General features: G+C 34.5%; 12 protein-coding genes, 1 long non-coding RNA gene, 2 other non-coding genes and 6 pseudogenes across 15 annotated transcripts; 8 read left to right on the forward strand and 13 right to left on the reverse strand.

The window, feature by feature from the left end:
* Positions 1 to 2109: 2109 nt before the first annotated feature.
* Positions 2110 to 4123, reverse strand: LOC120142248 (ABC transporter G family member 23-like). The gene has a single exon (XM_039156999.1). It carries the CDS (start codon positions 4057 to 4059, stop codon positions 2110 to 2112), a length of 1950 nt encoding a protein of 649 aa, XP_039012930.1. The 5' UTR covers positions 4060 to 4123.
* A 1592-nt stretch (positions 4124 to 5715) lies between these two features.
* Positions 5716 to 9330, reverse strand: LOC120142251. Its single transcript, XM_039157001.1, has 4 exons — positions 9096 to 9330; positions 8708 to 8835; positions 6422 to 6526; positions 5716 to 6226 (listed from the first exon to the last, which is right to left on the reverse strand). The coding sequence occupies exons 1-4, from the start codon at positions 9171 to 9173 to the stop codon at positions 5800 to 5802; spliced, it is 738 nt and encodes a 245-aa protein (XP_039012932.1). The 5' UTR covers positions 9174 to 9330; the 3' UTR covers positions 5716 to 5799.
* On the forward strand, positions 5995 to 31129 carry LOC120142252. The gene is made up of 4 exons (XR_005517828.1): positions 5995 to 6067; positions 15641 to 15652; positions 16387 to 16390; positions 31119 to 31129. It is a non-coding gene; the product is annotated as an uncharacterized LOC120142252 (long non-coding RNA).
* LOC120142250 lies at positions 10595 to 13112 on the reverse strand (annotated as a pseudogene).
* A 2844-nt stretch (positions 31130 to 33973) lies between the features above and the next one.
* On the reverse strand, positions 33974 to 34330 carry LOC120142090 (probable E3 ubiquitin-protein ligase ATL44). The gene has a single exon (XM_039156853.1). It carries the CDS (start codon positions 34328 to 34330, stop codon positions 33974 to 33976), a length of 357 nt encoding a protein of 118 aa, XP_039012784.1.
* A 1166-nt stretch (positions 34331 to 35496) lies between these two features.
* Positions 35497 to 37578, reverse strand: LOC120142186 (annotated as a pseudogene).
* A 3872-nt stretch (positions 37579 to 41450) lies between these two features.
* On the reverse strand, positions 41451 to 43342 carry LOC120142070 (cysteine proteinase inhibitor-like). Its single transcript, XM_039156827.1, has 3 exons — positions 43183 to 43342; positions 42879 to 43077; positions 41451 to 41709 (listed from the first exon to the last, which is right to left on the reverse strand). The coding sequence occupies exons 1-2, from the start codon at positions 43282 to 43284 to the stop codon at positions 42880 to 42882; spliced, it is 300 nt and encodes a 99-aa protein (XP_039012758.1). The 5' UTR covers positions 43285 to 43342; the 3' UTR covers positions 41451 to 41709; position 42879.
* A 3650-nt stretch (positions 43343 to 46992) lies between these two features.
* LOC120142046 (feruloyl CoA ortho-hydroxylase F6H1-3-like) lies at positions 46993 to 48592 on the forward strand. The gene is made up of 2 exons (XM_039156803.1): positions 46993 to 47534; positions 47769 to 48592. Exons 1-2 carry the CDS (start codon positions 47038 to 47040, stop codon positions 48340 to 48342), a joined length of 1071 nt encoding a protein of 356 aa, XP_039012734.1. The 5' UTR covers positions 46993 to 47037; the 3' UTR covers positions 48343 to 48592.
* A 567-nt stretch (positions 48593 to 49159) lies between these two features.
* LOC120142215 (translation initiation factor eIF-2B subunit gamma-like) lies at positions 49160 to 83474 on the reverse strand. The gene is made up of 15 exons (XM_039156964.1): positions 83441 to 83474; positions 54035 to 54128; positions 53838 to 53933; positions 53627 to 53704; positions 51815 to 51895; positions 51511 to 51733; positions 51376 to 51431; positions 50838 to 50887; positions 50659 to 50746; positions 50311 to 50571; positions 50121 to 50212; positions 50061 to 50070; positions 49863 to 49967; positions 49577 to 49693; positions 49160 to 49500 (listed from the first exon to the last, which is right to left on the reverse strand). The coding sequence occupies exons 2-15, from the start codon at positions 54098 to 54100 to the stop codon at positions 49429 to 49431; spliced, it is 1395 nt and encodes a 464-aa protein (XP_039012895.1). The 5' UTR covers positions 54101 to 54128; positions 83441 to 83474; the 3' UTR covers positions 49160 to 49428.
* LOC120142222 lies at positions 55755 to 58476 on the forward strand (annotated as a pseudogene).
* On the forward strand, positions 59201 to 60460 carry LOC120142216 (annotated as a pseudogene).
* Positions 64046 to 65750, forward strand: LOC120142091 (annotated as a pseudogene).
* LOC120142217 lies at positions 66766 to 68774 on the reverse strand (annotated as a pseudogene).
* Positions 68941 to 69012, reverse strand: TRNAW-CCA. The gene has a single exon. It is a non-coding gene; the product is annotated as a tRNA-Trp (tRNA).
* Positions 70053 to 70124, reverse strand: TRNAW-CCA. Its single transcript has one exon. It is a non-coding gene; the product is annotated as a tRNA-Trp (tRNA).
* LOC120142219 lies at positions 71749 to 73827 on the forward strand. The gene is made up of 4 exons (XM_039156966.1): positions 71749 to 72001; positions 72853 to 72923; positions 73024 to 73110; positions 73341 to 73827. Exons 1-4 carry the CDS (start codon positions 71908 to 71910, stop codon positions 73614 to 73616), a joined length of 528 nt encoding a protein of 175 aa, XP_039012897.1. The 5' UTR covers positions 71749 to 71907; the 3' UTR covers positions 73617 to 73827.
* On the forward strand, positions 74578 to 78163 carry LOC120142220. The gene is made up of 6 exons (XM_039156968.1): positions 74578 to 74691; positions 75464 to 75514; positions 75631 to 75703; positions 75888 to 75928; positions 77681 to 77740; positions 77848 to 78163. The coding sequence occupies exons 1-6, from the start codon at positions 74626 to 74628 to the stop codon at positions 77896 to 77898; spliced, it is 342 nt and encodes a 113-aa protein (XP_039012899.1). The 5' UTR covers positions 74578 to 74625; the 3' UTR covers positions 77899 to 78163.
* Positions 78758 to 80097, reverse strand: LOC120142221 (10 kDa chaperonin, mitochondrial-like). The gene is made up of 3 exons (XM_039156969.1): positions 79902 to 80097; positions 79685 to 79824; positions 78758 to 78844 (listed from the first exon to the last, which is right to left on the reverse strand). The coding sequence occupies exons 1-3, from the start codon at positions 80004 to 80006 to the stop codon at positions 78796 to 78798; spliced, it is 294 nt and encodes a 97-aa protein (XP_039012900.1). The 5' UTR covers positions 80007 to 80097; the 3' UTR covers positions 78758 to 78795.
* A 7660-nt stretch (positions 83475 to 91134) lies between the features above and the next one.
* On the forward strand, positions 91135 to 93970 carry LOC120142218 (proteasome subunit alpha type-3-like). The gene is made up of 9 exons (XM_039156965.1): positions 91135 to 91281; positions 91367 to 91406; positions 91510 to 91593; positions 91718 to 91791; positions 91889 to 92062; positions 92200 to 92246; positions 92799 to 92864; positions 93227 to 93317; positions 93852 to 93970. The coding sequence occupies exons 1-7, from the start codon at positions 91178 to 91180 to the stop codon at positions 92813 to 92815; spliced, it is 540 nt and encodes a 179-aa protein (XP_039012896.1). The 5' UTR covers positions 91135 to 91177; the 3' UTR covers positions 92816 to 92864; positions 93227 to 93317; positions 93852 to 93970.
* A 696-nt stretch (positions 93971 to 94666) lies between these two features.
* Positions 94667 to 97310, reverse strand: LOC120142214 (transcription factor GAMYB-like). Its single transcript, XM_039156963.1, has 3 exons — positions 97158 to 97310; positions 96126 to 96465; positions 94667 to 95590 (listed from the first exon to the last, which is right to left on the reverse strand). The coding sequence occupies exons 2-3, from the start codon at positions 96450 to 96452 to the stop codon at positions 94673 to 94675; spliced, it is 1245 nt and encodes a 414-aa protein (XP_039012894.1). The 5' UTR covers positions 96453 to 96465; positions 97158 to 97310; the 3' UTR covers positions 94667 to 94672.
* Positions 97311 to 110595: 13285 nt separating this feature from the next.
* Positions 110596 to 111900, reverse strand: LOC120142092 (protein NRT1/ PTR FAMILY 5.7-like). The gene is made up of 2 exons (XM_039156854.1): positions 110698 to 111900; positions 110596 to 110601 (listed from the first exon to the last, which is right to left on the reverse strand). Exons 1-2 carry the CDS (start codon positions 111898 to 111900, stop codon positions 110596 to 110598), a joined length of 1209 nt encoding a protein of 402 aa, XP_039012785.1.
* Between the last annotated feature and the right edge of the window lie 32279 nt (positions 111901 to 144179).

A 144179-nucleotide genomic window follows, 5' to 3' on the forward strand; every position in this document is an offset into this window, starting at 1 on the left:
ATAAGGAATAGACTATGATGAAGTATTTGCTCCAGTGACAAGGATCGAGACCATCAAACTTCTCATGGTAGTTGCAGCACAAAATGAATGGAAGATTTATCAAATGGATGTGAAGTCAATATTTCTTAATGGCTACCTATAAGAAGAAGTTTATATTGAGCAACCACCTGGATGCATTAAAAAAGGACATGAAGACATTTCACCAATTGAAGAAAGCTCTATATGGGTCGAAGCAAGCTCCGAGAGCATGGAACATGAGAAGTGTAAAATACTTCTAAAGAAATGGGTTCATGAAGAATCCATACGAACATGCCTTATACACGAAGAAAAATGAAGATGGTGATATCATGATCGTGTGCTTATATGTGGATGACATGATTTTCACAGGAAATAATCCAGGTATTTTTAATGATTTCAAAAAAGCTATGACTAAAGAAATTGAAATGAAAGATATTAGTGAAATGTCATACTTTCTTGGAGTTGAGGTGAAGCAAATGCAAGATAGAATATTTATATCACAAAAGAAGTATGCAGAGAAAATTTTAAGAAAATTTAGTACGAAAAATTGCAAATCGGTAGCCACTCCAGCAAAGCCAATCATGAAATTAAGTGTGAATTCAACAAGAGAGCCAATGAATCCGACGTTGTTTAACAGCATCGTTGGAAGTTTAAGGTATATGACTATCACACGTCCAAATATAACATACGTTGTGGGATTGGTAAGCAAATTCATGAAGGACCCGAAACAAGATCATTGGATTGCATCAAACATAATTTTGAGATATGTCAAAGGTACAACAGGTCATGGTTTATTCTACAGGTATTCAGAAAGCTCAAGGTTAGTTGGCTATTATGATAATGATTACGAGGGAGACTTAGATGATCGAAAAAGCACTTCAAGAAATTTATTTCATATCGACTCTGCAATATTTTCATGATCTTCAAGGAAACAACAAACGATAGCTCTTTCAACACGTGAAGCGGAATATATAGCCGCAGCAGCGTGCATTTGCCAAGTAATATGGTTAAAGAATATTTTGAACGAGCTAAACTTGATACAAGAAGAACCAACTACAATTTATGTCGACAACAAGTCTACAATTTCTCTTGCAAAGAATCCAGTTTCCAATAGCCGAAGCAAACATATCGATACAAAGTATCATTTTATACGAGAGTAGATAAAGACAAAAATGTTGAGCTAATCTATTGTAGAACTAAAGATCAATTAACATACATTTTCATGAAACCATTAAGAGCAGATATCGACTCAAAGAAAAGCTTGGAATGAACAATAGGTTTGCAGGAGTGTTAGAATTCATACCAGATTTAGAATTTGATGTCGGCATACCTAGAAGTACTTGGTAATTAAGCAATTTGAAATCGTGGAAACAATTTGATGATTTTGCAAGGCACAAGGTAGCAGTTTAAACGTGGCATATGAAAGATTAAGATTAAGGCGGCAAAGCTTAACGTGGCAAATGGAAAATGAATTAAAGAGTCGGCAGCGACAAAACTTGGCAGCAGCACATGCAAAGCTTATCAACTAAATTGTAAAATTGAAGTAATCTTATCAACTAAATTGCAAAATTGAAGTAAAGCACGGCATTGGAAATGCATCATACTTAGGCGGTTAAATTGCCTATAAAAAGGCCTTGATAGTTTTAGTTTATATAATTGAATGTGAGTGAAAGTGAGAAGAAAAAATACAAGGGATAGTTTAGCAAAGTCTGTGATAACGGGTTGTGTTTGTAAATTAGCCTCAATTAGTTTTTGTATCATATTTATATTTAGTTCCTATTAATAATAGTGTGAATTATAAATTATTGAGTGTCTATTTGCGCTTCCAAAAAATTCTAATTCAATCATTAAAATTTTAACTAATTATTAACAACATAATGTTTTTAAAATTTCTCAAAAAAAAAAAAGTTGAAAATCATTCATCAATGTATAAACGTAAATATGAACCTAGAAATAATGAAGACACAATAATTGTGGAAAATCATTGATGACAAAAATAACTAGAATAATAAATAAATAAAAACATAATAATCTTATTCTACTAAATTAATGGTTCACAATACATTTATGTGGGAAATTGTACATATCATTTTATATGGTTGTGGTTGAAGCCTTTCGAGCAAGAATGATCCAACAAAACACACGATACAAGATAAAGAAACCACACATGATACCAACATTCATCCACCTTGAATCCTCATCAAGCCCCCTGCTCTTAAGAACGTCGTTCCCCGTCATCAAACATCCCGAAACTCCCCTCGAAAAGCACTCATTTCTCATCCCCCAATACTCATTCGTCAGCAACGCATCCAATGGATACCTGTACAGCGACACATAGTACATGAAAAGCCAGTACTTTGGGATGTTATCTTTGGGGATGAAATAGCCCGAGAAGAGGAAAAACGATCCCAGAACCGTGCAAATGAGTGAGTTCCCGGATATGAAATCCGGAGAGATCGCGCTGAGGAAGAGTACGAGAGAGCTGGCCATCAGGATTATGAGCCAGACAATGAATGTGAAGAACGCGAAAGCTGAAACTGAAGGGTTGAGGCCTACGATCCAATACACCGGGATCGAGAAAAGGATCGAGACGACGAACAAGAATGGCATGAAGACGATGGTGTTGGCGATCATGTAGGAGGAGATTTTGTAGGCTCCCCTTGAGGCTTCTTTCATTAGTACTCGACGTTCTTGGAGGTATATTGGGAGTGCTTCGACTGTGGACGAAAGGAGGAAGCTTAGACTAAATGCGAATAAGCCTAATCTTTCGGTGATCCCTTCTTCGTCTAGCTGTACTTTTATGTAGACGCTTCCTAATCCGAATCCACCCACGATTGCTTGCATTGTTCTTGCTAAGAACAGCTGCTTTGTTCTGTATATGATCTTCCAGAATCTGGAGCAAAGAAACATGATTTCGAGCATGTTTGATGAGAAGCAAAAGCTTGTCATTCGTTTGTCATCGTTGTCTCCGTCGTGTTGTCGGATTCTGTTGCATTCTTCGTCGGACCATACGTAGGATTCCTTGTCTTGTACAACAGAGAATTTGGAGCTCGATGCTTCGAGTGCAGGCATGATTTCCATTGCAAACTCTAGAGCATTCAATTGAATCGGGATTTGAAATCCTATTCTCTGTATGTTTTCCTCTAGCAACTCGAGACTACCGTTATGAACAAGGGATCCACGAGAAAGAACCAAGAACTTGGAAATGAATCCGAGGATTCTATAGCTCGGTTGATGGATCGAAAGTAGAACCGTTCTTCCCCTAGTTCTGGCCATGGAAGCAAGAAGTTCGATCACCTGCAGAGCCGAAGAACTATCGAGGCCAGAAGTTGGTTCATCGAGGAGTAAAATCGGAGGATCGTGGATCATATCGACACCGATCGAAACCCTTTTTCGTTCTCCGCCCGAAATCCCTCTATGTTCATGATCTCCAACAAAACTATCCCCAACATGTAAAAGGCCAAGCTCTTGCATCAAGCTCTCAACCCTTTCTTCCTTCTCTTTCGAGCTCATCTCTTTGAGCCTGAACTTGGCACTGAATGTCAACGTTTCTCTTACAGTGAGTACAGGAAGCAAATCATCCTCTTGTGCCACAAATCCACATATCTTCCTCAGCTGAGCCGGACTGGTCATCAAATGATCATCAATGGAGATGCTACACGGATCAAAATCCCTGTCATTTACCCTCCCTGATATTATTCTAAGAAGACTCGATTTCCCGGTGCCACTCGGACCGACGATGCCGACAATCTCGGAGCTTCTCGCGACGAATCCGACCGATTTAAGTACCTCGACAGGCTTAGGCCTCTTTCGCACCAAGTGAAAGAACGAAAAAGGGATCGATCCTTTGAAGTGAATTGTATAGGAAAGGTTTCTCACTGTTAGTTTGTGTGAAGCTTTTGAATGTGATGGTGGTGGTGGTGAGTGGTAAGAAGAAGAGGAAGGGCTGGTGGATCCTTCAGGAGAATTGGAAGTTGAGAAGAGAACAACGGAGTCGTGCTCGCCATTGATGCTGCGTTTGGAGTGGAAGCAAGTCGCCATTGTTGGAGCTAGAGCTTGAGCATTGGCTGCATTTTGTTGAAGGAGAATTAGTAGAATTGGAGGTTGGAACAACCAAGTTTAATTGTAGGACAAGTTTTTATCTAATGCTGGTGAATTGACGCTGAAATATCTATCTGCCTGTGTTGGGTGAACCGATAAGCTGACTTTCAACATTTATCTGGTCAAATTTTATAAAAAGGTCATGTAGTATACATTTTCTTTGAATTTAGTCCCTGTATTAAAAATTGATTTTTTCATTAACTCTATCAAATAATTTGACGTGACTTGTTATTTTTAAAACATCCGAATATATATTTCAGAAAATTTGAAAATATATTTGGAATAGTCCTTTAAGTTGGATAAATAGTAGTATAAAATTTTCTTTTCTAGTTTTTTTAATTAGTAAATATTCTCTAGATCATATAAAAATGTTAGTGTGTATATATCATGTCATCATATGTTTTAGAAAAAGTCACGTCAAATTAATTTATAGGATTAGCATGAAAGAAAAATCAAATTATAATAGAAAAATTAAACCCATAAAAGAGAAACATAGTATAGAGACCTAAAATGTGTAATTTGGCCCGTAGTATAGGGACTTCTAGATAATTTGACCATATTTATACAAAAATTGATTAATATGGTTCCTTGAGGATATTTAACATTCCATTCCAGTCCATAAGTGTCGTTTTAGTGAAGGTGTTCCATTCCACATATGGATTGCCAAACTTAATCTAAGTTTTACCTAAACGATGCTTGCAACAGTCTCAAAAGCAGGTTTGAAAAATTGTGCACATGTATTAACAAAACTAACACATTTTTAAACTATTATGAAAATAATTATTTATCCGTAATTATGATGGTCTAATGTGATATTCTAGTTTCGTTAAATTTTATAGACCGAGTTTAAATGTTATAAAAGGTCATATAACAAAAGTTTAAGAGTTAAAATAATTGATTACTCTCCGTCTCATTCATTTTTATTGTCCATTGTTGACTTTTCACGTAGTTTTAAGAAAAAAAATATTTATGTAAGATGTGTTATAAAAAAATAAAATGACAATTTTATTCTTGAAAAGTTAAAAGAAATGTATTTAGTAAAAGTTGTTATTCTTTCAAAAAGACAATTTAGTGGAACAATTTTAAAATACAAAAGGGACATTTTTATAGGATAAAAGGAATAATAAAGTTAGAATGAAAAATATTATTTTATTTTTAAATATGTTTTAAAATCATTTAAATTCCTAAAGATCTAGTAATATGATTAACATTTTCAAATGATTTATGTCCAGAATCTTATTTAATTATTGACAACGCACATACTCTATAAATACAGCCGTTGCTTGAATCTAAGACATCCAAAAATAACATCGCCTTCGTTCACCACTAAAATCACTTTATAAATTCATGCATTTGATGTGTTTTATTACATTCTATCATTATTTTTCCCATATTGTATGTTATACACTAATTTATGTTTTATATTATGTTCAATGCATATAATTGTAGTTTAATATCTGGAAGATTACATAAAAAAGTGTGCTCTAAAAACCCCAGTAGTTTTCCATATTACCTAGTCAAAGGCCATTTAGGGGCAGTCCGCATTATTTTGTTCCGGAGAAGGGGAAAAGAAAAGAAAATACTGTACAAAGCGGGGATAGAATACAGGAATTCTTTTTTATCGAATCACCCAAATTACTTTGGTACAATGTTCTCTAAAAAGACATTGCATCAAAGAAATCACTTCCGCCCCAACCTCATCAAATGCTCTTGATGTTTTGCTGCCGCTGCCTTATCCTCTGCTTCCCGCTTCAGTGCCCTCTTTGCCCTTCGTCCCATCGTATTTTTCAAAACCTCTTTCTTCTTTGGCTCACTTGAAGTTGAAGATGATGCAGCAGCATTCTGGAAAATGGATGACTGTTGTAAAGGCCTGGCTTCTCGGCGCCCTGATCTTACATATCCATTATCACCCCATCTCCGATTCCCGATGCGGAGACTAGGTGAACTGGTGTAATATACTTCTTCGTCCTCATCTTCGTAAGGATAATAGGAATAATAATCTTGCACATCATCATATACTTCTTCATGTTCCTCCACATTCAAAGGTTCAAACCATGTGGCTCTAAGAAGCAGGCACACGCTTTCCTCAAACATGTAGTCATTGATCCTGATAAAGCAAAAGGCGACATCCAAAAATGAATCTGACTTAGTCGACAGTCAGAAGAAACAAATAAATAGCTTCCGTCGAGAAATAATAACTCCCTAGTAGGACTCATTCATGCTGACACAAGCATTCCCTCCCTTGGAAATGCCAACATGACAAGGACAATTAAAAAATCAAGAATGGAGGATTTAATATTACCTTCCATCAAGTGAGCGATGAACATTGAGGGACTTGAATGGATGTTTACACTGAGGGCATGTAGGCATTTTACTGTATGATGCCCATCGAAGGATGCATGTTACACTGCAAGAACAAAGTGCAAATTACCCATAAAACCTGAAATCCCATTCCAATCCACTGAAAATATAAAACGTGTAGAAAATGACAAATGTAATCACACTGCAATACAGAAACAGTTAAAACAATAAATTCCCAACTAGATACTGCATTGACAAAGTAAAATAAGTCAACCAGTGAGTGCCTGAGTGGTAATTCTAAAAAAACAATACATATAACCCAATTTGAGAAGTAGCACTCCACAAATGGAAGTAGATAGCAAATCCTAACAAGTATAACTTATTTTGATAACTCTCAACAGAAGTTGATCTGAATATATGAAGAAAAGGAAAACTGTTTTCTACTTCTTTCCTAAATACACAAAAAGAGAAAGAAGCCCTGACCTCATCTACTTCTTTCCTAAATACTCTAGATTTTGCAACTCATATGCTAAATTTTAATGTAGTAGTTGAACACATTGCTCAGACAAAAAACTACTACCCGCAGACTCAGAATAACTGAATAGTAATTAAACAGAGGTTAGACAATTTTAGTGCTTGAAGTCTTTAAATCGAACTTTGATAATCTCCAAAAAGTTATAAAATGTTTAATAATTCATTAAAACTAAATAACCATCCAAACTAGAATCAACACACTGTACAAATTGTTTTACCCCCAAAGGACATGTTCCTACACCATAATGTCGGATAAATTGGAACCCATCTATAGCCAACACCAAGGCAGGCAACTACTAATCAACTACATATTCCATGAGCCCAGTATCATATTTTACATTTTTCTTAAATACTAGAACTTTCTTTTTCCTCTAGTTTTTCCTCTAGGGTTGTCTGGTTTTACAGATTGTTATGTCATCGGAATCCATGGCAGGACATTTAGATTAAGCTAACGGAACTAACTGTTCATCACGTGTTTCTCAAAATATGATAAATTTCCCAATAACTTATTTCTCGAGTCTTATTCAAAATATACTACTAGTTCAACAAAAACCAACTTTTGGCAGTTCATAGGAACCAGACAGCAAAGCACACATTTAGAGATATAAATCAGTGGAACCCCAAAACATACAATGGCGTACCTATTGATATAGCAGAAACATGCAAATGATGATAGATTATGAATCTCATACCTTTTCTATTAAATTTTGGCAATTTATACCAAGACTTCAAAAGGCAGTATGACAGCAATGAAATTTCCAATGAACTCACGCTTTGAGGCAAAGGGTAAGGCCTCATAGTCATAGCTAGCATGCAAGGCATCATAAAATTTCGAAACAAAATAAACAATTAAAAAATAAAAAATGAGGAAGAAAGGATTAGAACAAAACATTTATTAAAAAAACATGTCTCAGACATGCACCCTTGACATCTCTTCTTCAGATCTCACTCGAAAGTCCAAACCTTTAATAGGGCAATAATATTTCTTGACAAGCAATGTAAATAGAACAATAGAAAACAGAATTTAAATCACCAAAGATAGTGCCATGTGTCTCAGGGGAAAGAATAAAACTGTGATAAACATATTCAAGCATTCAATGTCTTGAATGCTAACTTACATCAAACAACTAGTTTTATTGTTAGAAGGGTGTTGTTAAGGGCACAAATATTGAAATCAACATTATATCTCTACTCCAAAACTTTTGTTATATTTGCCGCACATCATATACACAAATGTCTCACAAAAGAGGAGACGTATTCGCCCCTAGAACCATATGCCAACAAATTAACATGACAGTCTCCAGAAGCACATAACAAGAGAACCACACCCTTCCCCAATTGGTGAGATCAGCATGAGCATTACAGACCATGCCACCACTAAATCTTCATTTTTCTCTCTCTCACAAAATAACAACACCGTAGACCTCAACTATTTCTGTGACACTAACCCCCTTGAGTTGGTGCCAAACAGTCACCAAAATTATAGGGGGAGTGAATTACAATAAATAAGATTCAAGACTAGTATATAATTGAACTGATGTCCAAAAAAATTGTATTAAAAAAACTTGGGTAAATCAGCAACCTTAAAGCCAGACAGACAGCTAGAATGAGAATAACGAAATAAATCATTGAAATTTCCAGCAAAAGCAAGAAGGATTTAAATTTTGAAGATAAGTAGCGAAAGAGGAAACAGAACAGAACACATAACCAAAAGCAATAATTATAAATATCGGTTAAGAGAGATTAGACAAACCAGTAAGCATGCTCGCAATCTTTTATGAGTGCAGTTTCCTGTAGAACTATCTTATCTAAACATATCGCACATATTCCACCATGACTTTGGCACCTCTCCTCCCTAACAGCCCCTTTATTGTTCATCTCCTAAACAAAAAACCAAAGAAACCAAACAAAAATATTTAATAAAAATTGACCAAAACAACTTATTAAAACAATACTGTTACATAATCAAGACCATTGAACAAATTCACAGAAAATAAACTTCAAAATTACTACACAGTGCATAACTATTAATCAAAGAAATGTCCATTCTTTTAGTCTGGTTTCATTTCAGCTGAAAAATCAAGCAGATCTAGCTCGACAGGCTAAGCAAAAATACAAAATTAGGAATAAGAAATGAGCACCTGATCCTGATCTTGAAGGGAGAGATCGGAGAAAGCGATGGCGAGTTGTTCGCCGACGATCTCGGTTGTTGAAGACATGGTTTTGACTGTCTAGATTTTTTGTTTCTGATTTACAGCCCTTACTGACCTAAAGAACAATGTCTTCTAGTTCTATAAAGGAAATAAGGGTCGGAGATGCCAAAGAATTATTCTTCTAATCCCATAGAACGAGGGAGAAGTTTAATACCCTAACAAAACAAAGGGGTAGCTATGAAAACGAAGATACAAAAATATGTGGTATTTATAAATGGTTAAACTACATGAAGAGTGAGTAACTTTTTTGTGTAAAGCACACAAGGTCCCTGAACTATGTAAAAATATTCTTTTTAGTCAACAACCTTTTAGATACTATACAATGCTTATTAAAAATATATACGTATCTTTTATTAATATAAAAAGAAAAAATTAATTGTTTTATGAATTTAATTAAAGGAGTATCCTCACAAAAGTTGAGGAATCAAACATAATTTTATTAATCGAATCATTACATATAATAATTATTAAAGTATATATTATCTTATTCTATTTTCGTCTCACATATTGTGATTTCACCTTCTAATCACATAAAGAATTCAGGAACATTCTCTAATATAACATTTAGTAAATAAATATGACAAATAATTTAACTTAAAATGCAGATTAGGCCATGATCTAATATGTGAACCAGTCTGCTAAGATAGGTCGAGCAATGGGTTTAGAATTGGGCACCAGTCTGCTACCATGAAGAAAAATAAAATACAATATTAAAATTAACCTCCAATGTTTATTAAAATATTTATTTGGGTTTTTCATTTTAAAAGTATTTTGGTTATAAGTGTTTTATTTTAAGATAAAAATATTTCTAATATTTGATCATTGGCCCTTAATATTTTATCTTAGGATAAAAATATATACTCTTATTTTATAACATTAAAATGTATTTTTCTCAAAAGTTAGATGGTGTAACAATTAAAGTATTTCTATGAATTTCTATTCAAATATTCATAATTTAATATTAAAACTTAACTTATTCAAAAAAACATATATCACATAGATAATTTAATAAAAATATATATTAAATTAATTTTATATTCTTCTTATCAAAATTTTAGTCTTATATTCCTACTAAAAATATTAAATAAGATAATACTATATTCTCAAAATAATATTGATCTAATTTACAAACACAATGTTACATTCTATAAACCAAACCTCCCCTTACTCTATGGATTTCAGTTTTGCAAATAACAAAAAGAAAAGAAAACAAAAGCAACAGCTTCAAGAATCCAAATTTCAAGAACAAATACGGTGATCCTCTTGGTGCAATTTCAAAGGCAAATAGACATGGAAAATGAGAAAAATCAAAGCCAAAAATCAGATGAAATTCATGAAAAAATGAAGAAAAAAACATATGTTAATAAGGATGTAAGTCTACAAAAGAAGAATTAGGGTACAATGCGATCATATTTAGACCAATACACTACTTGGGAAGATGATCTTACTTTATTGGATTACCATAACTTGAACCACTAAGCAAGCAACCTCCGGTGGCTGCATAAACATCAGAAGGATTGAGATCCAGAGATGATGGCGACCCACCATTTCTTTCATTCCCTCCACAACCACCACCCAATTACAAATCAGATATATTAGGGAACCCATCTCTTCCTTCAACTCCATGGTCATAAAGAAACCCTTTGAACACACGTCCACCAATCTTAACAAATGCCTGATATGCAAACTCATAGTCACCGTCCTCCATCGCCGTCACTCTTACACAGGCCCGACCTTGAGCGTAAGCGAGGAGGGCGACCGCCTAGGGCCCAGGTTTGGAGGGGGGCCATTCTTGAAAATAGTTTTAAGTTTAATAATTAAAAAATATTTTTACATAATTTAACTATAAACACCATTTTTCTATTTCAAACTCCACCCCATGCTTCTTACACATCATTTTTTTATTCAAAACCCATCTTTTGCCATGCATTTTCCCCACGTGAAGCACCATAATTGAACAGATCAAGACCTCACCCATGCTCCACTATACACTAGTGTCCATACTCCCACCCACTCACGCATATCCGGGAGCACGCCAAGCAAGGGATATTAGTTTAGTTTTTCTCTACCAATAATGGGGAGTAGCATATTATGAGGATATATAAAAATATTAACGGGCTCCAACACATCCTACTCACCTGCAAAAAAAAACAGAACATAAGGAAGTGGAATAGTTTTTTATTCGATTGTAACTGGGTATTTAAAGGCCCAAGCAAACATAATGTAAAGGGGATTCGAAAAAAATCCTTACAAAGACACTGTAAACTCATCTTCAAGGAATAATAGATTTCAAAGGTTACTTATTACTCAGTGTTTTTTTATTGTTTGAATGTATGCTTTTTTTATTGGTTCATTTCTTATCTAACAAACCATTATATTTACTTTTAGTTCGTATAAACCCTAATATTTATCGCGTATTTTGTATTTAGTCATTAGCCTATTTATTTATATTTTATTTGTGTATGTTGTTTCGTAGGTGAGAGATGTCAATTTTCGATTGAGAGAAACGATTCTAAGAGATGATTGAAGACATAATAAGAGTAAATTGTGTGAAAAATTGTGATGTCTCTTTATATATTTGGTAAAATAATGTTGGTTAATGTAATAGAATCTACTCATGTAATTTTTAATAAAAATATTGTTTGACATTTACCGAAATTTATTCTTAATTTATTTTTTTATGGTCCTTATCTCTTATTTTACGGCCCTTAAAATGTCAGGACCGGCCATGCTCTTACACACTTGAATACCGCCGGCGCACGTACTTTCCCCGGCAGTGACTCTTTAAAACCAGTATCTGCAAACAGTAACTTCAGCAAAAAAAACTACCAAAATAAAACAAAAGCAATATGATAAGAAACTAACCTTGGTTACTTGAGCTAGTGTCAAAGCTTCTAGTAGTGTTTGACGTTGATGTATGGGAAGTTGTGTTTTGCGAAGTTAAAAGTTTCGGTTTCTTGACTTCGGAAGTAGACCCCGATGAGTCAGCACCGACTATGGTGGCGACAGCCGCCATGAGCTGACGTTCTCTTCTCCTATCAGCAGGTACCCACTACCCAGTGCTGTGGCTGGGGCGGTGCGAATGGCGCGACAGTGCAGGCCCCCAAAAGATTGGCCCCAAAAAAATATATCTATAGTGGTGTTTTTCAATAAACGCCACTATATATATATATATATGGACCTATTATGACATTTTTCAAAAATAAAACGTCACTATTGTTGCGGTTTTATTGAAAAAATGTCATAGATCTATTGCGACGTTTGTCAAAAAACGTCACTATTATTACCCAAAATAAAATATATCTAAAAAATAAAGATCTCTTTATAAGAATTTATACATAACTAACTCTCGAAAATTTAACCACCTAACCACCGCCTGCCACTACCCACGTGCTCTTCACGTGAGTATGACAACCAAAGCAACATCTCCTATGGAAACAGTCCTTCTTAGCTTGGTTCCCGCAATCTTGACACGTGGTCGTCGAGCTTGAACCCGAACCACCACTCCCATCACCTCCCACTCCACCGCCGTCGCTACTTTGGATCAAATTATTCTTGTCAGGGAACGAAGAAGATGTTTTTTTAAGATAATATTGAGGGGAAGAATTTTGCCATAGCTGCATTCCACTGAGCTTGTTACGATCATTGTTATTGAACAAATCAGGGTCTTCCACATTTAGTGAAGCTAAACATGGAGCTGGTGTAAGAAGTGGGAAAACGCCCACACCAAGCGCCGTCGAAGCATTTGGACCGCTGATTTGATCGTTTGACATGATGGGGTCTTGAGTATGATGGTGATGATGATGGTGGTTAAAGGAAGCCGGAGCAACGACGACGAAATCCCGGAGACCTACCATCCCCGTTTCAGGGGGAATCCCATAGTTGACTGAACGAGCCGAGGGTGGCCACTGAGTGTTGGTGGATCCAGGGGGAACAGCAACTGCGGAGGCGTTAGCATTAAAGCCGAGGGAAAGGTCATCGGGGCCATCTCGGATTACTGTGGACGATGAAGTCGCCCAATCTGCAAAGGCTCTTCCAGAGTCCGACGGTAGTTGCCTTCTTGTGGTAGCCAAAATGACGATGAAAATAACAAAACTATTACATATATAAACTTATAAAGATACCTCCTTTGGTCGTTAAAAACTCAATCTTCACAAACATATTGAAACACACACACATATATATGGATGCTATATGTATGTATATATTTATATATATATGAGTTGGAGAGAAAGGTGTGGTCCGTGGAAATCTCTGAAACTATAGCAGGAGAAGATAGAAGAAAAGAGATGGGTTTTAGAAAGAGAGATGTGCAGCTCTAGATCTGCTCTTTTTTCCTTTGCCTTTCTGGAATCTACTGCGAGAGAGAGTTGATTTGGGTTTTATTAGGGGGAAAGGGTCTGGGGTTTTGAGATTCTATGGGGAGGTAAAAAAGAAGGAAATTTAGCCAGCCGATTCATTGCTTACCTTTTGCTGCTACTGTTGCAGTGCTGTAAATAAGAAGAAAAAAAACTGAAGCTATTTATTGAGTGCAAAATCCACGAGATAATGCTTTGAACATATTATTTGTTGAGATAAGGTGAATTTTATAGTGACCAAGGAGGTCGACATGCACTCCGGGCGACTAAGGAGTGGATGTGGGAGCTGTGCATGCCAAGCTATGCATGCATATGGGAGCTGTGCATGGGCCATGCACGTCGAATTGGTGTAGGTTGCCATGGAGTCCCGACGACATGGTAGGTCGCCATGGAGTCTCGGCGACCAAGCTCCTGGGAGATTCTGCACCGCGACCAAGCTTTAACCCTCTGCTCCCTCAAGCATGCGTTGCATCCATAGCTGGGAGATTCTTGCATCCGTAGCTGCATGCGTTGCATCCGTAGCTGCATTATTGCAGCGTTAATTTAACTGCTAAATGCAACAAATATTGATGTTCAATTGCAGCCTTTCAATGCTCAATAGTTACACGATTCAATGCTAATATTATTTGCTTCAACAGTCAAATTTAATGACTCTGTCCAACGCTCATTTACTTTATATAAAGGATATGGGGTTTAGGATAGAAGCAGAAGCAGAACCAGAAGCATAAGCATAAGCACATATAAATTTTACCGAGAGGAAGAAGAAAATAAGATAAAGGCTCAAACATAGTTCGTGAGGTAATTTTTTATTGTTTAATTTAGTTATTATATGAAATTATTAGTTTGTTAGTTTAGGGTAAAACTAAAATTTAGTTAATTAGTTTGTTAGTATAAATTATTAGCTTGTTAGTTTAAGTTATATATTATATTATATAAAAAATTAGTTAATTAGTTTCTTAGTTTAAGTTATTAAATATAAAAAAAATATTTAATTAATTTGTTAGTGTCTTTAAATGTATATTAGGTTGTTCGTTGAAGTTGAAGTTATATTATAAAAAAAATTAATTAGTGCTTAATTAGTTTGTTATTTTAATTAAGTTATATTATAATAAAGAAATAGTTTATTAGTTTAAGTTATATTATAATATATTAGATTATATAAAATTAATTTGTTTAATTTATTGTTGTTTAAATAAATATTTTGTTTACACATACAGGGTATTATTTCACAACATTTGCCCACGTACAGATTGATTCGAAGAAAGAAACAAGGAAGGAAAAGAAAGGAAAGGAATAAGACATAAATACGCGAATAATTTATTATTTTTTGTTGTCCATTTTTTGTTGTAGTGTATGTGTAAATCAGTTAGTTAGTAACTTTATATTAGATTATATAAACTAATTTGTGCGAGATAATTTCCGTTTAAAAAAATATTGTGTTTAAAAATATTTAGTGTTGTTTTAAAAAAATATTTTGTTTAATTTATATTGTATGTGTAAATTAGTAAGGAATAAAAATTAATTGAATGAAATAATCCGACCAACATATTATCTCGCGAAATAATTCTTTCGAGAACATTATCTCGACAGTTTTGCCTAATAAATTTGTTTGATATTTTTAAAAAATAAAAAATATTATCAAACTAATCATTATTTTTAGTAATCATTACTAAATGATTAATATCAAATCTAAATCATTAAATATTTATAATAAATAATTATTAGTAAACATGACTAAATCATATTATTATTAAATCATTAAATATCAAATCATTAGATTAATAATAATTATTAAATCATTATTAGTAATATTAGTAATCAATCAAGTTAAATAACAAATTTTATTTGATCATTAATATAATAGTATATTATATTATATTTAATGATTTAATTATTTATGAAATTATCTTATCTAATTTTTTAATCTAAATTAATTTATTTTTTTATTTGTAGAGAAAATGAGCAACAACTTTTTTACGATTATCCATTATAATGGACAGATTATGAAAAATGAGGTCGGAGTAGTTTTTCAGCCTGAAAAACCAATAAATATGATGTTCAAAAAAGACATCACATTTATAAAAATGAAGCATAAGATAGAAAGAAAAATTCGAGTTGCAGTTGATGGTTTGAGGTATAGGTTTATGATATGCCTCAACCCAGTCAGATATGCTGCAATTCCACTTGAAGAAGATGATGATATTGGAACCATGGTTGGATTACATGAGTCAACCAATATAGCAATTATTGAGTTATTTGTTGATGTGCGTAACATATGTGATGTTCCTGGGTCATCAAGAGGTGTGGCTCAAAATCTATTTGAAATAGCTTTATATAATCAGTTTGAGGAGCCGACATACAGGTTCCCGAACAGTTTTATGGCACTATTGGAAAGTGTAAATGAAGTCGGGGGGACATCTGCAGCAACAGAGTATGAGACGAGAAACATACCAGAATTGGTTGTTGATATTGATGCTGAAAATCGATTGGGAGAAATTCATGATGATTCAAGCGAAGATGAAGAAACCGAAGAAACCGAAGAACCCGTTTTGGGAGACGATGAAAATATTTTTGGTGGAGGTGCAATTGATGAAGTTCCGACACCGTATGAAGCTACTCCTCACATGTATGAGATAGACTATGATACGATGAGGGCACCTGAATTCCCAGACATGCCACATTTACCTCCGTACCAAATGACTGAATCATTCGATAATTCTGGTGAATTTTCAGTTGGGGTGCAATTCAGAGGAAAAAATGAATTACGCTGCCGATTAAAGAGTATTGCATCAAATGTCATATTAATGTCCATGTTGTAAAGTTTAGGGTACGGGTGCTTTCCCAAGAAACAAGCTGCAAAGTTGTGTCACATTATTAAACTCATGTGACATTACCACCAGCATCCCATTAGTTTGGACCCCGAGTTGCATTGCCACATCCTCCAGAGTTATCGTACATTGAAACGTGTGCGTTTCTGGTCTCCAACATTCAATCAACGCACTGATCAAACCTGGGACCAACTTGTAATCTCGCACAAATATTACATACCAAAATATAGCCTCTTGCAAGTTTTCTTCAATCAATGGGTGTGGCTTGGGCACTTTATGTAGCCGAAGACGAATGACTCGCTGCTCGTCCTCCTGCAATTAGATAATGCAAAATATTTATCACAATCATCATAAAATAATATTCAAATATTTATTAATTATAATTTATTAAACAAATATTTTTATTCACCATTATTCCCAAGTGACTTAAAATATGTTCATTGTCAAGTCTCAGCAGTGGAATTTGGTCAGCCATTGGAATAAATTTGTAAAAAAAATTAAATAACAATATTTAAAAAATCATTTAATATAATCTAATATAAACTAACTAATTAACTTACTAATTTACAACACAACAAAAAAATTTAATATAATAACTTATAATATAATAAACTTATAAAGTAAACTTTTTTAAAATATAAGTTAAACGTAAACGCTAAACCTTTAAACAAATAATAAAATATTCTTTTATATAACTAAAACTATTAAATTATTTTTTCATTGTAATATACTACTAATATTACTAACTAATTTTTTATATAATATAAATTCAACAAACAAATATAACTTAACTATTTAACTAACACAAACTAATTAAATAATTTTTTTATATAACTAACGAATAACAAAACAAACTAATTAATTATTTTTAACTATATAACTATCAAACATACTAATTAAATAATTTTTTATTTATGTATAATATATTTAACTTAAACTAACAATCATATAACCCTAAACTAACAAACTAATTAATTGATTTTTGTTTTACCCTAAACCTTAAACTAACAAACTAAAAATTTATAATAATAAACTAATTTAAATAATAAAAGTTTACCTCACAAGAGTTTTATCTCCCTTTCTTCTTCTTCCTTTCCTTTCTCCCTTTCTTTCTTTCTTTCTCGGGTGCACTATATTCTCCCTTTCTTCGGCTGCAATCTATTCTCCCTTTCTTTCTTTTATGTTCTCACGTTAACCACCTCCCATATATAACACAAGTTGCCTCAATTATTTTACCAATAATTATACAATTCACGGGCTGAAATGGTTCACATGCATGCATCAATAATTGCTGCATGAAGCAGCTGATTTCACGCTGCAATTGCAGCCCATATAGTTGCAGCGACATACAGCGAGGAGCAGGAGGGGACGACATGCAACGGGGAGCAAGAGGGGACGTGCAAAAATATGCCATGCAAAAAGACAAGGTCGCTGGGAGTGCATGGCGACCTATAAATAAGGTCGCCCGGAGTGCATGGCGACCTCTTAGGTCGCCCGGAAAGCATGTCGACCTATGGGTTGGCTTCTGCATGTGCCATGCAACGTTCAATCAACGTTTATTCTCTCTGTGAGTTCGTCGGAAGCTGCCACGTCGTAGGTCGCCCGGAAGGCATGGCGACCTACGACCAATTGTGCATTTCGCCCTACTTCAGCAATTAATCTTGAGAGTACATTATCACGTGAAATAAAAAGTTCGAGAACATTATCTCGTGGAATCAACCATTTATGGAGTCTATTTTAATAATATTGACGAGAATAGCTTTGGCGAAAAAAGCTCATATTAATCTATAAAATATAATCAAAATTATAATATGATATAATTTTTATATGAGTGAAGGAAAATGTCATCGTTGGAACGTTAACTCTAGATTTAAGGTGTTAATAGGGAAATCTTAAACACCATTTCAAGTGGTGTTGACATGTTTCTTTTATACATAAGAAATAATTATAAGTTTTAGCCTGGGTAATAATTACAAGTTAAACATTAATATTTAAAGAAATCCTAATATATTATCTTTAATAATTTTAAAAATAAATGAACTATCTTTTCTAAAAGAAAATATCATTTTATTTAACATTTTCCGTCTATTGTTTCTTTTAAATTTGTAAAAACAATTTATTAATTATGCTTAACAAGATAAGACATCACAAACGAATATTCTACCCGTATCTCTTAATTTATAAGGTTAAAACTAATTAAATAGTTTAATAAAAAATTTATCTACTAAAATTAGACGTACAACACGAATCAATTTAAATTAATTGTATAAAATTATAAGAACCAATAAAATAAAAAAATGATAAATTAAACATAGAAACAAATATTATTATGATTGATAAAAAAATAAGTATTATTCATATTAACAAAAAAAAATATATAATAATACATTGACTATTTACTTTATTATAACTTGAATATAATATATGTAACTAATCACATGCATTTATCAATATAAAAGGACTTATTTAAAAGTTCAAAATAAAGATATCACAAAAATAATGAAATAACCGCTAATCGAAGAATCAAGGATAATAACAATAAATAAATAAACATAAAAGTATGTATATTTATTAGAATTGTTGAAATTAATTCGTTATCGTTAATCGTAATCATTAATCGATGTGATTGTTTTATTTTATAAGTTAATTAATTGAACCTATAAGGTTTAACGGTTTCGGTTAATTGAACCGTTAAAAATATTAGTTAACGGTTACAATTACGGTTAATAAATTTTGATAAATGGTTAATTATCGGTTAACCGTTAATAAACTATAAATTAATTAATTATATTTTTTAGAGAATAGAATTAGAAATAAAATCAAAATAATTCCTCCTATTTTTTAGTTATCATGTTTATCTTATAGAGGATCACGTTAAATCAAACATATATGGAATAAATACATTATCTTAAATTATAAAATATAAATATACACGTAAGATTTTAAACTGTAAAAAAATGAATATACATTGTAATATATATATATATATATATATAATCAATAAAATAGATTTACAAATAAATAAGATTTTTACAAATATATATGTTTTTATCATCTTAAAATTTAAGAAAGTTTGAAAAATAAAACCGTTAATAATTGTTAAACGTTAGCAGTTAACAAACGGTTAAATGACCGTTTAGATTTAATGGTACGGTTAACTGACCATGAACACCCTAATCTTTATAAAATATATAAAATAAAATAAATATTTTAAATAGAAATTAGAGAAATACTATTTATAAAAATGAAAGAGAAATGTTAAAAAAAATATATGAAGAAATGAAATAAACCAATAACACGACTATCAAAATATCATCTTTCGTGCCAATGAGTATTGATATAAGTGATTGAGATTTAGGAATTTGAGCTTATAAGGTTAAGTTCGAATCCTACCACTGTCACTCTTAGTGAGTAATCTATAAATTCTTACGTAAATCACAATTAGATCTTATGTATGCTCTGACCTTGAATGGAGAGCCACCAATTACCTAAATTTTTTAGGGTAAAGTATACAAATGTTCACTGAATTTTTCAGATGCTTGCATTTAGGTCCCAAACTTTTAAAACTTGCAATACAGTTACTGAACATTTAGTTCGTTTGTAATATGGTCCCCGACGTAACGGTCGTTTCACTATCGTTAGGGTAATTTATATAAATGGTCATTGAACTTTTTAGTCGCTTGCATTTAGGTCCCTCAACTTGTAAAACTTGCAACACAATAATCAATTACATTCTAAACCCCAAATTCTAAAATGCTTCAATTACATTCTAAACCTCAAATTCAAAATACTTCAATTACATGCCCAACCCCAAATTCATAATCCATTCTCAAACTCTACCATAACAAACTAACTTGATATAGTAACCCTAAACCCTCAAAACATAACCCTAAATGTTAAATTTCCCCACCAATTAACCCAACATAATCAACAACATTTAGTTCATTTTGGGTCCATAACAATAAGTGATTATGTTGGGTTTAGGATTTAAAAGTTAGATTTAACCAACTATAAGTGAACAATACTCAATTAGATTCGAAAAAATTATTTTTCGACTTGAATTGATTAAACAAATTTGATACAAGACTTTGAGTTGTAATTTCATAAACTCAACTTAAAAAAATTCAAGTTAAAATCGAGTTGTAAAATACAACTCGAATATCTCAAAACTTTTAGTAATTAGTGGATTAAGTTTTAAGTTTGAGTCAAGTCTCTAACTCTGTATGATATATGTATATCGCATATGGAAAAAATATGAAAAAAATATATGTATTGTATATGGTTAAAAACTATTTAAATTAGAATCAAATATTATTATAGTATTATAAATATTTATAATTAAATTTAAATAGAAACTTGAAAATTCAATTCAATTTGACTTGATTTAAATTTTATAAACTCAAATCGAAAAAAAATTTAGTCAACTATTTTATAAATTGAACTGAATTAGAATCAAATAATATTATAATATGATAAATATTTATAATTAAATTTAAACAGAAACTTGAAAATTCAATTCAATTCGACTTCATTTAAATTTTATAAACTCAAATCGAAAAAAATCCGAGTCAACTATTTTATAAACTAAATTGAGTATTTAGGTTCAACATAACCCTAAACCCAACATAATCACTTACTATTCACTTATAGTTGGTTAATTTTTTTTGAAACAATTATGTTTTAAGGGTTTAGGGTTACTGCTTCAAGTTTAATTTGTTCTGATAGATTTTGAGAATGGACTATGAATTTGTGGTTGAGCATGTAATTGAAGTATTTTAGAATTTGAGGTTTAGAATGTAATTGAAATATTTTGGATTTTGGGGTTTAAAATGTAATTGATGACTGTGTTGCAAGTTTTAAAAGTTAGGGAACCTTAATGCAAGCACCTAAAAAGTTTAGTGACCATTTATATAATTTACTCTAACGGCAGTAAAACGGCCGTTACTTCGGGGACTATATTGCAAATGAACTAAATGTTTGATGACTATATTGTAATTTTTAAAAGTTGGGATACCTAAATATAAGCATCTAAAAAGTTAAGTGACCATTTATATACTTTACCCTTTTATAAAAAAAATGGGTCTAGGAAACTCTCTGCCATGTATTATTACCTTGTATTGTCCTTTTGGGTGAAATTGGAAGACGCGCGTTGAATTATAGGATGGGGGAGTGGCACATATTGTATTTCAGCGCACATAAAAAAACTGGAAACCATAAGTGGGCGGCAAGCAGAGAGAGGACAGGTATAGGCCATAGGAAAAGGAATAGGGATAGGGTTCACATGCCTAACAAAATCCCATTCCCATGTGTAGACACTAATTTTCTGTTAAAATCTCATCCGACCTCCCCAATAAATCTGGCCATACCACTCGCATCCTGAATCGTCCGGAGCAAGCAAAACAAACAACTAACAAACATGCATTTGAGTAGGAATTAAACTCTCTAAAAATAGTTTTTCCTAAAGCTATAAATACATATGTAAACGAACGAAAATGGGGGGCGGTTAGCTTGCGGTGGACCAAAGTGATATAACCAGGAGCCTAGAACCACCATGGCCACCACTCCTTTGGAGCTCCGATGAAAAACCTACACTTGATTTCCCTTTTCTGAAATATAATGAGTCATCCAATTATATACCAGCAGCTACTATTCTTCTACCCGATGGAGTATGGAAGCAGATTCCTGGAGGAATTACGGCTGCCAAGGGATTTAAAGCTGCGGGCTTATATGGCGGACTACGCGCCAAAGGAGAAAAGCCTGTTCTTGCGCTTGTCACTTACGACGTTGATACCAATGTTGCTGGAGTATTTACTACAAACGTGGAGGCAGCAGATCGGGGGGGAGCACAAAAGGAAAAAGAGAAAAATGAGGGGAGGATGGCCTCTCGACCATAGCTCCACGCCATTACCGAGTGACTCAAGAGCTCACCCACACCACCAACCTCAGTCCACAAACACTAAAACAGCAAGCGAAACAGGTAAATTGGCGTCATCAACGTCAGCCGAAGTATCACCACTAGATGCATTTCATCGTTCTCGACTCTGCAATCGGAAATGGTGGTTGAATGGAACGACACGGTTTCTTGCTCGGAAGTCGGCGATGATGGAGCAGTGGACGAAGGCGCTAAACGTTCTATTCCAGTTCGAGCTTATTTCTTCTACCAGTGTGGATTTTAGAGGATTGATGAAGCTGACCAAGCTTCGTGTAGAGTGGGTGTTAACTTACCTAGTGTTAATGGTGCACAAAGAATTTGCATGCAATTACATACATTGCACAGAGACCAAGAAGAGTCTAGCTTTTACCCACGTGATTCTGGCCCTAGCCTTATAACTCCACAAGGTGATGTAATGAGTTTGTCTATTATCCCATGCACTAATAATGGGGTGCAGCATAGACATATGGTAAATGCTAATACATCTATAGCTGGATCAAGTGATGCTCGACACGTGATATATTCTGCCATTAACCCTTATATATATATATATTTAATTAAATTTTTATAAATTTTCAATAATTTTCTAATTTCTTTGTTTTATTTATTTTCATTTTTCTTCATCTAACATGCTTTTTGGCTTCTTAAGGGTACACTTTTAAATCTATCGGAGGTAAGTAATTTGAATCGGGTCTTTTAAATTTTAATTTAAGTTTCCAATTTTCGCAATTAAAGACAACCGACAAACTAATTGGTACCGAAAGGGCGGTTCAAGGGTGCTAATCCTTCCTTGACCGTAACCGACTCCCGAACCCGACACGTTTCTTGTACGTCGCAGATCAGGTAAGATGGTGTCCGGCCCACCTAAATTCGTTTTAAAGTGGTCGGTGGCGACTCTAACCCAACTCATTTCAAGTCGAAGCCCAATTCCGGGGCACAACCGAAAGACGGTTCCGACAGCTTGGCGACTCTGCTGGGGACAGGTAAGTGAGTCAGGCCAGAATTAACTTTCGGTTGTCTTTTTAGGCGAAAATGGTAAATTTAAATTTTAATTTATTTATTCGATTCCAATTATTTACCTTTGATTATTTTTTTCAAATAAATAGTTGTACTGACATTTTTTTCAATGGTTTCAGATTTTTGAAAAGTTTCTATCGTTGGCTCTATACCCGAGCTCCAAACCCTTTTAAGTGGGGGCGAAAGCGACGCCTTCGTGTGAATTTATTCACCGTATGGGCCTAGCAAGTAACCTTCGGGATTCATATACCTTATGTCTTCGTGTGAATTTATTCTCCGTATGGGCATAAGGGAATGTTTTCCTCTCGAGTTTAACTTAGTCTACATAAGCGTGTAATGGGCTTAAGACTAAGGGTCTGGCAAGCCCAAGGGGGCACCGACAAGGAGAACTCGAGTACCATTTTTTAGAACCTAAACCGGGAGAGTGCAGGGAATTAGAGCCCACCCCAAAACCTCATTCCAAACCTTAGGCTATTTTATTTCCTACTTTATTTTCTGTTCAAAAGCATGCGAACTAGACAAATATGCGGTTAGGATTTGTTTGAAATTAGCATGCGGGATAGAGATCATGTCCGGGTAAGAATTAAAGCATGTGGGGTAGATATCATGTGGGGTAGGATTTTTTTCATTTTTATTATTGTTTTGATTTACCTCACTAACTCTTTTATTTTTTGTTTTCTTTTATTCTGTTTTCATCATTCGCATCATTTAAAACGGGGTGTTGATCCACCAAAAATGTGTTTGTTAAACATGAATAATCAACATTAATGGACAAAAGGGTTGTAATACAAGAGATGAAAATGCAGAAGACAGTCTACAAGGCGACTATGTGTCACCTTCAATCCAGAGGATGTGGTGCCCGCAATTGAAGGGTATATCATCATACTGCATTATAAAGGACTCAATGAACCGGGTCTACATCAATCACAATGAAAGTCCATCTTTGAAGAATTGACTGCCAAAGGTTGCAGAGCAAAACGAGGAAAAGGTTACAGACCCAGACGCTCCTTTCAAGAACTACGAGAACAAGACGGCGAAACCCTAGCTGAGCTGAATGTCATTGCTGACGAATTCAAGAAGAAAACTTTGATAGAGGGCTCCAATGGTGTTGCCTGCTAAGGAAAAGACTCGGCAGAGAGTGAAAGTCGGAGATGCAGTCCTTCGAGACCTTTTTTGGGGCAAGCAGCTCGCTATTTGCACATTTTAGCCAAAGTAGCTGGAACGGTTTGACAAGGTATTCAACCGGTGACAGAAGAAGGCAGAAGACTAGTCAACCTATCAGAAGCTGTTCGGGGTCTATGCCTTCAAGATATTTTTGTCTCTTAAGACGTAACACTTTTGTCCCAATAAGGATTATTTATAATAACAGATACATTTTTTTGGATCAATGCCTCGAACATTTCATGCATCATGCATTCCGACATATTGTGCATTTTGTTATTTTTCTTTACATTCGCATTATTTTTTCCCTTTTTTTATTACATTCACATGTCTCATAAAAAATGAGAACATTTCGATCCTATGACATATAAGGAGTTTTACCAACAGTTGTTTGATGCACACGTGGTGTCCATGAAGCCCCGTACCCTAGGTAGTATGATGAGAACGCTCATTGCGAAAATCATAGCGGAGTCCCATGGTGCACTATCGAGAATTTCTCCACCATCAAGAGAATCATACAGAAAATACGTAACAAGAATCGGATCGACTTCAACAACTTGGGGGCATCCAAGTGAGGCATATCATTTCGTCATTTGAGCCATTCTGTTTGGATTTGTTTTTTCATTCTTTTCTCAAGTTTTTGCAAGGACTTTTAAATAAATTTATGTTGCTTTAATGATGGCGAGCAATAAATCACATTTGCAAACTTGCAATTCTTTGAATATCATTTGAATTAAGAAACTCTGTTAATGGTTCAAAGTTACGGATCTTTGACAAAGTAACATGATTTAAAAAAAAGGACTTTGACCTTATCCAGAATATACCCTCAAACACCATACCCTGCTCTTGTAATTAACCAATATACCCTTTTCCTTTCATAAGGTGCGGACAACATGGGGCATCATTTGCATATGACAATTACTATGTTTTTTATTTAAGACGTTCAATGACGATGATGATCTTTACAAATGAAAGAGTCGAGTATGTGAATCTAGTTTAGGTCAGTTGCTTGAAAATTGAACTCTAAAGATGAAATTTTTGACTTTCAACAAACACCTAAGCTATAACAGGTTCTTCTTGACAATCTTAAGAAATTAAATCCGTAAAGCTGAGCTATTCCACTAAGGCAATTGGTTATAGAGGAAACTTGAAAGCCCTGGTCTTATGAGTAGATTAAGTTCAAACCATGACATTGCTCGGACACTTGGCAATTCGGTGTTTGCTCCACTGCTCTTGTCAGGCTGAAGACTCTGTGATGAGATGAACCCTTCAGTGAACTTGATAAAAGTGATTATAATGTTAAGCTGTCCCTCTAAAGTAATTGGTTAAACGCCCCGACTTTATGGATTCAGCTAGCCAAACTATGAAAAATTAAATCAAATTTATCTGAGCAAGAATTTTTTGGTAATGTTGGACTAAGGGAGTTAAGGAACACCTGTTATAGTCGACTACACACGAGTACTCAAGAATTTCATTTTTAGACCGATATTTTTTGCACTATATTTGTTGGAGGAGCCTACAAAGCTTGAACAAATGGAAGATTTCAGAGGACCGAAATAAAATGTCTAATAATTGGTCATTCTAGTTGCGTCATTATGTCCGCACCCAAATGAAATGCCAAAGCATATTTCGATATTTAAAAAAAATGACAGTTTGGGTTACCAAAACCTTAGAAAGGAGGCCAAGCTAAAGCCAACCCATCCATTTGACACTGGTCAAAGAGCTGTAACTCTGAAAACGTTAAAAGAGCTATTGATTCCTTTGATATTCTTTGAACTCACGTTTATAATTTGATTCAATTGTGAATAATATTTTACAGCATTTTTATCGTTTTCTCTCCTGAAACAAGAAAAATGAGAAAAACATTTTCAAACAGAACAACCTCAGATATGAAATGTCTGTAAAGCCCAAGCTCGAGAAGCAAATGGGGCACGATCGATTCCATGGACCAAATTGGCAGACAAAGCACGAAGAGATAACACATAATTCATTCATGTTGCATGCATCTTAGACATAATTAGGTGCATCACATTCCTCATTTTAGCATACATGATTTTTGCAGCTTTTAGAGTCAAGGATACTTGATTCGTAAGCGCCTTTAAAGAACGATGGTGGTTGCTTAGATCGGCAGCAAGAAGCTACACTTCGACCAACTCGACAGATTGAAAATTTTCTCTCGAACTCACAATTTGCTCGAGAGTAAATTTCAACTTCTCAACGAAGGATCTTGAATCCAAGACAACACAAGTTCAACTTCACGACGAAGGGACCGCTGGTTGTCAATAAACAATTTCTCGATTTCAGAGTCAATTTCAACTTCACAACGAAGGATATTGGACTCCAGACAACACAAGTTCAACTTCACGACGAAGGGACCGCTGGTTGTCAACAAACATTTCTCGATTTCAGAGTCAATTTCAACTTCACAACGAAGGATATTGGACTCTAGACAACGCAAGTTCAACTTCACGACGAAGGGACCGCTGGTTGTCAACAAACATTTCTCGATTTCAGAGTCAATTTCAACTTCACAACGAAGGATATTGGACTCCAGACAACACAAGTTCAACTTCACGACGAAGGGACCGCTGGTTGTCAACAAACATTTCCCAATTCAGAGCCAATTTCAACTTCACACGAAGGATATTGGACTCCAGACAACGCAAGTTCAACTTCACGACGAAGGGACCGCTGGTTGTCAACAAACAACTTCCCAATTTCAGAGCCAATTTCAACTTCACAACGAAGGATATTGGACTCCAGACAACACAAGTTCAACTTCACGACGAAGGGACCGCTGGTTGTCAACAAACATTTCCCAATTTCAGAGCCAATTTCAACTTCACAACGAAGGATATTGGACTCCAGACAACGCAAGTTCAACTTCACGACGAAGGGACCGCTGGTTGTCAACAAACATTTCCCAATTTCAGAGCCAATTTCAACTTCACAACGAAGGATATTGGACTCCAGACAACACAAGTTCAACTTCACGACGAAGGGACCGCTGGTTGTCAATAAACAATTTCTCGATTTCAGAGTCAATTTTAACTTCACAACGAAGGATATTGGACTCCAGACAACGCAAGTTCAACTTCACGACGAAGGGACCGCTGGTTGTCAACAAACATTTCTCGATTTCAGAGTCAATTTCAACTTCACAACGAAGGATATTGGACTCTAGACAACGCAAGTTCAACTTCACGACAAAGGGACCGCTGGTTGTCAACAAACATTTCTCGATTTCAGAGTCAATTTCAACTTCACAACGAAGGATATTGGACTCCAGAAAACGCAAGTTCAACTTCACGACGAAGGGACCGCTGGTTGTCAACAAACAACTTCCCAATTTCAGAGCCAATTTCAACTTCACAATGAAGGATATTGGACTCCAGACAACGCAAGTTCAACTTCACGACGAAGGGATCGCTGGTTGTCAACAAACAATTTTCCAGTTCCATAGCCAATTTCAACTTCACGGCGGAGGATATTGGACTTGGAACAATACAACTTACTTGGATTTCAACTTCACGACGAAGGATATCCAATTCCAGGCTCAGCTTAACGACGAAGGGGCCACCCACGGTTTCAACTTCGTGATGAAGGGAATCGTGCACACAAGCAGTATCAATCTCTAGATTGGATTTCAACTTCACGTCGAGGGATATCCAACTCAAAGAAGGAGTGTCTGCCAACAAAAGACCTTTGAATTCGACTACGCTCAGCTCAATGGCACATCATTTGCAGCATAACTCAAGTCGAGAAGGGTTATCTGCCAACAAAGACCTTCGAGTTCGACTACGCTTAGCTCTTAAGCACATCATTTACAGCATAGCCCAAGGCAAGAAGGGCTATCTATCAATAAAATTGTCGAGTTCGATTCCATTCAGCTTGATGACACCACAATCACACTATTGTCCGGCTGCAACCGATGTTTTTAAGTCAAAAAGAAGACTTGTGTTAACTGTGCCATAGTGGCAAAAAAACTGGTTTTCCGATAGCATAGCTTAAGTCGAGAAAAGCTATCTGTCAAGAAGGACCTTTCGAGTTCGATTTCATTCAGCTCGAGGGCTTGTCAACTAGATGGTGGAGTCAAAGAAATATTTTCCAGTTGAATTTTCAAACCAAGGTCTTCAAATCGAGAAAAGATTGAGGCGAGAAGCCACATTCCGATTCAATTCCTTCTCATTTCAAGGTGGACTCGACTTCGCGACGGAGGAGTCATCCACAACCCAATTTGACAGGGAGTTATTTTTCAACTCCACTGAACGAAAATTCGTGTCCTTTTATCTTTCTCTTATTTTTTATTCCACGAAAAAAGACAAAGAGGGGCAGCTGTAGACACTAATTTTCTGTTAAAATCTCAACCGACCTCCCCAATAAATCTGGCCATACCACTCGCATCCTGAATCGTCCGGAGCAAGCAAAACAAACAACTAACAAACATGCATTTGAGTAGGAATTAAACTCTCTAAAAATAGTTTTTCCTAAAGCTATAAATACATATGTAAACGAACGAAAATGGGGGGCGGTTAGCTTGCGGTGGACCAAAGTGATATAACCAGGAGCCTAGAACCACCATGGCCACCACTCCTTTGGAGCTCCGATGAAAAACCTACACTTGATTTCCCTTTTCTGAAATATAATGAGTCATCCAATTATATACCAGCAGCTACTATTCTTCTACCCGATGGAGTATGGAAGCAGATTCCTGGAGGAATTACGGCTGCCAAGGGATTTAAAGCTGCGGGCTTATATGGCGGACTACGCGCCAAAGGAGAAAAGCCTGTTCTTGCGCTTGTCACTTATGACGTTGATACCAATGTTGCTGGAGTATTTACTACAAACGTGGGGCAGCAGATCGGGGGGGAGCACAAAAGGAAAAAAAGAGAAAATGAGGGGAGGATGGCCTCTCGACCATAGCTCCACGCCATTACCGAGTGACTCAAGAGCTCACCCACACCACCAACCTCAGTCCACAAACACTAAAACAGCAAGCGAAACAGGTAAATTGGCGTCATCAACGTCAGCCGAAGTATCACCACTAGATGCATTTCATCGTTCTCGACTCTGCAATCGGAAATGGTGGTTGAATGGAACGACACGGTTTCTTGCTCGGAAGTCGGCGATGATGGAGCGGTGGACGAAGGCGCTAAACGTTCTATTCCAGTTCGAGTTTATCTTCTACAGTGTGGATTTTAGAGGATTGATGAAGCTGACCAAGCTTCGTGTAGAGTGGGTGTTAACTTACCTAGTGTTAATGGTGCACAAAGAATTTGCATGCAATTACATACATTGCACAGAGACCAAGAAGAGTCTAGCTTTTACCCACGTGATTCTGGCCCTAGCCTTATAACTCCACAAGGTGATGTAATGAGTTTGGCTATTATCCCATGCACTAATAATGGGGTGCAGCATAGACATATGGTAAATGCTAATACATCTATAGCTGGATCAAGTGATGCTCGACACGTGATATATTCTGCCATTAACCCTTATATATATATATTTAATTAAATTTTTATAAATTTCAATAATTTTCTAATTCTTTCTTTATTTATTTTCATTTTTTTCATCTAACATGCTTTTGGCTTCTTAAGGGTACACTTTAAATCTATCGGAGGTAAGTAATTGAATCGGGTCTTTTAAATTTTAATTTAAGTTTCCAATTTTCGCAATTAAAGACAACCGACAAACTAATTGGTACCGAAAGGGCGGTTCAAGGGTGCTAATCCTTCCTTGACCGTAACAGACTCCCGAACCCGACACGTTTCTTGTACGTCGCAGATCAGGTAAGATGGTGTCCGGCCCACCTAAATTCGTTTTAAAGTGGTCGGTGGCGACTCTAACCCAACTCATTTCAAGTCGAAGCCCAATTCCGGGACACAACCGAAAGACGGTTCCGACACCATGTATGTACGCATCACTATCGGTTTCTTTCACTTTCCATTACATTTGTTTATGTTTATGAAAACGAAATGTAAAAAGGTCGAAGGAAATGAATGCCTCGAGCCCTGCGCCACATTCTTCACCTATTCAATCATAATACTTACATCATCATCACTGTATATATGTATTATATTATATTATAACAAAATTTAAATATAAATAAAAAGTTAAAAATTTAAATCCAAATAATAAAAATTAATTAAACTGATTAAATGATTCTATTTAAATTAATATTAGTTCATTTAACATTTGTTGGGCTTCTTTGTATAATAGAATGGTCCCCTCCTCTTCTAGTCCTAGTAAACGAGGTGCCCCTAAACCCTATGAAAAGGATTTGGTTTTAAACTTCAATGATTCAAAATGGTTTTTAGGGAAATAGTATTGTAGAGCCATGTAAAGGATTTGGTTATTCAACCCTTGAGTGAATTTGTTTTCTATTAGTTGTTTGAAGGGGTTCAGAACAATGGCCATGGAAGCTTGGGTTTAATGATGGTTGAGCGGCGGAGACGGTGACCGATTCTTATTTGGCTTCAACAAGGTCGAAGAGCGAAAAATATTAAAAAATAATATTAAATTTTTTTTTATTAATACTTACATGACAATTTAAAAATTAATAAAAATATCATATCATCACAGTGTTATCAAAAAATTCAATGTATAAAGTTTTATAATTAAATTAAAAATATAATGAATAAATAAAAAAGAGAATAAAATTCAATTATTAAATTTACAATTTACCTATAAGTATGTACAAGTAATGTTGAAAAGAAAGCATATATAATCTGCTCTGCTCAGGCTTTTGCAGGTAATGATATTGGCGAAGGAGAAGCGATAGCCCCTTTCACTAAGGTAAAATAACTCAGGCTTTTGCAGGTAATGGTGATTGGTAAAGGAGAAAGCGATGATCCCTTTCACTCAGGTAAAATAGAGCACTTTTGGGTTAGTTATGGCCCCTTCCCCCGATTATAAGGGATGGATACCCTACTTCTTAGCCCTCTCTCTCTCTCTCCCTCTCCCTCTCCCCCTCTCCCTCTCCTCCCTCCCTCTCTCACACTCTCTCTCCCTATCCCCTCTCTCTCTCCCCCTCTCTCCCTCCCTCTCTCTCTCTCTCTCCCTCTCTCTCCCTCCCTCTCCCTCTCTCTCTCTCTCTCCTTCTCTCCTCTCTCCCTCTTCCTCTCTCTATCTCCATCTCTCTCTCTCTTCCTCTCTCCTTCTCTCCCTCTCCCTCCCTCTCTCCCTCTCTCTCTTCTCCTCTCTCCCTCCCCCTCTCTTTCTCCCTCTCCCTCTCCCTCCTTCTCTCCCTCTCTCTCTCTCCTCTTCTCCCTCTCCTCCCTCTCCCTCTCCCTCTCCATCTCCATCTCTCTCACTTTCTCTCCCTCCCCCCTCTCTATCTATCTATGAACCATTTTAAAAAATATCAGCTTATTTTAGGGTAAATTCATAAGATATCACTTAATTTTATTTAATGACTAACTTTAAATTTTACAAATTATAATATTGAATTTTAATTTTACATTCAATTATGTCATTAAGTCACTAACGGGACAATGGCATGAATGATAGTTGTTGATGTGGTCTGCCACAAAAAAATAACATTATTTTGGTACGGTTGTTTTAATGCTTAAAACGACGTCGTTTTAGACACTTTATACTTTATATGTGTATTGATTTTGCTTCTAAACTTTTAAATAGTTTACTGTTTTGACACTATACTTTTCAACTGTCAATAACAACAGGGGCAAAGTTAGAAAAAATATTTTTGGGGTGTCAAATTATGTCTAATTTTTTCGGGTGTCAAATTTAGAAATTATATGAATAATTTTTTTAAGTGGGTGAAAATGAATAATGAGTGCCAATTTATGTTTTAAGGAAGTCAATATTCTTTTAAAAAATATATTAATTTTATTTTAAAAAAATCACTTTATATTAAATTTATAATAAAAAAAATCTAAAATTTTTGTGTTGTCATTACAAGTTGGCTCCGCCAGTGAGTGTCAGTCAATCGTTGTTAGTCACCAATTATCATTCGCGACAAAATTAATATCAAACTTTCACATTTTTCTCTTTATTCTTCTTATAAAATTAATCTTTTACGAAACTCACTTAAATCACCGTCTAAATAATCGTAAACTATCTCTCCACCTATTGTACATCAATAAACCAACAAACATTCTGCGATTTGACTACAGCTTCTCGAGAGAGAAATAAAATGATCTTTTTTTTTTTGCAATATTCCACAAGGAAAAAGGTTGTTGTTAGACGCCTTGCATATATTCAACGAGAAAGGGGGACTTGGTTTACGGAAGTTATGAACAAAATGCCTCATTTCTCATGAAGCTATGTTTCTAATAAATACAATGAGACATTAACGCCAAGAATACAAAATACGTAAACAAAGATGGCGACAAGTGGTTCACAATAAATACAAGGCGAGACATTTTATATTATTTTTTGTCTCATTCTTAAATTTATATAGATAAGTTTATTTAAAGTTTATATATTAATAATTTATTTTATTTATATATTCATGTCATGTTCATATTATTTTTGTATTATGTCATATATAAATTCAAATTATTATTATTATTATTATTATCATGTATGATTTTTTATTATATATACTGTTATCATATGCGAGTTCATGATCTATACAAACCTTTAACTCACAAATTTAACATGTTTCGTGCGAACCTTTAAGTATGCGAACATAAGATTCGAACCCCCAGACTTGCGAACTACCAGCAACGACTACGTGTTAATCACCTACTACCCTGCGAGCATCTCCCACGTACGATCACGAGTAACCATTTGTTGATATATGTGATCTATTTTGATGACAAACTAATCTAAATCATCACTTCCTTGGAGGTCAATCAACATCAATGTCACGACAACTACCAAACAACACATGTCTAGAGCATTATAAATAGTCATGCAACAGAGAATAATGATACTAACACACTTCTTCTCCAGAAGACAGACCCACACTAGACGAACCCTCTGATCATCCTCTACTATTATTGTATACGTTATCAATCAATATATATATATATATATATAAAGTTTTATTAATATATTGATTCTTAAAAGTATACTTTGATTCCTAAATTATTTCTTTTAAATGTTTAATAATCAGTATAGAATGATTAATTAGTCAGTTTACTGATATATAAAACCATCAATAGCATTAGTATGAGTTATGGAAAGAGACATTAGCATGTTTTTATAGCAATCCTAACCTCGTACCTGACGTGGATTTATTTATTTCAAATTATCGATGGCTCTATCAATTTATTTTTAAATGCCATAATTAATGAAAATTGTAAATGAAATTCTAGCAGATGGGTGGTAAAAACTGCCGTGGTTGTGGCCATGTAAGTGTTAACACTTTGAAAAATAAGTTTATATATACAGTACGATAAGCTAAATATATAAAATTCCATGAAAACATACAAAACATAAAGGGCAAGACAAAACCCTAATTTCCAAAGGAACATGAGATGAAATGTTTGGTGTAAACATGAAAAACTAAAGGTAAAACTCAAAAGAATTTATCAGTTTTCATGGAGATCTACACAAAGGGCAATCCTGTTTCCTCTTAACCCACATGGAAATGCAACAATAACGGAACTTATGGCCGCACGCTGCTAGAGCTCTGACTTCCTCTCCTTTCTCCATATCTTCAAGACAAATCCCACAAGCTCCGCCATCTTCCTCTACTATTTTCACACCTTCACTACCGGCAAACGCAGGGTCGATACTTTTCGACAAGATTTTAGCCAGTTCAGTCGCCACCTCGTACTTGACTTCCATTAACGTAGTTTCCAAGTCTCGGTTGGCCTCACAAGCCCTCGACTTGACCAGCCTCGTTTTCATGCCGTCGCACCATATGAACCCCGTTCGTCCAGCGTCCAACATCCCTGAAAAATTGTCAACCTTCTTGGATCGTCAGAATCATCATCGGAAGTTGATAATTGTTCAGAGTTGCTTAACCTGTTCAGGGTTTCGGGTTCCATGGTCGCTATTTGTTTAACGATACTCATGGCGGCGACGGTGAATTAAAAACCATACGTAAATCCGAAAGTTATCGAAGAAGAAATAGAGATAAACAGGACAAACAAGTAGTATTTTATAGGGGTTGGCATGTGTGCTTAGCAAGAATTACAAACCGACATTGCCAAGTATATTTTTTTTATTAGTGTATTTGGTGTTATTACCTTATTTTGATTAGAATTTTTGATACATGGATATGATATTTTTTGTATTTTTAGATGAATATAAGAGTTATTGCGTTAAATATTCTTAAAATATGACTTATTTTAAATTAATTTTATTTTTGAAACATTCTAATTTTATCCCTAAACTATGACTATCAATCTAAATTAGTCCTTAAACTTTTAAATATTTCATTTTCATCCTTAAAATATGACCTTCATTCTAAATTGATTCCCAAACTTTTGTACATTTCTATTTTCATCCTAAACTATACATATATACTAATCACATCCTTTGTTAAAAATCGTTAGGCCAAGTTATATTGTTATATGTTTGAGAGAAAAATTTAAGTTAAACTATGCTTGAAACTAATTACATATTTGTATGACTTTAGGGATGAAATTGAAAGATTCAAAAGTTTTGGGACCAATTTAAAGGGGTCAAAGTTTGGGGGATGAAATTGGAATATTCAAAATTTTAAAGGCTAATTTAAAATAAATTCATAATTTAAGGATAAAATTGGAATATTCAAAAGAAAAAGGACCAATTTAAAATGATGATCATTGTTGGAGAACGTATGATGTAAACTCTAAATATATTCATGCAAAGTTTTAATGTTATATAGATAATCATACAGCTTTTAAAGTTTTAATGTCAATGACATTGAATATTTAGATTGCATATTTAGGTCGCTAGAATGTAAATAATGATTGTGTTTCGTTCAAGTGACATCATTCCTATTCCATTCAACCAATCAAACTATATAATACTAATAGTTTTAATGTGTATATACTTGAGAACGCTTTCATTTTTGAAACCTGTATGTCTATTTCAGCTATATGAAATAATTTTTTAATATATTATAGGATTTTTTTCTCACTCGAAAGATATTCACCAGCAATCAATCAAATCAACACATTAGCATCACAAGAACCAACATTAACCATCAAATCCAAGCACATTTTGTCTTTTTTTTTATTTCATAAAATCTTTTCCCTAACCTAGAGTGAGGGAGAAGAAACAAACTGTCTGGGTAAGCTAAAGAGATCTTTCCCTTCAAATGGTGAAGTCCACTCATGCGAGCCAACTGTTGAACTTTCTGTAGGAACCACTCCACCATCCAGGAAACCCGCAATGGATACACCATTCCCATTAGAAGGCATCAATCTCATTGCTGGTTTAGCATTTAATCCATTTGTATTAGGGTGATAAATGTTTGAGCTATTCGAAGATGTCGGTCCAGGCCAAATTCCAGCAAGACTTGGAGAAGACAACCCCCTATCCAAGCTCCAATCAATATTGGTATAGTCCAACTGTTCCATTGAGCTACCACTGGTCCAGTCAACCCGAGAAGAGGCTCCTGATGTAATAGTAGAATTCAAACCGGTGAAAAGTCCAAGTGAGGATGCAGGCGCAAGCATTGATGATGCACCTGTTCTACTCCACAAACCATTTCCTCGACTAGTTCGTGGAGATTCTCCAGGACCACTGCCAAATGTGAACTGTCGCTGTTGGGGATAATAAGCTGGTGATGCATCTGATTTGAACTTAATCCACTGGAACTGAGGCTTCTAGCACTCGGAATATGGGCATAGAGCAATTAGATTTTGGTATTTCAACACTACTGGTAGGATACATAAAGGAGGTTGTTCCAGGAGGAGACGAGCTTATACTTGTAGCTGGAACCTGCTTTGGATTTAAAGATTGAGGTCGCTGCATCATTATAACCGGTTCCCTAATTGAAGGCTGAAAGTTCTTATAATCATTTCCCACAGCCACATAACGGCTTTCTGTTTTTGCTGGTGGAGGTGAGGCCTGCAAATGTGAAGCCAAGGAATAAGAAACAGAGGGATTTGATCCAGAACTTGGCCACCTTTTGTCATCTGGAACAGCACTTTGTTGGGGTTTTGCCCATTCTATTTTTGGTAGTATTCTCTTCAAAGGCTGGAAACTTCTATTCGTAGATTCTGAAGAACCTCCCCCTGTAACTGCTGCTTTTGTATAGTTAAAATCCTTCTCATCTCTTTGTTGTGTTGCAGTTGGGTTTGGCTTTGGTTGTGGCCTTACAAATAGGTTTTGACTAGCTGCTATCGATACTTTATTGGTACTCAGGGGATCACCACTTTCTTCTGTCTTTGGTGTAGGCGGATCTAGCTTCAGAGTACTTAAGGCTTCCGCTGCACTGTCTAGATCACCTTCAGCAGCAACAATTGCTCTTTCAACCTCCTGCTTTGAACACTTGTATCTGATTTCCATATCAGCAATCCGTGCAAGCTCGTCCGATATGTCAATTTTCAAGTTCCCATCACTGATAGTTGATTCTTTATGCTTAACTGCTTCTTCCCCTCCTTCAAAAAGCCATGCCACAGATTCCTCCACTTTGCCTTCATTCAATATAAGAGCCATTATTGACCGTTCATGTGGAAATCCCATAGCTACAAGCTGCTGAGCAAGAGCTTCAAGCTTTCTTGACATGAGATAGCCACTGCACCGCTCATGCAACTCCTGAACTCGCTTCTCCTTCTGACGCTGATGTTTCCTCTCATTCTTTTGACGAATTTTCTCCCGTTTATCATTGTCAGCTCCTGGTATGACTTCTTGCTTGACGGGAGGATTAGATGATTTCTCTTTGTGATCTTCTGATTCACCAGACAAGCTATCATTATTGGAAACAGAATCATACTCGACCCCAGCTCCAAGTGAGCCTCTCAAATGCTCATCTGTCTCTATGTTTTTGAAACGACCATTGTTTTGAAGAGGTGAAGCAGAGGACGGCAGTGCTGTTTCAATGGTATGGAATGTTCCTAAAAGAGGATTATATGCACTAGCTGGAACACCACTACCTGCATTAGCAGGTCCTGAAGGTTTTGAAGGAGTCTTCTGAGATTCATTGCCAACCTTTTATCCTTAGATTTGGACTTGGATGCAGGAGACATTGTTGTGGCCAATTATGGTTCTGAAATGTTTAGACAACAATTTACTAAAAATCAATCAGGTTTTAAGCAGCAAAAACCGATGAAAGGAAGAAACGAAAAAGTCACTTCTTGCGAAAAGCTCATCAAACACAAACACTGATGGTTTTAAAATAAATATAAAATGTCATGGAATCAAAAAGCTTCAAACCAAACACTAGACAAAAACATACAATGTTGTTCCTGGACCTAATTGAAAAAGCATATCAAAGTTAAACCTAAAAATTATACCCCAAGTAAAAATGTTCCCAAAATGATATATACCAGCAACAAAGCAATGAAATTTAGGCTCTATTTTGGATGGTAATTTTGCTTATTGTCTTCCACTTTTCACTATTGCTCACTAGTTTTCAGTAATAATGCTTGGTTGGTCCAGCAAATTTAATCTTAAAATATCAAATAATTTATTTTAATATTAAATAATAATATAGTAAATCATTAATATAAATGTGTCTGACTTATTGGTATAGTTTTTAATATAAAATAAAGTAGTTCAAATCTCAACACTTACAAAAAAAGGAAAAAGAAAATAACCTAAAGCAGGTTGAACTTTTTTACCAGTTCAGTAAATCTCTGGTTCAATGTACTATACCAGTCCTCCGATTCTAAGTTGAACCCAGTCGACAGGCCGGTACGGTCAGATTTTTCAACAATGAAGCACACCAGATTAACATACATCAAACTCCCAAAACAATCTTTTGAAGAAGGATTTCCCCCACAGGACACGAAAAATAATTATATCTTAATAATCCAACAAAGAAAGACAATGGAATAAAAATTGCAAATATCTTTCAGAAGCCCTTCCAAACATTGTTTTTTCTTACAGATATTTTTTCATGATAGCTCCAGCTCTCTAACCTATTCAAAGATCTTATTCCTCTCATCATACACCAAAGTTTCAACTACAGACCAGGAACTTACAACTCAAACATATATATGCTTACAAGAAAGTTCTTTATCCTCGGACTTGAATTAGGAATTTTGAAATTCGTTGGTTTGGCATGATACAAGAGATAACTTATTCTCATGCTCCTTCCTCTACACTTAAGGATACAGTTGGTTCCTAACTCTATCACCTCAGATAAATACAATTATCCAAAAATATAAAATAAATGAAACCATTTATTGATCTGATCTAAGAAATTCTTGGCTTCATCTTTTAACCATGATGCATTTACCCTAACACAATGTATTCTTATTATAATGCTTCAATACCACGGTTGAAAATTACAGATCTTGCTCACTGCTCACCAAATTCAATATTACTTTGTTGGGCGTGTAATAGAATGTAGAGTACTTGCAATTAATATACTAGAGACATGAAAACAAAACTGTGGCTGGGATCCTGCTTCTTTGGAGGCACTTTTTCTACCTCTCCCTTATATTATATTTTACCAATGCAAACAAATTATCACCAATCATATTCAAAATAATCCTGACTTTTTTAGAATGCTAAATAAATCCTAACACGTAAAAGACTGCTTCTTCTCTTGGTTTTCAAAACACAGTTTCCCGAGTTTCTCACTTTTGCAATTCCTTAAAGCAGATAATAGAACTGCTTCTCTATGAATCAATTAGTATAGTGAAGTCTTCCTACACCTGCCTCTCTAATCTAGAAAAAGAGAGACAAGATATTACTTTGCCAAGAAGTCAAAATTCATGCAATCAAGAAGGAATTGAAACATAAGATAAGCTGCAGACTAACACCACACGTTTTCTGAGTTCGGATCACAATAGAACCTATTTCCCCAAAACCAAATCCAATAGCAAAGAGACTAAAACAGACGAATCTTGTTTATATAAATAATCCAACAATTGGATCACAAAACTATAAAATTTAGGTTTTCATTTTCCTAAATCGATAATGCATGCATTCAGATATCATATTCCAACTAGGTATTCCATTTCCCCTATTTCTAAGAAGAAGATTCCAACAAGACGATTCGATCGGAAATTACCCAAACAAGCACGATTCTTCCGGTAAAACGACTGCAGATTCAATAGATATTTCTAAAAGAGAGAAGGGTTCACCCACATGATCTATCAAACAAGCTTTCCTATATAATAAAACAATGAATTCCAAAAATAAATAAATAAATCAAAGAGGGGATGACAATAATCGGAATACCTGGATTGAATGGAAGGGTTGGGGATGGATCGAACGATAGAGATTGATGGACTTATGGTTGAGACTTTGAGAGAGCTGGATGCGACGAGACAAACGAAGAAGAGAGAGAAAGATAGGTTTTTCGAGGCTGAAACTAAACCGACGGGATTAGGGTTTTGTTCTTATTTTTTTTCTTTTTTCTTTGGGTAAACTATTGTTAGCCGCTCAATTATTATTGATTTTTTATTTTGTTCATTAAACTATTTTTTACACAAATTCAGTCACTAAGTTTATTTCTTTTCTGTTTTTATAATTAACTGTTAAGTTTTAAAAGAAATAATGATGTTGTCCAGTACAATATAATTTTAGTTTTTAAAAATTATATACTCTATTAATTTGATTCATATATTATAAAATTTAATTTATTTTTTAATTTATTTATAATTTGATCCTCTTAATTTCCCCTTTTTTAAACAATCATCTTCTGGTAAAACTTAACAATCGGTAATTTAAATAGAAAAAATAAAATCAGTGATTAAATTTCTAGAAAAATAGTTTGATGACGAAAATAAAAAGATGTGATAATTGGCGACCAATGATGTAGTTTACCCATTTTCTATTTGCAATAGAAAATCAAAATAAATTACTCAGCAAATAGGAGAATATTCAATTGTCTATATTACACCCTTCTTCCCATCTTTTACGTTCCTTTTATTTATTAAGAATAATTTTTATTATCACTGTCAATTTTATTATTACATTATTTTCTTTTCGTTTCATTACCATAATATCTATAAGACTATATCTATATCTATATCTATATCTACATTAACTATCTCATTAAGTCTAGTAGAAATTGATTAAGTTAATTTAATAGGTCTAATTTATTTTTTTCGATTTAAATTATTTTTATATTTAAATTCAATTATAAAAATTGATTAAATCATTTTATCAATTTAGCTTCGATTTTTGAAATTTAAATGTTTTAATTGATTAAATTGACTTTGATTTATTTATTTTGATTACAAATAAAAATAATTAAATCACGTGACAGTGATAGTAGAATCCAGTGACAGATGTAACTTATTCCCAAGGGAGGTAAATGACTAAATAAATGTCCATAGTAAAACCTGAATTTCTTTATATCAGTTTTCTATTTTCCTGTTTTGTACCCACTTAAAACTTTATTTATGTTCACCTGTTTTATGTTAATAACTTTTATGCCAATTCTATCCAATCATCAGGAAAACAGCCTTATAATCTCATCCGGAGGTCCTGAAAACACATGCAGTCTGTCCAGTAGACACACTCCACGCCATTCTAGCCAAAACATGCGCAACTTTATTCCCAGCACCAAGAACATGCACAGCTGTAATAGATCAGTCCAAATCACATGCAAAATTGAGAAAAGCGACCAGATGAACAACCTCAAGGCTAAAACCGACTTCGACTTGTTAAATAAATATTTAAACTAATATGAAAGAGCGTGGACATTGGAAGTCGAATGCCGGTACGGGAGCCAACAGCATTAGCCACGGTGGTGTCCGAGCACCAGCTGGGACTCCATGCGTGGAACAGCCTAGGCAGATGCCACACGAATGGAGAAGATGACATGGTAAACCCAACACACCATGGAAACGCAACACACATGATATCATCACATGAAAATGTCAAATTTTTTATATAAAAATATATATATAGTAGATTGGAAGTCATGGAGATGGAAGGATGTGTGAAGATTAACTTCAGACAATGGAATCATACTAATTTTAATTCATCTTTAGAAACAACTACATAAGAAAATAGGGTAAAAGGGAGACAGGTAATTTTGAACTTTGCTGCATCAATTTACATTATTCATTATTCTAGGTAAGCTTAAGTTTAGTACCACTGAATTTAGTACACTTTAAATCCAAATGAATTTTAAAGCATTGTTACATTTATTTAAAGGCAAGGCCCGCCGTCGGTATCCTGATATCCTCCCCCTTACAATCTCCGGTCACCTGAATAAGAAAAACAAAGACAATAGTGTTACTAATAAAACTAACCCACAACTAGGTCTATTCAATAGGATGACTTGAAAATAGCATACAGGATTTCCGAAGCATGGAATGGAAACAGAGACGAAAATATAAAACAGAAAAAGCAACATAATTATCGATAGTGAAACCTAATACAAATTTCCCCAATGTTTCAAATCTTGTGGTGATGGGGTTTTGGGGATTCAGATGAAGACCTACTCTTTCATCCAGAGACTGTCTATCAGTCCCTAAGGTTACACATTAAATTGACAACCATTATCGAATAGCACCAGATTGTAGAACAATTTGTTTCCTTCCCGAATAGTAACACTAGCAAAAGCATGTATAAGACAGGACTACGGAAGGAATATTCAATTTTTCATATTCCAAACCTACAAAACAAAGCAAGCCAGATAACTAATTGCACATGTCACTACTATGTTTCTATTTCACTAACTTCTTTTCCTTACCAAACACCCCCTCAAAATTTATTTTCTTTCCACTTTTTCATTCATACCGTCCATCCTTCCACTTTTCCAATCAACTAAGCAAAACCTTCAGGTTTTAGTTAATACAGTTTATAACCAAACAAAGGTTGCTCACTGAACACTACTTATCCTATTCCTCTTGGTGCTATAAGTTCATTCTTTTGCTCCTTGCATACTTCTTGCACTATCCCAACTCCCTAAGCCTCGAATGGATGTTGTGTTAACGAGACCAAACATAGAAAAAATTATCCTAAAAGTTCAATCTCCTCTCCTTAGTTTATACTCCGAGAAATTTAATTGGCGTATAACCAAACATATCAATGAAGCAACAACATGCACATGCAACCACACATTGAAAGGAAAAAAAAATAACTGTTGTTAAATCAACTGAATCCCAACAAAAACTTGGCAAAGTAAGCCTCGATGGCTCAATCAACAGTTCAAAATTCAATTCTGATGAACCAAAGATAACCCAAATAATCAATTTGTTTTCCAACTCTCTATAATTTGTGGGTGTGGGTTGAGTTAATATTCAGACTTGGTTGTATTAATGAATTCAAATAAAAAAATCTTACAACTACCCAATCTAATGAAAACCCATATTTTCATTTAATCGTTTAGAGTAAGAAAAGGGACAAAATTAAGAATGGGATTGAGCTTAACCTCAAGCGGAGGCTGTGGCATCGCCAATAAGCTTGAAATCCTGCAACTCCTTGAAATTCATCCATGGCTTCTCCCACACCTTGGATTCATAAACTTTCAACTTGTCACCATCCATCACCTCCAATGTTATGTAATACATAGTACCGGAAACCACCTGTTGCTTCACGTTCGTCACTTTCTTAAACTGCAGCATCGCATTCTATAATTCCAAACCCCCAAAAATAAAATAAAGTAAACCCATTAACTGACAATAATTTATATACAATTCACACGTAGATTGAGATTATAAAGAAAACAAACATACCCCCTTCTTGTTGTGTTCATCTACAGCAAAACGAGCCAGGTTTTCAATCTCAAGGCTATTGGCGCTTCCTTCAACCTGGCTAATTCCACCCAGAGTAGCCATTTCTCTCTTTTTTTCTTGTGATGAGACGATAATTTGATGTGTACTGCTGAAGCTCGGATACCCAAGCATTTGTTCTTTTATACAACAAGAGTCGGAGAAATGACAAAAAGAGATATTTTTAGGATTGAGAAATATAAGTTATTTTGTTTTTATTTATTTTTTAGTTAAGTTTTATAAAATTTTAATTGAGTCTAGCTTTTCAGGTTTATATTTAAATTTAATAATAATTATTATTATTGAAATAATCATCGATATCTGATATATTAATTGAGTAATTTAGATTAGATATTGCACAGGTGAGAAGACTATCTTAATCTAGGTTGTTATATTCACAAACGTCAAAATTTGAATATCTGATCTTACTTAAGAGATTTAGTACCTATTATTTATGATATTATGGTACACATGGTTCTAAATTAAATGATTTTCTTCAACCGTATGAGATATACAACTTTTATAAACATTTTAATATCAATTCTTAAAATACTGGATGATGATGTAAAAAATTATGAAAATTAGCATTGGACCGAAAATACATATATTGAAGAGTCGATGATTATAATTGATCAAAGTATAGTAAAGAGATTAAATCTACTAAAAACGAATTGTAAGAGGACTTTGTACAAAATTTAACCTTTCTTTTTAAATTTTCCTTTGGGAAAATATTTTTGGAATTCAAGGACCTTTCTTAACGCGTAAGCTTTATAAAAGTCAAAAATCTAGAATAAAAGGAGTTATTCAGTGCATGGTGGCCCATGGTATTTCCCAATAGTCTACTTAGCTTCAGGCTTAAGCGTCGTGAGTCGTGATGGAATGTATCCTTTAAGAAAATGAGCTGTCTTAAATTTATAATATAATTTCCTAAAAGTTTTAATTCTAATATAAAATTATAAGTTCGTATCTATCGTTAATATTATTATTATTATCATTTTCATAAATTTAGGATAAATACAAGATATTATTTGTTTAAAAATAATTATAAACCTCTCATCCCTGATGTTTATGGTGTTCAAATACGAGTCTTCAAGAAATTACAACAATTCTTTTACCACATAGACTACTTGATTCGTACATCACTAACATTATTATTTATTATTCAATAGATGACAAAATTTCATATAATATACTATTATTTCACATTTATTTTTATTTCATTCAAATTTTCTTTTTTTTAATTTATAAAAGTTTCTCTTTATTTTTTATGATTTAATTTAAAAGTGTTATTTGTTTTCATTTATTAAAAGCATTAGTTTCCACCATTTTTTTATAGTAATTCTGCGTTAAGTTTCTCGATTGGAGGATTTATTTTCGACTTGATTTTATATTTGAGAGAAAATGGGAAATCAAAACGTATAAAATAGTAGAGATAAAATATTTAGAGTATTTTGATTTTTAAATTAATCTATTTTATTATCTTAGTTTCCATAATTTCTCATTCTATTAATATTTTTTTAATTTAACAGTTATACAAATTAAATATTAATATTAATGGAATATGAATACATTTATAAACTAGTCCAATAACTAAATATTTTGAGATTTGTAAGGAAAGTATGAGGTTCAAGTCCTAAATTCACCAAAAATCATTTATTTTTTGGTACTCATAATCTGTTTACTAAACAACCGTTGAGGTTCAAGCCCCATGTACTTTTACAAAAATAAATTTGTTAAAAATTTCATACGAGCATGTCTCGTATAGAAAAAAATTGAAAGTGACAATACTATGATGAAATGCTTATATGTGGACAACATGATATTCACTTAAAATAATCTAAAAATATTCAATGACTTCGAGAAAGTTATGATTATAAAATTTAAATAAAAAAAAATTAATACTCACACTTTTTGACGAGATAAAACAAATATAAGATAAAATATTTATATCTTAAAAGAAATATAGATTAAATAAAAGAAAATTTAGGATGAAATATTACAAATGGATAATCGATCCGACAAAACTAAACATGAAATTAAGTTTATTATTTTGATATTAATTATGAGAAAAACTTGGATGATCGAAATAACAATTTTAAATATATATTTCATATCAGTTCAACAACATTTTTATTGTCATAAAAATAAATAAATAGTAAACCGACATGTGAAACAGAATACATAAACATTATAGTGCGCGCTTATAAAATAATTTAGTTGAAGAATATTTTGGACAAACTAATTTTGCCCAATAAAGTCCAACTAGGCTAGGTTAACTAGTTGCATCTCTTATAGAGAATTCAATGTCCCATAATCGAAATAAACATATCGATATAAAATACTAATTGATTAAATTTGATGGCAGGAGAATTTAGTTTTAATATAAAATAATGTTTAAATTATACTCTTTTTTCCTATTTAAGTGTATAAATTATTTGTTGGTCAATTTAAGTGTATAATGTTACAAACGTTACCATTTTAAGCGTCTTACTATAACCATATTAAATTTCGTTAAGCGATAAGTATCTTGTTGGTAATTTAGAAAAGTTTTATTTAAAATAAAAAAACCTTAAAAATATAATTTCTTTTTTGAAAAGAATCTAAAGTTTTTGAAAATCTTTAAAAAAATTCATAACTTTAAAATTCTTTATTCCAATCCCTATACTCATATCGGCCATCGTCATTTGTCGTCTTTTCGTCGACTCAAACCTCCATCAGCAACATAGTCACCTGACGACACAATACCATCATTAACCTTTGAAATCATTCTGACCACCGTCACCAAATACTAATATTGGATAAAGGGTTGTTAAAAAATATTGGGTAAAGGGGACGGGGGACAGTGGGTGAGAGGGGACTGGGGAGGGAGGGGGAGCGGGGACGAGAGGGAGAGGGAGGGGAAGCTGTGTGGGGGTGATTTTTTTAAATTATTTTTAATATAATAATTTATTTTTAAGGTTTTTTAAATAAACTCTCTAAAATTATCTGACACATGTCACTTAATGAAATTTTTAACTGTTGTTACGATCGGGACACTTAAAATAGTAACATTTGTAACATTAGACTCTTAGATTTTTTTAAAAATAATTTAGACACTTAAATAGGAAAAACAATATAATTTGAACACTTATTTTCATATTAAGCCTAGAATTAAATCTAAATGAAATTCTTTTTTTTAAAATGTACGATTTTATTATGAACACATACAAAATAAGACATAGACATGAACCTCATTTAAAAAACCCCATAAACCTAATAAGACATAGACATGAACCTCATTTAAAAAACCCCATAAACCTAATGGAAGAAAAAGAGGGTGCCATGTCTATGGAATACCATAACAGGACAATATACCCTCCATGAAAACGAACAACAACACAGCCAGCATGTACATGCAACACATTTAACTGAAATTCTTAATTAGAATTCAAACCATATTTAAACTTTTTTTTATTAAACTAAATTTAAACTTTAAATCGGAAAGACAAGCGTAAGATGATTTTGGTGAGCGTAGAAATTCCATGATAATGTGATATAAAAATCACATGAAAAATGTATTTATAACATTCCATAAAAGCTATAGTAGAAACTAAAAAAACTTATCATGTTTGAACAGAATAAAAGAAAACTCATCATATGGGTTATATATTTTAATTGTATCTTAGTGTTAAAAAATATATACTTATAAATTTTTATAATAATATTTATGAATTACAAATTTATATAGTATATATGCACCTTATGTTTCTACCATACAAAAAGCACCATATAGTCTTTGTCTATTCTTATCCAAACTAGGAAAATCTTACATCTCCAACAATGCCCCCAAGAGAACCCAACTCGGAAAAAATAATCGATTTCGTCGTAAACAAAAGAAATGGAATTAAGGGTTTAGTCGATACAGGTATTGAAACCGTTCCCGAGCTTTATATTCTACCACTAGAGGAAAGATTGGAACCAAACAACATCTCGAATCACCACTCCATTCCGGTAATTGATGTTTCCAATTGGGACGACCCAAAGGTAACCGAATCGATCTGCAAAGCTGCCGAAGAGTGGGGTTTCTTTCAGATAATTAACCATGGAGTTCCCTTGGAAGTTCTCGACGCCGTCAAAGAAGCCTCTCATAGGTTCTTTGGGTTACCAAATGAAGAGAGAAAGAAGTACTGGGTTGGGAATTCGCCGACTGAAACAGTGGCTTTGAAAACAAGTTTTGCTCCGCTAGCAGAGACTGTTTTTGAGTGGAAAGATTTCCTCAGCTTTCGTTGTAGTCCTCGGGATCTGGAATCATTTCCCTTATGGCCCCCTGTTTGCAGGTAATTTGTGTTCGACCCTTTTGCTTTAATTATGCATTAAGCGTCTACAAATGTTCAATTCAAGCTTTTTGTAATGGTTATAAATATGTTCTTTGCTTCCCCTTTGGGGGTGTAATCATCTTCATCTAGAGTTAGGGTTCTTAGATGTTAATTTTCAGCTGCTTCTTAAGACATTTGCGCCATTAAAAAAACGGGGTACTTGAGAGGATCGGATGGATCTATGCTTGTTTACAGGGATGAAGTGGTGAAATATTTGGAGAGTGCAAAGCCTGTGATAAGGAAGCTGCTGGAGGTCCTATTGAAGGGACTTAAGGTGAAAGAGAGAGACAAAACTAGAGAATATCCGTTAATAGTTTCACCGGTGGTTAACCTAAATTACTATCCACACTGCCTGAAGCCAGACCTCACAGGAGGAGTATTCCCTCACTCTGATATATCGACAATCACTACTCTCCTACAAGATGAAAATGGCGGCCTTTATGTTCGAGCAACCGATGACAATAGCTGGATTCATGTTCCACCAGTCAATGGGGCTCTTGTAATCAACGTGGGAGACATTCTACAGATAATGAGCAACGACAGGTACAAGAGCATTGAACATCGGGTGGTTGCCAATGGAAGCAAGGATAGAGTTTCAGTGCCCATTTTTTTGGATCTAGGAGCGGATGTCGTTTTTGGTCCTTTGCCAGAAGTGCTAGAAAGCGGGGAGCAACCATTGTATAAGGAAGTTGTCTTCTCCGATTATTCCAAGTACTTTTTCAGCAAGAAACATGAAGGAAAGAAAACAATAGACTTTGCCCGGATATGATCAATCCCTCTATGGCAGTATCTTTGCTGATATTACAGTGATTATGGAAACATAAACATGAAATAAGCTTAGTGTGAAGTAACGTGCAATATAGTATGGAGTCGATCTACAAAACATGTAACGTGAAATAAGCTCAAATATTGAGAAACACAGTTGGATATAATCTTTTTCTTACTAGTGAAGAGAGAGATTTAATCATGTGGTTTGTTTTGTGAACATGATCAAGTGAGCCTCGCCTAAACGAAATGTTTTTGTTGTATGACAAGAGCATCAATTTGATCACTATTTGTCTCCCATCTTATATACTGAAATTGACTTTATTGTTTATCAACTTATTGAAAATAGGTGATATTGGTAAAAATCCCAAATTGAACTCGAGCTTGAATGTAAATAATAAAGTTCGGAGAAGTATAAAAGTTGAGTTCGTTTTTGGCTATTAAATAAGCTTAATTGAGCACACCTTATCTATTCAATTTCTATCTCAAACCAAGCTGCAACTTTAAAAGTGAAGCCTGATTAATTAAGTTCAGGCTTCATATAACTTTGCTTGACTGAACCCCTACTATCATCCAAGGACGGACATGCAAAACAGTTGCTCAAATTTATTGCTTATTTGAGTTTGGAGTCCAGAGCTGCTATCTTTTGCAAGTAAATCCTTGAAAAATCTTGGAATAAATTGGATACATACTCCTGTCTAATACTCTTACCTTTTTCATTTTTAGTCTTGGTTAACACAGATGATATTATCCGACTAAATTCTTGGTTAACAGGAAAACTATGCACCAGAAACTAGTAAAATAAGAACATCCAAAACATAAGCCAAAACAGGGATTAGTCTATATATCATTTTTAGTCTTGTGAAAAATAAACAGCGGGATGACCCCATCAAGTTCAAGCAACATTCAAAGAGAATAAAATGGAGAGCAGAAAAATATAGTCATTAACATTGCCTTACCTTCACTTGTCAAAGATCGCATTTTGCTAGCATCAGTGGTTTCAGCAAAGCATGTCCGAAATAGCACCATGAAAATGAAATGAGTAGAGACTGGCCTTTTTCTTGCATTTCTGGGATACAACAGCCTTCAATCATTTCCCTTTCCTAGCCAAAGATTCTCCTTTATACTCGTTTCCCATGGTAACTACAAAACCTGCCCCAACCTAAAAGAATGACAAAATTAGTAAAACTAGTTTACTCTTCATATGTATGTAAAGTTTACTTGAGAGGGAGCATTACTAGGCAATCCTTCAATACAACACGCTCTTGAAGCTGTACATTGTTGCAAATCACGGAACCTTGAATTATGCAGCCATCGCCTATTGTGACATGATTCATTACAACTGAATTGACAATCTGCATATGCATGGAAAGATATTTTGAGCTACTGAACAAAAAAACTAAGCTTCATACTTTTATTTTTAAATTAGGGAATGAAAAGATCATTTGGGACAAGCTTTACTGAAAGCGTCAAAATTACCTTTTGCTATTCACTTGCCTATCATGATTAGAGAAATCACCGTACCTTAACATGGGAACCTATCCGACAGTGACGGCCAATCACAGATCTTTTTACTTGGCATTTGTCACTCATTTCTGAACCGTCCCCCAGCATACAGTGTGGTCCCACCTAAAATCATAGAAAGATAAGGCCTAGTTTGCAGGTATATAGCATGTAAGTCAAAACCTGCATTTTCATTACATTATTCATCATAACACCAACAGTTGTTATCCTAATTGATTCAAAATAATTCTGAAAGTTTTGCTGGTGATTTAGGCTTACAGTAGTTTGGTTCCAAGCTTCGGTGAAGGACTTATAATATTATCATGATCTGAGGATGTATCAATTAACAGATGATATGCTTCACCAGTGACCTGAAATGTTTGAGATAGAATAAGTTATTTACGAAATACAAAGTGGATTAGAAAAAGCAGAGTGCAAATAAGAAAACAAAACGAAAAATAGCTCTCACATCTCGATTGATGTCCATGAATGCTTGAATGGAATTTAAGCGAACACAATAACTGCTGTTGCTTGCAATATAAGCACAACATTTATGGGTTTTCCGAGTCCGGGAAGAACCATCAGGCTCCATAGAATAGCGTTCATGAAAGCTCTGGGTAGATGCATTAGCAAGGATTTGGGAGACCAAAACTTGATTGTTCAGGGAACTAAGCTTCTCATTATCATTTTCCTCTACTTGTGGAATTCCATTTAACAAGGCCTCTGATTTCTGATAGTTATAAAAGAATCCGGAACAAAAATTAGATACCCAGTTATAAATGTGGCCTGTGAACATCTAAAATGTAATGATACCAACCAGCTGGCTCCGGACTAGGTAAGGAACTATGTCCTGTTTCAAGCTTTGAAAAGTATCCTTTTGGTCTAAAACTTCTTGCAGAACAGATCTGAGCGGAAATATAACAAGGAATTATTCGAAAACGGAGCCCATATCTAAAAGCTGATTTCAAAGCAACCAGGGCGAGATGAGGAACCAACCTCTTGAACGCATACATGTGTGCATCCATCAGATCAGATCGAATTTCCATCTATATAAAATATAAAAGGTAAATGAGAATAATCAATAGAATGTCAAACAAATATAAGCCATTTGCAAAAGGAAAATTTTTCTTTTACTTTTCTCTTTGGCAAAGGAAAATAAATGCATGTGCAAACATGTATATATAGATAGAGGGAGGATGCAAGCACAGGGATATGGCAAAGAATAATATGACTAGACAATGGTGGATAAAAATGACAAGCCATGTTACCAAACAGACATTTTATTGTAATAATATGAACGCTTCTCAGAAGCATTGTAGCATATAAATTATTGGCCATAAAGAATATCATAAGCCTTTAAATGGGCAGATGGGCCAATCGGCAAAATATGTTTTGCTTTAAATAAAAAATTGAGCCTCTAAACTCGTATGCAGTAGCACACAATTGTATTATCACTGTACTCCACCAAAGAGGGCATTAGTAGTCATTGGCTGAAGTGTGTAAGAAAAGTAAATGGACTGATTGCAAGCAATACCTGGCCTACTGCATGGAGTATGTGCTTCTGAAGTCGAGAATCTTTCTCAATTTCAGCGCCTACATTGTAGTAAAAGATTCTTAGTAAGAATCCAGCCCAATTAAAGCACCAAATAGAACAGAATGTTAGAAGTCTAACCTGTTGCTATGTGTAATAAAAACTGTTTGCAAGGGTCCAGTCCAATGACGTTGTATCGTCCTGGTTTTTTGGTTTTGTCTTTTCCACCAGAAGATCCCGACTCCGAAGATCCACTAACAGGAACAGAGCAAAGCATTGCAGTCACTGCAGCATCATGTCGCCTATGGGTGGCAGCAACTGCAACAGGAGGAACATCAGAAACAAGATCACCACTCACAACCTACGGGAAAATGAAGAAGGCTGTAAAGAAAGAAACTAGTTCGTTTGGAAAATCAAACACAAGTAATTAAAAAACTCTAACCAAAATGTCTTTTGCAGTGAGGCGGTGTGAGATTGCCCTAAGTGCCCCAGCTGTTCCAATATCCTCTGGGACTGCAGCAATCTGCAACATCAGATAAGAAGGAACCAATTAGTCATTATACTAGGAAATGAGAGTATCTCACTAAAAATACAAATTGATAGTCACAAGAATGAAATGCAACTTTACAACCTTAAAAGACATTCATGAAAAAAGAAGTGAAGTGATAAAGGGATTTTGCATGTGAAAACAAGTAGAATATTGCAAAGTAAATCTATTCTTTTTAACATCAGCTATGTTCTCGGATAGAAATCCAGGACACAGTGTCAACAGATTCTACAAAATAGAACATAATTAGGAGGCTTGAAATTAACGATAATAACAAATTCTGATATTGAGCAGTACTGGTTGCAAAAATTGAGATTTGAGAACAGATATAGGACTTTAACAGCATTGAAAAAGAGAAAGTGATGAGACACAGATTCTACAAAATCAAACATGTAAAACCACGATTAGGAGGCTTGAGATAAATGACAGTAACAAAATTCTAACAATGAGAAGTACTGATTGCAAAAATTAAGAACAGAAATAGGACTTTAACAGCATTGAGAAAGTGATGAGAATTACAATAAAAACATTTGTTCAGAAACCATCCTTAGAAATATTAAAGCATTTGAAAGCCTACTTATTAATCAAAGATATATCTTTTGGGAAGACAAATCAGAACAAGACATTACACTTCATGGAGCTATGCAGTGTGGTCCTCAAGATACCAAAATAATTAACTTTACCAGGTTTTTCAAGAACTAGATAACATAAGACTAAATATACGGATGAAAGACGTGAAACCCATAAGAATGGGTCAAAATGAGCAAAACCATAATGGATAAAATCCCTATTTGCTCCTATATATAAGCAATCTAAACTGTTCAAACTAAAATACCATAACAGGAAAACGTCTGCTTCCATTCCTGCATCATTTAGTTCAATATTCTAAAAATTAAACCATTACAATAATTGTAAACACTAATGCTATATTTGGTGACATAAGTAAGAAGACAATGAAAAGCTTAACTATTTCACGAGTTGTTAAAATAGTTTGTCATAACATGAAGAAGAATTAGTACAAATCTAAACTCGAAATTGGAAAGATGAGTAAAAACTCAAGTAACAAATAATACCTATTCAAAAAAAGCAATATTTGTTCCTTCTCTTTGTTCAAATTTAGTCATGTGAGTGGCTACAAATTACCAAGTGAAGTTAGTTTATTGCTAACTCATGTACTAGCACTCCTACCAAACGTAGCATAAAAGTAATGGATGATGTATTGACAAATCCTGATTTTTTTCCTTTATCATAACAGATTTACAGCCTTGCAAAGCCCTCAACCATATAAGGCAATATTCAGCCAAACTAAGGCAGAATTCAAATTTCAGGTCCAATCAAGCAACACAGAAAGAACACTATTATAGAGTCCATTGCAAGCAAAAATAATGAGCTTAATTAAGTTTCCCATTGTAGAATGCACCCAACCACACCCCATACAAAAGGGGAAATTATCTTGTTGTTATCAAACTCATTATTGGCAATGTTTCAAAGATCATAACAAGTCAATGCACAAGATCTGCTACAAGAGATATATCTCAGACTATTCCACCGCATTTGATATTTCTGTCATCTAAAGTTACAAATCTTGCTTTGTTGCTCCATGTAACTTCCTAAAGCTTGATCTAATTATACATGAAACTACAAAAAGGTGCAAAACTAACTCCCTTTATACCATAAAAATATTAAAGCTAAAAAAAGTTTAAGTACCTCGACATGTAGTCCATCTTCGAAAGTCTTAGAAATCCATTCCCCAACAAGAAGCGCTGCATCTTCCCCTTCAACCACCTATGTGCCACCCCCAAAGGCCCAAACATTCACAACAAAATCAAAAACCCTAAAACTATAAATAATGTTAATGTCCATTTAAAACATCACAACCCTTACAAGACAGAGAAAAGAAGACATTTTCTTTTCTTACAACAATGAGATCTTTGAGGTTGCTTTGTCTCAATTGGTGTAGAACATAATAAAGAACAGGGCGGTTGGCTACCAGAAGAAGCGGTTTAGGCACGTCCTGCAAGCAAGCATTTCAAGGAACACAAATAATAAAAAAGATTAATGAAATTAATAAATTTTCTTCTTATTTTTGAAATCCAAACAAGTGGGATGGAAGACCTTGGAAACAAGGGGAGTCAGATTCTTCGAATTGCCACCGGCTAAAACAACCACTTGAAAATCCATTTCCGAAGGGATAAAGCTTAAGAAATGAAGAATAAAAAAACGGAATTATAGGAAGAGTTTTGGTGAATCTAGGAATGAACAAAGATTCAACTAAATATAATAGTTATATATTTTGGGTTTTGATTCTTCAGCAGTAAAAGGGAGCTTAAGGAATTTCATGCTCTTGGGAGTTGGGGCCCTTTTGTATGCATTTTGCTTAAAGCTATGAGCGCTGTAGGCAACGTTAGGGAAATTGGATCTTTTAAGGAAACGTAAATTACTAAATTCTATGTAGGTAGGGCTTCAACGAGATGAGCGAACAGTACTCCGTATTCTTGAGTTTGCCTCCATTAAAAAGTTTTAAATTAAATTTAACTTAATTTTACGAGTTTAAAATTATCTAGTTCCACTCGAAATTAAAAATTGAAATTCTATTTGAATTCAAAGAAATTTGAAGTTGATTTTTTTTAGATTTATCTCAATTAAAGCTCAAACATGAATCTTAATTACATAAAATTCTTATATTGTATTTTTTATAAAAGTAATATATATTTGTTAATATTATTAATAATTTAATGGAAAATTTCAATATATTTTTTGAGTTATTCGTGAGCTTTTCGAGTTGGGTATCAAGTAGTTTAATTCAGCTCGTTAAGAATTTGAATCGAGTTCATTCAATTGAAGTGTTGACCAAACTTTAATTAAGTCAAACTCTAGTAGCTCATGATCTGTCTCGTCTCATTTACAGTCTTCTCTTTGTAGGAATGAAAAAATTGACTCCACCACTCTAATTAATTTTTCAATGTAATTGACCATTCATTTGATTCTTTCAAAATTCCGATTGAATCTTCAACTACTCTAATTGCTCCCGAAGAACAAATGAAATAAGAAACTGAATACAAGGTGAAGAGAGTAATTTGCAATTTAACTTCTAAAAAAATTATATGATAATGTATAATCGTAACGATTGTTGACTCGTGAAAATACATTTGAATTACGAAGAGTGCTTCAAAAAAGGCTAAAATAAAAAAGAAAGAAAAAGAGAGACATATGTTATTCAATGATCGAAATTATCGTTATTAAAAATAATCATTAATAACGACAATATAAGATTGGAGGGAGAGAATGATTGGGTCAAACTACTAATGTTTTAAAATTTCGAGGTTAAATTTGTTGAATTATCTAAAATTATAACTAAATTGATTAAATGTGTAAATTTTAGATACTAAATTTCATTATATGAAATTCAAGAAAACCTGCCGCTTCAATTATTTTATTAACTAATAAACGAAAAGTGGTTTGATTGATTTGAAAATAAAAATATAATGTCTTAATTAACAAAATATTTTACTCAGTGGTCAAAATCGAATTGACCATATAACTCAATGACCAATAGATTAATTACCCTAATCATAATTGATTTCAGCCCGACCCAACTTTTTAAGCCATGTAACCATGACACGTACACTTCAACGGCTACCAAATTCCAAAAATAAGGCGTTGATAGCCGTTAGATTCTAGTTCAATCAAACGGCCAGAAACTGGATTTCAAAAACTTATACCGTTAGATAGAAGTGTCCCTTCGTAAAAACTCTGCTTAAAAAGGGAGAACTGAGCTACTGGTTAAAAAATTACAAACAGTCAACCCATTCGTATTACCAAAAGAAAAAGATCCAATAAAAAATTGAAAACAAGAAGAAAGGGACAACAAAAGCAACGAACAAGGTTTTCTAATTTGTTTGTTTGGCAGTGACGACAAGAATTGTAGTAGGGTGGCGACTAGAAGAGACCCAGAAGAGGAGGAGGCGCGAGGAAGCCGTCTTCGGGTGTTCCTTTCTTCCTTGTTTGCCAGAATCGGTGGGGTTTTAAGCCAGGTCGTAGAACAAGAAGAAGGACCAGAGATGGCGTCCAGAGCTATGGTTCCTCAGCATGAAAACAATGGTTGTTCTTTAAATCTTGGATATTGATTCTTTCTGGGTGTTGCTCTGTGTTTTTTCGTTTGAATTGCGAGATTTTTTCACTGATCATGGGATTCTTTTGGTTTATGTCATTATATAGTTCTGTTTGGTTCGATTTTGATGATATTTCATTTTTGTTGAATCAGTTCTAGGATTTTGATTGGTTCTTTAAAAATCACCACTATTTTGTTTTATTATTTGAATGATCTTCTGAGACTTTTATGCTTGTATTTTTCTAATTTCCTTTAGTTAAATCAGTGGTTTTGCTTGGCTTGTATTTTTTTTATTATTCCGTTTTTGTTGAATCAGTGGTTTGCTTGTATTTTTCTTGAAAAACTGACAATTTTATACTTTTTTGCTTCCAGGAGAAGTGAAGCAGCAGATGCATGCAAAAGCAGAAGGAAGGAATCGAAGAGTTCTTGAAGACATTGGCAATTTTGTCGATGAACGAGCAGCACAAGGTATGGTTATTCCATTAAACACAAAACTTTGTTCTTTTCATCTTCTCACTTTAATTATAGGTGCTGATACTTGCAAAAATTACCAAATCACTAATTGCTTTTGGTTTTACTTGTAGAAACCAATCACTGAAGGAGTTGTTGTGGTTGCACAAGCTGTGAGAGGACCCCAAAGGAAGGTAGTTGACAAACCAAAACCTGAGGATGTGATCGTAATAAGCTCGGATGATAAAACTGAGAAAAGTAAACATGTTAGCAAAGGACAAGGATCTTCAAGGAAGCAAGTCAAAACCCTCACTTCTATCCTCTCTGCAAGGTAACACATACATATACGTATACATGTACATATAGAATTTGTTTTTTTGTTGGTTTGTTATCCTTGTGTTGTTTACTGTTTGTGGGTTGAATTGATGTGGTTTCAGGCTGTTTGTGAATTTATGAATAAGCTTAATGTTTCAATTGAGGACATTGATGGAGTGGATGGTGGTAATGAGTTGGCTGGCACTGAATATGTGGATGATATCTACAAGTTCTACAAACGGACGGAAGTAATAATCTTTCACTTTTTCTTAATAATTGGTAATGAGTTGGCTGGCACTGAATATGTGGATGATATCTACAAGTTCTACAAACGGACGGAAGTAATAATCTTTCACTTTTTCTTAATAATTTTTTTCCCTGCTGTAAATGAAATATGGTAATATCACAAGTATTTTAATGCAGAATGAGGGTCGAGCACGAGACTATATGGATTTGCAGCCAGATATTAATGTCAAGATGAGATCGATCCTGGTTGACTGGTTGATTGAAGTCCATCGCAAATTCGAGCTTATGCCGGAAACACTCTATCTTACCATGAATATCCTCGATCGATTTCTTTCGATGAAGGTTGTACAAAGAAAGGAACTGCAATTGGTAGGCATTAGTGCAATGCTCATAGCATGCAAGTATGAAGAGATTTGGGCACCAGAGGTACACTTTTTGTGTGTACACTTGTATAATTGGGAGGCTTTGTTCTTTTTGTTGATATTGCTGTTTCTCTTACATTTTTACCTTCTCGGTTTCAATTTTTCAGGTCAGGGACTTTGTTTTCATATCAGACAATGCTTATGCTAGAGAGCAGGTCTTGGTCATGGAGAAAGCAATCTTGAACAAGTTTATCAAAGCCTCTATTCCATCTGATGATAAGGTAAAAATTTATAACCTCATTATCCTTTCAGAATTTGGTTCTTCAAAGATTTGGACTAGTTATTATAGTAATTTGTTTCAATTTCGGTGATAATGAATGCAGGTGGAGAATTTGGCGTTTTACCTTGCTGAGCTTGGTCTGATGCAATACCCGACTGCGGTTATATATTGTCCATCAATGTTAGCTGCGGCGGCGGTGTATGCTGCGAGATGCACCCTTGGGAAACGCCCTCTGTGGAGTGAGACTCTGAAGCACCACACCGGCTACTCGGAAAACCACCTGATGTATGTAGTCTACCCCTCTCCCATTTTCCCTTTCCTTTTAGTTTCCAATTCCGATCAATATGTGGCATCTGATGATGTGTGCTGTAACAGGAATGGTGCAAAACTCTTGGTTAAATTCCACTCAACAGCTGCAGATAGTAAACTTAAGGCATTATATCGGAAATTCTCTAGTCCAGAAAGCGATGCCGTGGCCCTTCTTGCACCAGCAAAAAGCCTTTTGCCGATGCCGATGCATCATGGATAGTGATTTACCGGATGTTTTTATGACTAGTGGCTGTTATATCTCGATGCTTTTCGGGTTATTTTGTGATCATGTTAATTTGCAAAGGGGTGATCATGTTTCTTTTATGATCCTTTTGGAGTAGGATTCGATCATGTTTTTTATGATCTTTTGAAGTAGGACTTACTAGGAATTTGATATTAACAAAGTGTGGTTGATTCTTCTTTCTCATTTGTAATGCAACATTGGCTCTAATTAATGTTCATCAGAAAGTGTTGTTTGCACCAATTCTAATGTTTTACTGTTTTGATAAAAAAAAAAGTTTCATTATGTAGCATTTCAAGATTCACATGAGAATCACCGTGGACCGCCTTCACTTTCTTGCCAATCAATCGATGATCCGATGATGCCAGAGTGAATGTGAGGAGGATTCAGGACCACATGCTTCTTCCAACCATTTAAACAATAGATTCTTTGGTGACAAAACTGTAACAACCAATGTAGAGATCGATAAAGACTGTGACAATGTATAAGTACCGACTTTTTATTCTCGATAATTCTGTGTTTGTGTTGATTTTTTTAGGCAGCAAACCTGAGAAAATTTTAACCACCATGAAAGACTGCTGCTCCTGCCGGCCGTCAATGGCACTTAAATTTATGTTTTATCTATTATTTACTGATTTTTAAAATTTCTGGGTGAACCTTTTCTCTATGGATTGGACCATATGTTGGATTAGATGATAGGAACATATGATAACACGTGGTTTGTTAGGAGGCATCTTGATGGCACAGTTAGGTTTGGCAGGGGACATCATTACTCGGATAATCATGGCAAGTTGCACAATGAACATATAGAATAATACAATTCTAGAGAAAACCCAATAAAAACAAGCAAAATGAGAGCCGGCCGGAAGGGTAAAGATTCTTTATGTTTCTTTCAATGGTTTATTTATTTCTATATTTATTATAAATCCCATTATGCAGCTGACAACAGCCAACAAAACCAGCCAAAGAAGCTCCAATTGTGAAAGGATGGAAGGGGTTAAGCACAGAATAGTTAAGGTGAACGGCATAAACATGCACGTAGCAGAGAAAGGGCAAGGTCCAGTCATTCTTTTTCTGCATGGCTTCGTTGAGCTATGGTACTCTTGGCATCATCAGATTGATGCTTTGTCTTCTAAATGTTACCGAGCCATCGCTCCGGACCTGCGGGGCTATGGTGACACGGATGCTCCAGATTCGGTCACCGAGTACACCTGCTTCCATATAGTGGGGGATTTGGTCGGTCTTTTAAACACCATCGCCCCACAACAACAGGTGTTTGTAGTAGGCCATGACTGGGGAGCTGTCATAGCTTGGTATTTGTGCCTGTTTAGGCCAGACAAAGTGAAAGCTTTGTTGAACCTGAGTGTGCCCTTTTTCCCACATAATCCACAAATGAAGCCCGTTGATGGGTGGAGAGCTGCTTATGGGAATGATTATTACATCTGTAGATTTCAGGTAAATTCACCTTTTTAATGTCTTTTTCAGCTAAATTTACCTCCTCCATACTATAATAATATTACAACAGAAACCTGGAGAAATAGAGGCCGAGTTTGCAGAGATTGGTACAAAGACTGTACTGAAGGAAATGCTGGCATACAGGGTTCCGGGTCCAATAATGTTAACCAAAGGGAACTTATTCGGACATTCGGCGGATACGCCGACTGCATTGCCTTCCTGGTTATCAGAGGAAGACTTCAATTACTATGTCACTAAGTTCGACACCAAAAGTGGCTTCACCGGTGGAATCAACTATTACCGAAACTTCGATCGGTATTTATATCATTCATACGCATGCGTGTGTGTACCTCATGTTTTTATGATCTAATCTTATATGTGTGTGTTTGGTTGTAATGACAGAAACTGGGAACTCACGGCAGCATGGGCTGGTTGTGAGGTAAAAGTAGCCACCAAGTTCGTAGTGGTGATATGGACCTGGTTTACCATATGCCTGGCATGAAGGAATACATCCACAATGGCGGATTCAAGAAGGATGTGCCATTGTTGCAGGAAGTAGTGGTAATGGAAGGAGTTGGACACTTCATCCACATGGAAAAACCCGACGAGATTAATGATCACATTTACGACTTCTTCCGACAGTTTGATTGACATTTCCTTTTAAATCCTCCCCTGCTCCATCTATGTTTCAGCTTCTATGTAATAAAATTTGGTTACCTTATGACCCTAATAATTGTAGCTGATTTGAGGAGCCTTCCCCGCTCCGACTTCTTATTCGACTCCAACGTTCCCTAGTCCAAATGTATTTGGACAGGGGTGTGCAAAGTTCAATGAAAATCGAATTAACGGATTGAACAGAAATAATTGAGTTAATCCATCGATCATCATGCTTCCGCACAAGTGCTTCCACATAGTTCCCCAAACCAGCAGTTGCTCTCACAAACAAAGATCAAGAGTTAAAAATCTTGAAAAATAATATGGAAAATTATAAAAAAAATCTAAATAGCAAACCTGGATCAATAGCACCAGTAGTTGTTAATATGATTAGCTGGCCATCATAAATAATCTCAACCTGCAAGATTCGACCAACATCAAAAGGCCCAGGAGCATAAATTGATTTGCTGGCACCTGGATAAAGCAAGAGACAAATATATCAGATCCATAAACGAAAACAATCGTTCTATTGCCCATAAGATTCAGGATTAGCATCTCATCTCTATAATGCATATTTTGTGTTGAGGAAGACCGATTCCAGATATGGAATTGTGGTGATTATCGTTGAAATCGGAGTAAATAACGGCGCGAATGTGTTGAGGCTTAAGATCAACTTGAATTCAAACAATTTGATAATGATATATTGATACGGACTTAAAATGATTCAAAACCGAACAGAATTGAATGTGATCCTATCATAAGATTGGTTTAAACCCATAGTACAATAATTCTTTCACATGCATCACACATGGGTGAATGCATCTCTCAGCATTGATGCATGTGATGTATATGCCTGCAGAAGAAGCTTGAGCATATTGCAACAAAAATTCCTATATTGCCTCTTGCAAGATTGACAATCTAACCTCAATTTTTGCTTAATAAATGATTGGTGCCAACATGAAACTAAACTCAGTAAGTGAAACGTTACAAACCTGCTCGACAGTTGCATTGTCGGTACTATTCTATTCTTGTTCAACTTCCCAAAACCTCTTTTGTGGATCAATTCCCTCACGCTTAAGTCGGGATGAGCACGCATCATACGGAAATTTTGTGTTATTGATGCATGTATGGTTATCCTAAAAATATTTATGAATCTACCATTAAATGTATACATATGGGAGAAATAAGTCATGGAAAGTATAACTGGGTAAATTACACCATTATTCATTGAACTTTACTTTCTCTTATTTTACTCACTATATTTTTAATTTGTTCACTGAACTTTCGAATTGCTCCTATTTTTGTCACTCAGCCGTTAATTATTTAATGAAGTTATGACATGGCACAACCATCAAAACGAAATCATTTTGAAAAACTCAAATATACACCAAAACGACGTTGTTTAGAATCCTCTGTAAAAATCCTTTTTTTTTCTCTTTTCTTTCCTCCTATTTTCTCTCTACTTTGCAAATAAGTTGATCGGTTGCCACCGCCAGCCACCACATCATTTTTCATTCCGACCACGTTTACCATCGTTGAATCCCAAATTTTTCATACAAACTATTTTCCATCTCCTGAACATGAATTCGACGTCATTTTCACCAAATAAAATATCCCAAAAGTGATAGATCTAAGCTAAAACTCTTCGGCTTCCTTTATTTCTGGACGTCTTCCTCCGCTGTTGATCAATTAAGATATGGTGGTGTTCTCACTTTGGTCCATCTTTCTTTTGTTCTTCATTTTTCTTCGTTTTTTTACTCTTTATGCTGTTGTTAATGGCTGTGATATTGTGTGTTAGTTTTAATATTTGGGTTGGTGTTTGATTTTACAGTGAGGGATTGAAATGATTTTTGGATGTGTTATGGGTTTGATGTTAGTGCACTAGAGGTGGTTGATAGAGTGAAAAGAGTGAAATGGTGGGTGGTGGCGTTTTTACCGTGATTGTGGGTTACGAGTTTTTTTTCTTCTTTTTTTACATTGTTTTGGATTCAAACAAAAATGGTAGATTTAGATCGAAAGGCGACGAACGGCCGGAGATAACAAGCGGCAAAGGGTGGTCAGTGGATTGTGAAATTTGATGAGAAGACATTAAAATTATACTAAAAATAATAATAAAAGATCACATGGCAACTCAAAAGATAATAAAAATGACGTGTGGTTAGAAATAGCAGAGGAGTGAGCAAAATAATCTAATATATAAAATTAAATAAAAAAAAATTAAATGTACAGTAAATAAAATAAAATAAAAAAATTTAGTGAAGAAGGGTACGATTTGTCCTAAACAATAACAAGAAGAGGAAAACAAAAGATACCCGTTAGTCACATGGTTCAACTTCAACGTTCATTGTTGCCTGCTTTGAAGAAAAAAATACGGTTGAAATCCTGCAATCCATTGAAACAAACGATGCCACAATTTGGATTTGAATCTTACTGCAAATATGAAAAACCTATTATTAATTGTTTACAATATCATCGACAGTGTAAAAAGACTCACTTTATGGGGACTAGCGGCGGCCACATGGCCCCAAAAAATATTAGAAGAAATAACAAAAGTATATATTTATAGGATAAAACTATATGGGAGACCACTAAATTATAATCAAAAATTAATTTGATCACTAAGTTTCAATTGAATCAATCAGACCATTCAACTATTTAAATTTTTCAATCAAGCCACTGACTGTTAATTTTTAATGTAGGTGGTGATGTGTCCGTTAATAAAATTGACATAATTATATATTTGGTCCTTAATATTTACATATTCTATCAATTTAGTCACTATTTTAATTCAATTAAATAAATTTAACATCCAATTACATGATAACATGTGTCATTAGATGGTTGGAGGATATTTTTTAATTTTAATTTATTTAATCTAATTTATTTATCTTCCAATAAGATGGTGACATGTGTCACCACCTTTATTAAAGGAAAACAGTTGGAGAAAATAAAATGTTGTGTGATTTCGATTGAAAGCCAAGAAGAGAATTAATGCGGACCTAAACCACTCGACCACCTCCAATTCTTGCTAAGAAATTATAATATGTTTTATATATCCTGTTACAGTTAATGAAAGAAACATATGAAATTAAAATGCTAATATTGTTCTATATATGATTACTTTTTAGTTAGAAAACTTTTAGTTATTAATTTAGTTAGATAATCTTTGAAAAAATTATGTTAGATTACAACTTTTTAATATAAATTTTGAATTTTTTTTGTTATTAATTTTGAATTTTTTATTTATGATAGTTAGATTATAACATTTTTTATTTAAATAAAAAAATTCTTAAAAAGAATATGATAATTTTTAAAATATATATACACTTTTTATGATAATTTTAAACATCACACCAAAAAGAATTTGTTTTAATATAATTTTTTTTTAAATTTCTAGTTAGATTACTACAATTTTAATAAAAAATCTTATTAAAAAATTAAAAATCACAATCTAATTAAATTTTTTAAAAACGCTATAAAATTATTTCATATTTTAAAAGAATAAACATAATATTATATACAATAACAAAAAAATGAAAAATTTATATTAAATATTATATACAATGTTGTATTTATGCTTTTAATATACGTTTGGACCAGTGGTGAAGTTTCAAGTTTGAAACCTCCTATTTTCATTTTGACTTCATTTTTTTTCTTTCATTAAAAATAACAAGATATATAATAAATATTGTAAACATATGCCATGTATTGTAGTTGGCTGAGTGGTTTGTGCTCGTGATCACCGACCTGTTGGCCTTGATTCGAATCTTCCCAACAACAATTACTATTTTCTTCAAATAGGTGGTGACATGTGTCACCACTTTATTGGAAGGTAAATAATTGAAGGAAATAAATTAAAATAATTATCCAATCATTTAATGACACGTCTGACTATCTAATTGTATATTCAATTTATTTATTGAATTAAAATAGTGACTAAATTGATAGAATTAGTAAATATTAATGACCAAATATATAATTATATTAATTTTCTTAACAGACATGTCACCATTTACTTTAAAAATTAACGGTCGATGGTCTGATTCAAACATTAAATAGTTAAGTGGTTTGATTGATTCAATTGAAATTTTGGTAGTCAAATTGATTTTTAACCATAGTTTAGTGATCTCTAATGTAGTTTACCCATATTTATATATATATCAAATTATTAAATTTGGTCCTCTCAAAGAACGTATATAATAAATTATTAAAATGGATTTCTCAAAACGTGTTACTAAATCTTTTATTTTCTACTTATTTCTATTTTCGTTATAAATCCATTATGCAGCTGACAGAATAGTTAAGGTGAACGGCATAAACATGCACGTCGTAGCAGAAAAAGGGCAAGGACCAGTCATTCTTTTTCTGCACGGTTTCCTTCAGCTATGGTACTCTTGGCATCACCAGATTGATGCTTTGTCTTCCAAGGGTTATCGAGCCGTCGCTCCGGACCTGCGGGGCTTCGGTGACACGATGCTCCAGATTCGGTCACTGAGTACACCTGCTTCCATGTAGTGGGGGATTTGGTTGATCTTTTAAACACCATCGCCCCCCCCCCCCAACAACAGGTGTTTGTAGTAGGCCATGACTGGGTTGCCTCAATAGCTTGGTATTTATGCTTGTTTAGGTCAGACAAAGTGAAAGCTTTGTTGAACCTGAGTGTGCCCATTTTTCCATATAATCCAGGAATGAAGCCCGTTGACAGGTGGAGAGCTGCTTACGGGAATGATTATTACATCTGCAGATTTCAGGTAAATTCACCTTTTTAATTTCATTTTAAGCATAGTTTGTACATTGCAGTTGCGAACCAAACCTCTTTCATTCTGCAACAATATTACAACAGAAACCTGGAGAAATAGAAGCCGAGTTTGCAGAGATTGGTACAGAGACAGTAGTGAAGGAAATGCTGGCATAGAGCACTCCGGGTCCAATAATGTTAACCATAGGGAACCTATTCGGACATTCAGCGGATACACCGACTGCATTGCCTTCCTGGTTATCAGAGGAAGACTTCAATTACCATGTCAATAAGTTCGACACCAAAAGCGGCTTCACCGGTGGAATCAACTATTACCGAAACTTTAATCGGTTTTTATATCATTCATATGCACGTGTGTGTACCTCGAGTTCTTATTATCTAACTTTATATGTGTGTGTTTGGTTGTAATAACAGAAATTGGGAACTCACGGCAGCATGGGCTGGTTGTGAGGTAAAAGTAACCACGAAGTTCGTAGTGGGTGATATGGACCTGGTTTACCATTTGCCTGGCATAAAGGAATATATCCACAATGGCGGATTCAAGAAGGATGTGCCATTGTTGCAGGAAGGAGTTGGGCACTTCATCCACATGGAAAAACCCGATGAGATTAACAACCACATTTACGACTTCTTCCAACAGTTTGATTGACATTTCTTTTAAATCCTTCCCTGATCCATCTATGTTTCAGCTTCTGTGAAATAAAATTTGGCTAACTTAGGACCATATTAATTGTAGCTGATTTGTGGAGCCTTCCCCGCTCCGACTTCTTATTCGACTCCAAAGTTCCCTGGTCCAAATGTATATGGACGGGTGTGCAAAGTTCAATCAAAATCGAATTAACGGATTGAACCGAAATAATTGAGTTGATCCATCGATCATCATGCTTCCTCACAAGTGCTTCCACATAGTTCCCCAAACCAGCAGTTGCACTCACAAACAAAGATCAAGATTTACAAATCATGAATAATGTGGAAAATTAAAAAAAAATTGAAACAGCAAACCCGGATTAATAGCACCAGTAGTCGTTAATATGATTAGCTGGCCATCATAAATAATCTCAACCAGCAAGATTCGACCAACATCAAAAAGCTCAGGAGCATAATTGATTTGCTGGCACCTGGATAAAGCAAGAGACAAATATATCAGATCCATAAACGAAAACAATCGTTCCATTGCCCATAAGAGTCAGGATTAGCATCTGGTCTCAATAATGCTTATTTTGTGTTGAGGTAGTCCGGTTCCAGATATGGGATCATGGTGAATGGTGATACTCTCTGAAATCGGAGTAAATATCAGTGCAAAGTGTTGAAGCTATAAGATCAACGTGAAACCAAGCATTTTGATAATGATACAGACTTAAAATGATTCAAAACCGAAAATAAGCTTGGTATAAACCCATAGTGCAATAATTCTTTCATCAGCTTCACACATGGGGTGGATGCATCTTTCAGCATTGATGCATATGCATAGGCCTGCAGAAGAAGCTTAAGTATATTGTAACAAAAAGTCTTACATTGCCAAATGCAAGATTGATCATCTATTAATCAAAAAAAATTTTGATCATCTAACCTAAAACAGTCTTTTACTTCAATTCCCAACGTTATAAAAAGACTTCAAGCAAATAAAAACTTAGTCATCTGATACAAATAAAATCTTTTAAAGCCACAAAGTAACACGCTGCAAATTTTGTACTTATATGAAAACTCTTTTCAACTTCCAAAGTAAATTAAGGATCCTGACAAATAAACTAAAATCTCAAAAAATGCATCTAATTCATTCTCCTAATTAGCTCGTTGATGTAATTCTCACGGTTGCCAGCATCTCCTCCCTCAACATAGTGGTTTCTCTTTTTCTTCAGACCTCCCAATGGTGCCTTTAGCTGAAATGGCCAGAGAAAGTTGTTGGCTTCCTTAAAATGAGGCCCCACGGTCATGATCTCATGGATAAGATCTTCCACACATATGATGCCGAATTTTCCCAAAGCCTGCGACCAGTACAAAAACAGTAGTGCTTAATAAATGTTTGGTGCCAACATGAAACAAAACTCAGTATGTGAAACGTTACAACCTGCTCAACAATTACATTGTCAGTCAATGCAATTCTCTGCTTGTTCAACTTCCCAAAACCTCTTTTGTAGATCAATTCCCTCACGCTCTTGAGATTAGGGTATCTAGATGCATACATCAGTGAGAAATAAGTCATGGAAAGTATAATAAACTATAAAACAAGTGGGAAAAACAAAAGATACCCATAAGTCACATATGGTTCAACCAGGTGAAGCATGTTCATTGTTGCCTTGTTCACTTTGAGAAAACGCCGTTGAAAATCTGCAATCCATTGAAACAAATGCGACAATTTCAATTTAAATTTTATTTGTAAATTAGAATAATCATTATTAATTGTTGACCATATTGCCGACAGTATCCCTACAGTGTAAAAAGACTTCACTTTTAACATGACAAAGGAGAATCAAACCCAAACATACAAGTTTGATGATAAGTTTGCCATCACTAAGCTAAGATGCTATGATATTAATTTCATTTTTAAGTTCAACTATCAAACTTAACAAAATTTCTACAACTTAAAACCATACAATAAAAACACAAGCCTACATTTGATTTGGACAAAAAACTCAAACAAAGCACAGCATATTAAACAAGTAAGGTTATTTCAACCAGATATCCTAACACACATCATTCCTCAAAGGGAGATTCACTTCATGCATGAGACACACAGAGGGAAAAGTGGAGAATCGATTCTCATAACCCAGAATTTTAGTGAAAAGATAAAGATCAGTTAACCTGTCTCAAACGCAAGAGCTGCAAGATCTTTCTCGTCCTTGGGTGCATGGCATTGATACTGACAACATAAACAACATTCACAAAATGTTACCATTTAGAATTTAGATTCTTAAATCAATGAAATGCCCCAATAATCACATACCCTCGGATTCGAATGATAAACAAAAGCTTAGCTTCTGGATCAACATAAAATCCTCCTTTCAACTTTGCTTCCCGCTTCAATTGAATCAACTCCTTTTCCTAAGAATTGAACACCACATAATACAAGTTAGACACTTATACAATCTGATTAAAAAAACAAAGTGCAAAAATCTGAACAGAACAGAATAATTACCTGAGCCTTATACTCCTTTGCATACTGCTTAGCTGTAGAGTAAATAAGCTTGCGGTTCTCAACTTTCTTCTTCTTTGCAGCTTCAAGTTCCTGCTTTTTGGCAAGCTCCCATTCTTCATTTCTCTTATTCTTCTTCAGGAGTGACTCGGGGACAGCAGTCTTGACTTCCTCACCCATCTCTAATCAAAACTATATCAAACCAAAATCAATCAGGTAAAAAATTCTAGATATTTAATCATCCTAGAATAAAGCCCATTTCATTCTTTTCAGCTTATGTTAGCTAAACAAAGTTTGTGACTGACTAAAGACTACAGAATCTAAGTAAGATGAAAGATCCATTAAATAAAAGAACTGGAGTTAAGCAAGCACCAAGGATTGGTAAAACAGAATCAATGTATATAAGAAAACAGAGTTGAAAGTTTTCAAGAAGACAGAAAATTAATCATTGAAAACAAAGATTTCTCACCTTGGTTGGATGCGGCTAACGGTGGTGTTTCTAGGGTTTCGGCAAAAATGAAGAGAAAGATGAGCGAAGTGTAAACTGGAAATGTTAAATAGGATTTTGTTAGGTTTTTGATGATTAAAACGAACGGCTAGGATTTCTTTTCCCCACTTTCAGGAACAACTCAGGTCGGGTTTAACCCATATGGGCCCATAACCAAAAGTGGAACAAGGAAAAAATAAGATTTGAATTTCAGTAATTTGAACCCGACGTGAATCGAACACGCAACCTTCTGATCTGGAGTCAGACGCGCTACCATTGCGCCACGGATCCAGTTGTTTAAGTTTTCAAAGTTTTTTTAAAAGTTCTAATAATAGTTTGCAAATGTTAAATTTTTGTATGAGACTGAGCCTAAGACTAATAACTTTAAAATATATTTAAAATAACGTCAAGTAAAAGTTCGAATTATAAATAATTTTAGGATTAAGAAAATGATTCCAAAATTACAAGAGATAATTTGCACTCAAATCAAATTCAAAGAAGCACACACAAAAAAGAATCTTTAACATAACAATGACTCTCGATTTTATACTAAACAGTAGAGGATTAAACTTATCATAAAAAAATATGAATAATATGACTATAATTACCATGTTAACAATTATGTCATGTAAAAGTTGCCCAAAACCTTTGATCTGTAAAAGCAACAAGCGTGCTTACTGCTTAGTAAACGTATAGCACTGACATGAAACTCTGTGACGGGTAAAAGAGTCTCAAACACCAGAACACTGAAACACAAGAAGAAATGGGTAAGTTAAAACCATAACGAGTTTTGGAAAATATTCAGTAAGCTACCTGTCTCAATCGCAAGATCTTTCTTGTCCTTGGCTGCATGGCATTGATACTGAAAAAACAAACATTCACTACATGTTACCATTTAGGATTTAGATTTGAATGCTGTCACAATGATCAAACGTACCCGCGGATTCGAACGATAGATAAGAGGGTTGAAACCTCCGTTTGACTTCGCATCCCGCTTCAATTGAATCAGATAATTTTTCTTCGTAATGATTACATGCTACACAGAGTATAAAGTCATGAGCTTTCAAGATTTTGTAAAAATATTATTAACATTAATCCAGAAAGAACAGCAAATTTACCTGAGCCTCGTACTCCTGTGCATGCTGGCTTAGCTCTAGAGTAAATGAGCTTGCGGTTCTCGTCTTTCTTCTTCTTTGCAGGTTCGAGCTCCTGGCTTTCAGCAAGCTTTTGAGGACAATATGAAAATGTTGTTAAAATTCAGATCGCGTTTAGCGCGGATGGGGCATATCCGATAATGAATGCAAAACTTAAAAAATCGGCTTTAAGGGATTTGAACCCGACGTGAATCGAACACGCAACCTTCTGATCTGGAGTCAGACGCGCTACCATTGCGCCACGGATCCGATTAACAACGTGGTCCATTAGTTTAATAATTATTTAATAATATGATATTTACTCCTAAATAAAACAAAATATTTCTCATTTATAATTTGTATTCAAGTTCCACGTACTCATTGCTGCATCAGAGTGCCTCGTTGAAATCACCCAGTTGGGAAGATATATTTCGGCAACGGATTGGACCGATATCGGATTAAAAGGTAAAATCGTGCAGCTAATTGAGATGGAAAAGAACGAACATGCAAGATTGACATTGAAAAAAATGCATAGAGAACCTTGAAAAATTTTCATCAAGCAAATGCTGAAAAAAAATGAACAACATGCATGGAAATGGAAGTTGGAACCGTCCAAGAATGTCATGTTAATTTGTGATACATGTGTCATGCTCAAATGTGGCTTTTATTCTGTAATGCAGACCATCAAAGAGGCTGCATCAATGGAACATTTATGCTCGATATACCAACCAAATAGGCATAGAATTGAATCAACGTCTTTTCTCTAAACCCTAGCAGCTCCTTTTCTCCAAATCTCCTTTCTCTCTCTCATTTTCTTTTAGTCGATAAACAGTGACAACAGCCTTAATGCTAATTTTCGTTGTTAGTCTTTTTTTATTTACATATCTTGCATATTTTTTCTTTTTTTTTTAATAAATTAGTCTTTATGGTACAATTTTCTTTATCTTTATGACACGTTTTTTTTTCCGGTCGTTTGACCACTTATCGTTTATTTTTCTCATGATTGAATTTGATATCGCTAAGGCTGATAAGATGATGCTCATTTGTTATCCTGCTATTTTTTTCCTATTTTAAACGCTCAAATTGGATATGGATACACAACCTACGTTTGTAGATAGTTTTCTTGAGATGATTGGCTTTGATTTACGTTTTGTCGGTAATCTTTCAATAGTTTAATCCCTTATTGTGATTCATTTGTGGGAGCAGACAAATATTTTCGTATCTACCTATTGTTTGAATTGTTTTAGATGAGTTTTTACCTTTTCAGGAGAATATACTAATTATGTGTTTAGTTTATGATTCTGATCGTAAATTCTTATTGTAATTTTAGTTTTTTTAAAAAATAAAATTAGTTGTTTCTATTACTATAAAAAGAAAAGAATTGAATCAACAAAGTGAAGTAAGAAGGTTTCCATTTTATGGATTTTGCCTAATTAATTAGTTCAGTTGTTAAAATTGTCACATTAAATTTTAACGACACATTTGTATAAATTAAATCGTTTGTCATATTTTTAGTCGACGGCTAGGTTTCTGTTTGTGTTGCGATCCAATTGAATTGGTTTTAAAGATTAATTTATTATTTGATTTGAAATTAAAAATAAAATGTCCAAATGTTTTTTAATTACAAAAAATGAATAATAGATCCAATTGAATTGGTTTTAAAGATTAATTTATTATTTGATTTGAAATTAAAAATAAAATGTCCAAATGTTTTTTTAATTACAAAAAAATGAATAATACGAATTACTATTTTAAATAAAAACAGTTTAATCAATTCTCAATTAGAATATATAAGAATATAGATAGTGTATTAGAAAAGAAAAGAGCATATAGATAGTATAAATTAGGGTTAGGCCCAGTCTCTCCCTGCTGAACATTGAATTACTGTTATAGCGAACGAGCGAGCGAACCTACCTTCCTCGCAAAAGCAGAACCCAACTTTGAAACCCCAACTCACTTTCCCCCTTTGAAATCCCCTATTTCAATTCCAACACCACAATTTTCATATTTCAAGTTATACTTATTTGTCGTTCTAAGTCTAATAGCGGTGAAAATGTCGAAGAAGCAAGATCCGAGGAATCAGATGGACGCCGCCGATGACAACCGATTCACCATTAGAAATATTATGAAAGATATTCAGTTTCTTGGTATATACTCGCCTCTTTTTTTTCGAATTTATTCTTTGTCATCCGTGCAACCTGAATCATTGTCAGTGAAGATTTAGGGTGTCGCCTTTAGTTGCTGTTAATCCTTGTCAGCATCTTGTTTTAATAATAATTATAGGTGGTATTAGAATCAAGTTTGGCTGTTTTCGTTAGTGTTTTTGTAGTAATAGAAGATTTATTTGAATTGGGTTCGATTTTGTTTTTAATTATCTGCCTTAAATTACATGCTTTTTGGAGAAAGCTTTCCAACGTGTTGGTTCCAGAAAGAAGAATGAAAATTTCCATTATTGATTCTTTTAAGTGGTTGTAACAATTTGAAGCTTTCTTGTGCTTGATAATAATGCCATAATCAATTTTTATGCTTCTGTGTATTTAGTTTTTGTTAGACAGCTTTAGGATGTGAGCTGTTATGTCTCAAGTTTTGGTAAAAACTTCTAGTTCTTGGAAGACATTTTTTAGAAATGGTTGAAATGCTTCCCTGTGAATCATATTCATATTAAAACATACATATCTCGACTTAATTTGATATCGAATTTGCTTAGCTCTATATTATGATATATGGATTTGGGGTGAGTTTTGGTTAAGTAATTTGTACTACACGGTTTGCTCAATCATTTTTAAGTTAGTTTTCATATATTTAGCGGCGTAGACCTATATATGTATATCCGGTTGAATATGTGTTAGACATGGATAGAAAATGAGAGCAGATAATTTAAGCTCCACATATGATGTGAACGTAGCTCTATTTTGAAATTTTTCACCCCTTCCAGTTAAAGATTAACATTTGCTATGTAGTTTTAAAGTTGTTTTGTCTTCCTTTATTTACATTTTAGGGTCCTCACACATGACATGGAAGGAGAGGAAAGAAATGGAGAATAGGAAGGTGGTTTCTTTGGGTGGAAAGGTAAGAACTTTTGTCTTCGAAAAGATAAAACCGTGAAGATTGCGTGGTGATTGTGATTTAAAATAATATTTGACATTGACTGTTGGTTTTCTGAATGCAGCCCCCTAAGAGGCAGAGATTACCTCTGAGTGTAGCCAAGGCGGTCATGAAGAATCAGAAGAAAAGAGAAGAGAAAATGCTGCAAGAGGTGATCTACTTTCATTTCCATTTTACCATAATCTATACTATCTGGGCTCGGAATATGCTTAATTTTTTTTAAAGGTTTTTCATATCTTTGGAAGATCTTTTTCATACCAATGTATGAATTTGTAGGATACAAGTTTGGGAATGATTACTTAGAAAGAAAATAAGTCCGGGTAAAGGACCGGCAGTGCTAACCTGTTGTGGATTGTTAACCTTTTTTGTTTTTGAATTTAGAATATGATTCTTAGCCGATTTGGAGGGAAGCTTGGTGCTGGTGGCAGTGCTAAAGGACCGGCAGACAAGCGGAGGCCCGAGGACAGAGTTCTGAAGTCAAGCGAAGGTCATTTTAAAAATGGTGTGCTCGATGTGAAGCATTTGTTTCAGAAGTCTCCTGCTAAAGAAAATGACTTTGATGGCCACCCTGGTGGCAAAGGAAAAAAGAAAAGGGGAGGTAGTAAAAAGAACGGAGGTAAGAAGAAAGGAGTTCGTGGAGGCAAGAAGCGCCACTGAATGAACATCTGATCTAAGTATGCCCCCCCCTCGACAATGCCAATTTTGGATCTTCATAACTTATCATTGCTTATGTATGATCTTCATCTGTTATTGTATACTAAGCTCTTGCCGACTTTGATTGAGATAGCTGCTTGAGAATGTAGGAACGTCCAGTATTTTACTGATTTTGATGAGAAGATTTGTAGTCTTCATGGTTTTGTTTGCATAATTTGCCCATTCTCCCCCATATGTATGTTAATCATTTTGTTTGAAAATTATTTACATTTATCTACATAACACCATTCTCGTTTACATATTGCAAATACAAGTAATTATACTAATTCAACATAAAAATAAATTAATGTAATTATTTTTAAAATATTTACAACAAAACCAAAACAAAAGTTTAGCGTATATAATTGAATTAAAAGAATAGTTCTATGTTGGTAGTCACGTAAAATTAAAGTTTATGTACAAATTTAACATTGAAGTTTATGTATATAATTATGCATCGAGTAATTTACACCTGTTGAAAAATCAATTGATCTTTGTTCGTTTGCCATTTAAGTAAGTAGACATTTTATTTTAACTTCCTTCTTTTCCCTATAAACTCAATATTTTTGTGTTAAACCCTCAATCAAATAAATTCTAAACTGGGGGGAAAATATTTAAAAAAACATATTTTGTCAATCACCTTTTTTAACTTAACTTATAAAAATAATAGTATTGTAAATATAGTACGGTACCATATTAAATAAAGATATATATATATATATATTTAAATAATCTAAAATAATTATAAGATAATATTTACTCAAACTAAAGATATATTTAATTAGTCATATTTTCATTAAGTGTTATTTCTGTAAATAAGTGAAGGTAAACGTTTAATTTTAAAAAATAATAGTATATTTAAATAAAAAGCCTAATATTATTCCAAGGACACTTTGGTCATAGTAAAATAGTAAGAATTGTACTTGTAAATTACCACTCAAGCTTCAGGATTTGTCTCAAACAGCTGAGAGGTATGGATGAACAAGAATTTCGGCGCCTTCTCGATCTCTTCCCTGTTGTTCGATCTCGTGATTATCATGTAAATAACAAAACCCCTCTTTTTTATTGATTTTATTTCTTCACCATTTTCTCTAATAATTCTTTAGTTGTTCATTCATCCCATGGGTCTGACATCGATATTTTGCTTCAAACCCCCCCCCCCGCGGGAAACAGTAAGTTTAAGGATTGTAATTTTCTTTATATGAAAGACCCTCTCGTTTGTTTCAGTGCTATAATAATCTTATGCTTTAGTATATTTGAATCGGTGTTTTTATTGATTGTGGCTTTTTCTCCGATTTGGTTGATGATCTGTATTGTGTGTTTCATGCTTCTATATAGTGTTGTAAGAGATACTTATGTGTTTTGTGGGACTTAAGAAAAGATATCAATTATTTTAGGCTCTGCTTTGTATGAAGGAGTAGAGATGGTTTTTTTTTTAATTCTACTGGTTAAACTACAAAGTGGGTGTGTGGTTTTGAGTGTTAACCGTTTGATTAACTAATCTTCCAACCTTCAAACCAAGCAAAGCCTTAGTGCTAATGCTGCTGCTCAAAGTTGGTAAAATGATGCTTTTTTAAGCTTTTTAATTTTTAATGGTCTCAGTAAGGAAAATATCTGAACTAATGCTTGGTTTTAGCTACATTCACAAAATGTTTCATGGGTGGCGGTTTTCTAGTTTAAAAATTTAGTATCCAGTTTTGATAACTATGAACAGTTGATTCATGCAAAAATGTCCATGCTTATGACTGCATTCATTCTGATATGAAGTTCTTACATTCATTCTTGTTTGAAATTATCTTTAAAAATTTCAGGCCGAGTTAGCTACATTGAGACAAGCAGATTCTTGTTTGACATCAAATGAGGTTACCATAGCTGATTGATCCCCACCCATTACTCCCTTTTATATAATATGTTAGCTTATCCTGTTGAATTGTATCTGTAATATGTTAGCTTGTCATGTTTGTCATTTACTAAACAGATTAAGGATTGGCAAGATGCATGGCATGATGGTGAAAGAAAGGAAACAGAGAATCAAGGAACTGATCTGCACGGTAAGTTATTACACAGTCCCTAGAATAAAGTTATCTCTGTGAAACTGTATGGATTAGAGTTTTGATCTGTCATCAATTGATCAATCTGTATGTCAAAGTTTGGAGAAATAATGGATTACTTATTATTATGTTCTGAAAAAAGTCTTACAACTTCCTTTTAACTTGCGTGTATTCTTTTTGACAGATAAATTTTGGCAGAAGCTAAAGTTGACAGCTGAGAAAAAGGTATGCCTAAAGCATAATGACTCCAAGTTAATTAAAAATTTCAGTTCTAACTAAAGCATAATTTGTTTTATTCGTACAATATATGATCTAGAAGTTTCTGTGATGATGATGAAATTACCTAGTACTGGAATATAAAAATTAAAACTGGTAATTTGAATGATTTACTGTGGATCCTATGAGGCTAGTTACTTTTAGAGTCATTTTTTTCCTTTCACTGAAACCTTGCACTTTTTGTGCTTAAAGAAATTAAAAAGAAGTAAAAGTAGACTAAGTAGTACCCACAAGGTTTTTGTGTTAAGATACCAAAAGTAAAGCAGAATGTGTCACCCATTACCAACATGTACCTAAAATATTTAGATGTTTCCTTCCGTCTGGTTTTGTCTGAACTTAATGATCATCTCAAGGTCTCTGGTTCCCATGCATAGCTTCGTATATTCTTCCTAAGACCTTTAATTTCCACGATCATTCAAACTTTAGTTCCTTGAAACTTCAAAGAAGTTTTTGAAATCGCAAAAAGCCATCGTAGTGAGATTTCTTTTACAACACCAATAATTTGATTCTTGTGGGGCCATTACATTCTCTCAACCATTATTCTTACACCATCTATTTTTCTCTTTCAGCCATGGTTGAAGATATTTTCTATTAGTTAAAATTGACAATTCTCAAACCGCTTCTGATGATAAATATTGAATACTTTGCATTTTAAAATTTTGGTTGGTTATGAGCTTTAATATTAATAACTGAGGGTGCAAAGCACCTTTCATTGTCTTCAATGGCACTGCATCAAGAGATCCAACTATCCACTAGTGTCATGGGAAGCGCTGTACCTTTTTTAGTGTTGGGGCAACATGAATTTTTTTTTGTGATGATACAGAGTAGTACTTGTAAATTTTTTTATTATTTTTGTGCTTTTAGGATAAACAACGGTGGAAAGCATATATAGTCCTAGATGAGTCACATCGAGAGTCCCAGCATATCAGCTATTGTCATGGGGCAACCTTGTTTTTGCCTTCGATTTTTTTTTCTTTTAGTGGAAGCATTCTCCTTCAAAGAAGATGAACAAAATTTCAAGTATTATACTTGGATCTTGTAGATAATTTCATTGATTTTGATGCTTTATATTGTTTCATATAGTGAGCATTTGATGTGAATAGAACCTTTATTGTCCTGTTCATAATGCATAGCAGTAATTAGGTTTTTAAGCTCTATGTACTCTTTTTGGGAATAATTAATTAGCAGAAAATCGCATTTTGAATAAATGTTGATGCATAATATCCATCCATTGCTTGATGAGAAAGATAGGGCTTTCCCCGAACAAACACTTAAAGGTTAGGGTACCACCTGCCTCTACAGAAGAGGTGTATTTCATATGTAGCACCGGAGGTCATATATAGATGGGAACCTGTCGTGGTAAGAACTTTATCGACAGAAATTAACAGGAGAAAAAGGAAGTTTGAAACAAAACTTGTCTCTTCACTAGGCAGCAGTTATTTGTGTTGCAACTTCATGCCAAATCAACCATAAAAGAGCTTTTGCAGCTTAAATGGTCCCTGCCTGCAACTCCAAATGTTATCACTTGTTTTTTAGGTTTTGAGGATCTTGTGGGATATTTTTGTTGATTGTAAAATAAAGTTTTTATCTTAAGTGTTTGTTTTATTGTGATAAAGTTCCTGCGCTTAATAACAACTGTGTTAGAAGCATTTTAAACATGTTGACTGAAATAGGTTAATGTCTTCTTGTTGACTGGCCTAGGTTGGTGCAGCAGAGGCAGAAAATTTTTGCAAGGCTTTCCAACATGTTCACAATAAACTTGTATGTCTATTTTAGTTATCCGAACATAACAATTGAATATCTCTATCTTCGATTTCCAATTTCCTATATTTGATTGGACGAAATCTTGAAATTTTAATCATTTTCAGGTGTATGAGGGGCTGAGTTTTGAAGCTGCTGAGAAGTTCCTAAACTCATAGAACTGCTGAAAAGATAGTCCCTTAATGGCTAGTACCTGTTTTTTGCTGTTAGGTTCTTATCTTTTCTCCCTTTCTGCATCTTGTTAATGAGGTTGAAGTCTGTTTTGAGAGAATTTTGTCATCAAAAACCATTCTTGTTGTGACTCGATAAATGAGATCCATCATATTTAACAGTCATTCCCCATGTAACCTACATTCAAAAAACTAAAACTAAGTCAAAGCATAAAATTTCGATGTCAAATGCGGTTCATTTATGCTCATGGAAAAACGAGGAAGAGCTTAGTTTTGGCGTTTGCCCCCCTTTTTTAAGTTCCTCGTTTGTTAAATTTGACGCAAATGCTATATAAGCTCACTCATCATGCATTTATCTGGTCATACTATTACCTGAATAAAATTTTCATCTTTTTGATTTTGGATATCTTTGTTCTTTTTTAAGATCAAAGAAATAGTGGAGATGAATCCACGGTGGTACACTTAGTGCACTGAATTGTTGTAATATTGCTTTCAAATATGTCATCTTTTTTTTTTGTGTGCGTGTGTGTTCTGTAGTTGCTGAAATTGGAGTAACAGCTGAGGAACCTATTTATCATTTCGCATAATTCTCTTAGTGGGGAATTCTTCTATTTATTTGCATGCACATTTCATATCATGTTTGTGTATTATAAAACTTTCAATTGTGTTCATATGAAAATGCCTATGAATAACTTAAAGCGGCATAAACCAAAATGTAAGGGAAGGTGATTGGTGGAAGATTTTAAGCGACATTTCTTTTCTCCATCCAAAATGCCTTCGAACAAATAAAAAAGTCTTAAACACGCTGCAAAAAACTAGTCTCATAAGTCCAAGGGAAACATGTTTGGAAATAGAGAATCCAATTCTCCAGTCCAAAGCTGCAAATCAGTCATGAAGGGCTCCCAAGATATCATCATCTCTGTATAGGTGATACCTGAAACAATTATTTGACAAGAAAATGAAGTTAGAACCAAAGAGAAACGATGCCAATGATGCACAACTTTGTCCATATATTTACACATGTTCTAAAATGTGCGGAAATAAATTATTTCACGAAAATGAAGAATTCATACAAAGATACTATGTTTGCAGAAACCTAATAATTTGCCAAAGGGCATGCAGCAGATCGGTCTACAGGCAAATTATGATACATAGCCTAGATAAATATAATTACTTGTCATACGTCAACAGCAAACAAAGACTGCGATTTGCTCTCACTAGCCTACTGCATCTAGATTTACAAGTTTAGATAATTAATGAACCCTGTATTTATGAAGCCAAGTAATTTAGCTGCTTCCGATGTTTGATCCTAATCCCGTCCTGTCCAACTTCACCATCCTAGAGGCACTACATAACCTTAAAAAAATAATACACATCTTAATATATACGTACACACACACATATATATCCTCAGTAATGACGAGGCAAAGCTATTAGAGGAATTACTGCCATTTCTATGTATTCTAGGCTAAGCTAACTTTCGTTTTGCACCGAATGTAGCTTAAGTTGTTCAACAACAAACGAAATCACGTCAAATAAAAAGCCATAGGAATTACAATATGTAAGACTGATTCAAAACAACATTAATTAGTAAGAATGGGATGAACCCATTTCCCAATGAGAGTTCAACTTTTTAAGCTTTGAACAATTCTCCAAGAAAAAACGAAAAGCAACAGCCAAAACATATTCACAAACAAAAACAGTAAAAAAAATAGACAACAAGGTTTAAGAAAGGTACGAATACAAGATGAATGTAAAAGAAAAAAAGACTAACTCTTTTTCAGCAAGCTTGACTTCGGTGCCTCCATATTCAGGCAAAAGGACTGTATCTCCTTCCTTTAGATTAACTGGGATATGTTTCCCGTCTCTGTCTCGTGCTCCTGGCCCAACTGCTACCACTTTGCCGGAGTTCAACTAAAACAATTAAAAAAACATAATTAGAATAAAATAACAAAAACTCAAGGTTAGTGAAGTGAGATTGAATTAAAAACCTTGGGGGTCTTCTCGGGAAGCAATATCCCAGAGTTGGTTTTAGAAGGAGGGATTAGTTTTTCAACCAAAATGCGGTTAAATGAAGGAATCAAACGCTTTGCCATGTTGTTTGTTCCGGGAAAAAGGGGGAGGGAATGAGCTTCTTTCTGCGATGGAATTGGCTGACAGGGACTAAATTTGAAAAGAGTGGAGAATTAGGTTTTAAGATGGATTTAGGGTTTATATTGAATCACGAAAATGGCCTCCCTAACTTAACCTGGAGAAGACTCTATGAGTGATTTTGTTTCACGGAAGGTAAGATTATTAGTAGAAATAAAAGATTATCAGAAAATATGATTACTGTGAATGTTGTATTTTGTGTTTGGTTGGTTTAACAGGAATGTAAGATTACCGTGTTTGGTTAAAAAAATAAAATATTATTAGAATATATATTTAACAAAATTGTCCTTATTATATATTTGTTTTTTAACAAGTTGTAAAATATTTATATATATTTTTAAAAAAAAAATTAAATTCATAAAATTCATATAATTATTTTTATAAAACTGAAAATATAAAAATGTTTAATGAAAGTGTAGAATTTTATTTTAATCCCTGAACAATTTTATTTATAGATTTTTTTTTGTAAATATAAAATAGTTTAAGGATAAATTTATAATTTAACATTCGTAGAATTTTTATTATTCAAAGATAGAATAAGAATATTTTTGAAAGAATTTTTTTAAGGACATTTTAGTCCAAAACGTCGGTAATCCAACAATACCTAAAGAAAGGGAGGTAATGACATTCCCGATAATATACCCCAAAAAAATTCACTATTGTTAATATAAGATTACCGGGAATGACATTCCCGGCCAACCAATCGGGAGAATGTAGATTCTATTCCCATGAGAATATCACATTCCCCCAACCAAACACACCCTAAACGTGAACAAACATGACACATCTTTAGACTCAAAAAAATATAAACTACTTCATTGGTCACTAATGTTTGGGTAAGGTTTCATTTACACTACTGATGTTTCAAAAGTCACAAATCGGTCATTAACGTTATCGTTTGTTACAAATTGGTCACTCATCGTTAACAAATGTGACCGAAAACACACGTGGACCATTAACAACTTACCTGGATGGTATAATTACACAAATAGTCTATGTTATTTATATATTCTTTCAATTTGATCCTAGTTTTAATAAATTAAAATAAATTTACTTACGAATCGAATGTATCATGTGTCATTGGTTACACACCTGTGATGACACATGTCATCATTTGATTGAAAGACTAAATTTATTTTTAATTTAATAGATTTATTTCTATCAATCAAAGGGTGACACGTGTCACCCTCTGATTGGAAGAAAAATAAAGCAATAAAAAAGCAAGTGAGAGGATTTGAACATAAGACCCTTGAGTGAAATAATACAAGTTAAACCATTGAACCAAGTCAACCACTTAATATATTTTGGACAACAAATAGTATATATTGTGTATCTTAGTATGTAAATGTTTTACTCAAATTAATAATATGTTATATATCTTAAATTTTAAAATTATATTTTTTTGTTTTAACTTATTAATTATTTGTATTTTTTCTTAATTTATTAATTTTTTATTTTAATGTAAAAATATGTATTTTATCTTTATCATCACTTAAAAATATATATATTTTTTAAATATCTTAACTTGAAATATATTTAAATATTTTATTATTAATTTAATATAAAAATATATATTTTACTCTTATTTTAAATTAAAAATATATAATATTTTATTTTTATCTTTACTTAAAAATATTTTTTATTCATATTTTAAATTAAAAATATTTTTTAAATTAATAATAAGCTTGTGAAAAGTATCAAATACTGAAAATAGTATTGTAATTACCAGGGTAATCTCCTTCAATTTCAGAGTTCGCAAAAGATGGGTCTTCCCATGTTTCTGGAAGCAATCCATAATTCCAGTTTATATTATAGCTGGGGGACAAAGGATGGAATTAATCAGAAATGAATCCTCTTAAACACACATTACATAGCAATGTCATATTAATGAAGAAGAAAAAGAAGAAAGTGAAAATACACTTTTGCCCGAAGTATCTTCGAAAAAGAGTCTGTAGTCGATAGTTTCAGGTTGGCCTTCTTGTTTGATTTGAACCTGAGGGTTATAAATGGCATTGCAAGAGAACAATCTTTTCGAACACTATCTATCGTTGTTGAAGCTGAGTGAGTTGCTGCCGTGTTTCAAAGCGAAAAACGTTTTGAAAAGCAATTAACAAGGAGTGGCGCCTGCTGCGGTGGAGTGGCTGGTGACGGCTATCACTCTGGCTGCTGCGGCCATGGTTGATTTTAGTTTTTTGTGGTGGACTCGGGATTAGCTGAGTGGAGGAGTGTTTTAGAAAGTAGTGGCTCTGGTGTCCTTATTTAAATTTAAGTTAATTTATTTTAATTTATTAAAACTATGATTAAATTGAAAGAATATATAAATAACATGGATTATTTGTGTAATTATACCATCCAAATAAGCATGTTACAGCTGTTAACGGTCCACGTGTGTTTTTCGTCACGTCTGTTAACGGTGAGTGACCAATTTGTAACAAACGATAACGTCAGTGATAGATTTGTATTTTTGAAACATCAATAGTGAAAACAAAAACTTACCCAAACATTAGTGACCATTGCAGTAGTTTACCCAAAGAAAAATTAGAAAAAAATGGTGACAAATGGGAATAAATTATTCATATATCTTAATCTTTTTGAACAATTCATAAAAAATTTAATATTAAATATCACAAATTATTAATTATTTATTAAAATAATATATTTTAAATTAAATATAAAAAATATGAATAATTAAACGTACTTTTACATATATATGATACTTAAATTTAAATATATATATATATATATATAGATGATATTTTACGAGATAATATTTGTTTAATTTTTTTAATTATTAATAATGTATACATGATTATCAGACATAACTACTCAAATTTATGTTTTTCTAAGATAATGGTGTTCTTTTTTATTATTGGGATTATTTAATAATTTTTAAAACATTATAGTTTAAATCAATAAATTAAACTTAGGTTGAAATTTTCAAATAATCCACCGGGAAAAATAATGGCTCAAATAATGCAATGTGAAGATTATTTCTTTGAATGGGGTGATTACTACAGTGTACCTCAGAATCACATTGCCTTCCACGCATCTCAGCTGAATCCCTCGATTTCACATTACCTTCAATGTGTTTTTTACTGTAAGAATCCCTCGGAGTCGTCGTGTCTTCAAGATGTTTTTCACCCCCCAAAAATTCCTCGAAGATGCATGGGAAGCCATGCGTTTCTCACTTGCATGCATGGCCCTCGTCCCCGTGAATTCAACGTCTGTCGCGCTGTAGGGGTAACAATAATGATGCAATAATTACAGCAACAATGGTTCGGTTGGCCAACAATTATGGGGTTGGTTTTTAATATATATAGGGGTGTAAGGAGGGAGGGTTACACCGGGAGTGAAATAAAGAATAGGAAAAGAAAGAAGAGAAAATAGGAAGAAAGAAGAAGAAGAGAAGAAAGTTAAAGTCAATAATTTTTCACTTTTAAAATCTATATTATTTTATAAATAATATATATGATAAATTTTAATTTATTTGATTTATTAAATTGATTATTTAATTAATTAATATTGTTTAAATTGGATGAAATTTAATTTAAAATTAAATAAATTATCTTGAATTTAACTTAAAAATAAATTAAATTAGGTTTAAAGGATAAGATTCAAAGAAGATAATTTTGTTGTTGTTGTTGTTGTTTTACGAATTTTTACCTGTTTAAATTAAATTAGTTACTTAATATAGATTATTTTTAGATTAAATTATTTTCCTTAAATTAATGTTTATATTAAATGTAATCTTTAAACTAAATTCGTTATAATATTATTCAACATTTAATCTAGTAAATCAATTAGTTCAAATTAGATGCATAGATAGATATTGCTTTTGTATGTAACTTGTATGTGTTTTTTTTTTTTTGCGTTGAATACTTAGGTGTACTTAGTAGTATTTGTTTCTTTATGTAGCATTTCTCTCCCATCAACATCTTTATGTGTTATTAAATTATTAATGTTATTAATTTTTTATATAGATTCGTTCAAATAAAAGAACAAAATCAATTATTTCGTCTTGACACTCAACATATTTCTATCAATTTGGGATCGATGGTGTTATTATTATTTAATAAAATATTATTATTTGATAAAAAATAATTATTATTAAATGGTAGAAGTTTATTTGATGATTAATTGATTAATATCATGAATATTATAAATATAGGAAGACGAGTAGATAGTCATCCATCATAGGCTCAATATTCCAGATAAACCATACCCTTTGATTGAAGATCACCTGCAAGAGGCTGGATTTTATTATGTTACATTTGTTCGGGAATATAAGTTGGTCTCGAGTTTGATCAGTGCGTTGATTGAACGTTGGAGGTCAGAAACACATACATTTCTTTTTACATGCGAAGAATGCACGATAACCCTAGAAGATGTGGCCTTCCAACTCGGGATCCTAACAAATGAGATGCCAGTGGTGATGAGAAATGATTATAATAATGTGGAAGACCTTTTCAATGAGTTTCTTAGGCAGACGACAGTAAGCCTAGAGTTAAAAGGGTGGTGTTTTAGGCTGTCGTGGTTGGATAATCAATTTAAAGTCCAACAAAATAGTACCCAACAAGAAATTGTATATGCAACTCGAGCATATATCTTGTAGTTGATTGGGGAGTTTTGATGCCGAATAAATTAGGTAATCTGGTTCACACATAATATCTCTCGTTTTTGAGAATTTTTCAGAATACTCGTCATTATAGTTGGAAATCTGCGATATTGGCGTTCTTGTATCGTGAGATGTTCAAGACGTCACTAATCATCAATAATATTAATACAGTAGAAATCGATGGATGTCTGATGTTGCTACAATCATGGGCTTGGCAGAGACTTCCATTTTTAACACTAATTAGTCGAACACCGATTGACTTTCCTCTTGCCGAAATGTAATATTTCTTTTATCTATTTTTAATTTAAAATCTTAATTAGAATTTATACATTATGATTAAAAATAAGTAATGAATTTTTTTATTGATATACAAATGGAAGCATAAAATAGAAATGACGAGGCTAGTACATAATAATATTAAAGAGTTTCGGTTGAAGATCGACATTTATGGCAAAAAGAAGGTATAATTATAATATAATTATAATAATATTTAATTTTATTTAAATTCATTTATTTCTATTTATTTATATTTATTTCTAATTTTATAATTTCACGACAAGTTAATTTTTATAAATTTTAATTTTACAGTTTAATTGGAGGCATACATAGAGGAATAAATTATTGTGTGTGTGCCGAAAGTTGTTTTGGATGGTTGTCAATATTGATATGTTGTTACACCATTGATTCATTTTGCTTTTGTTGAGATACAATTCTCGGATAAAGTGTTGAGGCAGTTCAACTTCCACTAACCTATTCCGCAGAGTCCATGAGATCATTACCCCCTCCACATATTAGATAAACGGGTAAGCACAACGTGAATTGGGTTGCGAAGCACGCGAACTGCATTAATTCTTGGAACAACATAGCTTCATACTTGCCAGCTCTTGATCCCATTCATGATGATGATTTTGATTTTGAAAGATCGACTTACCTTTATTATTATTGGGATCAGGGAAACTCACGCCTGACGACGTTCGAAGAAAGACAACATTTTAAGAAATTTAAGAAAAAAATTTGGTAAAGCCGAAAAAATTATACCAGTGGATTAGGAATTTATCTCAACAACTTGAAGTAGAAACGACACCTATGAATAATAGCTTAACACAACCGTTTGATGATTATTCTGTTCCGACATACATACCTGAGTTAATGCATCCTTAGGCACCCATCTACTATCTCATGTTTGAATCAACATATGATTTTGCGCAAATGACATCTTTGATGTCAAATATGACTATTTGTCAGTCTACGTTTCCAGCAGGGATGAGAGAATAAAGTGGTAGGATGGGAGAGCATAGTGGTGGGCATATATTTACTACACCGATTCATATGCCCCCAATGAATGACGAGGATGATTACCATACTCTTAAACAACCACAATGGCCACAACACACTCGACGTCCGCCTCGACATTATCATTCCACAATACTCCGCATCAACAAGAATTATAAAGTCAATTGTTATTTGTATAAAAATATTAAATAAAATGTTATTTATTCAAATCATGTGGTTTAATTTTGTTTAATTAATCACACTCATTAAAATAAAATGTGGAAATCAATCATGTTATTAAAAAATAAACAATATTCTATAAACAACACGTGTTATTTAATATATTTAATAATATTTTCAATGGAAATAATATATTTTAATAATTTGATTGTAAGGTAATATTATTTTAACTTGAAAATATAGTTTTAATATTTTAATAATTTTAATATTCTATAATTTTAATACTATTTTATTTTAATTTTAAAAAATATATTAATATATTTTATTCTTATCTTAATTTAGAAATATATTTTTATTTTTATTTTAACTAAATTAAAAATATTTTATTTTATATTTAATTTTATTAATTAAGATGTGAATTTAAGTTAATATATATTCAATTGCTAGGCAAATAATTAATCTTGTCCCAATGGTTGGTGGAAACTAAATATATTAAATTAAAATAAATGGTAACCTTCAATCGGATGACGACACATGTCATGATATTTGGCACTACGAACACATGGCATGATCTGATTCAAAGATTAAATTAATTTTAATTTATTAAAATTAGGACTAAATTGATAGAATATATAAGTAAAAGTGACCAAATATGTAATTATATCAATTTTATTAAATTTTAAAAGTTAAAATAAGATAAAAATATATATTTTTATCTTAGATAAGAATAAAAAATATATTTTTAAACTTAAATAAGAATAATAAAATATATATTTTAATTTAATTTGATAATAAAATATATTTAATAAGTTAATATAAAAATAAAAATATATATTTTAAAGTAAAAATAATTGTTATATTAAAAAATACATAAATTATTATAAAATCAAGTTAATTATTAATACATATTGATATCAAATATATACAACATATTTTAGTTTATCACACTCATTCAAAATATTCGATCACATACAAATACATATATGATTACTGATAATGCCTATATCTTGGTAGATTTGGACATTTTTTTGAATGACTTTCACTCCTACATAATCCGCATATCTTTGGTTGACCTTTCTTTTTAGCATGAAAATTCATACTGACATGAATACGACTGGACTCAGGTCGACCCTTTGGACTTTTATGAAGCATTGGATTTGGCATCCATTCGTCATTATTCTTTTTCGGCCAATATGATTCATTTGGGATCTGCGTGAATACATATATGTAGACATTTAATATCTTTTGTAGATGAAAGCACTCATCAACATAAGTGTATGTGCTTACACTAGAATACATACATGCAGCAAATGCATGAGCACATGGATATCTCTATGCTTGAAAGCTACCACAATCACACTATTTGTGTCGTAAATCAACTTAATGTTTGACCTTCTCCTTATTTTTTGCGTTGTATGCATGACACAACAAAAAGTATTACCAACTCGATCAAAATTATAAACAAGCATTGATGTTGTCAATCGCTCGTTTGTTTCTATTGCTTTCACTACTATAGGAGCCCAAGTTTAACATATATTTATGAGTCATTCAATCTCCTTTCCTTTATCGAACCAAACCTTAGCCAACCTAAAATATGTCTCTTTCACCACACTCATTATTAGGAGATGACATGTATCTTTTAGTACTAAATTAATGGCCTCAACAAGGTTTGTGGTCATGTGTCCTTATCGCCGACCCTCATCGTATGCTTGCGATCATTTTTCTCGTAGTATTTTTGAAGCCCACTTACAAACACGCTGATAATCATAAAATACCTTCAAATTCTCCAACCTCTTATCAAAATTTGGTTGGCATAATTTGTATCATGTTTTATAATATATATCTTGTGTTAAACCTCAATTAAAAAAACCACATAAATGAATACACACATGTTGAAAATAAAACTTATTCATGCTTACTATCTCCCTACGAATGTGTGAGTTATGAAACTGACCGAAACTATTCTTACCAATATGATGGATAAAAAATGTAGGATATGCATGCGGAGGTATCCAGCGACTTCATGGTCGTTCAATTGTTTCCAAAATGTCTGTTCTTCGATCGGATATCAAGCAAACTCCATATTATCTAACGAAATATTGATGTAGATTAGTCAAAAATAAATCCCAAACCTCTGTTGTCTCTCTTTCAACAATGGCGAATGCAATTGGGAATATATTTCGTTCACCATCTTGCGCAACTGCCATCAATAATACATGCTTATATTGACCATACAACCATGTACCATCTACTTGGACCATACATTTGCAAAATAAAAATCCTTCTATGCATAACTTGAATGCCCAAAAGAGTCTATGAAATATTTTCTTCCTTGGAATAAGTTAACCTTCCTCGTCATATGCAGGCATGGTTTGAGACTTCACTATGATTCCCGGTTTGAATAGCTTCATTGCTTGTAACAAATGTGGTAGCTCATTGTACGATGTATCTCAATCTCCTTACGTCAGCTTCATTGCCTTAATTTTCATATTCCAAACCTTGCAACATTTTACTTGGTTTCCAAATTGGCTTTGAATAGATGCAGCTAACACTGAACAAGGGATCCTTGTATTATTTTCAACCAACACCTTCACGTATTCATATATTACATCGGAGTCCAATAGTTGGTGGTATTGTTCAATTGAGTTTCGCAAACATGTTCGAGGACCATTTTACCTTGTGATAACCCAAGCATCGTGCCTCTGAATTTTGGACACTCTGATCTTCCACTTGCACTCTAGGCCATATTTAACACACTTCGCATATATAGTTTTTTTTTGTTGGACATCAACATGGCCTTTGATGCAATACTCTTTAATTGCCAACGTAGCTTGTTTTTTCCTCTAAATTGCATCCCGACCGAAAATTCACCAGAATTTTCGAATGATTCAGCCATGTGTTATGGAGGTATATATGACATGTCTGGGAATTCTGGTGCCCTCATTGCAATATAATATATCTCGTACATGTGAGGGGTAGGTTGATATGGTGTCGAAACTTCATCAGTGGCCAAGTTAGGTGCACCACCACAACAAAAATTATCATCCTCGGCCAAAAAATGAGTTTCTCAGTTTCTTCATTTTCACTGGAATCATCATGGATTTCTCTCCATTGATTTACAACATCAACGTCAACAGTCAATTCCTAATGATATATGGTTATCTCCTTATAATATGCTGCTGCGGATGTCCCACTAAATTCATTTCCACTTGCCAATAGCCTCATAAAACTGTTTTTCGATTTGTATGTTGGGTCCTCAAACTCACTTCCGAAAGCCATTTGATATGAATTTCCAACCACATTTCTTGATGACCCAGGAATATAACATATCTTACTCACATCAACAAATAACTCAATAACTGCAATATTTGTTGACTCATGTAATCCAATCATGGTTCTAATATCATCATCTTTTTCAACTGGTACTGCAACATATCAAAATGGATTGGGACATACCATAAACACGTACTTCAAACCATCAACTGTAGCTTGAATTTTTTTTCTATCCTCTGCTTTATTTCTACAAATGTGATGTCCATTTTGAACATCATATTTATAGGTCTTTCAGACTGAAAACAACTCCAACCTCATTTTCCATAATATATCCATTATAATGGACAATCGTGAAAAAAGTTGTTACTAATTTTCTCTACAAATTCAAAATTTGTATTTAGAATTAAAAAAAATAATGGTACACTATGATCATAAATCGTAAAAATGATATTATACAATATAAAAATAATATTAACATAACAACAATAGTGAAATTAATAAATATTTATAAAAATAATATTAACATAATAATCAATAGTAAAATACCTCAAATAAAATTTCTTCAAATTTAATTCACCATTTTTTTCTGCAAAAAAACGAACAATCTATTGGACTAATTTGAGACAAAATAATACAAATTTAAACTAGTTTACCATATAATACATAGTCAAATTAAAATAACGAAAAACACACCAAATTTTTTGAAATGCTCCCTCTATTAATTTTATTTGCATTGCTCACTCTATCAATTGCACTCTTCTCCAATTGTTGCTCATATCTTTAGTTTTTAGATGATCACTCCCGATTTCATTCTTACATATATATAGCTGAAAGATTTTTTTTATGTTCAACTTGTTATTACATGGTATAGGTTAGGATAGGGGTATGGGTTAAGCTTTTATCATTCCAATGCCAGCTATCACCTACCACCTACATTTGAATGCCAACTACCAGCCTCCACCTACGTGATTGGTGCATGGTCAATGCAGTGTGGCAGTGGGAGATGCCATGCACTCCATGTGCTATTGGAGTTGAGAAACGCATGACTCCCTATACGACTTTGAGGGATTTTTGGGGGTGAAAAACGCTTGGAAGCCATGGCGACTCCGAGAGGTTTTTTTCGGCCAAAAACGCATGGAAGGCCATGCAACTTCGAAGAGTTCGATTGAACACGGGGAGGACAATGCGGCTCTAGGGTACGTTGTAGCAATCACCCCATGCGAAGAAATAATCTCCACATTGCATTATCTGAGCAATTATTTTTTCTAGTGGATTATTCGAAAAATTCAACCATTAAACTTAAATATCTAATTAAAATATTAAATATTAAATTATATTTTAAAGTTAAATTCATATACTAAAATATATATTTATTTATCAACGCTAAAATAATTTATTATATGTCGTTCTCAATTATTTTTATTTACCCTCAAGACAAAAATATTCTTTACTCATAAGGCACGGGAAGAGCTTCAGTGGATCAATTAGGCCCATTGCCATGAAATCTTGAGAAGAAAGAAAAGCTGAAAATTATTTACATCAATCAAATGCTAAAGTAAAATAGCAAAGTGTAAGCTTTGAGTGGCCCATGAAACTATAAAAATGGAATGGAGGCCTTGAGTGGCCCATGAAGGTCCATCGGAATGAATGTCTTGAGAAGAAAGAAAATCAAAAAGACCTTACTAAGTAGAATATAATTGAAGTTCCAACGAAGAAGAAGACGAGCAAACAAAACGTCAAAGTGTTACAAGTAGGGAAGAGCAGAGAAGAAACAAGATGAGCAGCATAGGAACTGGTTACGATCTCTCGGTTACCACTTTCTCTCCCGACGGCCGCGTTTTCCAGATCGAATACGCCGCCAAAGCCGTCGATAAGAGCGGGTCCGCCCTTCTTCTTCTTTATATGTAATTTTAGGCTGTCAAAAATCTAGTTTTGTTTTCAAAAACACTGGTTTTCTTGTTGCAGAACTGTGATTGGAATAAAATGTAAAGATGGGATCGTTATGGTAATGATTTTCTTTTTCCTTTATTTTTTATTTTGAACCAACCGGAAACAAAAAACAGCAGCAATTATATTTGTGTAGACTAAAATGGGTACTATTATTTTAGGGAGTTGAGAAGTTGATAGCTTCAAAGATGATGTTACCCTGTTCTAATCGAAGAATCCACTCCGTTCATCGCCATTCCGGCATGGTATTCACTATTCCTCCCCTTTTTTCTTCAGCTTTAACTTAATTTCAATGGCATTTTCCCCATTTTCAATGCAAATATTTTGGATTCTGATTCTCTTCCACTGGTATTCTATACTCTAATTCAGGCAGTGGCTGGATTAGCAGCTGACGGTAGGCAAATTGTGGCCCGTGCTAAATCTGAAGCTACAAATTACCAAAGGTTTTTCCTTTAGTTTCAATTCCCAAAGTTCAGCTTTAGCTATGTCTGTTATTTTCTTTTATCTAATTATGGGTTTCATTTGTTGGTGGTTATGAAGTGTATATGGTGAGCCCATTCCTGTCAAAGAACTTGCCGAACGTGTTGCGAGTTATGTGCATTTATGCACCCTTTACTGGTGGCTCAGACCCTTTGGCTGTGGGAAAATTCTCGGTGGTTATGATAGAGATGGTCCCCAATTATATATATGGTTGAACCGTCTGGCATCTCCTATGTATGTTCGTTCCTCCCAATTTCAACTTCATGTTTTTCTTTGTTTGTCGATGCTTGTTACATTGGTATAATTTCTATTTGCTGCTAGTTAATGATTTATCTCCTTGTTTGCGTTGTTTCTTGTTGTAATTGATATAGAGATACTTTGGTGCTGCAATTGGGAAGGGAAAACAAGCTGCCAAAACGTAAGTTTCAAAACTATTTTTTTTATCCTGCGAAACATGAGGAAGACATTCATCTGTTCATGCTAGCTAATAATATGAAATTAAGCATTGAATGTTGTGGACTTTATTTTATTTTCTTTGAAATCTAATCTCCAAAATATTTCTGGCATACTCTCTTCACGGCTCACACAAAGTTTTGCTAATTGTTCTATACGAGTTTCGTTGTTTCCAAACTTGCATTTGAAAAAGAGAAAGTAAAAGAGATGATGAAAAATTGAAGTGGATTTACGAAAAGTGAAACACGTCCTTCCTATGTTGTTTCATTACATGCCAAGTTTTCATTTGCCCACTAGTCATCAAAATCAAGTCAACACTCGCTTGGCACTAAACTAGTTTGGTTGGCTAGTTAAAATTGTTGCTCTATCCTGTAAAATTAATGGCTATGCTCTTTCAAATATCTAAGAAGCTGAAACTTGAGTTGTCTATGGTTTATCTCTTGTTTTTGTACACTCATCTGAGTAACACTAGTACGAGACAACTATAAGGTTACAATTGAATTGTGCATGTGAACAGAGAGATTGAAAAGTTGATGCTGTCAGAAATGACGTGCAGAGAAGGGGTTATTGAAGTAGCCTAAATGTGAGTTTGTCTATCTTAATTCGATTCTTACCTTTCAAGATTGTTGCTTATATCTTCTTTCTGAATGTTAAAACTTTCTTTTTCTTTTCTTGCATTTAATGGAAATCTAGGGAACAAGCTCAAATTCTTTCTGTTATTTTATTTATTTTCCTTAATGTTTGGTTTGACAAAAAGAAAAGCCTGGTGTGCTTGTATGCAATATCTAAGAATTATCTGACTGGCATGACTTGAAGAAACAAAATATGTGTGGTCGAGCATATTGCCTGAATTGTATTTGTGTACGTTTACAATGCATATACATGATATTATTTTCCTTTCTCTGAGAATGCATGCATAAGATTTCATCATTTATCATTGAGCAGCATCTACAAGGTACATGATGAAGCAAAGGACAAGGCCTTTGAACTGGAGATGAGTTGGGTATGTGATGAGTCAAAGCAACAACATCAAAAGGTAATTCCTGACAGCACCCATTATGGATATACATCCTTGCATGAACATTTGTAAACCTGTCTCGTTTCCAAAACCACACAATATGTTTTCAATCATTTTTCTTACTTCATTGGTGCTAGCCAATATGTTTTCATTCATTTTTCTTACTTCATTGGTGCTAGCTTCATCTTTTCTTTGATGCTTTCAATTATAATCATATTTTGCTCCTTGCCACATTTTGTTCTCTTTCATAGCAAGAGAAACTATTAAGTTACTACACTGAAGGAAATAAATAGTGTTGATGCCATGATCTTATCCACTTCTATATCTCATGCATAATTTGATTTTCTTCCTTTCTGAAATTTTGATGCAATTGATCTTTGGAATTTATCAGCTATAAATAGTGATAAGAAACCATATTTGAAAATGGCTTGGATAAATAAGTTCCATTTTTCTTCTGCAGAATTTAGTTGTCATTCGAAAATAATTTGTCGCAAGTCCTTGAGTGTTTTTTTCACTTTTCTGATGACTTTTGGCACTGGCACAAATTTTCAGGTTCCCGATGACCTTTTAGAGGAAGCCAAGGCTGCTGCTACGACTGCACTGGAAGAAATGGATGCTGACTAATGATTATCAGAGGTAGAGTTGTCCTGTTCCATCTGGTTTAAAAGATGGGAGTGCCTAGTTAAACAAAGTCTTTCTAAGATGATATAAGATCAGCTAAATTGAACTACTCGAATTGAAAATTATCATGAGAATTGGTTAAATTGGATTGGATGATGCTCAAATTGTGAAAATCAAATTAACCAAAATATATATACAAGGCAAGAATAGATCCGTTCAAATGCTTTAAATGCTACATCGAGCACCAACCGTCCTGAGTACCACAAACGCATTTTCATCTGCTTTAAATGTCAGGCATACGGTAGCAAAAGCTAAATGACAATAGTTCCATAGAAACTTATCTAACACCTCCTCCAATAGTTCACGATTGACAAAAATCTTAAAACTTCCATCAAGGGAAAAGATTATAATGTCCATTCAATTTCAGAGAATTTCAATGATTTTCAGAAGTTTGAGGGAAATGCAAGCACCTTGAATACAAGAAGAGTGTGCTAGTGGCCCGGCAAGTATCTTCACGCAAAAGAGCCGCCATAACATCTGTCGAGATGGGTTTATCTCTCACGCACCAATTGTAATGACCAAACTGACCAGATCCCAAAAAATCATCTAGTCCAGAAATAGCCATTTGATTTGGAGTTTCGTTCTTGCCATTGCATCCTGCAGGAATCATGATGAATTGTATTAATACAAAATATTATTAATTCATGTCACAAGATTCATTGGTTGCAAAACGTGTCTCACATAGGATGCTTTCAACTAACCGGAGTGTGCTCACTAAGAGTCGATGCAGCAGAATGAGCTGAAGGAGAACTCGAGTCACAGTGTGCTTCAAATTCGAATCTGCTATCCTTCAGGGGAGAATCAGTCACATCATCAAGCATAGAAGCAGAAGACTGCTGACAAGAATCATCCTTTGAGCTTTTAAGTTTCTGTGACTCGTAAAGTATTGCTTCCAGAAGACCACTATTTTGTGGTGTAAAAATATCTGACTTGGCCCGCTTCATTGGAGGGGACTGGATCAGAGAATCGACAGACGCAACCGAAGGTAGTGGGACTGAAGGATTAACCCAGCTATCTTGTCGATAATCTGAATATTGGTATGAAGGGCGCTCCATGTTCATAGGCCCAGACAAGGGCTCAGAAGGAGAGAAATTACTGCTTAGAAGGGCATCAGTGCCAGGAGGTACACCAAATGATGACTGGTCATTGGTACTGAAATCAGAATCATATGGAGAAGATGATTTGTAGGGCTCACCATGATTTTCCTCACAAGCAAAATCAGTCAATTGGTTGGGCATTGAGATATAATTGCCAACACTTTCCTGAAGATGCTTAGGAGGGCATGCCATTGGCAACATGTGGCCACAACCATGGGATGGACCGATAGTTTTTGGAGGAATGTTGAGAAGTTCAGGTGAATAAGACAAATATCGTTGGTTGACTTCTAGATTCTCAAATTCCACATGAGGAATCTCAAAATCATCTGAATGCAAGAGATTGGAACCAAGGGAGTCCTGATTTGGCGTTGACGCCACATTATGGCCCTCTTCCTGACTTGTATTTACTTGCAAGTACACATCAGGAGGGTAAATTGGCAAGCCGGCACGTTGCAATCTCTTAATTCTTGTATTCCAGAAGTTCTTTATCTCATTATCAGTTCGTCCAGGCAACTAGAGAAAATAAAGGGATGGAATGATCATACAAGTGAATCAAACACTAAGAAAATAACACATGAAAAGTTTTTGTTTCAGGAAAATTTTACTATTAGAAAGAGACTACAATTTCATGTTGAGTTGCTGAGCATCCATGGCAATACACAGAACACGCATGTGAGAAGAGCTTGCTTATCATCTTACAAAAAGATGCTTGAGCAAGTTTATCATGTATTGACAAAATCAAATTATATGGGTGGTAAACCATGCATAGGAACTCCATGGAAGCATGCCAATCATTGCAACATAAGTTTTGAGTTCACATATCAGAGGATAGGGTAAGGAACACAAATTAACACGGTAAGCAAATCACTGGCACATTGCAGAAACTGACCATTCACAAGAATCAATTAGCTTCACGGGAAAGAATTAAGAATGATCATCTCCCAATATTAAAGGTAAAATCAAAGTTTGCATAAATTTGTTGATTTGTGCAAATTTTGTTTTCTACAGAACCAACTTTGAAAGTTACGAGTGATGAGTTACTACCAACCTCAGCAGCCATTCGTGCCCATTTATTTCCCAACTTAGCATGTAGCTCAACTATGTGACGTTCTTCGTCTGGAGAAAACATACCTCTCTTCAAATCCAGTCTTAGGTGGTTTGCCCAATGCAGGCGACAGCTTTTCCCCCATCGGGAAAGTCCAGAGTGTTTCTGCACAGCATTCCAATTCCCCTCATCGTGCTTCTTTACATAGTCGACAAGGATCACATCTTCTGCTATCATCCAAGGTCCTTTCTTCAAATGACAGCTTTCTCTCATGTTGCCTCTCCCACTAACTTCTTCAACTAACGACAAATCAGAGTGACCTTTCCGCATTGCTCTGCTTCCTATATTTCCACATTACAAAAACCAAAAATTAAATATTTCTTCAGCACCGGAGACATACTACCTAGGATGATGCTCAAATGCAGCTATTTTAATAGAAGATTGTTGTCTTCCATTAGGAATGATTATGGTTCGATTTTGTTTTAGACAAAAAATACAGTTAATATATAATATTATGATTTCTTTTTAAAAACTGAACCAAATAGAATTCAACTCAAAGATTGCGGTTTTAACTTGTGAAGCAAAAACCAAACCGAATAAGTTTATAACTACCCAAATTGAATTCAGTGAAAATCAAATCAAACATTACAGTAAAATGGATTTTCCATTCTCTCGGCCTTACTTTCTTTTCATTCTTTTCATTTATTGATGTGAAACAATGTAGTATTAAAAACCTACTCCATTAACGTAGCATGCTTTCGACGATACTATTTTTATCAATCAAATTTGATAAACAATCCATTCATAAATTGTAAACATTAAAAATAAGAAGATTTTATTTTATTTTATGATACGCAGAGAATTCTATAGAAAGATTCTCAGTAATTATTTCTTCTATTTTGTACGAGTTGCATTTACAGAACCATTTCTACAAGTAAGCTCAAAATTTTATTTTTTAGCAGAACGATCTAACAACTGAGCATTAAATTAATCAAAACATAAATGCCAAATTTTAGAATAAGAAGCTGTTGTTACCTGAATAAGTTGAAGATCAGAGGAGTTTGCAGAGCTCATCCAAAACCCTCAATGCAGTAATCACGGATTTCCAGAACCAAAAGCAAAAGAAAAGGGAAAAAATGTAAATTGTTAAAAGAAAAATTCAATAGGGAAAAGGAAAGCATGTGCATAAATCAATTCCAGAAAGTCATATTTTGTTTGGAAATTTTATAAGAGAACTAGAAATGTAGTTGAGAACGAGCGAGAGAGTTAAATGGGCCAATAACCTCTGATTCTCCCCCCCCCCCCCTAAAAAAAAAGAGAGAATAAATGAAAGAGAGTGAGAAACCTAAAGTAGAAAGGAAGTAAGATGGCAAAAGCAGAGGGAAAATAGGAGAGACAAGAGGTTCACTCACTCACGCAGTCAGCTCACCTTACCTCTCCTTTTTTAATTTCTATTGGCTTTTAATTTTTTAAAAAATTCATGGTCCCTTTGGGTTGTATGGATGAAGACTTACGTGATTATGCCGAATGATTTTTGAATGATTAAGGTTTAGAACTTTGTTAATTGGAGCTTGCAAAAAAAATTTGTTTTAAGAAGGGAGACTTTGTGATCTGCAATATTATAGTGCGAAAGACGACTTCAATCAGGGAAATCTGAGCTAGAATACGCAGCAGTCGTGATAAGATGGATTGACACAAGTTTATTTGGTTCTCGCTTCATGTTCACAAACATGCGGTGATAATTTTCAATCGGTTAACGACAAGGGATAGGCTGTTGAAAATGGGACTAGCGGGAAGTGATCGCTGCGTACCTTGCGACGGGGCTGTCAAAAGTCGAGACCATCTCTTTTCTGAATGTCCATTTTCTGCTGGTATTTGACAAGAATTCATAGATTATTTGACCTGGACAGAACTGCTCGATCATGTACTCACGAGCTAGCTTGGCGGTAAATTCTCTTAGGGGTGAGTCTCTCCCTGTTATTAGCTTGGAGTGCATTCCTTTATCTTGTTTGGGAGGAATGTAATTGAAGGATTTTTCGTAGTTTAGTGAGAGGGGCCGATGTGATTTTTGATTCAATCAGGAAAATTGTTAAATTCAAGTTGTATAGGAAAAACACATAAAGAATTGACTTTGCAAATTTTAAATTTTGTATTGGGGTATTTTTTATAAGCGTTGATCTATATGAGTGTACAATTGTTTCTTATAATAGTTTGCTGCTTCTTAGATATAATACAATCGATTTATAAAAAAAATTAAATACATTTGTCCTTTTATTTATTTTTTATTAAAAAAACATTTTCTAATAGAAAGTCTCGTGACAAATGCATTTATTTTACGTGTTTGTTTTTAATTTGTAATTGTAAAGTAATTTATTTTTATTTCATATAATTAATTTAAAATAGGTAATATCATTTGAATTGTTTAATGAAATTATTTTTACAATTAGTTAATAAGATAATAAAATGTCGGTAAATAATGTATTTTTATATTTATACTTCAATTCAAACACTTTATATAACTTTGATTTTGTGTAGTTAATTTTATTAAAAATAGAAAAATATCTAAATTATAATGAAAGTTTATAATTATAATAATAAATTAAAGCATATAATAAGAATGCTTTCTTAGAATCATTAATACAAGAAACTAACCACTTAAAATTACACAAAGGCCATATAAAAAAATTTAAAAATCTAGCTAAATAAATTCAAATAAATGGTAGATACGAATATACTTGATCGCATTGGTAAACGAACCACAAAAGATGATTAAGTTATTGAAATACTATCGAAAAATCATAAATCAGAATCAAGCGACGTGAGAAAACTATTCACGAACGCAAATCACGAATCCAAATCCAATTCAATATTTCAAAGTAGGGAAGATCAACATGCTAACAAATGAGCAACATCTTGATTAGTCGTGGCGATGTCAAATCCAATTATGAGAAAAAAAATGAAAATAGCTGTCAAACGACAAAAAACGTGTCAAAACACATGAAAACATGTCATAAGGTATAATTATTAAAAATTTAAAAAGAAAAAACAAAAAAACAAAATAAGACATAATAAAATAAAGAAAAACAATGACTATTGACGATCAGCGATCAACGACCAATATTAAGCAGTCGATTACAAAGATAAAAATAAAAAATTCTAATAGCGGTAAAAAAGAGAGAGTTAAAGTTAAAGTTCAAAATAATATTATTTTACATTTGCATATATATATATATATATATATATATATATATATATTTATTTATATTAAATATGAAAACAAATGAATATATTTAATTTTTAAATATGTATAATTAAATTGAAATTAAAATTTATATATACAATTAAATTAAAACTAAAATTCATGTATACTATTACACAATATTGAATAGAAGTTCATACGCTATTTTGATATTTATCCATAGTTATTATAATATCTCAACATCTTTTTCACCAACCTTGTAATACCCCAAACATTGGATCAGTGACTAAAATGTAAACATTTAAAATTTAGTAGTTTAATTAGAATAAATTGAAAAGTTCAAGGACTAATTTTAAATATTTCTGTTTAGGACTTATTAGCAAAGATGGAATAAGGGAAGGGCAAAGAGATCTTTTAGCAGGATATGAATTTAAAATTCATTTTAAATGATATTTTAATCTTAGGAGAATGAGAAAAGAAGAAGTATATGGAATAATGGTTCATTTATTTTCTTCTTCTTTTTTTTGCCATGAACCTCCATTTCCATGGTGTGTTATTTTCAAGTTGATTGTTTCTTGAATTTTTAAGATGATTTTTGATCTTTGGGTGATATATAAGCTTAAGGAAAGCTTAAAGTTGATTAAAACTAATAAAGTAGTGAATTATTAATGGATTAGTAAAATGGGTTGTTAAGGGGATTTGATGAGATTGAGTAGTAATTGAATTTCTAAAATTATATTTGACTTGTCAAATGTATAATTAAGGGAATTGAAGTATTAGAAATAATTAAGAACATGTTTGAAAATATGGTAAGATTTTTAGTTTTAAGAATTTCATAAAGAAATTGGGTGTAAAAAAGGGATTATTAGGTATATGTTGATTGGGATAAGTGTTGACAAGTTTGAGGTTGTGAATGGAGTTGAAAGTTTAAGATTTAAGTGAGGTATGTGTAAAATTCAAAGTAAACGAGGTGAAATCTGGGTAAGGGTATCGATACTGTAAGAACAATACCGATAATATCATGTTAAAATGGAAGGATGATATAGGAGTTGGATGAACAATATCTATACTTATTTAAAAAGTATCGATATTGATGTGTAGGTATCGATACCAAGATGAAGATATCGATACCGTAAACTGTAACACGCCCAACCCGTATCCGACTCGGATCCTAGTCCGAGGTGTCACATTGACTTTTCAAAACTTTGTTCTTTACAAATCCACTAAAATCTTAATTTCCTCATTTGAGAAAATAATTACTTTATAGTAATAAATACTATCAAATTGTTTTACAAACCATTCAGAGCATATTCAACTCAATCAATTAGTACATGCCAACTACATTCAAAATAACCAAATACATTTAAATCATCTATTTTATGATCTGAAACTTTGTAAAGGAGATGTTGACATGTCTTGCTCTTCTTAGCTTCTCTTCTTGCTTCTGTAACCTACGTGTGAAACAATCACACGCAAAGTCTATGACTTAGTGAGACATTAAATTTATAAAAGAACTCTAATTATTTAAACATGCAGGAACACATCATCTCATAATGTCACACCAAAACAATATAACATTACATACAATGTAATATACACATATACATATCTCACACTATTTCCATTACTAACCTTATTCCACTACCATATTCTTATCATTTATGTCTTATAATCACATACTCGTATGTCTATTCTTTTAAGCCACATATGATTCATTTAACCAAGCAATACACGCATCATCATATAATCATATAATGCAATTCATATTACAAAAGCATATACTTTACATGTAATATATATATTTATTGTTATCTCTTTGTTAGCCCATGTACATATGCGAGAACTATATATATGTGAGAACTATATATATGTGAGTACATTGAGGTTGTGCACTATGCTATCACCACATCTCGTATAATTTTCACTAGGGGCACGTAGAATTTGTCCCGAAGGACCATTGTATATGTCCCGAAGGACCACTACGTCCCAAAGGACCACTATGTCCCGAATGACCACTGATAATCCCTCGACTCTTGGCATGCCAACTATACCTCTAGCTCTCTTTACACATAACATGGGCATTAGCATTATATCATTTCACATATACATATAAACACGTAGTTCACTGTCACATATCACTTAGTTTATGTCGCATAACTTGTATCACATATACACATTCATATCACATGTTCATATAAGCTCATAACTGTTTACACATTTACATGTAATCATGTAGCTTTTTTTCACATAGTTCATGTTTTTCATATCATTCATTTATCATATATAACATGGCTTAATATATGTTTGTATTCTTTCACCTAATCACATCTACCTCTTCTCATATATCTCATACATAATCTCTATCATATATACATTCATTCACTTATCTTATAATTATGTATCATATTACATAATTTAACTTATATCATATTATCATGTGTACATATATCATGGACACTTAACATGTATCATATAAACATGTATTCACACATATCATTAACATATACAACAATCAATAACACACATGCAACATATCAAACATATGCTAATATTAATGAATTCATGCATTTTACTATAGGAAATAGACTTGTCACAAGTCTTATTTCCATTAAACATAATACACTATCTAATATGCACTCACCTTGGCCTCACTAAGTTTCAATCCCATTTTATGATTCCTTTCTTTCGATCGAATCTTAACTTGATGGTCGTCCCGGAACTTGTTCGTGCTCGATATCTATATAATCATAATTTCCAAGACGATTATTAGAAGCCTAAACCTTATAATTCGATGCTAATAACTTAAACTAATTTATTGAACTATAATTCACTTTTTCCTTTAGGGGTGTATCGATGCACTATGGGTGCATCGATGCACAAAGTAACTTCGAAATTTCCATGCATCGATGCCTTCCTGTGTGCATCAATGCACACTGAATAATTTTTGGAATTTACCCTTGATGCATCGGTACATGTTGAATGTATACCGATGCACACTAGCCCAGAATTCCAATTTATGCACGAAAATCACTTTATTCTAACTTAATTGTACCATATTTCAACCCCATTCAAATCCTTAACTTACATACACATGTTGAGCCTCATTAATATTCATTTATCTCATCTTTAAACTCAATATCTTCTCCTCTTTATGAAATTCAAGAATCACACTCAATTTTCAACATGTTCTAAATCCACTTCTGACACTTCATATTCCTTAATTTAACCATTAACAAGTCAAATTCAATTTCAAAATCTATTAACTCCTTTTATTTCAATAATTCACTTAAAAACTCTTCATATTTAATCCTCCATAACTAATCCATTTTGAAGTTTCAACATACTTTAAATCTCTAAATAATCTTTCTTAGCACCCCAAGAATCAAAACTAAGCTTAAAATTCAAGAATTAACCAACTGAAATTAAACTTACCTTTGCCGTGGAGCTTACGGGAAAAGAAGAGGAAGGAGATAACCCAAGCTCCAGACTTTTCTTTTCTTTCTCACCCTTTCCACGTGTTTTATAGCCTTAAAAAAGGATAAAAATCTTTCTGGTCAAATGACCATTTTACCCTTTATTTCCTTTAATAATTACCAACTAACATCCACTAAATATTACAATTTAATCCATGCACTTTTAAATCTTTCAAAATCAGACTTCAAAGTTTCAAAATTTTTATTTTAGTCACTAGCCCAGATTTTGGGATATTACAAATCTCCACTCCTTTAAAAGATTCGTCCTCGAATTTTCATTGCACACATTGATAAGAACATATCTTCTAATGTTCTCATATTGCTTTCTTTACTTTATCCTTTCAAAATTTATAATCATTGATTTGCCTTCAACTTCCAAAGAATCCAATTAAATTTTTGTCTTTTCTCTTATTTGATTCTACATCTTTCTTTGACCTTTGTAAAATTCCATATAATGTCACTCATCATGTAAATAGTAACATCTATTCTCATCACTTCACATCATAATTCTATCTCTAATTACCTTATAACAACAACTCAAACTCTTATTCCATCACCATTTGACCAAAAACACAACCTTAACACTCTTTCAAATGTGATTAAACATACATTTTATGGAATCAAACAATCTTTTCACATCACCTTGCACACTTTTCTTACTTATATATCAAACTTATCATCTACATTTCCATATAACCTTTATTATATCTGATCCTTTAAACTCAATCCTTTTCATTCTTTATTCCATTATTTCTTTATTCATTCAAAATAAAAATATCGTTATATAGAAATCGTATATTTCCTTTTATGTTCACATATTCTTTTTCCTATCACTTATACTCATCTCTGATTACCGATCTTTATCACATATTTCTTAGCGATATCTTACTCAACTTTTCAAACTCATACACAATAATACTCATTTGCTCTTTTATATCACATATATTTATCCTTAACTATCACTCCTTATCACATTTTCATGATTTTGATAGTTAACTTTACTTATACAGAACATCATTCTTTATCATATCTTGTACTTATGTTTCCCTCAATCATACGAGTTCTTATCTCCTTTACTGCCTTACATTTCCATACTCATAATACACCACCATATCCAAATCCACATCATATTTGGTTATCATAACCTGACAATATCTTATAATCTTATAATTCCAGTACATTTTATCATATACTCTGGTTAGCCAACGCTAACTCTTTCCATCTTAACTGTAAACCCTTATCATAAACACACTTGTACTTATACACAATATTATCCCTTCATTTCAAACTCATAAGCTCTGACTTTATATATCTTATACGCTTGTCACTGATACACTTATTCTTGAACTCTTCTACCAATTCTCACTGCATCATTTGATCTTTTAACGCTCTTATGGTGACACTTGTTCACCATAATCTATCTTATCCACAAAATAAAAAAATTACTCCATATCACTTTTCCAATTCAAAACAATGAATACCTTCTATCACCATTCTCATATGATTTCAACTTTCTGAAATCATCATTTGAACTTACGAGGCACTTTCTGATGTGTCTGCTCTTCATCCTACTTGGCCAGGGCAGGTGAATTGTTATCATAATCAGGTTTATCTCTCACTTCATTTCGAAATCATCATACTTCTATTATAACTTAGAAGTCTAATTCTATTAGCAAAATAACATACTCCTTACACTATCAGATCATAAATTTCCACTATATATTGGCATGTACAAAATTTTAAAACTCTTTTACTCTCAATTTAAGCCTAGAATCGGTTAAACCTTAGCTCTGATACCATTAAATGTAACACTCCTAACCCGTATCCGAGTCTGAGGTGTCACATTGACTTTTCAAAACTCTGTTATTTACAAATCCACTAAAAATTTAATTTCCTCATTTGAGAAAATAATTACTTTACAATAATAAATACTATCAAATTGTTTTACAAACCATTCAAAGCATATTCAACTCAATCAATTAGTACATGCCAACTACATTCAAAATAACCAAATACATTTAAATTATCTATTTTCTGATCTAAAACTTTGTAAAGGAGATGCTGACATGTCTTGCTCTTCTTAGCTTTTCTTCTTGCTTCTGTAACCTACGTGTGAAACAATCACACGTTAAGTCTATGACTTAGTGAGGCATTAAATTTATAAAGAACTCTAATTATTTAAACATGCAGGAACACATCATCTCATGATGTCACACCAAAACAATATAACATTACATACAATGTAATATACACATATACATATCTCACACTATTTCCATTACTAACCTTATTCCACTATCCATATTCTTATCATTTATGTCTTATAATCATATACTCGTATGTCTATTATTTTAAGCCACATATGATTCATTTAACCAAGCAATACATGCATCATCATATAATCATATAATGCAATTCATATTACAAAAGCATATACTTTACATGTAATATATATATTTATTGTTATCTCTTTGTTAGCCCATGTACATATGTGAGAACTATATATATGTGAGTACATTGAGGTTGTGCACTTGCTGTCACCACATCTCGTATAATTCCCACTAGGGGCGCGTAGAATTTGTCCCGTAGGACCACTATGTCCCGAAGGACCACTGTATATGTCCCGAAGGACCACTACGTCCCAAAGGACCACTATGTCTCGAAGGACCACTGATAATCCCTCGACTCTTGGCATGCCAACTATACCTCTAGCTCTCTTTACACATAACATGGGCATTAGCATTATATCATTTCACATATACATATAAACACGTAGTTCACTGTCACATATCACGTAGCTTATGTCGTATAACTTGTATCACATATATACATTCATATCACATGTTCATATAAGCTCATAACTTCTTTCACATTTATATGTAATCATGTAGCTTCTTTTCACGTAGTTCATGTCACTTTTTATATCATTTATTTATCATATATAACATGACTTAATATATGTTTGTATTCTTTTTCACCTAATCACATCTACCTTTTCTCATATATCTCATTCATAATCTCTATCATATATGAATTCCTTCACTTATCTTATAGTTATGTATCATATTACATAATTTAACTTATATCATATTATCATGTGTACATATATCATGGACACTTAACATGTATCATATAAACATGTATTCACACATATCATTAACATATGCAACAATCAATAACACACATGTAACATATCAAACATATGTTAATATTAATGAATTCATGCATTTTACTATAGGAAATAGACTTGTCACAAGTCTTATTTCCATTAAACATAATACACTATCTAATATGCACTCACCTTGGCCTCACTAAGTTCCAATCCCATTTTATGATTCCTTTCTTTCGATCGAATCTTAACTTGATGGTCGTCCCAGAACTTGTTCGTGCTCGATATCTATATAATCATAATTTCCAAGACGATTATTAGAAGCCTAAACATTATAATTCGATGCTAATAACTTAAACTAATTTATTGAACTATAATTCATTTTTTCCTTTAGGGGTGTATCGATGCACTATAGGTGCATCGATGCACAAAGTAGCTTCGAAATTTCCATGCATCGATGCCTTCTTGTGTGCATCGATGCACACTGAATAATTTCTAGAATTTACCCTTGATGCATCGGTACATGTTGAATGTGTACCGATGCACACTAGCCCAGAATTCCAATTTATGCACGAAAATCACTTTATTCTAACTTAATTGTGCCATATTTCAACCCCATTCAAATCCTTAACTTACATACACATGTTGAGCCTCATTAATATTCATTTATCTCATATTTAACCTCAATATCTTCTCCTCTTTATAAAATTCAAGAATCACACTCAATTTTCAACATGTTCTAAATCCACTTTTAACACTTCATATTCCTTAATTTAACCATTAACAAGTCAAATTCAACTTCAAAATCTATTAACTCTTTTATTTCAATAATTCACTTAAAAACTCTTCATATTGAATCCTCCCTAACTCATCCATTTTGAAGTTTCAACATACTTTAAATCTCTAAATAATCTTTCTTAGCACCCTAAGAATCAAAACTAAGCTTAAAACTCAAGAATTAACCAACTGAAATTAAATTTACCTTTGCCATGAAGCTTACGGGAAGAGAAGAGGAAGGAGATAACCCAAGCTCCAGACTTTTCTTTTATTTCTCACACTTTCCACGTGTTTTATAGCCTCAAAAGAAAGATAAAAATCTTTATGGTCAAATTACCATTTTACCCTTTATTTCCTTTAATAATTACCAACTAACATCCACTAAATATTCCAATTTAATCCCTGAACTTTTAAATCTTTCAAAATCAGACTTCAAAGTTTCAAAATTTCTATTTTAGTCACTTGCCCCGATTTTGGGATATTACATAAACGAATTTGGAATTTCAGAATGCTAAAATGGTATCAATACCGAAGTGGGTATCGGTACCATAGAAAAGAAGTATCGGTACTGTAGGAGGGGTACCGATACTATTCAGCCTGAAATGTCGAATTAGATATTTCATTTGTCTATGTAAGTGCAAATTAGTTATTAGTTAATGGAAAGTTGGTATTAATCTTAGATATATTGATGTGTAGATTGAGAATGACAGAGTACTGATCGAAGCGAAATAACAAAGAGATTTAACGAAAGCTAAAAGGATTCGTTTAGAACTTACGTGACGCAATGGTGAGTGCAACTCATTTATTTCATACTAGATATGAGGACGACTTGCGATAAGCCAATCTTGAAGTTTTCGATCGAAAACAGTTTATTTATTTTTTGCCTGTAACACCCCTGACGCGTACTCAACCCGGATATGAATCCGAGGTGTCACATTTGACTTTTTAAAACATATGCAATTCACAAATAGGAACAAAACTTAAAATTTTAAATCAAACTAAAAAGATATAAACTTCTTTAATAAGATAATCATTTCACATACATTTTTACATAAAAACTTAATAATTTACATAAATACAAAAATGTAGGAGTTTACAAAATCGATCAGAGCATTTCAAATTAAAAGTATAATACATGCCAATAGTTTACAAAATTAACATAAAAACCTACATTTAATTTGTCCTAAACTGATCTTTCGGTGATATGCTATCCACCACAACTCAGTCTTCTAATTTCTTCAAACCTACGCGTGAGAAAATCACACGCTAAGTCGATGACTTAGTGAGGCAATATTAATAGTGCTAACTTAGTAAACAAAATCTTATTTATTTTATTCGAAATGTTATTCAAAGAACTTTCATTATTTTGCATATCAAAAGTATACTTATGATTAGTTTCCCGTGTTATGTCTTTGTTCCAAATGCTCAAGGTATACTACTGAGAACTCTAGGTATTTGAGTACTATGAGGTTGTGCACTAATGCTGTCACCACAGCTCGTAATTTGCACCGAAGTGTCACATAATTGTCCCGAAGGACCACATAGGTTTGCACCGAAGTGCCACATAGATTTGCACCGAAGTACCACATATTTTCTCGAAGGACCACATAATTATCCCGAAGGACCATATAAAACCCTCGACTCTTGGCATGCCAACTATACCTCTAACTTCATACATATACTTTGGGCTATTAATCACATAATTATGTTCAATCATTATTTGAAGTGTTTCTTATTCACATAGTTTATCTCTCATAGAGTATGTTCACATTCACTGGTTCAAATATCACATAACTTAATCAAAGTTCACATTTCCAAATCCATATAACCATAAAACATAGCTTGTATAATATAAATCGAATAAAACATTACCATATAAAAATAAAAAAATTATAAAGTTTTCGATCGAAAACATTGAGGTTGGCTTATCGCAAGCCTTCCTCAAATCTGTTACAAAACCGAGAAGTTGCACTCACCTTGGCCTCACTGAAGTCTAATCCAAATCTTTAACCCTTTTGAATCGATAATTAATATGTCAAGCTGACCGGAAGTCGATTACATTCAATCACTACACAAAACAATCAAAAATCAATATCGTTCTTCGAATCGTTTCTAACCAATCAGAATAACTTGGGAATCAAGAAACTCTTATTATCCATTTCATGCCTAGAAGTATCGGTACTATCCCTCTAGTACCGATACCGATACTTCTCTTCAAGGGTATCGATACCTCCTCAAGGTACCGATACCAATTTGGCATTCGATGTTTGCATCTTAAAAATGGTATCGATACTACCCTTACAGTATCGATACCTACCCTTACAGTGTTGATACCTCTTCAACAGGTATCGATACTACCCTTAATAACTTCACAGATTTTTCCCTTTAAGTATTAGTACTGTTCTAACGGTACCGATACTCGAAGCCCAGAATGACCATTTTCACTTCGAAAATCAACCTAAAAACTTCCTAAATCTCTTATATTCATCACCCTTAAGCCTTAGAACTCACTCTTATACTTTCACACCAATTAGTCTTCATTTGCTACTCCTAATTATATAAATTCCTGTTTAAACACTTAAATCTCAAAATCAAACCAAAACTTCAAACATGTTCTTAATCCCTTCTAGCACTTCTAACTCTTAAGTTAGATCATTGACAAGTCAAATATCTCATTAAAATTCCAAAAACTACTTTATATCAAAATTTCATTTCAAAACCCATTTTATAAATTCATTTATAAAACACTCATCTTGTTGTTTTAATCCTATTCAAGCTTTCCTTAAACTTATTTAACAGCCAAGCTACCAAAGCCAACCCAAATATTAAAGAAACCATCAAATTTGCAAAAGCTTAGCTTTGCTAATGAGGTCCACAGTGAGAAGAAGAAGAAAAAGAAAAAGAAAGAGTTCCAACATTTTTCTCTTTTTACCACATACTTATCCAATAGTAAAGCAAATAAAATATTCTTCCCTACAAATTACCATTTTGCCCTTGTTAACAATCCATATTTGTTATAATACCCAACACAAAATTCCTCCATAAATCCTTTAATTTATCAAATCATTTATTTAAAGTGCAATTTCATATTATTGTTTTGAAGTATTGGTATGTGAAAATGTTTATATGTGAATATGCTTTATACAAAAATGTTCTATGTGAAAGTAAACTACGAGAATGTACTCCATGTGAATAAGATATACTTTAAAGAATGAAATGATAAATAATTATATGGTTAAATCCCAAGGTATATGTATGAGAATTAGAGGTATAGTTGGCATGTCAAGAGTCTACACGGTCCTTTGGGACAAATCTATGTGTTCATTCGGGACAATTCTATGTGGTCCTTTGGGACAAATTCTTAACAGTCTTTTGGGACAAATTCTACGTGGTACTTCAGTGCAAATTATATGAGCAGTGGTGACTACATTAGTGCACAACCTCAATGTACTCAGATGCCTTAAGTTCTGAGTATTATGCATTGGGATATAATAATAAAATGATATAAATTGAACTATGAGTAACCTTAGATGTTATTTCATAAAATGTATCCTGACTTCAATATGAAATGTTTTATATGGATTGAATGAGAAAATGTTTTTAAATGTTTTCTTTTATAATCATTATTGTCTCACTAAGTCAATGACTAAGCGTGTGAGTGATTTTCACACGTAAGTTCTAAGAGATCGGAGGAGTAAAGCTAGGAAAGTACATCACATACGCCAAGAAGATAAGATCATAACCATTTAAATCATAGGTTTCTTATCTTTTTGTAAATTTGTAGGCATATATCTCAAAGTTTTTAAATGGAAATGCTCTGATCCGTTTTGTAATCACACACCTTTATATTTATGTAAATTATTGAATGTCTTATTTTTATTCTGAAATTTAAAAATGAATTTTATTATAAAGGTTTCACCACTTAAATACAATTCAGCGTTTAGTAAAAGTTTTTAAAAGTTATTGTGACACCTTAGATTCGTATCCAGGTCGGGTACGAGTTGAGGTGTTACAAACCTCCTCTATCTCAACATCTCCGCCATCGACCTCCTCTATCTCAATCTTCTCCGGTATGTTCCAATCAAACATAAAGGAGAAAAATATGTAAACGGGCACGACTGCGACGTTCAAAATGGCTAACATCTGGAAGTACTTGTCAAGACGAGACTCGTCAATGGTGTTGCCAATCCAGTCTCGTGCAAGCAAAGTAGCAATAGCACTTAAAAAACTGCCGATGCCCATCACACTCAGATTGAACGGAATCGCAAAATAACGTTTGGATTCCGGCACACGGTCGAAGAAAAAATCGTCTAGCCCTCTACAAACAAGGCCGTTGGCGATCCCTATCAAGGCAAATTGAGGGGCCAACCATAGTACTTTCATGGGAATACCTTTATCCTCATGATCTGGGAATTCCTTGATTAACTTCGATCTCCGTACTTCCACTAACCAAGCACTTAGTGAAGAACCGAAAGCAAACAACATCCCGACACCGATTCCGGCGGATCTAGCACAATGTTGCTTCGGTTCTTCGTTGCGCAAAAGCTTCTTGATCAGATACTTAGACGACGTGGACACCAGAAAGCTTATGAATGAGCTGAACACGTATAGTGAAGTAAGTGGAATCTGATTGAATGAATGTAGAGTAATTCTGGGATTGATGCTAGTATCCAGTCCATCACTTTGAAGTATGAAAAGAGTGTCTCGCGCTGCTTCAACTAGACTGTAAGGGATGAACAAAAGCCAAAGAGGGATCAACTTTACGAGCCCCATCGCCTCCTTCAATCGAGAAACAGCCCTTCGTCCCGTCGGTGTATTGCACTTGTAATAGCTTCTGCCGCAGATGAAAAGAATGTAAGCCGCGGTCACCACGATGAATGAGACCATTGTTCTTTGCGTCCAGTCAAGGCTTGATGCAAACGTCCAGCAAATGAATTTTCCGAGAGAGCTGGCGCCATAGGACCATACACCAGCACGACCGGTGACAACATCCGCGTACTCTTCCATCTGTTGTCTTTCAGACCTTGTGTCCCCGTCAACCATATCATCTTCTTCGAAGTCGAACTGAATACATAAATGTGACTCTAGACAAGCATCTTCTCCGGCTAAACCAGCTATTAATAATGGTAGGGCTATGTAAAGTATTCCAATGTTCGTTTTTTTAGAGAGAAATTTACTGCAAAGCCATAACAACAGTAATCCCTGCAAAAATAAAGCCATTTTAGACTCACTTTGTATGCAAAAAAGGTTTCAATTTGTCATGGTTATAAGGAATATCTTACGAAGACCAAACATGGGATGGCGACGATGATTATTCGACAGAGACCGAGGCGGTCGATTGCGATGTGATAAACGACGATCGTCAAGAAGAATACTATGCCTTCGAAAGTTGCCGACAAGGCTGTCGCTCCTCGGAGAGATGTCTTCCAGACGTCAACGACGTAAGATATCAGGAAAGCTTTAAATGCAATTTCTATAAATGCTTTGCTGAAAAGCAAACCTATCATCATTCATAATTGTTAGGAATTAAAATCTATATATATTAATATTTAAAAATTATAATTATCGATATTCATTGATCTAGTGATCAAAGACGATAATGTCGTCTTACCTTATGTATATTTGAATCCTGACATTTGTCTTAGAACATAATATCTATCTACTTAATTAATATATATATATATATAGGATATGATCTTGTTACATAATGTAAAACTTTTTAGTTTTACACTGATTTAAGACCGTTTGATGAGTGAAAATATATGGTTGAGATTAACGGTAGAAAATGACAATATATTTACTGGAAAAAAAGAGTCAATCTCAGCAATCTATTTTCACTTATCCAACGGTCATAAAAATTACAAAACTAAAAGAATTTTATATTGTATAACAGGACCCTATACCATACACACATATATTAAGTAGAGAGATATTATATTCTAATACAAATGTCAGCATTAAGTAGAGATATATCATTATCATGCTTTTGATGAAGTGATTTTTTTTATCATTAAGTATGAGCCTTTATATTATATAGATGAGCGATGATTGTATACAAATAAATTCTAATAATAATGTGTTGTATAGTAATGCAATTGGGACATTTTTATCCTTTTGCTTAATGGACTATGCAAACGTTTCTTCAAGGTAGAGTTTGGCATAATTCTTTTATACATTGTATGAAATTATAATCGGTCCAATTAATTTATTAAAATCTATTAATCTAATAAAAACCAAAACCACAGAAATAATTGAATATTGTTGATTGAATAAAATTTTAACTTATCACTCAGGATTCGTTCGTAGTAAAATGTTTTTTAGAATAATATTTCCTTTTATCATTAAGTACACTCAATAGATTTTAAAAAATTTAATTATATGCACTATGTTTATTTAACGAGAAAAAAATATTAAATCCATTATGTTAGAGTTCAAATATTGACGTTATGAATGAAAAGAAAAGTTGAGAGAGTATCCTATAATGAGCCTTTACACTATTTAATTTAAATTAATTGATTAATGAATTGGATATAGATGAGTGATGATTATATAAAAATAAATTCTAATAATGTGTTGTATAGCGAAGCAATTGGGGCATTTTTATCCTTTTGCTTAATGGACTATGCAAACGTTTCTTCAAGATAGAGTTTGGCATAATTCTTTTATACATTGTATGAAATGATAATCGGTCCAATTAATTTAGTAAAATCTATTAATCTAATAAAAACCAAAACCACAGAGAAATAATTGAATATTATTAATTGAATACAATTTTAACTTATCACTGAGGATTCGTTCATAGTAAAATGCTGTAGGATATAGTTACCTGTGATGAATAGGGCAGCCTTGGAGAATCGAATGTAATTAGACGCCCATCTCCATGTGCCGCAGATACAGTCTTTGAAGTTGGCCATTTCTCCGGGAGCATCAGAGCAACATTCAAGACGGAAACCTTGGTGATGGGAATGGCATTTTATATACAGTTTTGGATGTGGACGGCCTTGAAAAATCAATGGACCAACCAGGATAACCACGTTGTTAACTTTGCTTGATTCGAGAGAATGGGATCTTCATCTCTCTTTTTCCCTGGGTAAACTACACAAACGGTCATTGAAGTTTGGATAATTATTTTTTACCATTTAAGTTTAAAAGGTTACAAAACGGTCACTAATTTTGTTTTATAACAAAATGATCACAGAAGATTTATGTGGTATATTTGGCTTACTTAATTAGAACCGTTTGACCAAATGATTAATAGTCCATGTGACTCACATCTGTTTAAATTAAAGAGAAATTAATGAGATTAAAAAAGAAATTTCAAAGTACGAGATCGTTTATTTCATTTAATTAAAATTATTAGAGAAAAGAAAATAAGAAAATATGGGACGCTGGAGCGGATGATTGATGTGGTCATTGGGATATTTCAGCTTTGGATCTTATTGTAAACCCCATTGTGGTCACCCATATAATCAATGTCAAACCCCCGGATCCTAATGACATTGCGGATCAACCTCTTTGGCGCTGGAGCGGAGATCATCGGTTTGGGGTTAAATCAGCCTATACTCAGCTTCTCGAAGATGAATGGGACGTTGTTGATAACACCTGGAAGCAATATGGCTCTGCGTCTTCCCCAACGTATCCGGTTCTTCATCCGGCTTGCTCTTAAGGAAAAAATCATGTCGAACTATGGGCGAAACAAACGCATGCACTACAACAAATTTGTCAATTTATGACAAAATTTCTATATGACGTTACGTATATTGTCACAAAACATACTATAATGTGACGTTTTTTTATTTTCGTCATATTTATTGATTAATGGTATATCTTTTATGACAATTTTAAAAATGGTCATTGATTTTTGTCACTATATGTTTGGCGCCAAAATCTTCCCACCAAATTCTTTGGTGGGAAACCTTTTAATGACATTTAGATAAAATAATGACGTTGTAAAATCGTCTCTAATGAAAAACAAGTATTAGTGACGATTTATTATAATGACGATTGAATTTGAATTAGTGGTGTTGCACATTTATCACTAATAAATTTTATTCGTGACAATTTAATTTGTCATATTTTATAAGACACTAAAGGTAACATTTTATTATTGTCACAAAAATAGTTTTAGCATGACGAAATCAATTATTTGTCATTTGTTTTTATCTCTCTTTTTTATATGATGATTTTAAAAGATGTCAAGAAATTATGTCAGTTGATGTTAAAAAATAAGATAATCTAAAATCCTTTTTAAATAATGCAATTTATAGAGTTTTTTTGTGTTTTTTATTTTATTGACATGATTCTATTTAGATTATCTCACATTCAAAGTTTTTTAAAGTAAAACATAAAATAATAAATTGTTAAAATGAAATGACCAGATGATTTTTTTATATATTATTGTACTTCTATGATTTTCATGATGTTACATCAAAGTGTTTAGAAAAAAATAGATATTTATGCTTGATCATAGAAATACCCATAAACAATTTATTATTGGGTTCAATGAAAGCATTGGTATAAACTCGATTATTCAAGCTAAGCTTTGGGGTATATATGAAGGAAGGACTTATTCTTGCTCGGAGCACTAGTCGCACAAGAATCCTTGTTCAGTCTGATAGCTCCCAGATGATAAAGATGCTGACTGAAGAGAACCCAGCCCGTAGCCAGCTCCCTCTCGTTCGAACGATATCAGGTTTGTGTAATTATGGTTGGGAGGTAAAGTTTCAATGGATACCACGATCTTGCAATAGGGTGGCCGACAGAATCGCAAAACTTGTTCCGGCTCAACATCTCGACCTAGTGCATTATGCTCTCCCTACTATGAAAGTCGTGGACCTTCTCACTCAAGACGCTGCCACAATGCAGCCAGAAGCTGTAACCCATCTTTAGATTTCATGTTCTAGTCACTTTTTAATTCAAAAAAAGAAAAAAGAAAGAAATAAAGCGTTCTACTCTATAATTTATATGAGAAGAAAAGAGAGGAAATTAAAGATTTGTGAGAAAAGTTATGTTATTGTGAGAAAATTAGAGAGAAACAGTGACGAATATACATTGTTTTCAATGTGGGTAAGTATTACTCTAAAATTTTAAAATTTTTATTAATTATATATTTTATTGATTGTATCTATCTTGAAATTTTATTTGTGTCACTCCACTTATAAATTTTTTTATATCCGTCACTAAAAATATCTATAAGAGTTTAGAAAGAATTTAATCAAATAAAAAAAGAGGCCTGAGTTTAGGATATATTCAAAAGATACAACTTAAACATAGGTTGCGTAAAAGTGGGGATAATACTATGTTAAAACGATGAGAGTATTTTTTTTGATCGTATCATTTTGTTATGTTTTTCTTCTTCTTCTTATTGCCTTCGAATTTTTGTAAATAATTTGAGTTGATGCCTATTGCCTTTGTATCATTTTAGTTAATGATTTTTGTCTTTGAATTTTAGTAAATACTTTTCTGATTTAGAGTTTTGAAAATGAAGTGTTCTAATTTGGGGTTCTTATTCAATAATTTATGAGGGAAAAGTAAGGTTTCTGAAAAAGCCTTTTTTTGACTTTTTGATTCGTTCTGATTTAGGATTTTTGCTCAATACTTTTGTGTTTGTAAGTGTTTATTTATGTTGATTTTGAGGGAATATGTTGCCTTTTTGAGTGTTTGTGATACGTTAATTTTTTGCGTATTCATATAAGTGTTTGTGATAGGTCAACCAATGTGTGGTTTTGTTTGGAAATATGTCTCGTTGACATCTAATTTTATTCGGATATGCTAATTTTAATTTGGAGCATTCGAAGCTAAATTTAAGAGGTTCAAGCCCGGGACTAATTGAAAAATTTAAGAATAAATTCTATAATTTCAATATTCTCTTATTAAAAATAAGGTTTAATATAAAAATAAGTGTCTAAACTTTGCATCAAAAAAATGTTTTAGTGCCTAAAAAAAATTTCGTTAAAAATAGGTGTCTAACGTTTTCATTGGAGATTTTTAGGTCTAGCACCATAACAACTGTTAAATTTGACCGTTAAGTGACACGTGTCACGTTCTGATAATTTTGAGAATTTATTTAAAAAATTAAAAAATTAAAAATATTTTTTATTAAAAAAAATCACATCTCCGCGTCCCTCCTCCCATCTCCCCCTTATCCCTTCCCTCTTCCCCTTTCCATGGTTGCCGGCGTCGACTCCCGACTGTCACCACCACCTTCATCGGCATCAAGGTCGACCTCCGACCAAATCCCCATTGACCTTTGTCGTCAAGTGCCACCATTTGTCGTAGAGAAGAATTCAAAGGTTAATCGGATTTAAGCCACCGTCACTATTTTTCGTCGATTCCGACGTCCATAAGCCACATCGCCACCTCCATTCGTACCACTGTGTATTTCGATCAAAACCCAAGTATTCGGCGACGATGGTGACCAAAAATTGTTTGCGACAGTTGGTAATGGAGGTTGAAATGAGATATTTTAGTTTTTTAGATTTTATTTTATAATTTCATTAAAAGTTTGGATTTTTTTATAAATAAATTAACTTTTTTAAATAATTTTTTTATTAATAAAAAATAAAAATATAGCGGTAGAAACCTAAAAGTGTAACCATAAAACGTTAGTGTCGTAACCGTCTTTCAGTTGGGCCCCGAAATTGGGCTTCGACTTGAAAAATGTGGATTAGAGTCGCCACCGGCCATTTTAAAACGAATTTAGGTGGGTCGGACACCATCTTACCTGATCTGTGTTTTTACCAGAAATGTGTCGGGTTCGAGAGTCGATTACGGTCAAGGAAGGATTAGCACCCTTGAACCGCCCTTTCGGTACCAATTAATTTGATGGTTGTCTTAGTTGCGAAAATTTGAAATTTAAATTAAAATTTAACAGACCCGATTCAAATTACTTACAATTGATTGATTTGAATACCCTTAAAAGATAAAAACGCTTGACTCGTAGCGGAGTATAAAATCGAATTAGGATAGCAAGAGTGCAAACGTGAGAATAATAAATAAAACAAGAACAAATAGAAAATAACAAAACACATAAAAAATAATAATAAAGTAATAGAAATAAACAAAATGAATAAAATATTTAAAAATAAAGACAAAGATAAAAGAAAAATATTAATGGAGTAAAAAAAATAAAAAAGGTAAAAGAAATTTAAAAGAAATAAAAATAATGTGTACATAAAAATTGGTATTTACTAAAACAAATAAAAATAATAAATATATAATACTAAGTAAAACAAATAAAAAATAAAGATATACATGATATTAAGAAAAAAATAATAGAAAAAAAGTAAAAATATAATATATATAAATAAATAAAAACAAAAATAGAATATTAAGAAAAAATATATAAAAACGTATAAAATATAATATTAAGAAAAATATATATACATAGTAAATGGAGAAAAATTAATACATCTATACATATATATATATATATATATATATATATATATATATATATATATATATATATATAATATATATATATAATAAAAATAAATATATAAATAAAAAATATAAATAAATAAAAAATAATAATATATATATATATATATATATATAGGACGAAATTAATATAAAAGTAAAATTAAAGGGTAAATTTCAAGATAAATTAAAGATTAAGATTGACTTAGGGGGAATATTAAATACTTTAAAAAAATGAACATGCATCGGGAGTAGATATAGGTTCGAAACTTTGAAACCCCACCCCTTTTTGGTCATCGGCGCAACCCACGCTTTGGGTTATTCAAACCAAATCTCAAGAAAAATAACATGCAAATGCGAGAAATGAACGAATCAATGTAAAAAAAAGATGCTACCTTTTATTTCCTTTTCGAATCGTTTACAATAGCTTTGCCTTTGTATTTTTTCGTGCTTTCCTCTGTATCTTGTATGTAAATCGTGTCCTACAAATGGGGAGGATTACATGTATTTATAGTGAAAAAACTAACTATTTTTAGAATCCTATTAACAATAGAATCCTAATGCGACTAGACTCCTTGCTCGGTTGTTGCATGTTTATTGGTGTGGTTGTTGCTATAAAAGATATGGTGGTGGAAGAGTCCTCTTAGGAGATGAACTCTTGCTAGTTCTATCTTTTAAGAAAATGGGTGTCTACAGCTGCCCCTCTTTGTCCTTTTTCGTGGAACGAAAAATAGGACAAAGATAAAAAGACACAAATTTTCGTTCAGTGGAGTTGAATAATAACTCCCTGTCGAATTGAGTTGCGGATGGCTCCTCCGTCGCGAAGTCGAGTCCATCTTGAAATGATTTCAATCAGAATGTGGCTTCTCGTTGTAGTCCACTTTGATCTTCTTCTCGGTTTAAAGACATTGGCTAAAAATTCGACTGGAAAGTAATCCATTGACTCCACAATGTGGTTGATATGCCCTCGAACTGAATGAAATTGAACTCAAAAAGTCTTCGTTGACAGACAGCTTTTCTCGACTTAAGCTATGCTGACAGAAAAAAGGCTTCTTGCTACTAAGGCAAGGCTAACCCACATCTTCTTCTCGGCTTGAAAACCTCGATTGCAGCCGGACAATAATGTGATTGAGGTGTCATCGAGCTGAATGGAATCGAACTCGATAATTTTCGTTGACAGATAGCCCTTCTTGCCTTGAGTTATGCTGTAAATTTGATTTACCTCTGAGTTGAATGTAATCGAACTCGAAGGTCTTTGATGATAGATAACCCTTCTTGCCTTGAGTTATGCTGCAAATTATGTGTCTTGGAGCTGAGCGTAGTCGAACTCGAAGGTCTTTGTTGACAGATAACCCTTCTTTAAGTTGGATATCCTTCGTCGTGATGTTAAAATCCAATCTAGAGATGGATGTTGCTTGTGTACAAGATTCCGCTTCGTCGTGAAGTTGAAACCGCGGGTGGCCCATTCATCGTGAAGTTGAGCCTGGTAATTGGATATCATTCATCGTGAAGTTGAAATCCAAGTGGGTAGTATTGTTCTGAGTTCAATATCCTCCGTCGTGAAGTTGAAATTGGCTCTGGAACTGGGAAATTGTTTGTTGACAGCCAGCCGCCCCTTCGCTGTGAAGTTGAGCTTGTGTTATCTCGAGTTTAATATCATTCGTTGTGAAGTTAAAATTGACTCTGAATGAAACTGAAAAGTTGTTTGTTGACAATCAGTCGCCCCTTCGTTATGAATTTGAGCTTGTGTTGTCTTGAGTCCAATATCCCTCGCTGTGAAGTTGAAATTGGCTATGAAACTGGGAAGCCCCTTCGTCGTGAAGTTGAGCCTCAAATGGCACGATATCCTCCGTCGTGGAGTTGAAATCATGGATGTGCGGGTACGATATCCTCCGTTGTGTGGAGTTGAAATCGTGGATGGCTCCTTCATCGTGAAGTTGAGCCTTGACTTGAATATCATTCGTCGTGAAGTTGAAATCCAAGTATTGTATGTTGCGGGTGGACACGATTCCCTTCGCCGTGAAGTTGAAACCATGGATGACCCCTTTATTGTGAAGTTTGGCTTCGAGTTAGATATCCTCCGTCGTGAAGTTGAAATATACTCTCGAGCAAATTGTGTCGCTTTGAGTTCAATATCCTTCGCCGCGAAGTTGAAATTGACTCTAGCTAAAACCTGAAAAAGTTATGCATATATGTGATGCTATGGATGCAATGCTCTTAGGTGTGCCTAAAATGCATATGCAACATATGTTATCTTGGGGCTCTGGAGAGAAATCTCAATCTCCGGTTGCCTGTCTGGAATCTTGATTCTTGAATCTTCAAGTTCTGATCACTGATCTTGAATTCTTTAAATGTTCAAATATGATATGTACATTCTATTTTTGATTTGAGAAATGCTTCTCGACCATCTCAAGTATGTGTCTGAGCTGAGTGTAACGGTTCAGATGATGCTTCAAGAGAAGTTGTCTCGAAAGAGATAGAATTCGTTTCAAGGGAAAGGATCTCAAAGATATCTGTTGTTTCATGAAAAACGGTCTCAAGGGAAACAAAATTTTGTTTTAAGGGAAATAAATTTGAAGATTTTGTGTTTCAAGAGAAACTGTCTCAAGGGAGACAAAATTTGTTTTAGGAGAAATAAATTCAAAGATTTTGTTTCAAGAGAAACTGTCTCAAGAGAGACGAAATTTGTTTCAAGAGAAACTGTCTCAAGAGAGACAAAACTTAGTTCCAAAAGAAACTGTCTTAAGGGAGACGAAATTTGTTTCAAATAAAACATATTCAAATATTTTGTTTCAAGGAAAACTGTCTCAAGAGAGACGAAATTTATTTCAAGCGAAATGTTTTCAATGTTTATGTTTTGAGAGAAACTGTCTCAAGGGAGGCAAAATTTTGTTTCAAGGGAAACTATCTCAAGAGAGACAAAATTCATTTCAAGAGAAACTGTCTCAAGGGAGACAATTTTGTTTCAAGGGAAACTATCTCAAGCGAGATAAAATCTTCTTTTTAAAAAACAGTCTTGAGTGAAATGAAATGCATTCTTTCGAGTGAAACAGTCTCAAGTGAGACAAAGTCTATTTTAAGAAAAGAAATCTCAAGTGAGATAATCATCTACATTAAATGAGACTGTCTCAAGCGAGACAAAATTTATATTGGAAATGTTGAATCTAAAGATGAATGTCGATCTTTCAATCTGTCAAGTTGGTTGAAGTGTGACTTCTTGCTGCTGAGTTAAGCAACCACCATCGATTTTTACAAACTCTTTTGAATCAAGTATCTTTCGCCTTGAAGTTGAAACTTGACTCTAAAGATGTGGAGGAAAAGCCTTTGGAAGATTTGATCGTTCGCATCAGGATTTTGAATCCCCGGAGATGCCCCAATATTCAATGTTAAATCTCCAAAAATGCCCCAACATTAAAAGTGCCCCTATTATTCCTCATTTCTTGCTTCAACATTAATTCTAAGCATGAGATTACAGTCTGAGAGCCACATGTCATTTACCAAGATCCACTCTAGAGAGATTGTCTTGTTTAAAAAATGTTTCTCTTTTATTTTCAAAGTTCTAAAAATATCAATTAAAAAAGTTTTGAAAAAGTTTTGAAAATATTGCCCCTTTCACGGTTTTACAATTGAAACGAATCATAAAACTAGAGTTCATTGGATATCAAAGAATTAATTAAATTGTTAATCCTTCAATAAATTCTAGCTATTCGACAAGTGTCAAGATCAAAGCTATCTTTGGGAAATGGTTAAGTAAGGAAAGGATAAAAAAAGTCTTAGGTTATTGTGTTTGGTCAAAGGTTTGGCATTTTTGTTTATTTGATGCTCAAAGGTTTGATGGGGTAGATTGTATGCTCGTCTACTGAAAGTGTTCTTCGACTCCCAGCTTTCATGGTCACGCTCGGATTGTGCGATGCATTATCAAGGAATTTGTGCGATCACCTCAACTGCCCAATTTTTGTATTCGAGTCGCCTTTTCAGGTTTTCAACTCGAATCCTCATTTGGTTTCAAAACGTCATTCGGAATTTACGTCTTAAACCCCCCTTTGTTATTTTTCTATATCATGCATTAATTACACTGTTTTTTGCAAATAAAGATTAATCCTGATGGGCAGGATGAAATCTGAAGATAGTCTCTTCTGTTCAGAACTTCATGTATGATTAGAAGTGACTTTTAAGGCACGTAACATAGGTCATGGTTCATGGTTATGAAAAAAAGGATAAAAGGCCCAAACAAGTGTTTAAGGGTGATTGAACCAATGATCAATTCATTCTGATGTCTTCAATCATATCTTGCTCAATTTGAATCTGCTCATATGTGTCTCTATCTTGATGCTCTATGATCTTCGAGTGGAGTGATTCAGTGATTCAGAAATGATTGTGCTTGATCAATCTCATTTGATGCTCTATGATCTTCGAGTAAAGTGGTTCAGTGATTCGGAAATGATTGTGCTTGATCAATCTCATAGTTTGAATCTCGATGCGTCGTTTAAATCGAGAGAACCTTTGCATATGCATCTTGTTTTCTTTTTTCTTCAATTTTCCTTTGTTTTTCTCTTTTTATTTTATCTTTGCTTTTTTCTCTTTTTTTCTCTTTTTATTCTGATTGAATCTTCGCACTTGGCATTTGGTTCACCTTTCAGTATCTCATCTGAATCAATGTCTTCACTCATGCGAGTAGATTTTCTCCACCTTGCCCCCAGTGTAGAGGGTGATCCTTGGTTAGGGTTGAATCAGAAGAAAAATACTATAAGCTCAAAAGGGGACACAAGGGATATATATTTTCTCATGTTGTGAAGGGGTAAAGAAAGAAAGTCGTTCATCATTTCATACATAGAAGCTTTCACAGAAGAGGTATCCCCGGGGGATAGATTTTCAGGATTAATTTTATTCACATGAAAACAATGTAATTAATGCATGATAGAATTATTTCGAGTGAATTCTTCTTTCTGCTTCTTGCCCCCAACATGTCTCAATGTTCAGGCTTCCTGTGAGATGCCCCAAGTTGTGTCTTAGAAGAATACTCATGTTCAAATGAACAACTCAATGCCTTGGGTTTTGATGGAATAAAAATGTCAATTTTGAGTCTAAAAAGACAATGGTGTGACTTTATCGACTCAATGAAATGTATGGTGTGAAAAAGTTTCAAAGGGGTGGTAACGTCAAAACTTGGTCTTTTTGGTAATGACCATGAGTTATTTTGGGTAAAGAATCAAGGTATTTTATTTTGGGGTTTGAGACATGATAAGAAAGATCTAATCTTGCCATATGTCAAAAATCTATAATTCTTGAAGAATTAAAAGAATCCTTAATTCATTTAATATTCGAAGAATTAAAGATTAAAATTTGTTCAAATGCTCCACCTTAGAAAGTAGCATAAATTCAATCGTTTAAAAGATTAAGCATGTAACATCCTCCATACTGGGTTAGTGATCAAATTTTGAAATTCTAAAATTTAGTGACCAAAGTAGATAAATTGAATAGTTGAAAGAATTAATGGGAATGTTTTGTGTAAGATCAATTAACAAAGAAGGAGGAACTAAAGGGGTAAATGAGTCTTTTAATAGGGGAAATAATTAAATATTATATGATGATATTTAAATCCACGTGGAAGGCATATGAAGAGAACAAAAGTTTCCATATTTCTCTTCTTCTTCTCAATCGAGAGACCTAGCTAAAGGTGAGTTTTCTTGTTGATTAAATTCTTGATGAATTTAAGGTTGCTTATTGATCCTTAGATGACAACTAAGCTTAAGAAAAGCTTATATTATCTTAAAACCATAAGATGAGGAGTATATGAAGAATTAAAGAAAGGAAGTAGAAAAGTGAAATCTTAGATTTGAGTTCCTAATAAGAATTAGAAGTGTGATTTGACTTGTCATAAAGCTAACTAAGAAGTATGAGGTGTTAGAATTCAAATTAGAACATGTTGGAATTTGGGTTAGATTCTTAAATTCTATATGGAGAATTGGATTTCTAAGTTTTAGAGGTATGAAATGAATAATAATTAGTTTAAGTAAGAGTATGCAAGTTAGGGATATAAAATGAGGGGATATATAAAGTGTTGAGAAGATTAAGAAGAGATTTTCGTGCGTAAAATGACATTTATGGGCTATGTGCATCGATGCACATTCATTGTGCACCGATGCATCAAGGATAAATCCCAGAAATTGTTCAAGGTGTACTGATGCACATGAAGTGCATCGATGCACTCTTTTAAAATACAAACATCGAATGCCATCGATGCATCGATGCATAAGGAATGCATCGATGCACCCCATTAAATACTAATATCGAATAGGATTTATGCATCGATGCATGGTGTGGTGCATCGATGCATACCTTCATTAAAAGTTAAAAATGGCTTTTCTTTAACCTAAGAAATAATAGTTTAGAATATACAAATTAGTATACTGATAAGTATCAATGAATTACTATATAGATATCGAGCCTAAACGAGTTCTAGAACAATCGACAAGTAGGATTGATCAAGGGAAAGACAAAGAAATCTAGGTGAGTGCATATGCATAGCATGAATATAGTATTATAATTAGTTCTAGACTTATGATAAGTCTAGATTCAATATTTTTATACATGATTACATTCCATATTATAAAACATGATATGAGTTTATACCGTATGCATTATGTGACATGAATATGCAGGAAAAAGTTATTTGAGTTATGTGATAAAGGTATGGAAATGATATGTCTATGTGATAAAGGTAGGAAAATAATATGTCTACGTGATACAAATTATGTGAATTGTCAAAGCCCATGTTATGTAGATGAGAACTACAGGTATAGCTGGCAAGCCAAGGGTAGAGAGTCTACGCGGTCCTTCGGGATATATATATATTATTTGGAACATGTGTGAAGTCTTGTGAGACACATACTTGATCCCTAGTATATGTATATGATTCTTAAGGAATGATATATGGTCCTTATGGACATTATTATATGGCACTACGGTGCAATTGTACGCGGTACTCCGGTGCAATTCTATGTGGCACTTCGGTGCAATTATACGAGCTGTGGTGACAGCATAGTGCACAACCTCACAATACTCACATACCTTAGGTTCTCTGTAACACCCCTAACTCATATTCGATCCGAATACAAGTCCGAGATGTCATATTGGCTTTTCAAACTTTGATTCTTAAAGAAAAATCCCGGGAATTTAAAACTTTCATTAAAACAAAATACTTTAATGTACATAAAAAAAGACCACATAATACAAAATTGATCAGAGCACTCGTAATTAACCACTTATTACATACCAACACTTTATACACAACAAAATATATACTTTGTCAATTACTTCTGATCTGATTTCTTGGTAATGTTGCTGTCCATGCCACTGCTATTCTGAATCTTCTTATTTCTTGGTACCTACGTGTAAATCACTTACACGCTAAGTCATAGACTTAGTGAGGCAATAAATGAATATGCAACAATATCTTCATGAATATGCATTCTTACCATTTCCTTCATGATATTTCAATATGCATGTATCTATTACACAATAACATATATAATCATATCATGCATGTACAAGACTTACCTTCTTGTACCACTTTCACTTTACTTTGTATTTCAATTGCCCATGTATATTATTGAGAATAGAGGTATGTGAGTACATAGAGGTTGTGCACTAATGCTGTCACCACAGCTCGTATCAATTCCCTCATGGGACACTGAACCTTAGTTCAGTATTCGTCCCGAAGAACTGTCATATATGTCCCGTAGGACCACTACATCCCGAAGGACTACGTCCCGAATGACTATTATACCCTTGACTCTTGGCATGCCAATTACACCTATAGCTCTCTTATCGTATACTATGGGCATTATTCTTATATTTCATATGCTCATGTACTCATGTCATTTCTCTTGTGATCATGTAGTTCATGTCATTTCTCTTGTGATCATGTAGCTCATGTCATTTCTCTTGTGATCATGTAGCTCATGTCATGTTCTCATATCACATATCATATCACATGTGTATTTGAATCTATTCATATATATACATCATTTATCCAATCACATGAACATATATATATGCCTTATGCATGTATTACAATAATTATCATGTATGCATGTTCACAACTATTGTACTATGAAAATCAATATAGGAATTAGACTTATCACAAGTCTTATTCCATTATACTATACATATAGTATGCACTCACCTTAGCTTTGCTTTGATTCGATTCTAATCCTTTGATCGTTCCGGAATAAGCTTACTTTTAGTATCTACATAATCACACATGGATCTATATCAGTATTATATCTAATATATTCTAATGGTTCACTCTTTAGATTAAGATAAATGCCAATTTCCTCTTTTAATGAAGGTATGCATCGATGCACTACTTGTGCATCGGTGCATAAAATGCATTCGATGTTTTTTTATTATTAATGGGATGTATCGATGCACTAATTGCATTCGATCTTTTTATTTTAAAAGAGTGCATCGATGCACTGGTATGCACTACCAGTGCATCGATACACCTTCAAACACTTTCTGGGTTTTAACCTTGATGCATCGATGCACTATGAATATGCATCGATGCACTCTGCCCAGAATCCTCTTTTTGAACCCAAAAATTCATTCATTTTGGATTAAATCCATCATGTTTAATCCTCTTTTTCATTCTTAACTATAGTACACATCCTTAAACCAATTTATACTCATTTATTTCATCTTAAACCTCCAATTCTATCCTTCATATGAAATTCAAGAATTACATCAATAATTCAATATGTTTGAATTCCACTTTTAACACTTCATATATCTTAACTAGATTGGTGACAAGTCAAATTTAACTTTCAATTCTAGTTATGAACTCTATTCCAAGATTTCATTTAAGAACTTCCAATCTTAAATCTCTCCTAACTCCATCATCCTTTGATGTTAAGATAACTTAAGCTTTCTTTAAGCTTAGTTATCATCTAATAATCAAATCCCAATATTAAATTTAACAAGAAACTCAATAATCAGAAATCTTACCTTTGCTTTGGTTCACATGCATAAGGAAGAAAGAAGAAGAAGAGAACTCTGGAAGCCTTGGGTGTTTTCTCCCCTTCCACCCACGTGTATCCTTATATCTATACTTATCCTTTCTTTAATTATTTTTCCTTGCAATTACTCTATTGTCCTTCAATTCCTTCTTCCTTTCAATTCCATCCTACACAATAATTTGCATATAAATCTTTATACTATTCATTCATTTTATTTTAACTACCAAATTCTGAGACTTTACAATTTAGTCACTAACCCGTTATTGAGGATATTACAACTCTCCCCCTTAAGAAAATTCATCCTCGAATTTTCATTATGCAAAGAGGTAGGGGTACTTAATCCTCATGTCCTCTTCACGTTCTCATGTTGCATCCTCTACTTTGTGATTCCTCCAGAAGACTTTAACCAATGGAATAGTCTTGTTCCATAGTTGCTTGACTTCGTGAGCTAATATTTAAACAGGTTCTTCCTCATAAGTTAAATCTGATCGAACTTCAATTTCTTCAGGAGTCACAATGTGGGATGGATCAGATCGATATTTCCTAAGCATTGAGACATGAAAGACATTATGTATATTTTCTATTTCAGGTGGCAAAATTAGCTGATATGCTACTGGTCCTACTCTCTTAGTAATCTCGTAAGGCCCAATGAATCGAGGACTCAACTTTCCTTTCTATCCAAACCTCAACACTTTCTTCCACGGAGACACTTTCAAGAACACATTATCTCCGACTTGAAATTCAATCTCTTTTCTTTTTAAATCAGTATATGTCCGCTGTTTGTGAGTACTAAAATATGATGCGGATATGTGTGCAAGTATACACAATCGAACAAGTAATAAAGTGATAAGTAGAGTATCGTCTCCACAGGGAATTGTGGAAATCAAATAGGTTTGTCAAGGCACTTTACTTTGTCACCTAAGTAAAGTTAGTTATGGTATATACAGATGAGAATGCAGTGGAAAAATGGAATGGACTTAGTGGAAATGGAGTGGTGATAGTGTGGTAGCAGATGGAGATGTCGTGGCAATTTAAATTGTGATATGTGAAAACAAATGGAAATGTCAAGGCAAAATAAAAATGCAAATACTAGATTTAATATATGTAGGACTTTAGCTTTCTCACAAGACAAGCGGCAATGGAAATGAGTGATGGGAGACACAAGGAAAACTTAAGTCTATTTCTCTAAATGGTGCTTCTTCTATGCTTACCCTGCCCGACAGAGTCTACTGATGTGCCCTATGCTATCTCTAGTAAGGGACTTGACAGACTAAAGATGCCCTGGCAAAACCGATTGGCGTAAGCCCAAGCAGTGATCCTATTGACTCAGCTAATAGAATATGTCTCGGCAATACCTTTTTGCGGCAGCATTAACATCTAACCTATCATTTATACACAACTCCTTTTAGTCGAATGAAATCCTATTCTTATCTCTAAGTGTGGAAAAATCCTTGATGAATCGTCTGTAAAAATCAGCGTGGCCAAGGAAACTCCGAATGCCCTTGACACAATTTGGTAGGGGAAGCTTCTCGATCACCTCGATCTTAGCCTTGTCGACCTCAATGCCCTTTGCAGAAATTTTATGTCCTAGAACAATGCCTTCAGTCACCATGAAATGGCATTTTTTCCAGTTTAGTACGAGATGAGCCTCCTCGCATCGCTTCAGTACCTTTGCCAAATTGCCGAGGTATTTTTGAAAATCGTCTCCTGAAACAGAAAAATCGTCTATAAAAATTTCCAAAAAATCCTCCACCATGTAAGAAAAGATGGCTTGCATTCAACGCTAAAAGTTACCGGGGCATTACAGAGTCCAAAAGGCATTCTTTGAAAAGCGTATGTGCCATACGGGCACGTGAATGTCGTCTTCTCTTGGTCCTCTGGTGCTATGGCAATCTGATTATACCTTGAATAACCATCCAAGAAATAATAGTATGCCTTGCCCGCAAGTCGATCCAACATTTGATCGATGAATAGCAAAGGAAAATGATCCTTCTTGGTGGACTTGTTAAGCCTGCGGTAGTCCATGCAGATGCGCCATCCAGTGACAGTGCGAGTAGGTATTAAGTCATTTCCTTCGCTCGTTACCACGGTCAGGCCTCCCTTTTTAGGCACGCATTGGACGAGACTGACCCACGAACTATCCGAAATAGGGTATATCACTCCAGCATCGAGCCATTTGAGAACCTCTTTCATCACAACGTGCTTCATGATTGGATTTAATCTTCGCTGTGGCTCTATGGATTTGTCGTGGCATTCTTCCAGCAAAATTTTGTGCATGCAGATTGTTGGACTTATTCCCTTGAGATCTGCCATCGTCCACCCTAACGCTTTCTTATGTTGTGACAAAACACTTAGCAAACTAGATTCTTGGTTAGGAGTAAAGGCAGAGGAAATAATCACAGGCAAAGTGTCATTACTACCCAGATAAGCATATTTAAGATGTTGTGGCAAATTTTTAAGTTCAAGGGTAGGTGCATGCTATAATGAGGGCTTAGGAGGAACAAACTCTTCGAAATTTAAAGGTTCAAAGCGCGTACCTGGGCTAGCTTTAAGGAAGCTAACCTGCTGTTCCTCGGATGAAAAGTCATTCGGCTCTTCAAGAAGCCTCTCATCATTATCTAGCTGAATGAAATTGTCGTGGCAAAATTGATCTACTTCTTTTGTAATTTCCGTGTCTACCTTAAAAATGCTCTGACATTCTTCATAATCATCCATGTGTTTGAGAGATCGGAAAACATTAACAGTGATCTGTTGATCGGCCACTTGCATGGTTAGCTCGCCCTTCTCGTAATCGATGAGAATACGACCGGTGGCTAGGAAGGGTCTCCCCAATTTGATGGGCGTTGTGGCGTCGACCTCACAGTCCAGAATCAAAAAATCGACAGGGAAAACGAACTTGTCATCCCACATGATGACATCTTCAATTCACCCTTCTGGACGCACATGTAAACGATCGGCAAGTTGCAAAATAACTGAAGTAGGTCTCACATTTCCTATCCCCAGTTTTACGAAAATCGACTTAGGCATCAAGTTTACACTTGAGCCAAGGTCACACAGTGCTTTTCCAACAAATTTGTTTTCAATCGAACATGGAATGATAAAGCTGCATGGATCACGTCTTTTTGGTGGTATCTTGCTTAAGGAAGAGCAAAATTCTTTTGCCGTGGTAATTGTTTCGTATTGCTCAACCTTTCTCTTCTTGGTGACGATTTCTTTTTAGAAATTTAGCATATGTGGGCATTTGTTCCATTGCTTCAAGAAAAGGAATATTGATCTACAGTTGACCCAGAATGTCAACAAATTTTTTAAACTTAATGTCCTCATTATGTTTCTTCAGTCTTTGCAGAAAAGGAGGCGGGGGTCTGGCTTCTTGTAATGATGGGGTGCGAAAAGAAGTTGCCGTGACATTTCTATTTGCCCCCTTAGCTTTGTTACTTGATGAACCCTCAGATTTATCTTCTTCCTTCGATGCTTCCTCCTGTAGTTCTTTATCAGCTTGACTGGTTGTGGGGGGTGAATCTTCCTTCGGTTTTCCCCCAGACTTATCTTCTATATTAATTTGTGTACCGCTTCGGAGAGTTAGCACATTGCATTGTTCTTTGCTATGAGGTTTGGTGTCTTCAGTGTCACTTGGAAAATTTCCGGGTTTGCGTTCTTGTAATGCCGCGGCAATTTGACCTACTTGACTCTCTAGTGCCCTTAACGATGAATTATGGCTCTGGAGTAGAGCTCCTTGATTTTTTATAGAGGTCGAGTGGTCTTGTAGCATTGTTTTTGTTGTTGCAATGAATTCTTGCATTGTGGCCTCCAAAGAACTAGTATTTGATGAAGATGGCCCTCCCTTGTTTTGTTTATGCCATGGCATATTCGATTGATAGCCCTGGGAATCATTAAAATTCTGCTGACGAGCTGGATGTTGAGCAGTGTTGTTTCCTTGATTTCCCCAAGAAAAATTTGGATGCTGACGCCATCCAGGATTATAGGTGTTTGAATAGGGGGTGTTATTGCCTCGATTAAAATTGCCAACAAAGTTGATGGATTCTTGATTGGTTGGGTAATTACTCTCATTGTGATTGCCTTGGCATAATAAACAAACTGAACAGGCTGTATTCGCTTCCCTTACCTCACTTGGCCTTTGTAAATTCTTTATCATGTTGGTAGTGGCAGCAAGTTGGGTTGACACGGCATCATTAGAATCTAGCTCGAGAGCTCCATGTGTCTTACGCCCAAACTCATCCTTAGTTGAGGGAAACTGATAATCATTGGTAGCAATCCTATCCAAGATGTCAAATGCCTCTGCTGGTGATTTATCCAATAACGTCCCATTTGTTGAGGCATCTAGCATCATCCTCGTGGGTGCGTTTACTCCATTATAGAACATCACTACTTGTGTCCAATCTTGAAAACCATGGTTTGAACACTTGCGAAGCAATGCTTTGTATCTATCCCAGCACTCATGCATCGACTCGTCATCAGCTTGACGGAATGAAGCAATGTCGTTCCTAAGTTGGGTGTTCATGTTCGGAGGATTATACCGCAGTAAAAAATATTTGCACAGATCTGTCCACGACTCCATAGAACCCGCTGGAACTCCACTCAACCATGCCCTTGCTCTCTCTCGTAGAGAATATGGGAATAGCTTTAATTTCAGAACATCTTCGTGCACCCCTTGTTGGCGAAAAGAATCGCACACTTCCAAGAATTTACGAATATGCTGCCTGGCATCTTCATTTGGCATGCCCCCAAACTGCCCTATAGAGTTTAACATGTTGAACATGACAGGTTTCAGCTCGAAATGGGCTGGTTGAATATCGGGTTCCACAATTCTAGGGTTGAGATCCTCTAAGATTGGATTTAAATGATCACGAATAGCCCAAGGCCTAGCTGCATTCCCAGCATTTGGATTTGCCTCAGCATTTTGATCACCCTCATGGCTAATGCCCTGATTTCTGAGTTGGTATATGTTGACACGTTGTGCTCGTCTTCTTTGTCTAAAGAGCCTTTCAATTTCAGGATCAATAGGTTCCAATGGCTCTTCAGGGTTGCTTCTGGTCATAAACTCGAAAAAATCTGAAAAATTAAAGAAAATATAAAGTAAAGAGAACTAAAAGAGAAAAATGTACACAAGTAATATAAAAATTCTATGACAAATCAATTTAACTTCCAGTTGCAATTCCCCGGTAATGGCGCCAAAAACTTGTCCGCTGTTTGTGAGTACTAAAATATGATGCGGATATGTGTGCAAGTATACACAATCGAACAAGTAATAAAGTGATAAGTAGAGTATCGTCTCCACAGGGAATTGGGGAAATCAAATAGGTTTGTCAAGGCACTTTACTTTGTCACCTAAGTAAAGTTAGTTATGGTATATACAGATGAGAATGCAGTGGCAAAATGGAATGGACTTAGTGGAAATGGAGTGGTGATAGTGTGGTAGCAGATGGAGATGTCGTGGCAATTTAAATTGTGATATGTGAAAACAAATGGAAATGTCAAGGCAAAATAAAAATGCAAATACTAGATTTAATATATGTAGGACTTTAGTTTTCTCACAAGACAAGCAGCAATAGAAATGAGTGATGGGAGACACAAGGAAAACTTAAGTCTATTTCTCTGAATGGTGCTTCTTCTATGCTTACCCTGCCCGACAGAATCTACTGATGTGCCCTATGCTATCTCTAGTAAGGGACTCGACAGACTAAAGATGCCCTGGCAAAACCGATTGGCGTAAGCCCAAGCAGTGATCCTATTGACTCAGCTAATAGAATATGTCTCGGCAATACCTTTTTGCGGCAGCATTAACATCTAACCTATCATTTACACACAACTCCTTTTAGTCGAATGAAATCATATTCTTATCTCTAAGGTGGATTAGGCCTAGTTACTATCTAGAACCCGTTGTTTATGTAGTTCCTCCCTAGCTTCTCTCGAAGACTAAAGATAAATTGCCAAGGCATTCTCTCGAACCTCATGAACCCTCCTAAGGAAAGGCTACTCTCGTAGCTCCTACAACCTCAAGGCTTTAAGCATCATAAACAAAATAGAATAGAGCATGAAGCAACAACCATTCATTAAAATAACAACTTAAATAACCATGAGAACTCCCACCAAATAGGATTAGTTCATGGTGGGGTTCGAAATCAACAAGCACAAAGCAAGATTCATTCGTTCCTTACAACCCAACAACAAAATATAAAAGCAAGGACTAAGGGGAGGAGAGAAAGCCTTCGATGTGCACTGCCAAATGCCTTCCTCAGCCACCAAGGACTGCTCCCAGCGGACTAGCTCCTCTCGGATGCTCAGAACACCACTCCCTTCTACTAGTCAAGGAGAAATGCCACGGCAAGTGGGATTGACGGAGAAAGATGAGACTTTCTCTCTCTAACTTTTTAAGATCAAATGTGGCTGGAACTAAAGTCTTCTTCAATATGGCTTCCTCCTCTATTTATAGGGGAAAAGAAATCCTAAGGTTTGGTGTTAACCATCCTAGGAAACCCCAAAACCATGGTTGAGTTACTTGGGAGTCGAGCAGACTAGGCAATGATACAGCCTAGGTAGCTGGCTAGAGACCGACATAATCCCGCTACAGGCGCCCTAGGACCGACAGGATCTACAGGGTCAGACTAGGCAACGTCATCAACAGAACCGGTGGTTGAAGCGCCAAAATGCTGCGGTGGGTATCTCAGGCAGAGCATGCGTAAAATCCGGGACAGCTGGCTAGAAAATATCTTCTCTCTCCTTATACGCTCCTGAAATGCCATTTGAACTTGGCATTTTTATTTAGCTCAGCAATATCCTTATGTCACGGCATTTTAAATCCTCTTTTCCTTGCTTTCAACACCTGTACATCATCAGACAAGTACCTTTCCCATAAAGCAGCACCGCTGTAAAAATAAATTGCCACGACAAACTGAAATCCACCACATGCAACTATATGCTCCTAAATGCATCTAAATGGTCCTAAATGGGCTCTTAGACATTCAATAACTTAAGTGAAAAGGTCCCAAAATATGACCTTTTCAAGGAGTTATCACACCCCAAACTTAAGCTATTGCTTGTCCTCAAGCAATGGATAGTGATAAGCAAAACAAAAATACCATGACAAGTTCAGAAGCAGAATAGTTATATGGGATAAAATTTCAGCCCTCAGCTCATATGGCTTCAACATGCTAGACTAGTTTGAGAAATCAAGTACCGTCCCCTAGGGCAAGATTCTTTATGTGGGTGTGTGCGTGCTTGTATCCAGTCCATGCTTAACAAACCTAAAAATTTTCTACTCAAGCTTTCTCAATTTACCATGACATTTTCAAATTACTACTCCCCTTTGTTTTCTTTGATTACTTCTGCTACGAGGAGAGTCAGCCCATCACTCTACCATCCCACACTCTAGATGAAAGGGAGCATACCTTTCACCCCCGAGCTAGTCAGGTAGAGTCATCATGTGACTACTTTCATTCACTCATATGCCAAGACATAGCAGAGTGTTCCTCTACAGATATGCCAAGGCATTTATATATATATATATATATATATATATATATATATATATATTATGTGGGGTTTTCATCATTCACAGTTTTATGCCACGACAATTTAAGAATTCTCTTATAAAAAATTTCTAAGTTTCTCAAGCATGGAAAACATACACTCGTGTTCAAAGGTTTTAAAGAAACAAGTCCTAGAGTTGGTTCTATCATCCTCAACCAATCATGTACATTCTATCCTAGCCATCAAGAATTCTTCATCATCGGGCATCCTCAATTAATTCCAGAAAACTAATTCTATATTTACTAATGTCATGGCATATTCATTTTACTAATACTATCATACAATGATGCGAGAACCCTACTTCCCCCAAACTTGAGAGAAACATTGTCCCCAATGCTTACTAAATCTAAGAAAAATGAAAACTACATGCTATGAATGCAATGCAATGCAAGGTACCTTGGCTTCATGGTGGTGGTGCAGCAGTCGCACGGCGAGTGCGCTTGCGGAGCTTAGCGGGGCTAGAATGCTCGGAGTCAGAAGCTGGTGTAGCTGGAGGAGTGCTAGGGCCTTCTTGAACAGTTGGGAGCGGGCGCTCCTGATGTTGAGATGCCTTTCGTAGGCGACGTATGCTCCTACGCAAAGGAGCTTGCCGTGGCATCTCCGATTGTGACTCCTCGGCCGACTCAGTAGGTTGTGATACTTCAGGGTTGGCTGCTTCCATCGGTACAACAGGTGGTGGCATTGCTGGATGTTCTTCGGTGAACGGTTCAACAAATGGGACAGGCTCCGGGAAATTAGCAAGTTGGAGGTTGGCTTCTCTGTCTACATCAGGCGAAACTGCGTGGATCGGATCAGGGTCCACTGGCTCCTTTGCCTCAGCTCGCTGGGGACTGTCTTTACTCGATGAATGTTGAGCAGCAGCTGGGGCGGGTGGAGGTACTTCTGCAGATGCCTCGGCATATTCATGTGATGGGACGAGCTCATCAGGAAAAGGGGGAATGATAAAGTTAGTGTGCGGGAGGAACTCCATCAGGGCACTGGTGAGAAAGGCATCACGTCGTTTGGCATAAGCAAAATAGATCATTAGTTTGTCGGACAACTGCCCAACATGCTGGTGAGTGCGCTGGACGGCTTGCTCTAGGGCGTTTGAGGATGCCCTGACATGTGGTGATGATTCAACGTGAGATGTGGTTGTGTCGTGTTCCTTTCCTTTGGCTTCCTTGTAGCCCAGCAACATAGGTATTTTCGCTTTGTTAAGTCCAGCAATGCCCGGCAAAATCTCATCAAACATTTCTTCTCGAACTTTCTTTTTTCGGCATAAAGCAGTGATGAGATTTGGGAATACCAAGGCACTTGCCTGTCGCTTTAGGCATAGATGAGCCTATTCCACGATAATCTTCCCTATATCGATGGTTCATCCGGTGATGATAGAGTGCAGCAAAAGCATCCGCTGGCATGATACAGTTGTATTGTGGGAGGTTGGTAGAAGCTTGTGTTTCATGAAATGGTTCCACAATTTTACATGAGGGAGCAGTCGATCCCTATCCACGGTCTTTCGTTTCAGTTGCTGACCGTTCCACTGAGTACCGGGAAGACACAAGTTTTCCAGGATGCCTTGGTAAGTTTCATGGTCGGCCTCTTGGGCAAAGCTCGCATGGTGGTCATCAGCAACCTGCAGTTTAAAATAACGGTTAATAGCGGTAGGAGTAAAACGAATAGAAATACCGCGAACCATCACGGCATACTAATTTGGCTCGATAATGTTAGAATAAAACTCCTTCACTATTATGGCGTTGACAGGGGCAGGATGTTTGGAAAACTTCTGCCACTTATGCTTAGTGACCACGTCCAGCACTTCGCTGCCCAAATCAGCGTTTTCCTCCTCGGAGAAGACAAAGCCCAACTCGAAAAAGACTCACCAGTTCTTTATGGTTTGATAGCGTTCTTTGGCAGCCTCGTCGACAAAGCATGGTGGTGAGGGTGGTGGGGCTGGTCGTGAGCGAACCATCGTGAGAAGACAAAAATAAAAGACGGGAGAAAGCTTTTTGAGGTGCCTGTTATGGCGGTTGACGGCAATTGGAAAGGAGAAGAGGAAACTAGAAAGTTACAGTAAAAAGAGAAAGTGAAAAGTAAAAAGTAAGTGGGGTAGGCTAGTTAAATGGAAATATTTTGGGGGGGGGAAATAGATGAGCGGTAAGGTTGGGTGGGAAAAAGACAAAATGAAAAAAATTCATTCCTAAGTCAAAAGTCAAAATAAAATTTCCCTCATTTTCCTTTTCATTTTGCCGTCCAAAGTGTTCTCAACTTTGTCAACACGCCTCACGTGCTTAGTGCGTGGGATTCCCTTGCAAAAATATGAAATGAAAATAATTACTGAATAATGAGAAATATTAAAATAAAGGCAAAACAAAAATAATTTATGTACAGATGTAAGTTAAAAATGCCACGGCATCCTTAAGACGCCGGACCAGTGTCAACGTCGTGCAAGAGCAACGCTGACTTGTCACGTGCAAGTGGGACTCCTTGATAAGCCTTCAGGCGCTGTCCATTGACTTTGAAGATGGATCCATCTTCTATGTTCTTGATGTCAACAGCACCATAAGGGTAAACATGATGAACTTCGAATGGTCCAGACCAGTGTGACTTTAATTTGCCTGGGAAGAGCTTGAGCCTAGAATTGAACAACAGTACTTTCTGACCCATATGAAATTGCCATGGCAAAAGCATTCTATCGTTCCACTTTTTGGTTTTTTCCTTGTAGAGCTTGGCATTTTCATATGCTTGCACTCGAAACTCTTCTATTTCATTTAGATCAAGTAATTGTTTCTCCCCAGCAATTTGCTCGTCAAAGTTTAACTTTTTGATTGCCCAGTACGCCTTGTGCTCTAGTTCAACAGGGAGGTGGCATGCTTTTCCATATACCATCTTAAAGGGAGACATTTCTAAAGGTGTTTTGAATGCTTTCCTATATGCCCATAATGCTTTTTCAAGCTTTGGGGACCAGTCTTTCCTTCGGGGGTTAACCACCTTCTCCAGGATTTGCTTAACTTCTCGATTGGAGATTTCAGCCTGTCCACTCGTCTGCGGATGATATGCCGTGGTAATCTTATGTCGCACTCCATATTTCTATAATGCCTTGGCAATCAACTTGTTGTCAAAGTGAGTTCCCTCATCGCTAATAATAGCTCTTGGGACTCCAAAAAGAGTGAAGATGTTCTTATGAAGGAACTTGAGCACAGTCTTTGAGTCGTTTCTCGGCGTAGCAATTGCTTCAACCCACTTTGAAACGTAATCCACCGCTAGCAAGATGTATAAATCTCCAAAGGAAGATGAGAATGGTCCCATGAAATCAATGCCCCAAACATCGAAGAGCTCAATCTCCAGAATATTTTGCAGCGGCATTTCGTGTCGCCTGGAAATATTTCCAGTGCGCTGGCATCTGTCACATGCCTTGCAAAATGCGTGGACATCTTTAAATAATGATGGCCAATAAAAGCCTGACTGGAGGACCTTTGCAGCAGTCCTCGAACCTCCAAAATGTCCTCCACAAGTTGATGTGTGGCAATGGTGTAAGATATCGCTTTGTTCTTCTTCGGGGACACACCGTCGAATCATTTGATCAGCACATTGCTTGAATAAGTACGGCTCGTCACAAAAGTAGAACTTGGCATCATGAAGAAACCTCTTTTTGCCCTGGCTGTTCAGTTCATAAGGAAAAACACCACTAACAAGAAAGTTAACCAGGTCAGCGTACCACAGAATTGTCGTGGCATATAAAATTTTCTCGTCAGGGAATTCTTCTTTAATATCAAAAATGTCATGGCATTCTGAAATATTTTTTAGCCTAGATAAGTGGTCCGCAACCTGATTTTCAGTACCTTTCCTATCAATTACCTCTAAGTCGAATTCTTGCAGAAGTAATATCCACCTGATCAGTCTAGGCTTGGCATCTTTCTTGTTCACTAAATATTTTATAGCTGAATGATCAGTGTGAACTTTAACCTTGGTGCCTATCAAGTATGGCCTAAATTTGTCAAATGCAAATACCACGGCAAGTAATTCTTTCTCAGTGGTTGTGTAATTTAATTGTGCATCATTTAAGGTAAGGCTAGCATAATATATGACATGAAAGATTTTACCTTTACGCTGCCCAAGCACAGCTCCCACGGCAAAATCACTTGCATCACACATTAATTCAAATGGGGCCGTCCAATCTGGGGGAACTACAATTGGTGCAGAGATAAGTTTCTGCTTCAGCTCTTTGAATGCGCCATGGCATTTCTGATCGAACACAAAGGGTTGATTCTGTTGCAGCAAGGTGCACAAAGGCTTGGATAGTGTGGAAAAATCCTTGATGAATCGTCTGTAAAAACCAGCGTGGCCAAGGAAACTCCGAATGCCCTTGACAGAATTTGGTGGGGGAAGCTTCTCAATCACCTCGATCTTAGCCTTGTCGACCTCAATGCCCTTTGCAGAAATTTTATGTCCTAGAACAATGCCTTCAGTCACCATGAAATAGCATTTTTCCCAGTTTAGTACGAGATCAGCCTCCTCTCATCGCTTCAGTACCTTTGCCAAATTGCCGAGGCATTTTTGAAAATCGTCTCCGGAAACAGAAAAATCGTCTATAAAATTTTTTAAAAAATCCTCCACCATGTCAGAAAAGATGGCTTGCATGCAACGCTGAAAAGTTGCCGGGGCATAACAGAGTCCAAAAGGCATTCTTTGAAAAGCGTATGTGCCATACGGGCACGTGAATGTCGTCTTCTCTTGGTCCTCTGGTGCTATGGCAATCTGATTATACCCTGAATAACCATCCAAGAAACAATAGTATGCCTTGCCCGCAAGTCGATCCAGCATTTGATCGATAAATGGCAAAGGAAAATGATCTTTCTTGGTGGCCTTGTTAAGCCTGCGGTAGTCCATGCAGATGCGACATCCAGTGACAGTGCGAGTAGGTATTAAGTTATTTCCTTCGCTCGTTACCACGTTCATGCCTCCCTTTTTAGGCACGCATTGGACGAGACTGACCCACGAACTATCCGAAATAGGGTATATCACTCCAGCATCGAGCCATTTGAGAACCTCTTTCATCACAACGTGCTTCATGATTGGATTTAATCTTCGCTGTGGCTCTATGGATTTGCCGTGGCATTCTTCCAGCAAAATTTTGTGCATGCAGATTGTTGGACTTATTCCCTTGAGATCTGCTATCGTCCACCCTAACGCTTTCTTATGCTGTGACAAAACACTTAGCAAACTAGATTCTTGGTTAGGAGTAAGGGCAGAGGAAATAATCACAGGCAAAGTATCATTACTACCCAGATAAGCATATTTAAGATGTTGTGGCAAATTTTTAAGTTCAAGGGTAGGTGCATGCTGTAATGAGGGCTTAGGAGGAACAAACTCTTCGAAATTCAAAGGTTCAAAGCGCGTACCTGGGCTAGCTTTAAGGAAGCTAGCCTGCTGTTCCTCGGATGAAAAGTCATTCGGCTCTTCAAGAAGCCTCTCATCAATATCTAGCTGAATGAAATTGTCGTGGCAAAATTGATCTGCTTCTTTTGTAATTTCCGTGTCTACCTCAAAAATGCTCTGAAATTCTTCATAATCATCCATGTGTTTGAGAGATCGGAAAACATTAACAGTGATCTGTTGATCGGACACTCGCATGGTTAGCTCGCCCTTCTCGCAATCGATGAGAATACGACCGGTGGCTAGGAAGGGTCTCCCTAATATGATGGGCGTTGTGGCGTCGACCTCACAGTCCAGAATCAGAAAATCGACAGGGAAAACGAACTTGTCAACCCGCACGATGACATCTTCAATTCGCCCTTCTGGACGCACATGTGAACGATCGGCAAGTTACAAAATAACTGAAGTAGGTCTCACATTTCCTATCCCCAGTTTTACGAAAATCGACTTAGGCATCAAGTTTACACTTGAGCCAAGGTCACACAGTTCTTTTCCAACAAATTTGTTTCCAATCGAACATTGAATGATAAAGCTTCCCGTATCACGTCTTTTTGGTGGTATCTTGCTTAAGGAAGAGCAAAATTCTTTTGCCGTGGCAATTGTTTCGTACTGCTCAACATTTCTCTTCTTGGTGACGATTTCGTTTTAGAAATTTAGCATATGTGGGCATTTGTTCCATTGCTTCAAGAAAAGGAACATTGATCTGCAGTTGACCCAGAATGTCAACAAATTTTTTAAACTGAATGTCCTCGTTATGTTTCTTCAGTCTTTGAGGAAAAGGAGGCGGGGGTCTGGCTTCTTGTAATGATAGGGTGCGAAAAGAAGTTGCCGTGGCATTTCTATTTGCCCCCTCAGCTTTGTTACTTGATGAACCCTCAGATTTATCTTCTTCCTTTGGTGCTTCCTCCTGTAGTTCTTTATCAGCTTGACTGGTTGTGGGGGGTGAATCTTCCTTCGGTTTTCCCCCAGACTTATCTTCTATATTAATTTGTGTACCGCTTCGGAGAGTTAGCACATTGCCTTGTTCTTTGCTATGAGGTTTGGTAACTTCAGTGTCACTTGGCAAATGTCCGGGTTTGCGTTCTTGTAATGCTGCGGCAATCTGACCTACTTGACTCTCTAGTGCCCTTAACGATGAATTATGGCTCTGGAGTAGAGCTCCTTGATTTTTTATAGAGGTCGAGTGGTCTTGCAGCATTGTTTTTGTTGTTGCAATGAATTCTTGCATTGTGGCCTCCAAAGAACTAGTATTTGATGAAGATGGCCCTCCCTTGTTTTGATTATGCCATGGCATATTCGATTGATAGCCCTGGGAATCATTAAAATTCTGCTGACGAGCTGGCTGTTGAGCAGTGCTGTTTCCTTGATTTCCCCAAGAAAAATTTGGATGCTGACGCCATCCAGGATTATAGGTGTTTGAATAGGGGTTGTTATTGCCTCGATTAAAATTGCCAACAAAGTTGATGGATTCTTGATTGGTTGGGCAATTACTCTCATTGTGATTGCCTTGGCATAATAAACAAACTGAACAGGCTGTCTTCGCTTCCCTTACCTCACTTGGCCTTTGTAAATTCTTTAGCATGTTGGTAATGGCAGCAAGTTGGGCTGACACGGCATCATTAGAATCTAGCTCGAGAGCTCCATGTGTCTTACGCCCAAACTCATCCTTAGTTGAGGGAAACTGATAATCATTGGTATCAATCCTATCCAAGATGTCAAATGCCTCTGCTGGTGATTTATCCAATAACGTCCCATTTGCCGAGGCATCTAGCATCATCCTCGTGGGTGCGTTTACTCCATTATAGAACATCACTACTTGTGTCCAATCTTGAAAACCATGGTTTGAACACTTCCGAAGCAATGCTTTGTATCTATCCCAGCACTCATGCATCGACTCGTCATCAGCTTGACGGAATAAAGCAATGTCGTTCCTAAGTTGGGTGTTCATGTTCGGAGGATTATACCGCAGTAAAAAATATTTGCACAGATCTGTCCACGACTCCATAGAACCCGCTGGAACTCCACTCAACCATGCCCTTGCTCTGTCTCGTAGGGAATATGGGAATAGCTTTAATTTCAGAACATCTTCGTGCACCCCTTGTTGGCGAAAAGAATCGCACACTTCCAATAAGTTACGAATATGCTGCCGGCATCTTCATTTGGCATGCCCCCAAACTGCCCTATAGAGTTTAACATGTTGAACATGACAGGTTTCAGCTCGAAATAGGCTGCCTGAATATTGGGTGCCACAATTCCAGGGTTGAGATCCTCTAAGATTGGATTTAAATGATCACGAAGAGCCCGAGGCCTAGCTGCATTCCCAGCATTTGGATTTGTCTCGGCATTTTGATCACCCTCATGGCCAATGCCCTGATTTCCGAGTTGGTACATGTTGACACGTTGTGCTCGTCTTCTTTGTCTAAAGAGCCTTTCAATTTCAGGATCAATAGGTTCCAATGGCTCTTCAGGGTTGCTTCTGGTCATAAACTCGAAAAAATCTGAAAAATTAAAGAAAATATAAAGTAAAGAGAACTAAAAGAGAAAAATTTACACAAGTAATATAAAAATTCTATGACAAATCAATTTAACTTCCAGTTGCAATTCCCCGGCAATGGCGCCAAAAACTTGTCCGCTGTTTGTGAGTACTAAAATATGATGCGGATATGTGTGCAAGTATACACAATCGAACAAGTAATAAAGTGATAAGTAGAGTATCGTATCCACAGGGAATTGGGGAAATCAAATAGGTTTGTCAAGGCACTTTACTTTGTCACCTAAGTAAAGTTAGTTATGGTATATACAGATGAGAATGCAGTGGCAAAATGGAATGGACTTAGTGGAAATGGAGTGGTGATAGTGTGGTAGCAGATGGAGATGTCGTGGCAATTTAAATTGTGATATGTGAAAACAAATGGAAATGTCAAGGCAAAATAAAAATGCAAATACTATATTTAATATATGTAGGACTTTAGTTTTCTCACAAGACAAGCAGCAATGGAAATGAGTGATGGGAGACACAAGGAAAACTTAAGTCTATTTCTCTGAATGATGCTTCTTCTATGCTTACCCTGCCCGACAGAATCTACTGATGGGCCCTATGCTATCTCTAGTAAGGGACTCGACAGACTAAAGATGCCCTGGCAAAACCGATTGGCGTAAGCCCAAGCAGTGATCCTATTGACTCAGCTAATAGAATATGTCTCGGCAATACCTTTTTGTGGCAGCATTAACATCTAACCTATCGTTTATACACAACTCCTTTTAGTCGAATAAAATCCTATTCTTATCTCTAAGGTGGATTAGGCCTATTTACTATCTAGAACCCGTTGTTTATGTAGTTCCTCCCTAGCTTCTCTCGAATACTAAAGATAAATTGCCAAGGCCTTCTCTCGAACCTCATGAACCCTCCTAAGGAAAGGCTACTCTCGTAGCTCCTACAACCTCAAGGTTTTAAGCATCATAAACAAAACAGAATAGAGCATGAAGCAACAACCATTCATTAAAATAACAACTTAAATAACCATGCGAAATCCCACCAAATAGGATTACTTCATGGTGGGGTTCGAAATCAACAAGCACAAAGCAAGATTCATTCGTTCCTTACAACCCAACAACAAAATATAAAAGCAAGGACTAAGGGGAGGAGAGAAAGCCTTCGACGTGCACTGCCAAATGCCTTCCTCGGCCACCAAGGACTGCTCCCAGCGGACTAGCTCCTCTCGGATGCTCAGAACGCCACTCCCTTCTACTAGTCAAGGAGAAATGCCACGGCAAGTGGGATTGACGGAGAAAGATGAGACTTTCTCTCTCTAACTTTTTAAGATCAAATGTGGCTGGAACTAAAGTCTTCTTCAATATGGCTTCCTCCTCTATTTATAGGGGAAAAGAAATCCTAAGGTTTGGTGTTAACAATCCTAGGAAACCCCAAAACCATGGTTGAGTTACTTGGGAGTCGAGCAGACTAGGCAATGATACAGCCTAGGTAGCTGGCTAGAGACCGGCATAATCCCGCTACAGGCGCCCTAGGACCGACAGGATCTGCAGGGTCAGACTAGGCAACGTCATCAACAGAACCGGTGGTTAAAGCGCCAAAATGCT

This window comes from Hibiscus syriacus, unplaced genomic scaffold (assembly GCF_006381635.1).
Source record: "Hibiscus syriacus cultivar Baekdansim isolate YM2019G1 unplaced genomic scaffold, ASM638163v2 tig00110819_pilon, whole genome shotgun sequence".
Taxonomy (NCBI): Eukaryota; Viridiplantae; Streptophyta; class Magnoliopsida; order Malvales; family Malvaceae; genus Hibiscus; species Hibiscus syriacus.

Bases quoted from the DNA above. Each gene is read 5' to 3' on its own strand.
- LOC120142046 (XM_039156803.1), top strand. From the start codon at position 47,038: ATGCCCCCAAGAGAACCCAACTCGGAAAAAATAATCGATTTCGTCGTA. The intron at 47,535-47,768 runs GTAATTTGTGTT...GCTTGTTTACAG, and splicing joins TTATGGCCCCCTGTTTGCAG to GGATGAAGTGGTGAAATATT.
- LOC120142221 (XM_039156969.1), bottom strand. From the start codon at position 80,006: ATGGCAAAGCGTTTGATTCCTTCATTTAACCGCATTTTGGTTGAAAAA. The intron at 79,825-79,901 runs GTTTTTAATTCA...TAATTGTTTTAG, and splicing joins TTCCCGAGAAGACCCCCAAG to TTGAACTCCGGCAAAGTGGT. The intron at 78,845-79,684 runs GTTAGTCTTTTT...TAATTGTTTCAG, and splicing joins GTCAAGCTTGCTGAAAAAGA to GTATCACCTATACAGAGATG.
- LOC120142219 (XM_039156966.1), top strand. From the start codon at position 71,908: ATGTCGAAGAAGCAAGATCCGAGGAATCAGATGGACGCCGCCGATGAC. The intron at 72,002-72,852 runs GTATATACTCGC...TTTACATTTTAG, and splicing joins GAAAGATATTCAGTTTCTTG to GGTCCTCACACATGACATGG. The intron at 72,924-73,023 runs GTAAGAACTTTT...TTCTGAATGCAG, and splicing joins TGGTTTCTTTGGGTGGAAAG to CCCCCTAAGAGGCAGAGATT.
- LOC120142070 (XM_039156827.1), bottom strand. From the start codon at position 43,284: ATGGCTACTCTGGGTGGAATTAGCCAGGTTGAAGGAAGCGCCAATAGC. The intron at 43,078-43,182 runs GTATGTTTGTTT...TTGGAATTATAG, and splicing joins ATGAACACAACAAGAAGGGG to AATGCGATGCTGCAGTTTAA.
- LOC120142214 (XM_039156963.1), bottom strand. From the start codon at position 96,452: ATGCGGAAAGGTCACTCTGATTTGTCGTTAGTTGAAGAAGTTAGTGGG. The intron at 95,591-96,125 runs GTTGGTAGTAAC...TATTTTCTCTAG, and splicing joins GGGCACGAATGGCTGCTGAG to TTGCCTGGACGAACTGATAA.
- LOC120142220 (XM_039156968.1), top strand. From the start codon at position 74,626: ATGGATGAACAAGAATTTCGGCGCCTTCTCGATCTCTTCCCTGTTGTT. The intron at 74,692-75,463 runs GTAAATAACAAA...TAAAAATTTCAG, and splicing joins TTCGATCTCGTGATTATCAT to GCCGAGTTAGCTACATTGAG. The intron at 75,515-75,630 runs GTTACCATAGCT...TTTACTAAACAG, and splicing joins CTTGTTTGACATCAAATGAG to ATTAAGGATTGGCAAGATGC.
- LOC120142218 (XM_039156965.1), top strand. From the start codon at position 91,178: ATGAGCAGCATAGGAACTGGTTACGATCTCTCGGTTACCACTTTCTCT. The intron at 91,407-91,509 runs GTAATGATTTTC...CTATTATTTTAG, and splicing joins GTAAAGATGGGATCGTTATG to GGAGTTGAGAAGTTGATAGC. The intron at 91,594-91,717 runs GTATTCACTATT...ACTCTAATTCAG, and splicing joins TTCATCGCCATTCCGGCATG to GCAGTGGCTGGATTAGCAGC.
- LOC120142090 (XM_039156853.1), bottom strand. From the start codon at position 34,330: ATGTTGGACGCTGGACGAACGGGGTTCATATGGTGCGACGGCATGAAA.
- LOC120142092 (XM_039156854.1), bottom strand. From the start codon at position 111,900: ATGGCTTTATTTTTGCAGGGATTACTGTTGTTATGGCTTTGCAGTAAA.
- LOC120142248 (XM_039156999.1), bottom strand. From the start codon at position 4,059: ATGGCGACTTGCTTCCACTCCAAACGCAGCATCAATGGCGAGCACGAC.
- LOC120142251 (XM_039157001.1), bottom strand. From the start codon at position 9,173: ATGTCTTCAACAACCGAGATCGTCGGCGAACAACTCGCCATCGCTTTC. The intron at 6,527-8,707 runs GTTTGTCTAATC...TTGTTCTTGCAG, and splicing joins GATTGCGAGCATGCTTACTG to TGTAACATGCATCCTTCGAT. The intron at 6,227-6,421 runs GTAATATTAAAT...TTGCTTTATCAG, and splicing joins CATCGCTCACTTGATGGAAG to GATCAATGACTACATGTTTG.
- LOC120142215 (XM_039156964.1), bottom strand. From the start codon at position 54,100: ATGGATTTTCAAGTGGTTGTTTTAGCCGGTGGCAATTCGAAGAATCTG. The intron at 53,934-54,034 runs GTCTTCCATCCC...GCTTGCTTGCAG, and splicing joins TGACTCCCCTTGTTTCCAAG to GACGTGCCTAAACCGCTTCT. The intron at 53,705-53,837 runs GTAAGAAAAGAA...GGTGGCACATAG, and splicing joins ACCTCAAAGATCTCATTGTT to GTGGTTGAAGGGGAAGATGC.